The following is a 117,131-nucleotide window of genomic DNA, read 5'->3' as shown; positions in this document are numbered from 1 at the left end:
AATATGAATCTGGTGTGTTGGAAGAGGCAAACATCCAAAACATGCTGGAGAGGTGCCCTTGAGGACTGGAGTTGGTGACCCCTGCAGTAGATCAAAAATGTGGAGCACCTTCTGTAAAATCCATGCATCCATTTTTTATACTGCTTATCCTAATTGGCGTCGTGGATGTGCTGGAACATATCCCAGATGATTCATTTAGTCAACACTGTAAAAACAGTTGGGTCAAAAGTAACCCAATTATGGATCAAAAATGGACCGATCCACTCTATGGGTCAATTTGACCCAACGTTGAGTCAAGAAATTGCTCTTTCAGTTTAAAACAACTCGTAAAAATTGGTCAGGGCCTTTAATTGGGTCAAAAAAATGGGTCATTTTGTACAAAACAACCCAGAAAGTTGGGTCAAAATGACCCAAGTAGAGGATCAGTCCATTATTAACCCATAGTTGGTTTATTTTTTACCCAACTGTTTGCAGTGTAAAGAACAATTCACAGGTGTGTAAAGTATAAGGAAGTAGCTCATTTATTTTACAAAATTTTTTGGTAGCATCAAATCCCACATCTTTATGACACCAGCCGTAATATTGTGTATTTACAGGCTGGATCAGGTCGGACAGGTACGCTTGGTCGAGACAACGAGGCGTTTGATCAAATGCATGTGATAATATCACAAATTAAAATCTCATGATGTTGCTGAGTGAAAAACAGTTTAGCTTTGGCCAGTTGAAACCACTGAGCTAATCTGGATAACAAATTTCAACTCATTATCTAATTTCACACCCTGATTTGACACTGTAAGTGTTAAAACATTGCCCTAAAAGGAAGAATAGCCCAGGTTCCGCTGAAATGTGAGAACTTCATTTGGGCCAAACAACGGTGTCTCTAACTCTCTATCCTTAAACTGATGGAAGTTTAGTGACATGATCCATGCTGTGATTCCTTCAATGCACCTCAAGTGGAGGAAGATTGACAAAGAAGAGAAGAGGAACCTCCCTCTGCTTCATAATTCCATCTTTCCTGTAGTCTTTCCTCTGGTCTCTCGATGTCTCCCTCTCTTGGAATTCAGATGTTTCTGGTGTTGGTGAAAGATTCTGGAGTTGTAACTCTGTGGGTGGAGGGTGGTGTCTGGTTGGTGTTGACTTCACTTACTTCATCTTTTTTTTTCCCCCTTTGATCCTTCCTCTGGTCTGATTCTAAAGTATCCGGTTAAGGCACTTGAAGTGTCTTGGATTTTTAACAGGTTTCAGGTGAATGAAAGAGCACAAACTCGCAAGCACGCACAGAGAGAGAGAGAGGCCCAAGAATGTAGCCTTGGGGCACTCCACATGTAAGCAGGTAAGACCTAAACGGGAGAATAATACTATATTAAATTAATAGAGGATTTTGACAATACAATAGGATATAAAATAAAATATTATTCTACTCTACTTTGCACTGAGTGAGTGAAGGATGGATTTTGGTTGCTTTTCTATTATTTTTCTGAACCCCACTTGTAAAGCTTTCCGTCCATCTCCTCACAAACTTTTTTCCTCCCTTCTCCTTGTTGCATACAGAATGTACTTTCTCTTTGATTAAACTCCATCATAATGCCGCTTTGCAAGTAACAGAAAGTAATTATGGCCGTGTAGTTGCACCACCACAACCAGTCTATTTGAGGTGCTTTTCTTTTTTCTTCTCAAAAGGTGACATGATGAAATAAGGCACAGCAGAGGCAACTATTTGAGAAAATCTGTTGTTACAAATTACAAATATGTTAATCATGTAGCCTGGTTGTAGTGTTCAACTGTGTTTAGTGCACTATATCATACTATACTATATTTTTTGCTATTATCGGATGTAATGTTGGGGACATTGACAGCCTGAGGTCAAGCCACTGCAAACCATCTGAACACGGTGGGAGGCCAGCTAGGAAAGAGCTTGCTAAAGAGCTTTTAATGACACACAGTAAGTCATGTCTCTGAGACATCTGCTTTGTTTGTTGCTTTTAAAACAATGCTTGTTTTCTTGTTTTTTCGTTTCAATGGTGTGTGTATTTTCTTCATTAGCAGTATTGTCTTCAACTATTTTCACATACTATAGATGCAAAGGTTTGACTGAAAACTTAAAGCAACATTTTTTTCATGTCATGTGTACCTGCCAGAAAAATACACTGGAGATTGTGCACAAATGAAATACAATTGGGGAGAGCAGACAATTAGAGCAGTGAGAAATGCATAATGGCAGGAAGTGCAACTTAGCTACCCTTCAGAGCACACATCACCCGTTTTGAAGAACACCATCATGACAAGATCCATTACTTTGTTTTTATTAGACTAAGTGCTGACAACCTTGGATAATGAACAGAATGTTTTGGCCAGATGAGTGACACTAATAAAAATACATTTCATTGGAACCAAGTCCGACTAATGTGTGCAGGCCATTCAACTATGAATTATGCTGATTTCAATGTTGAATATTAATGCAAAGCATTTTGAGCTACTTATCATGTTAGTCAGATTAAATGGAGAACTGTATGCTTCATTAGCGTTTATAATTATAGTTCTGGTTGAAGAAGAGTAGCTCCCAAACTATATCATACTTCACTGTGCTTCACTGTTGAGCACACCAACTGAAGGTCGCTAACTCTGAGCTAACTTCATAAGGGGACAGTTTCAAATTCTATATGGGGAAAGGAAGGGACTGGTTGCTATGGGGTTTTTGGATCTGTGGCTTTTGGTGTGCTGGAGTAATTCTCAACATCCTTTGTGTTTTTCTTGCCCAAAAATTACAATGAGATGTCAATCACATACAATTGGGTCAAAAATGGACCGACCCAACCCATTTTGAGTTATTAAATTGGTAACCTGCAAAGCCACCCCAATATATGATTAATTTTGTGATTTATTCATTTGAGCCAACTTTTTTGGATTAATTGAATAACCCGGTTAAATTGGGTCAAAAATCAACCGACCCAACTTTATGAGTTATTTAATCCCAAACATTTGGGTCCAATTAAATTATTAACCCACTGTACCCACAAAGTAACCCATTTTTGGGGGATGTTTGGTGAGTTATTCATGAATTCATTTATTTATTTATTTTTATTTTTTCTTCTGGAGAGCTCAGTATTGTTCATTCGATTTGACATGTCATCGTTGCTTTCCTTTTTTTTAAAATTATTATTATTATTATTTATTTATATATATGTATATATATATACATATATTTTTGTATGTGGGTGAGTATGTGTATGTGCGTGTGTGTATTCATTAGTTCACCTAAAACCTATTTAAAAAAATCCCATACTAATAATATAATATAATAATAAATTGCCAAATGCAGAAACATCAATGTAAGTTATCACGATGTAGTGGCTCTCGCTAACAGACAGAATAAAGTAACCAGAATTAGGTTAAAAAATTCTATATACGTAGACCATGTTTCTATAAATTTTGATATTTGGTTTTTATTTGAGGCAGATATTTTTTCCATTAAAATGTGATTTATGAGGAGGTTAGACCATTGGTCGATATTCAGTTTGTTTATTTTTCTAGTTAACAAGAATTGTTTTTTTTGCGATAGTAAGGGCTACAAGTGTAGATTGAAATTGTTTATGTGGTAAGTCAGTTGTTGTTAGGTCACCTAGCAAACACAAGTTTGGAGATAAAGGTATCCTACAGTCCAAAACAGCGGAAAGTTTTTCTAAGACATTAGTCCAGAAATACATAACCGGAGTACATAACCATAAAGCATGAACATAAGTGTCTGTAGTGTTTTGTAAACATTGGAGACAAATGTCGGAGTCTGAGAGTCCCATTTTCTTCATCATATATTGAGTAATGTATGTTCTGTGAATAATTTTATATTGGATAAGTTGTAAATTTGTGTGTTTTGTCATTTTAAATGCGTTTTCACAAACTTGAATCCAAAAGTCAGATTCCGGTGCTATAGACAAGTCTGTCTCCCATTTCGAGATGGGTAAAGACATTTTATCAGTATATGAAAGTAACTTATATATTTTTGAAAGTTTTTTTGTTGTTGTCGGAGAAAGCTTGTTAATATCTTTAGCTAAAACAGGCGGTTGGAGCGTACCCCGAAGTGTTGGAATTTTTTTCTTTATCATATTTTTAACTTGTAGATAATGATAATAATCATGAATTCATTTTCAACCAATTGAATTTGGACAAAAAGGAATCAGCCCAACTTTGTTATTTAACACAAAATGTTTAGTTCTTTAAAAGTTGGGTCACATGAATAACCCACAAAGTAACCCATTTTTTGGGGTTATTCATTTGACCCAACTTTTTGGCTAAACTGAATAACCAAAAAAAAAACTGTTTTAGAGTACATTATTATTATTATTATTATTATTATTATTATTATTATTATTATTATTATTATTATTATTATTAAACTCCTTGTAAAGTGAAAATGTAACACACCACAGAAAAGTTTGTTGTTGACAACCCTGCCCCAAAAAAAAAAAAAAAAGTTTAGAAAATGAGGTTTCGCAATTGTGAAAAATCAACCCGTTCTCTGATCTCAAACACTGTGGGCATGTCTACTGAAACCACAACCTGGTCAATTGTCAACCGTCAATCAAGTAACACTTCTACGACTTGGGAAAATGGATGCTACTCCGTCCACCATTGTGTTTAAATTGTGAAAATGTATCCGCATGCTGGTTATGAAATCAAGCTTAAGGAACCCCCCACCCTGACTATTTTGCACTCACACACGAACGACAATGAGGCGTTGTTAAGTTTGTTTGTAATTTTTATTGTTGGCCCCTGTCAGTTGTGCAGTCTGGCCACCACCCAAAAAAAAGTGTGGCCGATACAGTCTATATGCTTTGTATTATCATGACCGTCACCCTGATCATTTTTCATAAAAAACTTTTCTGAACAGTTCAGGTACCTGGTTCAAAGATATAACACAACCCAATTGGGTAAGTCAAATAAATAAGATGTTAACGCAAAAATAAATGTTTGATGATTAAAATATAAATAAAAAGAACAACAACAACTTTGGGGTTTATTCAGGTGATGCATGTTAAAAATAGCATGAGCTAATGCTAAATATATGCAACAACATCCCTGCGGTGTGAAAATAACCTTATCTGCGTAAAGGTGCCACTGGAAGGGTCACATGTGTATGCTGGTCTTTCCAGTGCACGAGGGAAAGCATGATGTAAGGGCATGAAGCATGGGATCAGTCCATGACAAGAATAGATAAGAGGGCTGATGAATGCCGTGGAATTTATTTAGGATGGCTTACTGCCTCTCAGTCGAGGCTGTAAAACTCCAGGCAATTTCACATTTTACACTCACTTCAATACATAAACAAGACATTTAGAGCTAAATTCTTTAAAGTGGAAATTAAATGATACAAGAGCTAAAATTATCCTAATTACTCCATCATTAAACGCATTATACGTACTTTAAAATGATACAGACAAGCAATTGTTCTGACATGTTCACAAATTCATACATACCTCAGAAATAACACCGTCTACAGTATTTCACTCTCTGCTGTTTATTGTAAATTGATGTAAATGCAAAATGGCTGCCACATCCTGGTACTTCACATCACCGATCCCACGGATGTATTGCAACAACATAATGAGGCTTTCTCCAGTGTCATTAACAGTAAAGATAGCTTGAGTGACCAGCGACCAGTCCAGGGGCGTGCCCTACCTTCGAGCCAATGTTTGTTGGGATAGGGAAGGGGTCTGCAACCTGAGGTTTTGGAGCCACATGTGTCTCTTTAGTCCCCCTCCTGTGGCTTCCTGTGGATCTCTAAAAAAATAAAATAAAATGAAATTAATATATATGTTTTACCTATTTATCTTAATTTTTGGGGGATAAAATATTCTGTAAATTAATTAACGGTTAAATAAAAAATAAATAAATAATTAGATATCAAAACAAATGTCAGAGTCCACATTTTTAAGTTGTCAGAATTAGAGAGATAAAAGGTAAATGAAAAGTTTTAAAGTAGAAAATGTACATATAATGTCCATGAAATTGCAAAAAAAATGTCAGAGAATTGAGTTAAAACAAAAAGAAGACATCCCGAAAATTACCACAAAATGTCCACAAAGTTGCCAAAAATGTCAGAAATTTAATAGAAAGGTAGAAGAGTCTAAAAATGTATGAAAAATGAAGTATGATTTTTTTCAAATAAATAAATACATGAAATAAAACAACCCAAAAACAAAAGATGAAAGCCGGTAAAAGAAAAAGAATCTCCAAATATTGGATGCTGCATATTTTTCTGGTCTGGTGCAGTTCTAATTAGCTCTTGGGCCCTCAGTACATTAGACCAACACTAATACACTGTTGAGTTCATCACAATGCTCAAATGTTTTGTGGCTCTAGACAGATTTTTGTTTTTTGTCAAATGGCTCTTTTGACAGTAAAGTATCACTAAGGAACTTTTCAACCTTAATAAAATATTTTCATAACTCTTCTGATGAAACATTGACTTAAAACTAGTTGAATGGTACCTTTGCAGTGGCCTGAGGGGATCTGTTTCATTCTTACTGTCACTTAACAACTTTGAGGAGGATGGTAGGAACACTGTCACGTAAAAAACTACAAATGTGCTGAGCGCTTAATGGAATACGTCACTTCCGCCTTTACCCATTCATTACAAAGACGGAAGTCAATTTGAATGTCGTGAGCTCAAAAATGAGGCAACACGCTTGTCCTCATGAGAAACGTGGTCTTCCTTCAGGCATAATGTTACCGACTTCTATCTACGCGCATGCCTGAGCGCACGAGAGTAAGCGTGTCCCTGTATGGTGTCTGTTGTCACATTATTGCCATGCGCACCAAGAGCCATCAGTTTCACACTTCTGAACTGCCCACAATGATCTCAATTACAGCAACTCTTGAGTCTTTACCAACAAGTCTGACTCAGTGTTTGTAACACAATTGCTGGCTGATATTTCCAGTGATTACCAGCAAGTGGAAATGACACCTCTCGTGGTGTCCAACTTGAACAAAGTGAGCCTCATCTTTTGTCGCCAGTCGTAGTTGAGGTTGTTTGCAGAGGTCATCTAGATTCTAATGATTTATAATTCCATGGTTTGTTTATCCATATTAAGTATTCACACAGTTTACCTGTATTGCTACAGGTATGTGTCCAAATGTTCTCAGTGGCTGCTTGAGCTTTTCAAGGAAGATACCGTAAATGTCCCTGTAAGAGTCGCTACGGGCTCTTTGCGCAAAGCCGTTACTTTCTGAACTCAATACCGCTCCTTGATTTCTTTCTTCTTTCTTTCACGATCAGACAAACTGATTAATCCAGGTGTGTCTGGCCATTGTCGCCGTGGTTACTGAGGTCAGGCACACCTGGATTAATCAGTTTGTCCAATCGCGAAAGACAGGAAATTAAGGAGTGGTACTGAATTTAGGAAGTAGTGGATTTGTGCAGAGTCTATTTTTGAGGGTGTTTTTTTTGTATTAATGCCTCAAAAAAGTTAATAAAGTTTATTATATATATATATATATATATATATATATATATATATATATATATATATATATAATTTTTTATTTATTAATTTATTATTAATTTTTTTTTATTTATTTTTTTTCTGGAGAGCTCAGTATTGTTCATTGGGTAATTTTACCGATTTGACATGTCATCGTCGCTCTCTCTTTTTTCTTTTTTTTATACAGATTTTTTAAATTAATTTTTATTTTATATGTGGGTGTGTATGTGTATGTGCATGTGCGTGTGTGCGTGCGTGTGAGTTTATTTATATTTTTATAGAAACTATTTTTGTTGTAGTCTTAATTTACATAAAATACGCATCGCCCTCCCTACTCACGCAATGGACTATTCCATTTTCTTACTGCGCATAAGCAGACTCGATTTAAGAAAAGGATAACAGAAAGAAAGTCTCAAACGTGTTGGAGCATTGTGAGAAAAATCTATGCAATTAGAATGAGAAAGAATTTTTGTCATTTAGCCATTCCACCCTGCATTGTGCGACGACAGCAAGCGTAACAGAGTGCAGATTAGCGGACAGCTTCTGCTTCTTCCAGCAGAGTATTTGTGGGTGCGCTGCATCAGTGATGACAGCCGATGAGCTTCCGCTACTCTCTTTGTCATCATTTGTCATGTGTGACATTCTCCACATGAACCGGCCAGCACTAACACGCTAGCAAATTAGGGTCAGCAAATGTGACCTTGCCATCAATGGTGAATGGTGATGCGGCGCCAACATTCACGGTTTGACCAACGGAGGTTACCATATACTGTATTATATCATGATGGTTGGTCTGGTGGCTTCACTCCCCTCCTCCTAAAAGTTCAAAGTATCTCCAAATACAGTGGACAGAACCCCTGTCATCAACTACAGTGCTCCATTTATAGAAAAGTAAGTAGCAATTCACTGGAGAAGTAGCCCTGACATGATTGTCACATGTCTCTATTGTGTCCCACCTCCTTTCAGTCTTCCCTATTGCAGTTCAGCAAGCTGTTGTTTAAATGATGGGGAGTGCAAAGCTCTAATTAAAGTCTTTAATGGAGGGGAACCAATGTGAGAGACTACTTCACCTGAGTGACAATTAACAAGTTTAAATGTCAGTCAGTCTGGCGACATTGAATGGGTCAAACAAAATTGGTCTTGTCTACACAGAACAGAAACCAACAAATGTAACATTTTGAGGCCATTTTTTTTATGGTCAGAAATTACACTTTGCCTCTCAAGTATGATATACAGGGTGTCCATAAAGTCTCTTTACCATTTAAAAAATGTATTAAAAATGCAATTGATTAGATATTTTATTCAGATTTGTTCTATTGTATTCAGTGTTTATTAAAGTTTTTTATCACACTGCATCTGTGTGTTTCAGGGATCCTGTTTGTCAAAGAGGTGATGTTAAATGAACCCCTATAAAATGGCTACCCCTCAAGAGAAGGCGCAATGTGTCTCATGGTTTATTGAAACAAAATCGGATAGGCAGACTCAGCGAAACTACAGAATCTAGTATGGAAGAAATCCACCATCACGTCCGTCAATTCGTGCATGGCACAAGAAATTTATGGAGACAGGGACAGTGTTAGATAAAGGAAGGAGTGGGCGACCTTTGACCTTTGACAAACAGGATCCCTGAAACACACAAATGCAGTGTGTTAAAAAACTTTAATAAACGCTGAATACAATAGAACAAATCTAAATAAAATATCTAATCAATTGCATTTTTAATACATTTTTTAAATGGTAAAGAGACTTTATGGACACCCTGTATGTATTAGCATTTAGCATGTTATTTATATATTTACAGCATATCATGTTTGAATGCCCTGTTATTGGCTTGATGTACTTCGCCTCTCGCACCAAAGTCAGCTGCAATAAATAATGGAATAAAGCTAAGAAAATAAATGAAGTGAAAATAAGTAAGTATAAATGCTATTTAAAAACTAAATTTAAAAAGTGGCTTTTTAGCTTGCTTGAACATTTCTTGCAGCCCCGATGGACTCCGGCAGATTGTTCCACAGATGGGGGCCGTAAAACTGAAGCGATGCCTCATTGTGAGTGCGTGTCCTGATTTTCAGGAATGATTCAAACGTATATGGAGGAGCCAATAAATTGATTTAAAAATTGGTACAATATGCTCCTGTAATTCTTATTATTTAAGTAGCTTAGAGTCCACCTTAATAACAGTATTTCATTAATGTCTATGGTAGGGTTTGCTCCATTGTTGGATATGAATGTGACATGACTATAAATCTGATTCTTTTCATAAAAAGAACGGCGAAACCTTTAGCCGCTGCCCTGAGGCCTGAGTCAATTTGGAATAATAGCCCTCCAGTGGAGAGGCTGGCGAAATGTCAATTAGCAGTCATACACCTTCACAAGCGAGCTCAGCTTCACGGCGTCCGAGGCTAATCGCTCGTCATTTAGCTGGAGCCGACACAAACACTCCACAAAAGCGCAAAGAGGCACACGCTGTTTATTCTAATTAACCTCTGAGGCCCACATGTGGATGTGTTACCCTATTGAGGATGTTTTTTTCCGTATTTGTAGAACACTTGTACAACAGTATGAGCTGTTTTCTATTTTAGTTAAAACTAGAAGAATGAATAACAACTTGCAAGGTGTTAGTTATATAAATGATGTTGCTCATTGGTCGTGATCGTCTCAGCTACATATGTCATAAAATAGCATTGGCCTTCTTCTCAAATAGATACTTTTAGGGTTGTGAATTGCCTGATACCTGGCGATTCGATTCGTATCACGATTCATAGGTCACGATTCGATTCAATACCGATTAATCCCGATGCAAATCTATAAATTGATTATTGTGATTTTTTTTGACTCAAATTTAAAAAATACAAATCAGTAAACTTGTACATGTACACTGTAAGATTTGTATGAAAATGTATTTATTTATCTGAAAATTCAGGCTTATAACTGAGCCACTGCATTTAGCAAACAGGTTGCAGTCGGTTACATGTTTGAACGGCACTGAAATAAAATATTAAGGCTTAATGTTCCATTTATATAACATTCTTCCATGCTTAATGTGTGAATTCTAACCCTAAGTAAGACGTTTTGTTGAAAATTCCCATAAAAAATTGATGTATAAAAATCGATTTCGGCCGCATATGGAATCGATTTGAGAATTGAGCGCTGTAATATCGCGATATATTGCCAAAACGATTTTTTCTAACACCCCTAGATACTTTTTTGTGTAGTTTCACTACTTTCATGTGTAAGACTATAAAGTAAATGTAAATATCAGGCAAAGATAGCCCATGCAAACATAAAATGCAGTTTGTAACTGGTGATTTTATTTATAAATAAAATAAAATAAAACCTAACAATGTAAAGCTAGCCTAGCTGGCTTTTTCAAATTGTGAAAAAGCAAATAAGCTAATAACTGGTTAGGCCTCCCTCAGCAGCAACAAGTGAAATCAAGCATTTTTTGCAACAGGCAACGAGTCTTTCACCCTTTTCACTGGTCCAGCGCAAGACCGGTGGGTGAGTGGCGTAAGTCTGCGCACTGGCAAGTTCGACCGGCTGCTAATTGTGCAGACAAACTGGTGTGTTTAAAAAAAAGAAAAGAATAGACAGCCGGCGCCATTCAAAACGTCTTTTCCCTTTAAATATGCTGCAGATGCTGTCACCAAGTTAAAATACTCAATAAATGAGCAAAGCGAGGACAATAAACTGTTTAGCTCGAAAAATGACTGTATTTTATTTTTGTAGACGGAAATGCTAGCTTATCCTGATTTCCATCCTTTTCCACATCGAGAGGTCACCATGTTTTTTTGTGAGTGCACGTCTTGTCCGCTGCCTCATGATTTAATGATGCTTCATTTTTCAACTTATTTGGGAGCGAGTTTACACAGCATGCATCTATTTGATTGTGATTTTCTTTGTGTGTTTGGGTTGCGGTAACTTAATAGCATCATACGCGGTATTTCCTGCTGAATTGTTTCCTGCTGTATGGCATCATGACTGTCTCCTGATGAATGGGCGGATGCATGGCTGTGTTCCAAATAATGAAACATCATTCAAATGATCTGATTGTCAATGACTTGTGCCTGCATGTCAGTGAATTAGCCCACCCTTTTCAAACTGATCCTTGCCTGTACTCCCACTCTTTAGAACATTAGTCACACCTCGTTAATTTTCCGGGCCTGGTGACGTAGTCAGGTCGGCTATAAAAGCTTCACCTGGCCATGCTGAGAACCACAACGACGCCAAGACCAGGACAGCCCGAGTTGCGCTGCAGCACAAAGAAAAAAAACAACATGAACCTCATTGTGTCACTTTGCTGCTTTCATCTCCTTTTAGTGCTTGATTATGTCCGAGGCAAGCCCATGTCTGATATACAGGTACGTTCTCTTTGTCTTCAATAGATAGCGAGAAGTTGGTTTCATTTCATTTCTTTCACCATCAGAGTTTGAAGCAGATTTTAGACGAGATCAACGACTTGCCTCGTCCCTCGTCAGAGGAGATGCAAGAGAGAGGCGGCAATGAAGAGAAGTCAAAGCACGGAGCTCCACAGGGGCGCCCGTGGGAATCCCCCGACACCAACGACTCGGCACTGGAGGCTAAAGCAGACGTCCTTGCGCTTCTCTTCAAAGATCTGTTCCGGACCTCCAAGCGTAACTGGGCCCGGTACAGAAAAGGCGGGCTGAGGAGCTGCTTCGGCGTTCGCCTGGATCGGATCGGGTCTTTCAGCGGATTGGGATGTTGAGGGTAAGAATATCCATCTATCTATCTATCTATCTATCTATCTATCTATCTATCTATCTATCTATCTATCTATCTATCTATCTATCTATCTATCTATCTATCTATCTTTCTATCTATCTATCTATCTTTCTATTTATCTATCTATCTATTTATCTATCTATCTTTCTATTTATCTATCTTTCTATCTATCTATCTATCTTTCTATTTATCTATCCATCTATCTATCTTTCTATCTATCTTTCTATCTATCTATCTATCTATCTATCTATCTATCTATCTATCTATCTATCTATCTATCTATCTATCTATCTATCTATCTATCTATCTATCTTTCTATTTATCTATCTTTCTATCTATCTATCTATCTTTCTATTTATCTATCTATCTATTTATCTATCTATCTTTCTATTTATCTATCTTTCTATCTATCTATCTATCTTTCTATTTATCTATCCATCTATCTATCTTTCTATCTATCTTTCTATCTATCTATCTATCTATCTATCTATCTATCTATCTATCTATCTATCTATCTATCTATCTATCTATCTATCTATCTATCTATCTATCTATCTTTCTATTTATCTATCTTTCTATCTATCTATCTATCTTTCTATTTATCTATCTATCTATCTATCTTTCTATCTATCTATCTATCTATCTATCTTTCTATTTATCTATCTATCTATCTATCTATCTATCTATCTATCTATCTATCTATCTATCTATCTATCTTTCTATTTATCTATCTTTCTATCTATCTATCTATCTTTCTATTTATCTATCTATCTATCTTTCTATCTATCTATCTATCTTTCTATTTATCTATCTATCTATCTATCTATCTTTCTATCTATCTATCTATCTATCTATCTATCTTTCTATCTATCTATCTATCTATCTATCTAATCTACTTTAAATGACAGCAGAAGTGTAAGAAAACATTTTTTCAGTGTACTTTGAATTATAATTCATTATAATTCATTATTTGTAGCATTAGTGCTCTACTTGTAGCTGCTATTCCTATTTTTCTATAATATTTCTGCAGCAATTAATGTATGTATCTTCCCTATCCTCCTGACACAAGCCACTACTGGTTGGCTCATTTAACATCTAATGAGACTTTAAGAGATCGTGGAGGTGCTGGAGGGGAAGAGGGTTCTGATATTAAATGAACCCATTTTTCCAATATTCTTTTCTTCTGTCAACAGGGGTCTGTGATGAGGATCCATCATAAAAGTATTCAACCATGACTGACACGCCAATTAAGACACCGCTGTACATATTTTCATAAAGTTGTTGTGGGAACAGGCTGTTCATTATTTATTATTTTGGATTGTAAAGGAACTTCAATTATATTGTAATGCAGTAAAAAACAAAATTTTGCATACAAGTGATCTTGTCTGCTTTTCTGTCAGTCTTTCTATGCGCTGTCTGACTTTCTGTCTGTCAAGTATGATATATTTTACAGTGTTTCACTTTTTTTTTTTAAATACATTTTGCCAGACATGCACACACTGACTCAATTATTGTTACCATTCAGTCAAAGAAAATCTCATAATAGTCAGTGAATTAACAAAAGTAATAATACACATTTAAAAACTACTGACAATTAATTAACAATAAACAGGAATTGCTTTTGAATCCAACAGAAGTATTTTCAATAACAACAACAACAAAACTAATTCGACTACCCTGGAGAAAAAAAAAATAATACTAATCAACATTATTTTCAAATGTATTCAACCATAATAGGATTTTGATCAGTTGTATTTAAATTATAAACATTACAAAACAAGTTTAAATTCTGACTCATATTTTGCAAAGGAAAAAGAAAGGTCTTATATTGTATACTCTTCTTTTGTGTTGCCTCACGATGTATATAAAACAAATATAGACCCAAATATTAAATTACGGTAAAAAAAAGCTGTTAGAAGAATTAATCAGGTTGACTACACAGAATCAACTAATCAATTATTGATAGGATCTGGCATTTTAAAATTTATGAAAATGCTTTATTGCGTAGTGAACAATAGACTACCTGTTTGTATTCAGAATTTTTTTTAAATAAAGAGAAGAAAACGTTCATGTAAGGGGTTTGAAACACGTAAAGTGATCAAATATAAATGTGTTTCAGTTTTGGGTGTAAAAATGTCAAATGGACTTGATGTACTTTTCTCTTGGGGAGAAAATAAATATTTATTAAGAAATATTTAGAATTTAAAATAATTCATGCTTCTAGTGCCATCGATGAAATGTAGGTGATTTAGGAATTATAATGTGAGTGTTGTATTTATTTATTTTGCTCTGTTGTCATTCTGGGTGCTTCATGGGATTGGAAAGCTTCAGCCGATCCCTTTTTGGTTCCTTGATTTGTTGAAAAGGATGTTCGTGAGTGTTTTTGTGTGTGTCATGTATGGAACTGAAATAAACCATTCATCCATTAATTCATTCATTTAAAGACATTTGTCAGGTGTTCTAAAAAGGCCGGATTGACAGTTTGTCCTTGTTAAGGCAACCATCAACAGTCGCTTACAGTACACACTCCTTAAATTAGTAACATTCTCTCTCTCTCTCTCTCGCTCTCTCTCTCTCTCATTCTCACACAACTACACGCACAGTGTTGTCATTTACTACTTCCCGTAGCTCAATGACAACAACGTCCCGTGTTAGGGCTTGTTGGGAGGTGGTTGGTCTGTTTCTGGTAGTGTATGGATGCCACTATGTCATATGAATGTCTGAATGCCCCACTTCGGAGAGACAACCCTTTAAAGGGAGCCGTTTCCGACAGCTTGTGTTATCAGGAGCAGGTGTCAGGAATGCAAGTCCAATTCCTGGCATACCCTCATGGATTGAGCTACTGTATAAAAGAGCCGATGTTGGTCCTGTGGGCTCCAGCATCCACAAGCTATTCAGCAAAGAATCTCAAAAAGGTTCCACCAATCCTCCAGAAATTAAAAAAAGAAAGATGGCCTTTTCTTCCTTTGTTGCCTGCGGCCTTCTCCTCCTCCTCTTGAAAGTTCAGCTATTCAGTGCATATCCTGTTAGCACCAGCTTGACCTCCAGTGACATGGACATCTTAAGTGTACGTTAAACTTATGTCATTCTGATCTTTCTTGTCATTACTGAATGTTAACATCACCTCTCGGTATGTTGTAGGGCTTCCTTCACAGATTAGAGGAGTGGCTTCCAGAGATGGATCAGAGGCTCCCTGCAGGGAAGGACAACACTTTTGATGAGCTGAACATGGAAGCTGATGCACAGCAGCCACGGGACGCTTTGGACGAAGCTTCAATCAGGGAGTTTCTCTCTGCCAAAAACCTGAAGAGCGTCCGCAGTGACTCCAGCAGGAAATCTTCTGGTTGCTTTGGTCGCCGTATGGACCGGATAGGTTCCAGGAGCTCCCTAGGATGCAACAATGTTGGCTGATACAGTAAGTTGACAATAAATATCATATAATACAAAATACAATCGGTAAAGATGAGTTCAATGTGTTCTCTTGCAGATCCCAAATGATGATGACGTCTTACCATCGACAACCTTGGGGAACTGCAATGTTGCTGACAAAAGTTATTTAGTACTCAATTGATATTTATTAGAGCTCACATTTATTTTATGTTGTTTGTGCTTTACATGTTAATTTATTTAAACGTATGGAAAAAAAAGTTCATGCCATGAATGTTTCAATAAATGTTTACAACTGCAGATGACTTGAGTATGACCTCTCATTATTGACTGCAAGTACATATTGCTGCTAAACAATGTACATTTCTCAACCAACCTCCTCAATGACAAAAAAAACAACCAAAAAACATCAAAATAAGAAATATACAATGGCTGTATCAGAGATGATGAAAATATAGATAACATCGTAATATTATACATATATATTATTTTTTTAAATTATTATTGTTATTTTAAATTGGTACTTTACTACTTGTATTATTATTCTGTTCTTAAACATTTTAATCATTTTACTGTGTATTGTATGTGTTTTTTTTTTTTATGGACCATGAGTCTGCTAAATAAAGTACATTATACATTACTTCCTCATGTGCTAATTACAGTTTTTACACACTTGGCCAATAAATCAGATTCTAATTCTGAACCTTAGGCCCCCTGTCATTTGTATTAGCCATAATAATTCATATTATTTCATTAATTATACACAAATTGCATACATATCTACCATAATATGACTTAAGATGCACACAAGCCCGGCCCATTTTAGGTAATTCATGTGAATGTAGCTTCTTTAATTAAAGCATAAAGAATAAATTTTCAGCACCATGGAAAGCACACACAGCACACTTGATTCGAGAATACTGTATAAGAGAAGAAAATTGAGAATTAAGGTGATTCTTTTGTTTCTATTCATGGAAAATACTGTAATTGCTATATTTCTCACTGGTTGTTTTGTGGTGGAATTGAGAGAATTAAAAGACTACTGTCAGCCAATATCACTCTTGTTGTCCAAATGCTGCATTGCGTTGGCAAACGTATGGTGGTCGATGTGTAATGGGAAACTCTTGTGGAGTCATGCCAGCTTTTACTATTGAAAGAGTGGTCATGGATTTAAGAAAAGAAAAGTGAAATCAGATTTCCCAGTTTCTTCTCAACCAAAATTCTGGAAACAAAAATAATTCTGAAAGGTCATGCAGAAAGGCTCTTTTTTTCAATAATGACGTCAACAAACCTTAAAAACGATTTGAGTCAAGCTAATCTCGCTACATATTTTTTAAGTTAATCATTAGAGTTTTCGGAATTGTAAAGGTTGGCATTCAGTTTTATTCAATATAATGTGTCCCCTTACAATTTTAGAGTTTATATGGTGACCACTAAAATTAGATGGAGAAAGTATAATTTATTAGTAACAGAATATATATTAATGTCTTATTATGTTGCTTACTGAATATCCAATTTATAATGCTGCTTACAGAACTTTTAAGAAAAATTTGATTTTATTTCGGTCTGCTATAAGAAACACGTTTATCATGAACAGTTACAGAAAGTGTATGTGTGACTGTACAAAACCCAAAAAGTTTGTATTCAGAATTGACCGTAATTGCTCCCAATCAAGTCCAATCAAAGCCCAGCAGTGCAGGGTCACAGTTTTAACCTACTATGGCATTTGTCTGCATGCAGAGGGCATTCCTGTGACCAAACACCACGTCTGAGCTCACAGCTCGGAGATGGCTCCTGAGGTCACGCCACAGTTGGCTGGGAAGGGTGATGATCGCACACAGACATGTATATTGTAGACTCACGCACACACATCGGTCACTTCCGAGCACCACTTAAAAGTACATCTGACTTATCGTGCTGAAGTGTTAGAATGCACTTGAGGTGATATGCAAGAGGAGGAGCCATTGACGCCGTCAACTAATTGTGTAAGCGTGTGTGGGTATATAAGCCGTTTCTGGCGCTGGATGCGATGCGACTTGCATTTGAAGGATAACATGAGGGCTTTGGTCCTGTGGGGCCTGCTGCCCCTGCTGTGTCAATACACACTGGTGAGCAGCCACGTTTTGGGAAGGACATCTTCTCCTGATGATTTGGCCCAGCTCAAGGTAAGAGACGAACACCTTTTTAAGTTGATTCATGACATGTGTAATACACTTCCATCCTTCCCTCTGCACAACAGTCTTTGCTTGAGCGCTTTGAGGAGACTCTGGCCCAAGCAGCTCAGGAGGACACCTCCGAAATGGACTATGCAACGATGAACCAAGAAACGGAACGCAGCCAGACCAACCGAGGATGGAACAGGGAGCAGGACAGGGAGCAAGAACCTGCGCCAGTGGAACGATCCCAAGCAGCGGCTGAAGACCAAAGGAGTCAAAGGAACCGCCTACTGGACCTGCTGGTGACAGCCAGAAAGCGGGCATCGGGCTGCTTTGTTGCCAGGATGGATCGGATAGGGAACACAAGTGGTCTGGGGTGCAACAATTCAAGAGGTAAGTGCACAAGAACAATTCCGTTCAACCTTTATTCATATTTTGATCTTGAATTAAATTAAAGAATAGCATATAATTCTTTCAATATTCGATAAATCTAAAAATGAAAAAAGGATTTTAGCAGGAAATGTATTACAAATGCAAATGGGGGGGGGGGGCATAAAAATGGCATAGATAACTAAGTTCAACTCCACATTCCATATCAGCTTAGTTTCAGGAAAAAAAGGAGTAACAAAAGGTTCAGTGTGCAAGTTAAGCTATTGTTGTAACAACTAAGACTAGATGCATGCAAAATGTAAGCCACGTCTATATGATTACAATATTATTGGTTATCTGTAATAGTAAATCGGTGAAAGGAGTAACTATGTTGTTTATGAGTCAGTGTTGCTTTATTGCTAATCAACCATTTCTGTTCTTGTCTTTGTTTTTGTTTTCCAGGATAGGCTGACTCTTCTGTGGGATACATGTTTGATCCTTTTATCGCGTTTAACTGAGGTTTAGTCAATTTCATATATAATATTACAATGAAAACCTGTTTGTGTGTGTGCATCCATCCATGTCTTGTTTTCTGTGTATGTGTCAACAAAACAATGTATTATGTGAAGAGGTACACACCATAACTGCACGTGAGTTGCTCTCAATTAAAAACTACGAATAAAAACCTCTTTTACAATTTCCATAGTTTCAGAAAATACTTAGGGATGCGTACCGAAGACGGTACTTTTTGTGATATGGACCGATTTGGGTCGGTACTTCCGAGCACCGATTCACGTAAAATCAAATGGTGCCATGTTTCAGTTCTGAAGCACGTCTTTCAAAGTTGTGACTGTGTGGGAGTTTAAGATTTGAATATTTTCCATGGCGCACTTGAACGCAACACATTATACGTGCGTACTGAAGTCACCCACTCACGCTGGACTTCACCTGCTAAAATACATTTCCGGGTTTTGGAAACGCGTGATATTTTTAAATAAATACAGTTTCTGAAGTATGACAGTGCATTGAGTATCAGGCATTTAGTATGGGGGAGGGCTTTATTTTTAAGTAATTTTATTTACCACAATCTAAGCTAAATATGATCTTCAACGATGTGAAAGTGAAGCACACAAAGAATAGACAACGCTTCCAATGTGTTAACTGAAATAAGATTTTTTTTTTTTTTTTTTAAAGATGATTCATAGATGGAATGTGGCTGTGATTCATAATTTTGGGTGAATGTAGATGACAACCAGCACAAAGGAAGTGTAATTGTGGGTTACATCACAGAGCCGGTCACACTGCTTCCACTCAAATTGGATTACGTAGGCCTACATCATGTCAACCACTGACACCAAAGTTAGGCACTAATGATGTATGGAACAGCTCACAAACGCCCAACAGAGACCGCATTCCATCAACACCATGTGGAAAATAAGAGTAGAAGAATGTTTTGTGCAACAAATAAGAGTCAGAATGTTGGCAAAGGGGTTGCATTTTTTTTGTAAATCATTGTGGTAGATTACACAATACACACTCATTGAATTTCCCTACTGATTTGGATTCTCCCACTAATTAAATGCCCCACCACCCCCATCAGCACCCCTTATGGACATGCCACTACTTTTGGAATTTTTTGGCAAAGGGTTAATAATCTTTTTTTATGGCACTGCTAACAATTACTGCAGTGTAAAGGGGCAATCCATTCCAATCATTGGTGACAAAACGAAACAATGCATCATCCAGTTTCTGCCATTTAAATGGGCAGACATTTGATGTTTAATCATGTATCGGTAGGCCTACAACTGAAAATTGTAATGGTGAATAGGTGACTAAAAATGTAAGTGCTCTAAACAAAAACAAAATTAAAAAATAAAATTGAAAAATAAACAGCATTCCACAATGTATACACTCTAATCCAGAAGTACTGGAACATGAGGCTAATTTCTTTATTTTTGCACAAGAGATGAAAATGCCAGTCTTTGTTTCTATGTACAGTATTTACATCTGGATCACATCGATTAAAGATAAAACCTTTTGATGAAACCTACGGTAAATATTTTCAGTCTAGAGCAAAAATAAAATAAATGGTCTCATGGTCCAATACCTTTGAAGGGACATGTACCACCACCAAGGTATTTGTGAAGACACAACATGTCAGAACTCATTTGGTAATTGGCGGGTGTAGTAGAAATAAATCAGTTACAACAGAAACAAATTGAGATTCAAGAACGTGTTAATTGCTGACGCTAGACAAAATATCACATGAGATCATTTAAAGTATGAGTATCTTATAATGGTTGAGGACAACAGCAATATTCTTTTTAGGTTGAAAAGGTTAACGTTGTGCATAGCTGTGCATCAAGATTGCACTGCTATGATGAAAATGAAGGAGAAATCAATGGCGTTGATCCAAACCTATAATGGGACACAATAAATTGGTAGTGGCTGAGTAACTGTTTCAAGAGCTCTTGGGGTCCCTCTGGTGGGCATAGGGAAAAAAACAAGTGAGCATTATTAAAAGAATAACAGTCGAAGGTTAAATAAAAGGCAAAAGATCAAAAATGATATATATATATATATATATATATATATATATATATATACACAGACACACACATAAAGAGATGGCTCTTTATGAATCCCTGATTCTGTTATATAAGTTCCAGTAATGACTGAGGTTGCTGTTGTTGTTGTTGTTTGTGGAACCAGGCAGAACATCACATTTGTCTTCATTGCTGCCTCCGCACTGACTGGGCAGGGAGGACTCGTCCCCACCCTGCAGTCCCCCAATCATGGAGTCAAGGGCAGCATCACCGCTGCCTGAAGGCGCCACCTGTGCCGCCACACTCGGGCCCGCCTTTTCGGGTGGAGGCTGCAGTGTGGTGTGACTGGACACTGGGGTGGTGGCATTATCACTGACGCTCTGCACTGTCACTGATGACTGGCAGACAAACACACACAGAAAACCAAAAGGGACGTTGAATTACATGTAGGAACTGTCATTTAATGCACTGGATTATAATATACTGTGTCATCATTGGAACTGTTTTGAAAGAGCAAAAGTAATGTATCAAAATATGATTGGATAGAAAGGCCTTATTGTTGAGTGACCAATATTTCAAAATGAAAACAACACTCACATTTCCCACAGAGACATCACTGCTTCCTATAGTCTTCTTTTTTCTCGCCATGTTGGGATTCCAGTGGCACACCAGGCTGTCATTCTGGACACTGTAGTTCTTATGACCAATCAACCAGTACGTGTTCATTTTGCCTTTACCCTGGCAGGCAAGAGATCAAACGCAATGATCATGTGGATTATATTGAAGTTATGGTAAACTTCACCATAGGGAAATTGACTTGGATGGCTTGTATATCAAATCTGTGCGTTTTTATTAATCAAAGTGATGAAAGTAAAGAAGTAGCACTGGCCACCCTTGCACTCACCTTGACTTCAATCTCTCCTCGTAGCTGCAGCTCATAGGAATAATCTTTGATGAGGGCCAAGTAGGTAGCAGAACTCGTATGGATTTTTTGAGCTGTCACAATACATAATATGATATATTGTTGAAAACACACACACCAACTTGGAACAGCAATACTAAAAATACTACTCAATATTTAATTGCTGTTATTTCTGCTTGTGTGAATGGGAATATATCAGTCGGTCTACAACTGAAAACTGTAATGGTGATTCCCCAAAAATAATGCAGGGTGAAAAAAAGCTAATCAATTACATTACACCTGCATTCGATAGGTGTAATGACAATTCCGAAATGACGTCACAAGTCAAGATGGCCGTCAATTTGGTGAACGAAATCTACTCATTGAAAAGCGTTGGACTTTGGATTGTTGTAATTAGATTTTCCAGTCAAATTTTGTTTTTTTTTTGGACCTTGTTAGAGATCTGTACTCCATTTGCTGAGTGCATTCATCCATCACTTGGACTGATACTTTACATTAGAGGTGTCCAAACTAGGGCCTGGGGGCCAATTGTGGTCTGCCATTCATTTGTCAGCAGCCTGTGGTATATACTAATGACATAGCTTGCAAGGCTTGTTATTTACATAAAAATAAAAATAATAAAAAATGAAAACGGGTGGGCAGAGTGAGAAGCAAGGGTGTACTAACAAATCGGTTGATATATTGTACAGCATTTCTAGCTCTGTAAAAATACAAATAAACTGTTTATTTAACAAAAATAATAACAGACTAATTTTTTTTCAAAACACTCTAGTGAGTACAGCGAAGCCAATTTTAGAAGCGAGCATTGTTTATTCCACTTTCTGCTCTGTGTAATGATCCTCAAACAACTGTTTTAAAAATGGTCAGCTTAGTACAGTTTCCTCTTGTTTTGGTTGTGAAAGTGAAGATGAGATTTGTTTGTTGTTCATTGCAGGGGTGGTTCTAGTCTAGTGGGATACAGAGCTGAGGCCACCCCAAAATCTTGAAAATCCTAAACTATTTGCCTTGTAGCAGTTTCTCAAAAATAACTAGAAAATATAAACAATGTATATTTGTGTGCTTGATTTATTTCATTGTGTTTTATTAATTTAAGACAAAGTGGCCCTCAAATGAAAAAAAAAAGTACACCCCTGGTACAGTAGATGGTATGTAGGCTACTGTATTTACAACAGTGGCATCAACATTTACATTTGACAACATTGACTACATGCTAATTGGTCAACATACGCAGACTGGTGGACTCCATTCTGGATGCTGTATTCACCGTATCGCCAAACAGACAATATCTAGGCATCTTGTAGCCGACTATTCCGGCCACACATGGACCTGATAAGGACACAAAATGATACCAATAAGGCATTGATGGGAAACAACGACAACAAAATGACACCATGCCAACAAAATGTCTGGACCTGTGTGAATTCCAGCTCGGAGCTGCAGCCTTTGGTTAGGCATGTGAGGGATGAACACCTGTCGGACGGCCGCAACCAGATCCAGAGCCATCTTGGCGACCTCATCAGCATGTCTGTCGCCGTTTCTCTCGGGGAGTCCACTCACCACCATGTATGCATCCCCAATTGTCTCAACCTAGGTGGAAAGACGCGCAACACAATACTGGAAGTCCCGGACTTGACGAGATTAACCTCATAATGATGTAGGAAGCATCATGACGTTTACATTCACAAGTTAGTGAGTGGGAATTGAACCCACATGGCCCGCACAAAGTCAAGTGAGTCAACTGTTACAACAACAATATTGAAACACATTTGGTCAAAGTTACAATCAAAGATCATTATGATCAAATACAAGAGAAGCCGGTTATTTCCTTGCATTTAGCATCTGAAGTTTGTGTGTTTTGTCATCCTTATTACCTTGTATACATCATAGGAGTCGATTCGTGTGTCAAAGCAAACGTAGAGGCTGTTGAGCATCTCCACCACTTGTAAAGGAGTACAGGAGGCTGAGATGGAGGTGAAACCAACAATGTCCGAGAAAAAAATGGTCACCTAGAATAGAATAAATGAATAGTCCCTTTCAATTTTTATTTTTGAGGTTTTATATATTTATTTTATTTATTTTTTATTTTTTAACATTACAGTAGGTTGGAGTCGATGTTGGTTTAGAATATAATGTACTTCACACAATGAAGTTTTTTTTTTCAAAAGTTTTCTTTTTTTTTTTAATCCCACACACACTAACTATTTATGTAAATACAAAATACAATTACTTTTCAACTACACTTTTCGAGAGAGAGTTCAATTTCATTTTTTAAATTGAGCTTTAAGTATATTTCACACCATTGAAAGCCCCCCCACCCCCCATTCTCACCCCCACACTCCCCTGCGCAAAGTGTTTTCAGTATACAGCTGTTGAAACCTCTTCAATAAGCCAAACACAATTTCCACCTATCAAACTTGTTTTATCTTCTGATGAATATGGAACAGAGCAATTATAGGTAATTATGTCAACAATAGCTACAAAGGGAGCAAAGACACATTCATTCAGCATGTCTGCAGATGATGCCGTGGTAGCCTCCTTACAACAGCCTCAATTTTATAAACTCACAAAGTGGTTTCAAGGAATCAGAGAATCTATGGAGTGCAACAAAAAGCATGTCTTACTGTCTTCCTTTTTCTGACTGATATGTAAGATTCTAAATCAAAACTCTGTTTGAAGTAACTTGACTCTAAATGACTCGCCTCTAAAGACTTGGGGAATCTAAAATCAAGCTTTCAAAACCTGCGAAGGGTTAAAAAAAAAAACTTGCATGAGAAAATCAGCAATTGCGGCTATGATCTAGTAGCTTTCTTTTTGGTTTGTGGCTCATGTTTTTAATTGAGTTTGTGTCTACAATGAGGCCCTCAATATCCGAGAATTAAATCAGATTAGAATTAGTTTTCACTTCCCTTTGTCTGTCCCCTCGACTGTGACCCAATCAAGTTCTTAGCCACCTTTGCATTCAGCCCAGCTGCGTCTTTCACATTTGTGATCATTATGTATATATTTTTTTGTTTTCTTGCCATTTCTATTTCCTCTTTTGCTTCAAGAGATTTAGCAAACAATTTTCAGCACAAAAGTCATCTTCTTATTGCCTTTAAGGCAGTGGTGTCCAAAATAGGGCCCGGGGGCCATTTGTGGCCCACTGTCCATTTTTCAACGGCCCACAAGTTGTACAGTTGATGGAAATAACTACAAATGAATTAATTTCATATTCTGTGGCGTTTTTCTAGATATGAAAAGATACAGTTGAACTATATGTAAAATGATAACTTTACACTGTGGTGAATTCAGTTTTAGAAACAAAAATGATTTCTTGTGCCTCTGCTCTGTGTCAATGGCCAAGTTGTGACCCTATCACAATTAATTAAGGTCAAGTCATCTTTATTCATACAGCGCTTTCAAAACAGGTCAGATTACTACATATTGCTCTCGTTTGGATTCGGAATGTAAAGAGGGGATTCGGCTGCTGATTAAAACCCCTTCGGACCCATAGATGATTGCAGTGGACATGACATATTTGCGTGTCTAAACCAATAAAAACACATAATTTGGATGATGTCAACACTTCTGGTTCATGATTGGATCCTAGCTGACCAATTACAATCGCAAGTTGATTTGCATGACATTCATGTTAAAAATGTTACATATAAGCTTGGTAAGTTTACAACACTTTACAGCCAGACTATCCTGGCGTCCACTATAACAAATAAAAACACCATGATAACACCCCAAAAATTGTTTTCCCATTTTGTTCTTATAAAAGAGTCAAAATCTGTCAAATAAATAAATAAGGGTCAGAAGGGGTTAATGCAGGGGCAGCTCTATTCTAATGGGATAAAGGGTGGGGCCACGCCAAAACGTTGAAAAAAAAAATCTTAAACTATTTGCTTCATGACATTTTAGAATACATTATTTCAAAGTAACAGTAATATATATAAACTAGGGGTGTCAGGTGTTTAACATTTTTTTAAACATAATTAATACTATGACTTCAATGGTTAACTCACTAACAGAAATATGGCTGCATTGATACAATAATTTAATAATAATTCATAAAACTGAGTTAAAATTAAAAAAAATGTCATGTACTGTACTGTAAAAAAAAAAAAAGTATGATATTGATTTGAATTTGAATTTTTCTGCCACTAGATGGCATAATTGCATTTGTAAGATATTGGTGACAGCTCAGCGCATTTTTTATTTCATATTAAGAGCTATCTCATCTTTAACATGAAGTAACTTGTAAAATTCTGCAATTGTAAAATCTACAACTTGCCCCTAGTCTCCACAAATATATGCATTATTATTACATTTATGACTGATGAATGATGTTGTGGGCGTGTCCCCCAGTACTACAGGCTTTCCAAGTACGGGGCAGTCATTAAAAAAAATTGTGGCGTTAAAGGGACTTTAAATGTACTCAAAATGAACGCACTCATTTTGACACCCCTAATATAAACAATATACAGTTGATTGATTGACTGATTTTAGCGCGTTTAATAAAGTTGACATATTTTTAAGTGATCCTCCAATTAATCTGTATATGGCCCTCAAAGGAAAAAAAGTTTGGACATCCCTACTTTAAGGCTATTAAAAGAAAAGCACAACCATGACACCAACCTTCTCATAGCTCTCCGCCTCGACGTGTTTATGCCGGCGGAGTTGCTTGGCGACAGATTTTGGCAGCATTTGATGCAGCAGATCTTCAGCCAGCTTCCTTTGACGTCTCAGGTCCTCCGTCTTCTCGGTTAAACTGCGTGCATAGTTTTGAATCCACTCCGTCATTTGCTTAAAGGAGAACATGACCACCGGGTAGATGAGGCAGGCGATCGCCAGGAGGCTGATCTTCATACTGAGGCCCGACGACACTGCGCGAGATGCCATTCGGAGTGCTGGCACCGCACGGCCAAACAAGCACTGCTGAGTGTCATTCAGCGCTCCAAGTCCAGCCTGGGAGCCGGACAGCTTGCTGCCTGAATCCTTGATCTCCCAAAAAGTTGCGTTGAAGGTATTTTTGAAGTACTGGCTTGAGTTGAACTTCCCATCTATGTTCTCTAACCAGCAGTCATGCAGTTGGTCTGTCATGAGTGCAGCCAAGCTCAGGTGCTTTACCGCAAAAGTCCACTTGTCCTGGAAGGTAGGTAAAGCTGCCATATGGGGGAAGTCCAGCAACTGGTGGTTGAGTTCTATGAACGTAAGTAGAAGTCTTGCAGATAGAACATCTCTCCAGTTGAAGTCATGTCTGGCTTTCCTTAGAGTGTCGTCTTCTGTGACCCACATATCGAGAAGTCCTCCGATGAACGCATTTAGTGCAGACGTGTCGTTTTCATTTGTTCTATTTGTAAACAACGAAGCGTTCACTAATCCACGAGCACCGCTTTCAATCTCCCGGCGAAATGCGGCCACCTCGACGTGGCAATGGAAGCCACGGCCTATGTCACCATCCAGATCCAACGCGGGCAACGCAACCGCGGAAACACTGCCATTGAACGTCTCATTTCCCGTGTCTTTGCTTAACAGATGGCGCATGGACTGGAGCTTGCTCACCAGGTGCAAGATGGCCGCCGTCCGGCATGAAGCCAGCGCTTGGTAAGCAGCTTCCGTAGAGTGCAGCAACTCAAAATTGGAGCTGAGGTCAATGGATACAGAACCAAGCAGGGCCAGGAAAGAGAGCAGGCAAGCTGTCAGAATCCGTCGAACAGTGCGGCCGCTGCCGGAGTTGGAAAATAGGAAACACCTGCAATGAACGACAACAAATCACAAAATGACATACTGTCAATTACGTACAATATTCTTGTTACTATAGAGCACATATAAAGCTGACTTTGGAATGTTTGCGTACCAATATTTGGGTCATTGGAGTGACTGCCCACCTCATAGTGTGAAAAAACACAAGTGAGTAAATCTTTAGTTATCTGCCAATTTCTGTTAGGGAACAGTGTGGCTAATTTACATAACACCATGTCGTTACAACCAGGCTGAGCAATGATGAAGAGCCTCTTTCAAGCGACGGGTCACCATCTGAAGCTTCATCATGCACTATCAAGCAGAAGCATACACATTACCCACAGCCTGGTGTCATGCCATCATGTTGAAGCCAAAAGGTAAGCAGAGCTGCATTGAGTTTTGTTGAATACACAGAAGAGCATTAGCTAACAGCTCATTCAGTGGAAGAAAAGTCTACACAACCTTGAAAATTCACACACAATAGACAAAATGAAAGCTTTTCGAGAGGCAAAGTAAAACAAAACCAGTGAGATAATGTGGTTGCACAAGTGTGCACGCTGTTAAATGGGAATGTGGTTATGTTCAAAATTAACCCATCCCAAACTCATGTTTAAAAGGAATCAGCACACAACTTCAGCATTTAGTGTAAGTGATTCTGATCAAACACAAATAGCGTTCAGATGTGCTACTAGGCTTCTTTTTTTTTTTTTTTGCTTTCTAGCAGAAGCTTGAAGATTTTGTGCTAACTAACTGCTAGTTGTAACTGTTTACAATTCCCTGACCTTTTCTAAGGTGCTAGTTACAGAAGAAGAAAAGCAGCCCCAACCGAAAGAAAGAGCTACACCATGTTTCACTGTCAAGGTGTTCTTTTGGTGATGCGCTAAACATCCCCTTTGGAATTATAGCCAAAAAGTTCAATTTTGGATTCATCGGACCATAAGATATTTTCCAACTAAATACGATTTAATTTGATAACAAAAAAAATAAATAAAAAATGGTTTCATTTGGTTCATCTGATATAAATGTGAACAATTTCCCCACGTTTCCTTAAAGTGAGCTGTGCAGATAAATTTTCCCGCATTTAATTCAGGGGAGGGGGGAAGAAGCTAGAAAGAAAGAAAGAAAGAAACGCGCTCACCTGCACAGATGACAGTCTGCGTTCACATCTTTGGGGTTGGCCCTTGGAGCGACTCTTCCCCTTTTGATAAATCGCCTTTTTAGAGAAGCAGAGGACAGTGTCCCAGAAGCAAAACACTCCTTTTTCATCAATTCCAGCGTTGACATGAGACTTGTGCTGCGAAGTTTACACTCTTGCACGATTGCTCACAGGACCGTCATGTCAAACGGTAAAGTGATGTACTTGAGCACTAAGGCAGAAAAAGGCCATTACTAACTTCCGTTTTGTGCTCCAAAATAAAAGCTATTACCTTATTATTGTTTCATGTCTAATCTTCTCCATACATACATACATACATACATTATACCACTTCTACTCATTTGTTGAACTATAAATTGTAAAAATGCGCATTTGAGATAAAAAAGTTTGATATTTTGGGGACTAAAGTTATCTATACGTTCAGGATAAAAAAAAGGTGAATATTTTTTTAGATTAAGATCATCTATTTTCAAGATAATTGCTCTGCAGTGTCTGTAATGATGCCAAATGTTTTTTTTATCTTATTTTGTTTTACTTTATTTTATTTTATGGTCTACAACAAGGTTTTTGATAAAGCGAATGAGTTTGATCAAGTACTGTATTCTCTATTTTCATAATCAGACTGAATATTTCTTATGAGTGCCTGAAATTGCTACCTAACCTGTTATTATGGAAGACACCCTTAAGAAACCCTCTGATGTTTTCATTGGCTTGGTATTATGAACAGAATTTTCTTTTTCTTCATTGGAAGATGAAATAGTAGTCGCAGAATTGGTATTTTCACTTATGTTTCAGAATTTTAATCATTTGTTTGTAGGTGGGTGTTGTCAAGCTTTGCATGTCCATAATGAAATTTCATTTAATTGAATTAAAAACCTTTCATAAATATATTTGCTTAACAGTAGACATTCAGCTTGTTAATAAAATCCTGTTCCTAAAGGAATCACTATGTACTTAAGCTGGCAGAAATGTCAACTTGACCAATATGCATTACTAAAAGCATAACATCTAAAGATAAAGATTTTCCCCAGAGGGCTGTTGTGAATATGAGAATAATATACTGTACATATGCAACCAGCCATCATGCAATAAGAACACCATTTTATTGTTGTTACAGTACATACATTTTTTAAACAACAATTTGAAATCAGAAATCATGGAAGCGTGACAACCAAATTTTGAAGTATACTAACTAAACTATTGTTACATTTTCTGAAAACTAATACTTAGCAAGAAGCATGAAGCTTTTTTTGCTTATTGGACAACAAACAAATATGTGATGAATTTGGCAAGTCAGATCTGGCCCCTGGGCCTTGAGTTTGAATAACCGACTATTGATGGACTTTTGTCCCTAATATTACTGTATACGTTGTGTATTTACTTATTAATGTCATTACTTGTGCGTTTCAGCCATTTCAAATGATGCTGACGGTTCAAGTTCGTCTGGCTTTTTATTTTGGAGGCTGAAACCGGAAGTGATGCTTGGCGGTCTGTTGTTGTTCAGAATGAGGCACGCGCGTGTATAAACCAATGCAAGTGTTGTTGTGCGACAGCGGCTCGTGTCCCGTTGAAGAGTTGTGTTGCACTTTTTTTTCTAAGTTGAAGCCATGTACGTTAAGAAATGATGAACTAGTTAGGGCCGCAGTTCTCTCGGCTGGGTTCGGAGGAGTGTTGGCTGAGGAGGAACGGGTGAGTGAATGAAACGTCGCCCGCAGAACAAAGGGGTCCTCTTCCCTAGAACTCCCCATTGTTTAACCCGGAGGGCGCCTCTTTCCCCAAGTGGTCCAAAGGTGGGTTCGGACAGAAATAGTTCATTCAACTCCTTAGTTCTTGCGTTCTATCGGGGGGCACGGCCGTGGAAATGTAGCCTTTAATGTTGTGGAGCTCGCACGTGCAACTAGAAAAACCTCGTCAACACATAATTATGCTTGCTTATCTTGTCTATTCATGCGATCATTGTATTCACAAGATTCGAGGTCTATGGTGCTTTAATGATGGCAGAACTCACGGCAAGTTGCACTCAGAATAAACGACTGAAACAAATGAGGGCTCCTCAGTTTAAGACGGAGTTCCATTTCCATATACGGCCAACTTAATCCCGACGTGTACGCAAATCGGAACGAATTGTAGTCTAGTCAATAACTTTAGCTAACAACACGTAGTAGTAAAGTAATGAAAAATGCATGAAAATAGTTAAATATGAATATATAAAACATAAATATTTTAAAAATGAACAACAAAAAAACAGTAACTACGGCGGTAACAGCGTTCTTCAGTTCTGTGTCACCTGACGACGTAATGTCCAGCATTAACCTACGCTAATGGCCATAATTATGTATTTGTATGTTAAAAATAAATAAATAAATTAAAAAAAAAATATATATATATATATATATATATATATATATATATATATATATATATATATATATATATAAAACATCAATCTATCCATTTTATGAAATAGAATTATAGTCAATCTACAGATGAAAAACTTTTAGGCCATGAACAAAAAACAATGAAATAAATAAAACACACACACACTAGGAGCGGGGGGAGAGGGGGGGATTCCTTATTAAAAACTTTTTTTTTTTTTTTTAAGTTTGACTAACAGTGCATGTGATGCTGTTTATGTTGTCAGGTGACGGGCATCCTGCGCTCCAGTCATGACCGCAGGGAATGGCAATACAAACAGTAGTCGACACAGAGGAGAAGGCAAGCCAGCCCAGGCTGTAGTTCAATCCCACATCCTGACCCATTTAATAGAGGGCTTTGTTATCCAGGAGGGTGCTGAGCCTTTTCCTGTGAGTGCTCAGATCGAGCCACACTCGCACACACAAAAAGAATGTATGATTTATTAATGCTGCAACAGAAAGGGTAAGACTGGAGGGCTCGGAGTGACAATATTAAATAAATATTTAGATCATTGTGTCATTGTTTATTGAATTTCAATATTTATGAAATTATTTCAGTCTTTGCTCTTTTTTTTCTCTATTACAAACATCGGAGCATCATACACGCATTATGTGTGTACAGTCAGTCCTATTGTGTGTTAGTATGACTAATTATCAAGACAAATGCCAATTTTTGTGTCTGTAGGTGGAACGTCCTTCCTTTTCAGTTGATTGCCTCAGGAGACACACGCCAGACTCAAGAATGAACGGGCTTCCGCCAAAGGGTAACATTGAGTTTCCCAACCAAATGGCTCAATGGTTTCATTGTTTCTGCTCGTCTTGGAACGCTATTTCCCCTAGATTAGTTCATAACTTTTTTCTTCTTCTTTTTTTTGACAAATACAGGCAAGTAAAAAAAAAATGAGACGAGAGAATACTTTAAAATCCAGTTGAAAAAAAAAAGGGTTTCAGGGGGTCATTAAAAAAACATCAAAAGTCATTAAATGGATTTTGCTCAAATTGAAACATTATAAAGCATTAACTGCGATGTCCTGAGGCGTTAAAAATATAATTAATTGGTGTAAAAAGCATTGTTGTTTATGGTTTATTTAACATACAAAGGAGTCATACAGGTGTAATGCAATTTAGCAATAATACATGTGATTTTGTTGTTGTTGTTGTTTTTTTAAACTACATTTGTGGGACTGCTGACTCATTGTAATGTTCCAAATACCCATTGCCCTGAATTAAAAAACAAACAAAAAACATCCTGTTTCTGTCAACAACGTACAACATGGAACACTAATTCCACCTAGTGACAGAAAATGACCTCAACACAAATATATGACTCAATGATTTGCACTGCTTTAAACTGTTTAATATATCTTTTTAGCTTCAAATAACTATGAATTACTTACTATAAATTACTGTATGAATGGCTGAAAAAAGAGATAAGCACATTTGTGTTTGGTGACCATATTTGTCCACTTTTATGTTAATTAACACAGTACGGCGTGGGGGTAAAATTTGTTTAAAATTGCATTAAAAATAGCATAAAAAGCATTATTTTATACTTGCTGATAACCTGCAGAAACCCTGACATTTTTTTAGAGTCTCTGCATCGTAGCTTTTCATCGAATGCTTTTTTTTGTTATTCTATTATAAATACTTTAGGTGACGGTCGAGGAGCGTATCATACCGTAGATGTCTGACTTGTCATCTCTCCCTGTTCCATCAGATTTGAAGGCTCGACAAGAGCCCATGCTTACCTGCGAGCTTTGTGGCAAGGTGGACTTTGCGTACCTCTTCAGAAGGTCCAAGAGGTTCTGTTCGACACTATGTGCTAAAAGGTAAGTAGTAGTAAGTGGTCTGACAAAGGATCGACCCACTTAGTCTGCCTTCTTACTCCAACGAAAGTTTTGAGCAGATTTTTCGGCCGTTGACTCCACCAAATAAATCTTTATCGGTGCATGCCTCGAGCGACGAATGATAAATATGAACTCATTCCCTGCCATAAATTCATTTAAAAAAGATAAAAAATTAGGGGCAGCAGGCGATTACATTTTTTAATTGTAATTAATCGCATGACTCCCACTAGTTAATGCAGGATTAATCCAAAAAAATTATACCTGGTCTAAATGTACAATAAAAAAATTGTAGGTTTTCATACCCGTGTTAACAAAAGTGGAAAAAAATGTTAAACTAATAGAAATAGTTTAAATTAATTTTTGATGTTTATAGCCGTCAATGACAGGACAGGGAATGAATAAAAAAAAGAAAACATTCTCAAAAAAATTTGGGGCGTCAGGCGATTCCAATTTTTAAACGTAATTAATCGCATGACTTTACTAGTTAACTCACTATTAATCACAAATTTTATATCTTCCAAATGTACAATATATTTTTTTAGGTTTTCATACTCTTGTTAACAAAAGAAAGAAAAAATGTTAGACTAATAGAAATAGTTCAAATGAATTTTTGACGTCTATAGCCGTCATTGGCAGTGAATGAGTTAATAGTAATGGGATAAGGAAATAAATGTAAATAAGGAAATGTGGGCAAACCACTGACAATAATTGTTTTAGTGCAAGCAGACATTATTGCATTAACAATAAAACAGAGCAATCATGATTGATTTAGTGGTCAAAACTTCACCCGAGTGTTTTTTTATCCCTAGATACAATGTAGGATGCATAAAAAGAGTCGGTCTCTTCCCACACCGCAAATCCACCCCAGAGGACATGAAGAAACAAAGAGCACTCAATGAAAAACGCAAAAACTCCAGTTTGGAGTTTAAAGACAAGGTGAGTCAGATTCGGTTATTAACTCATTCACTGCCATTGACGGCTATAGACGTCAAAAATTCATTTGAACTATTTCTTAGTTTAAATTTTTTTCCACTTTTGTGAACAAGGGTACGAAAACCTATATATTTTTTTTAGAAATACAGATATAAAATGTGTGATTAATCGTGAGTTAACTATTGAACTTATGCAATTAAATACAATTAAAAAAATTAATCGCCTGACGTGACTTAAAGATTATTTAAAATAATCGTAATTAATCGCATGACTTCAATAGTTAACTCCCAATTAATCACACATTTTTTATCTGTTCTAAATGTACAATAATTAAAAAAAAAGGGGTTCATACTCTTAACAAAAGTAGAAAAAATGTTAAACTAATAGAAATAGTTCAAATGAATTTTTGCCGTCTATAGCCGTCAATGGCAGTGAACGAGTTAATGTTCAATGTCTTCGTATGTCAGTTTTTACCTGATGGAGATGAACAGAGGTTTTTTGAAAGCAGCTTTTCTGCTTTCAGACATCGTCCTGCGTGCGCAAATCCGCTGGTCCCGTGACTCACCCGGCACAGGGCGAATCCAGCCAATGCTCAGACTTGTCCAGCTACAAACAAGACCAATGGGGGCCCGGGGCACAAGGCACCGACGTCCCGAGGGACCCCGGCCAGTGGAACGTGGACGACGTTTATGTTTTCATCTGCTCTCTGCCAGGTGGGGCCCGCCGTCACTTTTTGCATCCAATTGTTTTTGCTTCCTTCACATTTGTGGGCTTTTTGTCAATCAGGTGTGTAAAAATATTGTTGGTAAGTGCACACCAGAAATGACTTTTTTAAAATGTGATTTCTTCAACTATACAAAAATGTATTGAAGTGTGTGTGTGTGTGTGTGTCAGAGCCGTGCTTGTATCCTCACAGGCGAGCGTTTGCGTCTGCAGGTTGTCTGGAGATCGCGGAGGGCTTTCGTTCGCACGAGATCGACGGCCAGGCTCTCCTCCTCCTTAAGGAGGACCATCTTATGGGGGCCATGAACATCAAACTTGGACCTGCACTCAAGATCGCTGCCCAAATTGGCATGCTCAAAGACTTGTAGCTCATCTCTCATGCACACATTTGAAGTTGCGCAAGCAATCCTATGCTGAAATGTTACATCAAGTGTGTGGTTACTTTCAAAAGTTCCACTGTATCACAGTTCAAAGGTTAGTCAGGCCTCTTTTTTTTGTTTAGACATTTTTGCTCTAAAACCAGTGATTTTATGCACCGGAGTTTTTGAGCCATTCAACAAACTGCAGAATAGCTGAGATGTGTGTTTGTTAGAGAACAGCTGGTGTTGAGCAGTTTGAGAGCTTTTGGTGTGGTTTGTAGACGGACACTTTTACACTACGCAGGCAAGAATCATGGAATCACCCGTCTCAGAGGATGTTCATTCAGTTAATTTTGTGAAAACGGGTAGATCACAGACATGACACAAAACTTAAGTCATTTCAAAGAAATTAAAAAACGTGGTAGTCAGTAAGTTACTTGTTTAGACGGAAAAATTATTGAATCACTCAATGGGCTCTTTGCACAAATCCCCTCCTTCATTTCCTTTCTTTCATGATTGGATAAAATGATAAATCCAGGTGTGTCTGGCCATTGTCATTGTGGTTACTGAGGTCAGGCGCACCTGGATTAATCTGTTCAATCATGAAATGCAGGAAATGAAGGAGTGGTGCTGAGTTCAGGAAGTAGTGGATTTGTGCAAAGCGCCCACTCTGATGACTAAATTATAAAATCCTGAAAAACAATAAAAGGCCTCCAAGACTGGTGATTCCATCATTTTTGCCACAGGTTGTACGAATGTGATGACATTCTTGTTTTTTTCCCTTTTGTACACTTTTAGAAATATCTCTAAGATTTGAAAGTTAATGTTTGTTAGGACTTGTGGCTTGAGTTTGTCAAGAGACTGTCACTATCCATACAGCAATCTGTTGGGATTTAAAACATTCACTTGATCACATTTTATTAAAAAAAAAAATGTTTTTTTCATTTAGGCTGCAGATTTCTGTTTGATGTTGTAATGCACATTTTCCTATAGTGAAATTTTCTGATTCAATGGACAATCCCCTACAGTTGCTAACAATCATGTCAGTTTAAAAGAAAACAGTATATCAACAGCAGATTGCCACTAAGCATTCCATATACAAGAAAAACATTCAATGAACATTAACTAAATAATGTACCCAGTAGCCCCCCAAGAAAATAAAGCCGATAAAGTGACGCATTACATTTTTAACCTTCACCTTTGTCTTTCCTTTTGTAGTAGAACACGCTTTACGCGAAACAAAAAAGGCTTCTCATGCTCACATGATTTTTACCACCAGCCTGAATTCAAACGGAATATTCTCACTTGTGCTACAGAAATCCACGTGACACTTGTTCAGCTGCAACACCAGATTAGGTGAAAGAGAATTTAGTCAAATACTAGACAGTAAATACTTGTGTAGAAAACAAAATGTTTGACTACATGTGCACATAATATATGAAAAGATGAAAATCAAATTGTTCCCGTGTGTGGCTTGATGGACCAAATGAGAGAAGCAAAGCAAAGTCATTTCTTGTTAATTTAATTGAATGATTCCTTATAAAACATCAACACACAGCAAAGAAATCCCAAAACGTGGCAAAGTTGTCAGCAGGTGAGAGGATGAGTTCACATGGAACATTTGACAACGACAAACATTAACATGTCGTACATGTATGACATCGCTTGCACTGCGCAGTCGCAATAAAATCGACGCTCCCAGGTGGCTTTTATTTCCGTCGTCGTGGAACGCGCTTCATTTGAACATCAGATAATATCAGAATAATTTATTTGGTTGTTGATATCATTGTTTTTGGGAATGAAGGTTTGATGAGTCATCAAATGACTTGAAAATCTGCAACTCAGGAACCTCTGCAACTTGCCAACAAGAAAATCTGGCTTTGGCTTTGACTTAAGCAGACAAACATTAAGTCTGCTTCATCAAGTCAAGCGTATTTTTATTTAATTTTTTTCAAAGCGGCATTAACCACCATGTTTGTCTTGACAATTGATTTCCAGCTCGTTTGGGCTCACTGCTCTGCTAATCTCGAATGTCATGGGGCACCTGTGTTCATTTACAATTTGCATGCTTAATGATTTTCAGGACACCTTACACACAAAAGCGGAAAACATCGATTTGCCTTTTGAGAACACGCAAGTGAATGATCCAACCAAACGCTCTTTATTAAAAAAATCTATCTTTTTGGCTGTCAAACGAAATGCAAACAAACCAGAATGCTTTTCAATTGTGGTGTGGCACTATGAACTTCCTGTCACCCATTTTACATTCCTTAATTCCCACAAAGTGCATTTAAACTGTTGCCGTGAAAAGGTTAAGGGGCAGACGAAACATTTGTCATATTGGTGATGAAAGTGAGCCACGTGAGAACTCAACACCTGGAAATCTGTGCCAACACACACACACACACACACACACACACATAAAAAAAACAAAGATCAGTTTGCAATCATTGATTTGTTGTCAGTCCTGTGCTATTATACCTTGCTCCTGAAGAGAGGCTTGGCCCCGGGGCCACAGTACTCATTGTAGATGAGCTTGAAGAGGAAAAGGTGGAAGAGCGTGATGAGCGAGGCCACGCTGAACCAGAAGAGGAAGGGCAGGCCCGGGTACCGGTTGGCCATGTGCTCCTCGTGGTCCAGGATGGCCTTGAGGTGCAGCGTGTGGCGCAGGTCCTGCAGGTGGCGCAGGTCGGTGGAGATGTAAAGCAGCGGGGTGATGGGCTGGGTGACCATGACGGGGAAGGTGTGACCTTTGACCTCCGAGGTCAGCTCCACCGGCTCGTTGAGGCAGCCGGCCTCGCACGCGTACAGCTTGACGGGCTTCTCCTGCGGCTTGACCGACACCTGGAGGAAAGGCTTGCCCTCGCCGTCCAGCAGCACCGCCAGGTTGATCAGGTCCTGGTTGTAGTGGACCCCCCGCAGGGCGTAGCTGTTGTGCAGCACGTCCGGGTCGGCCTGGAACTGCAGGTGGTTCTCGGTGAACTGGAGGCCGCCGAAGCTGAGCGCCATGCCCTGCATGGCTCCGTGGGCGCCGGCCGCCACCAGCGCCTTGCAGCCCCTCTTCTGGAGGGTCAGGGTCCAAAGCGTGACCAGCTGCAGGATCTGAGCCGTGCTGCTCACCCTCTCGGGCCACAGGTTCTCGGCGTGCATGGTGGCGTGGCCGCTGAAGCAGTGGTCGGCGTAGTTGAGGCTGGATTCCAGGCGGCCGCGCTCCTCGCCGCTCAGCCGGCGCTCCAACAAGGGAGCCGTGGAGGACGACAGGACGTAGTAGAGGGTGGCGTTCACCGTGCGGCTCGACGGCGTGTGCGAGTCTGTGATCTTTCTCATCTCCACGCCTACGCAAAACAAAACAAGCACAATGGGGAGTTTCCTTGATGCAGCCTTTGTATGGTGCAAATTCCGAACGCTGGAACATTATTTTGTCACGTGACACAAACAATGCTTACGGTGATTACTGCCATACTTATTGTTACTGCAGAGGCAATTGAAAAGTTCACAAAAGTCATTAAATTTGAAGTTATGATTGAAAATTCAAACTGCAATGTCAAACATCATGTGCTCAAGTGCCCCGTATAAACTGGCAAGAGCTGTCAGCTTACTTTTCAAAGGCAGTTTTAATTGTATGTTAATGTAAATGACTCACGTTAATGCTGACCGTTCCCACGGAAAATTCGCTACTGTGGTTCTCATGTCTTTTTGTGTCATAGACCAAATCTATGGGAGAGATTTGTCTAGAATCTTATTCTTTATAGGGAGGAAAATAGTAAGGCTGGGTATCAATTCTAATTTCCTCAATGGATTCGATTTCGATTCACAAGAGTTCGGTTCGATTAGATTTTTCCAATTCAATTTGATGCACTTAAGTTCAATCTGATGTTGATTAATTACACTTCTTAAGTATTAAGGACAAGATAAAAACTCAACAAACATTGAATTCCAAATCAAATTTTGTGGCGGCAGTAACTGGTTATATGATTTAGTTTGACTCATAAATATGTTTTAAATTTTAACATTTTAAATGTTTTAAGTATCCCAAATACATATACGTTTTTTTAAATGCTAGAGCATACAGAAGTCTTTGATGCAGCCTCTCAATTGCAGAGAACGGTTGAAGAAATGGTAGTTATTACAAAAACGGACGGCAGGTAGCAGCAGAGCAAAAGAGATCAACCGGGGCCATGTTGAAAAAAGATAATTATAATATTAATTGTAAATATAAATTAAAGATTCTGAATTGTCCTAAAGTGCAATACGTCAGGTCTTTTTTGTGTGTATTTTTTTTTATTTTATTTTTTTCTTCATCTGTGTGATGCTCTTCCTGTCTGTGCCTATTTGCGCTTATTGCTGCTGGAAATGTAAATTTCCCTGAGGGAGTCATCCCAAAGGGATGAATAAAGTTAAGCCTAAGTCTTTCATAAATGTAAGAAAATACTTTTACATTTATGTTAACAGTACATTTTAAGAAAACTGTACTGTAAGATACAAAAACTTGCCTTTAAAATTCTATTTTCTTAGGAATTTATGGGAAAAAGAGATATTAAAATAATCGATTTATTCGATTCATTGTTATATGAAACGATATCAGGCTCCAAAATTAAAGTCGATTCAATATTGATTATTCTTTTTTAAAATCCCAGCCCTAGAGAATAGTGTGCTTCTAGCAGTTTAAATTGAAGGGAAAAAAAGGTGATTATCTAAAAAGTTGGTCATTCATTATGAAGTGTAATTTTTTATTTTTTTTGTGTCTTCTGTATTTAGAATTGTTCTTTAACAAAGCGAAAATATATATATTTTGATTTGTATCCGAATATCTAATTATGCAATAGAATTTTCAGTCAGATATACCAATATTCGATATCTGCTCTAATCTACTAAAGGTCGTGTTTACATAAATGTATTGATTAAGGGACATTTTACCAAGAGGAAGTATTGTCTTAGTCACATGTGTCAAGATCCGGTCCTCGAGGGCCTGAGTCCAGCATGTTTTCGAGGTTTCTCTACTCCAACACACCTGGTTCAATGATCAGGATCATTATCAGGCTCCTGCATGACTACATGCACGACTCAGGCCCTCGAGGACCGGACTCTGACACCACTGGTCTTAGTCATCTATTAAAAAAAATTCCCCCCATTATTATTTCTGCCAAAGTTGATGCTCGGAAAAGTTGCTGGAAATGCTTTTTTAAAGCTTGTTTTGCATCTGGAGAAATAAATAAAAGCTTGTTTTGAATAGTGTAATTGTTTTGTTTTTTTTACTTTTTCTATCAACAGTAGCCTAAAACAGGAATCTTCAAGATTTTATTTGAAGACCGTAATAAGGGCCCTACTTTGTCTTGATGTGCCTTGCAAATGATCGGTGAGGTGGCCATCAGTGTACTCTACTTTGATTGGCTAAAATACAGAGAAACCAATTTCCTGATTGGCAAATGTAGCGAGTGCTTGAAAAAGTCTACCTGAAATGAAGAGATCCATCCAGGCCTGCTGGTGATCTCTGACCAGATCGTCCTCAGAAGACCTCAGCAGCTCTCCCATCTCTTTTTTGGCATCATCCCGGAGGCTGGTGAAAGTCTCCTCCAGCTTGGAAGGCTCGATAGGCGCTGAAGTCCTCACGACCGACAGGATCATTTCAGTGTACTCAGATTTCTGAAAAACCTGGATCCTGCTGCTGAGCTTTTTGGTGACAACCATCACAAGCATCATTCGGTTCTTTTCTAGAAGGACTCTGCCTGACGAGAGCACGATCTCTTTGTCCTCCACTTTGTCCACACTAGTGGAGAACTTGCCGCCAGATTTGACGGTGTTGTAGGAGATCTCGAAGGTGGCCGACTTGTCGGAAGGGTTGTTGATGTGGATTCTCTGAAGGTAGACGTTATGTCGACTCCTGTGGGCAAGAAACTCTTCTCTGATGGTGACACAGTCCCGTGATGGCTGCACGGCCGCAAATGAGGCGCATCGAACTGACAGCACAGATCCTTTCCGGAACCACATCATGGCTGCCCGGGCTTCGGTCTGCTTCCCCTCCAGATGAACGCCCACAATGGGAGAATATTCGGTCTGATGGACCGGAGCCGAACCGGGCTGTGAAGACGACGCCACCCAGAGTTTGTTAGAGTCAGTGTCAATGAGGATATGGCCGTTACCTGATACAAAGGGCGTGTCTAGTTGTTCCTGAGATGTGCTGTATAGACCCTCCCCACGGTCCACAAGAGACTTCCATCTGTGGATTTCCGCCTGAAGACACTGCCCAGCCACCCCGCCCGGCATATCTGAGCCACTAAAGAGCCTCCACTTGCGCTCTGCTCCAAGATACCAGTAGAAAATGAGGAAGATGAGCAATCCGATGAGAAGTCTTCTCGCCCAGCTGCTTGATAGCAAGCTGGGTAGCCCCTTGAGTCGTTGCTGGAGCCACATTGTTTACTTTAAATGTGCAAAGAGTCCGAATCCTTAAGCGTGACAAGTTTATCCAGTTAAAAAGTCACTGGCCAATAGCATGTTTCCAAGTGGCTTCGCTAGTTACAGGCTACATTAGCCCGGCTACGTACCTAGGAGTTTGAAACAAAGCTGTGAAGAATGCTTCGCTGTGCTTGCTTTCATATTAGTCACAAAAGATCTGGTCCGACACTCACCAGTGTGCCAATTATGAGCTCACGTGGCTTTACGTTTGATTTGACGTGTCAAATATGTAATTGTTGAGAAACTGCTGCCAGCAGATCCGACACTTCCGGTTTTTACAACTGTCGCAAAACCTCAAGTCGTAAAGGGGAAAGCAAAATCGTAATTAAAGTCGTTGAACATCGCCATCTAGCGTGTGAAGGGCTGACTCGCAGAATGACGTTTTATGTCAAATCTAAACTACGGGAATATAGTTTGGTGAAGAATACATCTGCAATAAAACATTCATATAAGTTTCAATTATATTTATATTAATAATTATATTTAATTAATGTTCCAACAAAGTAATGTTTGTTGATACACGTCTCTAGCTTGTTTAAAAAGGACATTGGCCTACAATCTAGGGTCTCAAATTTTAGGGGTACTTGAGCAGCCCCCAAACCTCCCAAAAAATTAGAGGTTACACTTATTATATTTTCAATTAGAGGTGGTTTAGTTTTATCTATTAATAGACCAATCAATTCTGGTTAAATTTTGTCAAACAGTCTTCTTCGTGTTCACATTTTGACATCATGAGACCAAGACGACTCAACAACGGATCAATAGTGCGTTGCTTTGCAAGGTTTCAAAAGAATGCTTCTGGGGGAGTGGACAGTGAGCTGAGTGTCCCAGTGTCATGGGCGACTTCAACGGAGAAACAGACTGGACGAGTCACAAAAAGGCATTGAAGTGAACGCCCTTTTAAATTTTCATGGATCAAAACACCTGTTGTGAATTTTGGCTTTCACCTCTTTGTTAGAGAAGGCAAATACTGAGACATTGAGCACTTGGACCTGTGCAATTTCAAAGGTTCATAGAAAGGCAATTTAAGAGATATTATCATGCATATTAAAATTTCCCCCAAAAGACCAATATTCTTATATGATTTGCGAAAAGTGAACACTATAATTCTATTACATCAGTGGAAGGTGATGCTGAGAAGAAGAAAAAAAAACGTTTCAAAGCCCGTTTGGCATCAGAAGAGATCAGGCAATTAGAAAAGCCTGTTTATGTCATTGTCATTTCAAAATCGGAAAACACATTTTGAGGGGAACATTCTGACATTTTATTTCACTTGAGCAATACAACACTATTTCTTCCGGGTTGGTGGAACACATGGAAGGGATCCAGGCCCGCTGTAACGGTCCAGACAGACACTCTGCCCCTGCATGCGTGCAGGAACTCACGTTCACGGAACAGCTGAGAGAGAGAGAGAGAGAGAGAGAGAGACAGAGAGAGAGAGAGAGAGAGAGAGAGAGAGAGAGAGAGAGAGACAGAGAGAGAGAGACAGAGAGAGAGAGACAGAGAAAGAGAGACAGAGAGAGAGAGACAGAGAGAGAGAGAGACAGAGAGAGAGAGAGACAGAGAGAGGGAGACAGAGAGAGAGAGACAGAGAGAGAGAGAGAGAGAGAGAGAGAGAGAGAGACAGAGAGAGAGAGAGAGAGAGAGAGAGAGAGAGAGAGAGAGAGAGAGAGAGAGACAGAGAGACAGGGTGGGGGGCGGGGGATTTGGGGGACTCTCTTTTTACATAGCCGGGTCAGCGGGGAAAGTGATTCCTTCCACACTCCATCCGTCTAACCAACCGTCTTATTTCACCATGAAACTTTGGCCGGTGTTGTTCCCCGTCCTTCTTTTCTGCACACTCCTTCCTCTGCGCGACTGTGACGAGCAACAACTCCGCGAAGGTAAGACAGACGCAGCTGGCCTGCCCGTGTTAGTTACACTCTTATAAGTGGTAAATGGCAATGGCGTAACACATGAAGCCGCACGTCGGATTCAACAGGCGATATACTCGCACGTGTTATCTTGCTGCTCGCGTTAATTTGGCTTCAGTGCGAAGAAAGCTGACTTTTTTTTTGTTTTGTTTTGATTGTTTGTAGTCGTGGTGAACAAGCGTTGACAGGAAATGAGGGCATTCTGTATGTTTGTGGGGACCCCCGCCAACCCCCACCAAGAAAAGGTCTTTGCGGGTTCCGAACGTGCCGCTGACGTGGACAGGGCTGTTCCTGTTTGTTTCCGCCTTACTTTCCCGTGGGATGGAAGTTCATGGAACGTAGCGTTGGAGCAGAACAACTAGTGGAAGCTAAAGAGTAAATTCAACGAAAACGAGCACGCCACACGGTGCCCGTAATAGTGACGAGTCCGACGTTGCTTCCAGTGAGGCTGCAGAATGTTCTAGAGATGTTACCAAAAAAAAAAAAAAAAAAGGAAGAAAGAAAGGAAAAAAGGCGAGAAACAATTACATCTTGCATTAAGTTTGAAGCCATGGCAAGGTGCAGTTGCAATGACAACTTCGTATTCAATACCCACTGTCGATCACATTTATATGCAAAAATGTATACATTTGGGATGCTCTAAAACACAACATAAGTGTTTCTTTTTAAGTGTCGCTTAATATCAGAAAACTGCAGTCAGTCATCACCTAAATTTATGGGGACACCTCCTTCAACCTCTGAAAATATAGGAACAATTGCCCCAATATTTTGGATTTTATGGACGTTCCTCCTCACCTTTCCTTTTCATTGAAGTTCACTATTGTGCAGGGGTCACCAACATGGTGCCCATGGGCAAAGGTAGCCACCATAGGACCACTTGACCATTTGAAAATGTAAACGATTGCATAAACGATACAAATGGACTGTTAGTGTTGTTTGAACATTGTTGTGCCCATTGTTCATGCTAGATGAATGGAAATATTAAGCATAAATAATGGCAAATTAAGCAAATTTGTATTTCAACTTTGTATTTCAGTTTAACAAGGTTTGGTTCTATTTAAGTTCCCTCCTTTTCTGCAGTCTTTGTTGGATCATTCATTTGTGTGTGCCCTGAGTCTCGATCAGTTGTCCTGTCTTTCGCCCTAGTTAGCCGAATGTGGTTTTTTTCCTGTTTAGTATTTCCAATTCCGAGTTCCTTTTTTGCCTCTTGTATTTTTGCTTTGGAAATAAAATCCCTTTTTGTTCCGAACTCCTAAAAGTCTGTCTCGCCTCCCCGCCTCCTGCATTGGGTCCTCAACAGCCCCAGACCTGACAGTGTGCCTATAGAAAGGAAGACTTAACATCCATAAAGTGTCAAATATTGTGGTGATTGTTTTTAATATTTTCAGAGGTAAAAGTGAACATGAGTAGAGATGTACACGTGAATTTTGGTCACGATTGAACACTGTTTTCAGACATTAAACGACATTAAGCTAATTCAGCATTTAAAACTGTACGTTTGCAGTGAATCAACAAAACAAGGGCAATTTCCTTACGCAATTTTGCTTTCTTTGACTAGTACAGCTCAAAATGATACAAACCCTTCATGGCAAGAGCCTTTAGTACTAGAACGCCATGTTGTGCTCTGGTGCAAGTGTGATGCATATCCAGACAGCTGCTTCTGGCAAAAAAAAATCATGATTTTTATTATGTTGACCGTGGGCAGTTGGGAGAACTAACAAAGTAGCCTACAGTGCAAATTATTTGTTACTGTACTCAAGTAGATTTTTTTTAGGTAAATGTACTTGAGTAGTTTACTCTGTTAACCTGCCTTGGAAAACATTATGTCTGTACTTTCTACTTATTACTTTCTTAAATATGCTCGTTACTTTTTTCAAGTTACGCAGATGACGACACCATGTAAAAAAGACAGAAATAGAGAAGTAAAGTCAATTTCAGGTGAGAGATTTCTTTATTTTTGGGCTTATAAAGCAGAACAACTGAGACAGCAGCACCGTGGAGGAACATGAAGAATAGATTATTAACAGTGATGACACAGAAGACTTTACATTTACTTTAGTAAAGGTTTTGAATCAGTGCCTCTACTTGAATTTTTTTTTTTTAAGTATCTGTACTTCTACTTCAGTACGGAGTGTGAGTACTTTCGACTCTTCTTTCTCAAGTACACTAATACTGTATGTCTTTTTAATTTAAATTTTTTAGATTTTTATTTTTTAAATTTTTATTTTAAATTTTCCATCCATCCATCCATTTTCTTGGCCGCTTTTCCTCACTAGGGTCGCGGGGGTGCTGGAGCCTATCCCAGCTGGCTTCGGGCAGTAGGCGGGGTACACCCTGAACTGGTTGCCAGCCAATTGCAGGGCACACAGAGACGAACAACCACACTCACATTCACACCTAGGGACAATTTGGAGTTTTCAATTAACCTGCCATGCATGTTTTTTGGAATGTGGGAGGAAACCGGAGTACCCGGTGAAAACCCACGCAAGCACGGGGAGAACATGCAAACTCCACCCAGGAAGGCCGAAGCCCGGACTCGATCTCACGTCCTCTGCACTGGGAGGCGGACGTGCTAACCAGTCAGCCACCTTTTATTTTTTTTCTGGAGAGCTCAGTATTGTTCATTCGGTAATTTTACCGATTTGACATGTCATCATCATTGCTCTCTTTTTTTTTGTATGTGGGTGAGTATGTGTATGCGTGTGTGTGTGTATGTGTGTGCGAGTGTGTGTGTATTCATTAGTTCACCTAAAACCTATAAAAAAAATCCCATACCGTTTACCTGTATATCTTTTTCAAATCACACTAGATATTTTGTATATTAATAATTCTGCCACTCAATTTTGAGACTTGGCGGCAGCAGGCGGTGAAGTCCCCCCCCCCAAATAAATAAATAAATAAATAGAGACAATGAAGTAATGGAACTTACACTGTATAATGTATTAAGGTCATGTCTGGAAGAGGAATTCATCCATCCATTTTCCAAACCGCACACTCCTCACAGTTGACCTGAAACATCACCTCCTGCTAGCAGTAAAAAATGGCAATGACTCAGTAATGCTCCACATGACTGTCATGGAGAGAATGTGACAGATTGACCGTGATTGAGATGAGTTTGCCAGGTGATGTCTTGCGCTTCACGAATCAGACATCAGCAGTATGGAGGTAAATATGGTGCAAAACTAACTTGTAAAAAAAGTCTAAATTTGTATCTGTAAAAGTCGTGATTTGTACCTGTAAAAAAAATGTGTACCTGTAAAAAAAAAAATGTGTATGTGTAAAAAAAATTGTATCTGTAGTAAAAATTTGTACCTGTAAAAAAAAAATGTGTATGTGCAAAAAAAAATTTGTATCTGTAAAAACAAATTTGTACCTGTAAAAGTCATGATTTGTTCCTGTATATACCGTAGCGGTAAATATACCGCTACGGTATATTTGGTGCAAAACTCACGTCACTGGACAGCAGCAGAAAAAAACACTTGTGACTCCTAGTGGCGACTTCTTTGACTACAAGTTGTCATTTCTACAAGTACAAATCACAACTTTTACAGATACAAATTTACACTTTCAGTACAGGTACAATTTTTTTTTGGTAAAGGTACAAATCATGACTTTTACAGGTACAAATTTGTTTTTACGGATACAATTTGTTTTTACGGATACAATTTTTTTTTACAGGTACAAATTTTTACTACAGATACAATTTTTTTTTTACAGGTACAAATCACGACTTTTACAGATACAAATTTAGACTTTTTTTACAAGTTAGTTTTGCACCATATTTACCTCCATACAGCAGCCTTTTCATTACATTTCTAATCCTGTTGGCACGAAAAAGCCACATGGAATGAATGTGAGCGCCATCTTCAGATGCCGCCATGGCTGAATTCTAGTTGGATTCTGTCTTCCAGATCAAATTGTAGTCGTGACGGTGGCAACGAAGGAGACCGATGGCTTCAACCGTTTCTTGAGATCTGCAAAGCATTTTAATTACACCGTCAAGGTAGGACAAGCCAAATTGGACGTTGTTGTGGATTGTCTGCATGAAGCTGTCCTGATGTAATATATAACATCCATTGTTGTTGTTTGCGTGTTCGCAGGTTCTCGGTCGGGGTGAAAGATGGAAAGGAGGTGACTATTTGACCCCTGGGGGAGGTCAGAAAGTGCGACTTCTTAAAGCAGCCCTTGAGAGAATGAAGGATGAGGATAAAATTGTTGTTTTTATTGACAGGTAATGTATCTTGATCTTAACAATAAATATGTCATGTGAAACTTTGGTATTGATCCAATTACCAGCTGGTGCGCCGGCGTGTCCTTCTTTGGGTCGTGAATGGACATTTTGGTTGAATTCCAAACTGTAAGATATTTGAGTAACGCTTCCGCTGTATTGCGCACTCTGCTTGTGTTCCGCAGCTATGATGTGATTTTCGCATCAAGTCCTAAAGAGCTGCTAAAGAAATTTGTGCAGGCCAAACACAAGGTGGTGTTCTCCTCCGAGACCTTGATCTGGCCTGACAGACATTTGGAGGACAAACATCCACATGTCCGCGAGGGCAACCGGTTCCTTGGCTCAGGCGGTATGCTGCTAATTTTTCCACATTACGCAATTGGTTGTGTGTATACTTTGAACACAGAATGCTATTCAATCGTTTAGGATTTCAGTCTGAGCTAAGATGACTGTTTTAGCAGAAGCTTACAACACATAGATGTCATGTGGTGTATTCACAGCTGGAGAGAAGGTTCTTCTTTGTAGACCAAAAAAAAACGCTTCATAAGCACACCAAAATTGGCACCCCTGGCAGTGTTGTTAATGAGCCCCAGCAGCTTCAAAGCTGTTTGTATGTGGCACACAGCAAGTCCGGGCGCCTCTTTACACCGGTTTCCTGCTTTTCCCGCAGGCTTTATTGGCTACCTGCCCAACGTCAAGGAAATGCTTGCTGAGTGGGCGGGAGAAGACGGTGACAGTGACCAGCTGTTTTTCACCAAGATTTATATCAATCCGGAGAAAAGAGTAAGAAATGCTCTGCAACTCTTTTCCCCCTCTTTTTTCCCCTCATTTGTTGTTTTATACGATCACATAAAATGTATTTATCAATGAATAAAGCATCTACGGGTGTGTTTCAGAAATCCATAAATATCACACTGGACAGCAAATGCAGATTGTTTCAGAACCTTCACGGGGCTCTTGGTGAGTGAAATGACTTTTATTGTCCAACTGTGGTTAAACCTATTTTCACCAAGTTGAAGTGAATGTGTGCTGCCTTGGACGCGCGACACACTGTGCTGTTTACTGAATACAGCTGCTGTGTTAAAAATGTTAAGTACACCTTTCCAATAACACCTTTTTCTTTTTACTGCCTTTCTCAGTTGTGCCCTCCAGAATGTGAAACAAACAACCTATACATAACTTTTTCTGACTGTGCTCTATTTACACATACAGATCATATTAGATATTATTTCATGTGGCGCAATGTGTTCAAAGATGCAAACTTAAAGGGATGACCCAGAAGTATTTGAAGGATAGGTTGTTTGAATTCTCAAAGTATTTCAAAAAGGTGCCCCAATGCAACCTTTAAGCCACCTTTAGCAAATTGTTGCTCCTCCTGTCCAACCTTTACAAAAGGAAAGGAAACGTATGGAGGTAAATATGGTGCAAAACTAACTTGTAAAAAAAAAGTCTAAATTTGCATCTGTAAAAGTCGTGATTTGTACCTGTAAAAAAAATGTGTACCTGTAAAAAAAAAATGTGTATGTGTAAAAAAAAAATTGTATCTGTAGTAAAAAATTGTACCTGTAAAAAAAAAAAAATTGTATCTGTAATAAAAATTTGTACCTGCAAAAAAAAATGTGTATGTGTAAAAAAAAAAATTGTATCTGTAAAAAAAAAATTGTACCTGTAAAAGTCATGATTTGTACCTGTATATTTGGTGCAAAACTCGCGTCACTGGACAGCAGCAGAAAAAAACACTTGTGACTCCTAGTGGCGACTTCTTTGACTACAAGTTGACATTTCTACAAGTACAAATCACAACTTTTACAGATACAAATTTACACTTTCAGTACAGGTACAATTTTTTTTTTGTAAAGGTACAAATCATGACTTTTACAGGTACAAATTTGTTTTTACGGATACAATTTTTTTTTACACATACACATTTTTTTACAGATACAATTTTTTTTTACACGTACACTTTTTTTTTTTTACAGGTACACATTTTTTTTTTACAGGTACAAATCACGACTTTTACAGATACAAATTTTGACTTTTTTTTACAAGTTAGTTTTGTACCATATTTACCTCCATAACACGTCTTAACCACAATCATCATTTAAAAGCATTAAAGTTACAGACCATGCAAAGAAACTCAACAGTTTCACGCTAGAGACTTTAAAAATATAATCCCAAAAATATTTTCATGGAAAATCAAGAATACGTAGTCTTACCGAACAGTAGCAATGCGAAGATAAACATACAAATACATTTGAAGGGTTATCAGTCAGAGACTGCATGTTTAAACATGAGCTGTGCTCCACAGTTTCTGCCACATTTTTTTCTCTCCAAGTAAGGAATTTGTTAGTGCTACGTGAGGCGGGGATGAGAACGCTCCCATTTGCAACATCCGCTGAATCCAACTGTATTTGTCTGCCACATGGAAACAGGGGTTTCAACTCGCCAAAAAATAAAAGAAAAGCAGTAGGGGTGTGAATTGCCAAGTACCTGGCGATTCGATTCGATGCCGATTAATCCCGATGATAAATTGATTATTGCGATTTTTTTTTTTTTACTCAAATTTAGAAAATACAAATCAGTAAACTTGTACATGTACACTGTAAGATTTGTATGAAAATGTATTTATTTCTCTTAAAATTCTGGCTTATAACTGAGCCACTGCATTTAACAAACAGGTTGCATGCAGTCTGTTTCATGTTTGAACAGCACTGAAATAAAACATTAAAGCATAATGTTCCATTAATATAACATTCTTCCATGCTTAATGTGTGAATCCTAACCCTAAGTAAGACGTTTTGTTGAATATTCCCATTAAAAAAAATCGATGTTTAAAAATCGATTCGGCCGCATATCGAATCGATTCGAGAATTGCACGCTATAATATCGCGATATATTGCCAAATCGATTTTTTCTAACACCCCTACAAAGCAGTATGAATAACATTCACTCGTAAATGTATACTCGTATGTGTGCATCGCGTTTCTAGATGAAGTGGTGCTAAAGTTTGAGGATCGACACGTACGAGCCCGAAATTTGCTGTATGATACGCTGCCTGTCATCATCCACGGGAATGGACCGACCAAGGTACCGACTACAAGTCGTCATATCATTCAAAAACAAAAGTGTTGCGTTTATATATTTTTTTATTACATACGTGTAGATGAGATAACCTAAAACGAGACTTTACTTTCCAGCTTCAGCTCAACTATCTTGGTAACTACATACCAAACGCGTGGACATTTGAGACGGGCTGCACATTGTGTCATGACGATCTACGCCCACTCGGGAACCTTAAGGTTGGTCACAAGTTTTTAGCCGTCATATCAATTGAAAGGCAACATTTTCTTAACAACTAAATCTAGATTATTATCATTTTCAAGTACCGTAATTGTGTGTGTACAGTAGACAAATGCTTTTGCCCGACACTCAATATTGTCCCCCCCCCCCCCCATCAGGAAAATGAATATCCTTTAGTGGTGATTGGTGTCTTCATCCAGCAGCCCACCCCGTTTGTTACCGTGTTTTTTGAACGCCTGCTGAAGCTTCAATATCCCAAGAATAGACTCAAGCTCTTCATTTTCAACAAGGTAACGGAACACAAATTAATTCACTGATGTTTTATCAACCAGTCACTTTCCTACCGAGGAATTTTAGTAACAGTTGTGTTGATTGATGGCCTCACGAATCATTGAAAACTCCTGGAAATCTTCCATGAGAATAAAGCTCTGGTTGTTTATCAATCCAAACTCCTATAATGACGTTTCAAGATATTAAAATGTATTTTTATATCTTGGTCTGAGAATATATTACACACCTCTAACCACATCATAGGTAAGATCTGATGATCTTTTAATTAACATCATGCCATTTAAAAAAACAAAAATATTTACGGAAACATGTTCCTAAATATGAGTCAGAACCTTGTTGAACAGTTTATAGTAATGAGTGTGCTAGCTCATGTTTCAAAGTAAACATTTTGAAAACATATCTAAATAAATAATAACATACATAATAATAATAAACCTATAAAAATAAGATAATACATAAATAATAATAATAAGAAGAAGAATTTAAAAATAAGTAAGAATGAATAAAATAAATAAATACATTTACAAAATCTCTTTTTAAATAATAAATCAATAAAACCAACTTTCTATTCATTTGACAATTTCTAAAGCAACCAAATTTCTAAAGTCGTATTTGACAAAAAGCAATCAATTTTGATTTAGTTTGCTACACTGCACACTGCTTTGGACTACTATCACATGTTCAAAAGAAAAACTTCCCCCCCTCCCCCACCCATTAAATCCATTCCAAATTATAATGTACAAAATTCTGCCTCCCGTCAACTTTGGCATTTCCTTTTTCTGCTCAAGGAAGCTCATCACGAGCGTGAGGTCAGCTCTTTCCTGCGGGACCACGGAAAACTTTATCTGGATGTCAAATTGGTTGGACCAGAAGAGGAGATGGATGGCACAGCTGCACGCAACGTGGCCTTGTGCGTCACCGCGTCCCAATAATCATTGCTGGCGTATGCAAAGTAACCCCCCCCCCCCTTTTGTATTTCAGTGATATGTGCAGGAAGCAGAAGGACTGTGACTATTTTTTCAACTTGGACATTGAAGTTGCTTTGACGAATGAGAACACACTCAAAATTCTCATGGAACAAAACCTGCAAGTATATTTATCAAATGTAAAAAAAAATGATCACCTCGGTATGTATGCAATGTTTTGTTTTTTTAAGATTGTTTGTTTCATTTAGTTAAGAGTTTGGGTCCGAAGACTAGATGATTCTTTTTTTTTTTTTTCTGGAGAGCTCAGTATTGTTCATTCGATTTGACATGTCATCATTGCTCTCCTTTATTTTTTTTATTTATATATATATACTGTATGTATATATATATATATATATATATATATTTTTTTATTTATTTATTTATTTTTTGTATGTGGGTGAGTCTGTATGTGCATGTGTGCGTGCGTGCGTGCGTGCGTGCGTGCGAGTGTGTGTGTGTATTCATTAGTTCACCTAAAGCCTATTAAAAAAAATCTCATACTAATAATATAATATAATAATAAATTGCCAAATGCAGAAACATCAATGTAAGTTATCACGATGTGGTGGCTCTCGCTAACAGGCAGAATTAAGTAACCAGAATTAGGTTAAAAAATTCTATATACGTAGACCATGTTTCTATCAATTTTGATATTTGGTTTTTATTTGAGGCAGATATTTTTTCCATTAAAATGTGGTTTATGAGGAGGTTAGACCATTGGTCGATATTCAAGACTAGATGATTCTAATAACACTGCCTCAAATGCTCTTTAGGCCGATGGTGGCACCATTGTTGACGCGGACCGGCCGACTTTGGAGTAACTTCTGGGGAGCCCTGAGCGCAGATGGCTACTATGCCAGGTCCGAGGACTACGTTGACCTTGTCCAAGGACGCAGGGTGTAAGATGCTTACATGTTGATGAAGTTCATCCATGTTGGTATGTGCTATGGTCTAATTGTCTCCTATATCCAGAGGAATATGGAACGTTCCGTATGTAACCAGCGTGTACTTGATGAAGGCCGGCCTCCTTCGCTCGGAGCTCTCAGACAACGATCTATTTCGTTCAAATTCCGTGGACGCTGACATGGCCTTTTGCCAACATGTTCGAAGCAAGGTACAGTAAACACAAGAGCAGTATTTCATATATGTTTGTTTTCGTCTGTCATGTTATTAATGTGAAGAAATCAATTAAAATTGTCAAATATTCGGAACATAAATGTCCTTGCCTTTCTTCTCAGGGAGTCTTCATGTATGTAACCAACTCAGACACTTTTGGACGCATCCTATCAACAGAAAACTGTCAGACCAGCCATCTGCATAATGATCTGTGGCAGATCTTTGAAAATCCAGAGGTGAGAAATGTCATCAATCAGCAGGTCCTGATAGGAGTATGCTGTACAGTTTGATTACATCTGGAAGTTTGGATGTTTTGGGCTGTTTGTTTGTTTGTATGTTGGCAGGGGGGAACTCCATAATAGATATCTATAAATCTTTGTGTTGGTATATACTATGAAACATGCCGAATTACAAGTTCCACATATTTGAGCCACACCATACTAGTCGGCTCCAAGAAAAATGAACAAAGATGAAAATATAGCAGTACTTGTGGTAATTGTAATATTAATATAATAAAAACAGACGCAGTTGTACGATACTTCTTTGCAGTTAAACAATTGTGCGAAAATGTTGCTTTATTTTTATTTCAGGACTGGCGGGAGCGCTACATTCATGAGAACTACACACACATCATGAAGGATAAACTTATTGAAATGGTGAGTTGTTAACTTACAATAGTCTTCTCAGTTCTTTTTTTTTTTTTTTGAATTTATTTTTAACCCTGGAGAACCCACGGGGTCAAATTTGGCCTCTATAAATTCTGCTACTCAAATAACAAAGACCTTTTTTTTTTTTTTTTTACAAACTTAACTTCAAAAATCCAGAGTGCCACTTCTGACCCCTGCATGGGGCCATCTAGTGGATGAATAGTGCACTTACATGAGCCAGAGTGGTGGTGACAAGATGGCTGGCAACATGCTGTTTTGTTGAGCTGGAAATCAATCCAAACAAAACCAACTTCTCAGCAAACCATCAGATGGTAAAATTGTGTTTTTTTTTTGTTAATTTATTTCATATCATGTTGCAGAATGCCTAGGAGTATTTTTTTTATATATATTTTGATAAATTAGCAACTCTGAGCTAGTTCAAAAAACAAGGGTTAAAATTGAAAAAACATATATTTTGGTGTTCAGTGAACTTATAGCAGTCATTTAATGTATAATTCATAATTTTCCAAAGAAGAAAATAGTTCTTGGGTTCTCCAGGGTTAATAATGTTTTCATGTTTTGTTAATACTAGGATTATTACATGACTGATGTGTGGTTGTCACAGTTCACTATAGAGCATTCATTTTTAATTAAGGTATTGCTTTCAATAGTCATGGTCTAAAATTGTTACACAGCACACTGTACAGTATGATTGTTATTTTATTTTTTTGTGTATTGCGTCTCTTGCAACCCTTTGCTTTGTCTTTCTGATCCCCAGCCTTGCCCAGATGTGTACTGGTTTCCAATTTTCAGCGATATTGCTTGTGACCACCTGGTTGAAGAAATGGAACACTTTGGGAAGTGGTCAGGAGGCGGCAATGTGGTAATGTCGCCATCCTTTATCTGCTATGTCCAATAATTGAATCTCTAACCTTAGTTGTCATCAAGGGTGGTAATAGAATGAATGTGATTATTTTGGGGCTGCCAGGACAGTCGAATCCAGGGTGGCTATGAGAATGTCCCCACCGTTGACATCCACATGAATCAAGTCAACTATGATAAGGAATGGCAGCAGTTCTTACTGGAGTACATTGCGCCGATCACCGAGAAAATGTATCCAGGTTACTACACCAAGGTAAGACCTCAGACATTTATGTGAGATTAAAAGAAGTGTTCAGTACTTCGTGTGAGTTACAGCAAGAGCCGTGGGACCCCAAACCAGCCGGAAATAGGATTTTGGATCCCACAGCATTACATCCCAACTGCAGGGAATCTTAAGACCGGTTTTAGGATATGAACGGCAAGCTGTGCTGAAGCTCCTCCAGAGTCCCTATCCAGTCTGTTTTCCCATGTTTCCCTCCACCAACACACCTGAATCAAATGATAAGCTCATCAGCAAGCTTTGCATAAGCTTGGTAATGATCCTGATGATTTGATTCAGGTGTGCTGGAGGAGGGAGAAATCGAAACCAGGCGGGGTAGGGGCTCTCGAGGACCGGAATTGGACACATTACATTACAAACCATCCTCGCAATATGTGCAATCTGCAATATAGTAATATTCCAATTCAGCATGTTTTTATAGCATTTATGGCGCATTTTTCTTTAAACATACTTTTAAAATCATGCAAACACATTTAAACACATATACAGTAATATGTTGAGAGAGAAAAAGAGCAATGAAAACACAAACACATTGTACAAACAGTCAGTTAATCTATTAGTGTATTTGCAGTAAACAATTTTTTTTTTTTTCACACTAATGCTGCATTCAAGGAAGATCGGAATTTTCTGACTTCATACCAGGAAGTGTGCACGGCAATGCCCTTTGAACTCAGAGATGCGAGTTGCAAAGTCTGTAACAAAAAAGGACCCCGACCTCACCAATCGGCTTCAATCTGATGTCACTCGACAATGGGGACCTCCATAAATACAAAGATCGGGAATAGCAAAACATCATTTACACAATTATAAACATGTTTATTACTATAATATTACTTTAGTCATACAAAATCAGTAATTTCCCTTCAACCCAATGTGATTTGCAATAACTGTGTTAACCGGAACACCAAATAATTAATATATAAATAATATCAGAATCAGTCATCTTTGTTGTTTACATTCACCTCCAAGTGGGACATATCCGACTTTTTAGCTTCCTCGAATGCAGCATAAATACTCATGGGTCACAATGACTTGTGTATGTCCCTCAACATCAGATAAAGGATAGATAAGATTGTCAGGAATAGTCAAAGCAAAAAAAAATACAAATAAAAAAAGACAAATCTTGTCAATTAAATAGAGGAGTTCAAAAAACGGCAGAGCTATTCCAATTTTGGCTGGCAACACAAAGCATCAGTCAATGTAATTGCATGAACTTTAGTCAGAATTTAAAAAATAAAAATAATAATTTTCTCCAAGATCATTAGTAACTAAGAAGCAAGCAACCTTAAATTTTGGAACATTTCCTGATTTATTTCCATTAATTCCGTGGAAGGTTTCCAACTCTAAAAAAAATTCCCGGAATTTCGCAAGCCTCATTCATGACTGTTGTGCTGACAAATGTCTTCTTCCAGTGCACTACTCCCTTGAACTTCGTGGTGAGGTACAAACCCGACGAGCAGCCCCTGCTCGAGCCTCACCATGACGCCTCCACATTCACTATAAACATTGCTCTCAACAGCAAAGATTTTGACTACCAGGTAAATGGGGGAGGAGCTAGCAGCCATACAAGCTTCAGGAAGTGAGGATGCGGGTGACATTGCACCACTCTCTGCTTCTTCTCCTCCATCTGCCGGCCTGAATGTTGGATGCGGACGCAGGCTTGACGCTTGTCTTGAACCGAGCAAGAGTTGCACCTGCAGCGTCCATGGCGCCCGCACACTCTCCTGGTGTGGCCACCTGAGCAGTTTCTATGCGAATGCTTGCATGACTTTCCTCCTTTCTTATGTGTGTTTGCAGGCAAATTTTGACTTGGCCTTTGTAGTTAGATATAAGCCCGATGAGCAGCCCTTTTTGAGGCCACATCATGACGCCTCCACATTCACTATAAACATAGCACTCAATCAGGGAGGTGCTGATTACCAGGTGAGTGGCATCGAAAGGTTGGTACAAATCGGACATTTTCATCAATTAGGGTTCGAATGTAGCACACCTATGAGATGGTAGGAAAAAAACTGATTTAAATAACAGAACATGCATACATGTAATTATTAGCCTACAGCAGACTGTCATCTTGCACATCATAATCGTATCCAATGTCAAGTTAGCCAAGACGGATTTCATTAAAAGAGGATGACCATTTGACCTTTGGCTGGCATGTCAATCTACATTCCTGGTGTTCCATACTTTCTCATCCCATTTGTGCGTTCATAAATTTGTCCTCTTTTGCATGAAGTATGGTTTTGTCATTGCATCCATCTCATTTCCCTGCATCTTCAATATAACTGGTCTCATTATCAGAATTGTTTTCTTATAATGAATACTGTAAATGCAATACTGTTCATTCATGTATATAGTATATTTCTAGTTACATTGTTGGGGGCCACTGCCCAACATGCCCAAGTGTGCCAATGCCATAGGAACTACTGTATGCTGAAGGGAAAAAAAAAAAAAAAAGGAACTACTGTATGCTGAAGAGAAGTCAAACAGTGTAGCATGCGTGTCTTATGCGTAACTGTGACCTCAGGGTGGCGGCTGCCGGTTCCTCCGTTATGACTGCTCCGTGGATGCTCCGCGTAAAGGCTGGACCCTCTTGCACCCCGGCCGCCTCACCCACTACCACGAAGGCTTGCCCACCACAGCCGGCGTCCGCTACATCGCAGTGTCCTTTGTGGATCCCTGAACGCCAGCACATCATCGGCACCGACGCTCACACGCAGCAGATGCATTTGATTAAGCATCACAGAAAGCGGTGACGGCTTCGTAGTTTATTCACAATATATACTATTGTGCCCGTCTCCAAGTTGTAGAGTATTTGTGTACACGATTTCAATTCATCCTGAATTCATTCAGAAATATTTGGTACTTGGGCCAGCGAATTTTAGATTGTACATATGTGTCTGTGACCCACAGCTGTACTGTCAAACCGGTTACATATTTATTTTATACATAGCCAGTGTGAATGTTACCACAGTGAACAGTGCCTGACGTTTTGCCAAAAATGCTTCAATGCTGATTGTTACTCAACAGCCACAAAGTTCAAGTGTCTTACTTTTTTTTTTTGTTGCCTTAACTGTAAAAGATGAGAACAATAAAACATCTACTGTTAATTCGAGTGCCCTGGCATCCACTGCAAAAACAGGAAACGAAGCCTTTGGGCGTTATGTGTGGATTTTTATGTCTTTGATGTGTTACATCAAAGAGAAAGGATTTAATAATAATTTAAAAAACACTAGGATGCTAAAATTACACCAGGATTGTTAAAACACGTAGAAGTTCAAATGGATGTGTCGAGTGTTAACACCCAAAAACCATCAGATGGCTCTGCAGGCTAATGATTTTGCTTGCAAAGCAATCTCTGCAGATGTCGGAAACTCGTAATGAATGCAATAAAAACTGTTGGCATTAGTGGTGTCTGTGTGTGAGCTCACTTTCAGTCTCTTTTGCATGCATCTGCGCACAACAGAACCAAGATACTGCCCTTCTTCTTTTCCCTTCAGGGTTCGCCACAGTGAATCAGTTGCCTCCATCTAACCCTGTCCTCTGCTCTCACACCAACTACCTTCGTGTCCTCTTTAACTACATCCATAAACCTGTCTGGCATTTGAAAACTCAGCATCCTTCTACCAATATACTCACTCTCTCTCCTCTGGACATGTCATCTCAGTCTGGCCTCTCTGACTTGATCTCCAAAGCCTCTAACATGTGCTGTCTCTGATATACTCATTCCTGATTCTATCCATCCTGGTCACTCCCAAAGAGAACCTCAGCATCTTCATCTCGGCCACCTCCAGCTCTGCCTCCTGTCTTTTCCAGACCAAACAACATTGCTTTCCATCTTCCCATTGTACTACTGGCATGTCAACACACTTCCATCCCTATCATTTCTTACCCTAACCTATTGCACGTCCTTCCCATCTCTGTCTCTTTGCCTCGTACTCCTGTCTCCTTCCTTCAGTCCTGTCAGTGTCCCACTTCTTCTTCGCTAACCTCTTTCTCTGGATCCACGTCTGCACCTCCTCATTCCATCACCAAGTCTCCTTCATCCCCTTTCTTTCCAGATGACACACCAAGGACTGTCCTACCTGTCTCCCTGATCACATTTGCTGTAGTTTTCCAGTCATCTGGAAGCAACTTCTGACCATCCAGAGCCTGTCTCAACTCCTTCCTGTATGTCATGCAGCACTCTTCCTTTTTCAGCTTCCACCATTTCATCCTCTGCTCTTCCTTTGCCATCTTTGTCTTCCTGACCACCAGAGTCATCCTACACACTACCATCTAATGCTGTCTGGCTACACTCTCACCTACCGCTACTTTGCAGTCGCTGATCTCCTCCAGATTACACCGTCTACACAAGATGTAGTCTACCCGTGTACTCCTAATTCCACTCTTGGAGGTCACCCTATGTTCCTGCCTCTTCTGGAAGAAAGTACTCACGACAGCAATTTTCATTATTTTTCCAAAGTCAACCACCATCTGTCCTTCTGTGTTCCTCTCCTGGATACCAAACTTGCCCATCACCTCCTCATCACCTGTTTTCTGCACCAACATGTCCATTGAAGTCTGCATCAATGACAACTCTCTAACTTTTAGGGATGCTCTCCATCATTTCATCAAGGTCCAACCAAAAGTTCTCCTTCTCCTCCAGCTCACATCCTACCTGTGGCGCATACCCACTAACAACATTGATCGTCACACCTTCGATTCCTAGCTTCAGGCTCATCACTCTGACACTCTTTTTACCTCCAGGACGTTCCTAACAAACTCCTCCTTCACGATAACTCCTACTTCATTTCTCTTCCTATCTACACCATGATAGAACAACTTGAACCCTGCTCCTAACCCTTTCCATCTGGTCTCCTGAACACACAGTATGTCCACCTTCCTCCTCTGCATCATGTCAACCAGCTCGCTACCTTTTCCTGTCATAGTTCCAACATTCAAAGTTCCTATTTTCAGTCCAAAACTCTTGGTGTTCCTCTTCTCTTCCTTCCTACGAACACACCTTCCTCTTCTCCATCTTCGACCAACAGTAGTCCAGTTTCCACCAGCATCATGTAGGTCAACAGTACAGATGGCGGTCGTTGTTAACCCGGGACTAGACCGATCCAGTATGGAAGTCATATTTTTGATTTGGCCTAAGTTTTGCGTCGGATGCCCTTCCTGACACAACCCTCTATTTATCCGGGCTTGAGACCGGCGCAAGAAGACACTGGGCTTGTGCCCCCTTGCGGCCACATTCAAAAGGTACTGCCCACAAATAAAAATAAAAAATGCTACTGTTTGAATCTCAATTCTTATTGTTTAAAACTTCAAATGGTTAAAAGTCAAACGGGCTTCTGCCGCTGCCGAAGGTTTGGTGAAACAGGCAGAGCAGCAAACTGGACCCTCATTGCGGCCTTTGCACACAAAGCCACTTCGGGCTTCAAACGCTTGTGCAAAATGTGGAATTTACAAAAAGCATAGATAAAGCCGTAGTTTCTGAATTTTTAAATAAAAAAAATTCAAAGTATTTCTGATGTTTTGTTAGTAGTACTGCAGTAGTTAAGTTTCAGTAATTGTTTAATGTTATTACATTAAAGGCCCATGCCACAGTTTTTATTATTATTATTAATCTGATGTCCTTTTAATAGGTTTGCCCATTTCAAGACAATGTATTGTTTTATATCAAAATTGCATTTCTTGACAGTCAGTCTTATTTGCTGAATATTAGATATGTAAATAAGGATTTCTCTGACTGCTTGGTTCCTAAATGTGTTATCTTGTAGCCATGGTCTTAAAACCTGGAAATGTTATTTTTAAACATGCAAACTTTATTGCAAGAACAGCAAATACCAACAGAACACGATAATAAAAACAAAAAAAAAGATTGATTACAAGCGGAAGCGGTCAGAAAGGTTTGGAGATTGAGGGATTGTGAGTGGAACATCACTCTTCTTCACTTCCACAGTCTTGTAGTGGCGAATGGGTTGTGCCTTGTGGACCTGCCGGGACAAAGAGGCAGGACATCTGATTTAAAGTAATCCCCTCAAAATGGACACATTTTCAGAAGAACACAGCAGGGAGGTTTTACATTTCATTAGACTTGATACATCTAAAAATAAATAGGCTTTGTTACATCAATACTTTTCTAATATATATATATTTTCTTTCAATTCAAACCATTTCCATCAAAGACGTGGTAATTAGATTTGTTAACTCACGCAACTATGAAAAACAAAACAAAAAAACGTTACTTGCACATCAGGCTACAACTCAATACTACCCAATTAATTAAACATTTTGAACTGACCATATTCATAAGGTCCCAACTCTTCAATTCTAGCATTTAAAAAAGGGCTTTTTAGTCAACTTCAGCACTCCAGTAACATTCCAAGTTATTTTATGTTTATATCTTTTTTTTTTTTATTTCGCAATAATATTCTTCCAATTCACATTGAAAAACGTTTATCGTGTTCCGCATGTGCGCTAAAGTGTGCTTGGAGTTTTGGCTGCTGAGCTAATAGCCATTCTTCTGAGGCAGTGGGATAGACTCAAGCTTTCTGTTGACCCCGTGAAAAAGGCGATAAAGCAAAAGTGAAAGTAAATTTTGGACGCACTTGTTGCTGTCGAAGTTCAGCGATAGCCAGTTTCTGCTTTCCCTTCTCCGCCCGCTGCAGCTGCTCGGCTTGAAACGCTATGGCAGCCTCCTTATCACAAAGACGCTGCTGGAACTCGTCACGGCCTCGGGCACGTCTCTCTGTTGCCAGCTCAAAGGACTCCACAACTGTGGAAGAATAAAGTCATCAAGACGGTCCGCAGGTAAAGTTTTGCTTAATCTTCAGCCTTCTCATTTACTCTCTTGAACCTTACGTAAATAAGAACTCACAAATGCCAGACTAACATATCATCTTACCCACTGGAGGGCGATCTTCCTTTTTTGGCTGGAAAGGTTCTTTATGGATGACTTTGTTCGGCCTGGCTTTAAATTCTGCGGCCTCCTTTATTTTTTTCTCCTCCCCTTTCATCTACCCCAAAAGGAAAAAAAAAAGAAGAAGCATTTTCAGTACAATAATTGGTGTTGGTAGGAATAAACATGGGCCAAGAACCCTGTTTTAATCACATATTGAAGCAATAGAGGCAAAATGGAGGACAAGGCATTGTTGACTCCCTCGCAGTTGGCCAAGCAGGATTTCAGAAAACAAAAAAAATCTCCCACCTCAACAAAAAGCACCCAATGATAGACTAAGGAAATTCAGAAAAATGCCCAGTGCAAATATAAATATTTACACATTGCAAAAAAAGCAAGCTCATTTGCATATCAACGAGTGGGTGGGTGGTCACAAAACAACCATGTGTGGTTTGTTTCAAATCCTCACGTACTATTTGCTCCAAGCGGTCACTCTTGACTGTGCCGCGTTCGTCGACCAGAAGCTTGAAGGGCTCAGGCTTTGTGGCCTCCAGCTTCTTCTTTTCAGGGAGACACACCCTGTCAAAGTGTGGCAGCGGCTGAGCCTTGAACACTGGAACCTTGGCAGGGTGAGAATGGTAACATGATTATTATTATTTATTTTTTTTTTTAGTTATGCATAGGACCAAATGTGTGAGTGAATGGCCAAAAGGCCAACCCATCTCACCTCGTCCCCCTTTTGCTCCCTGATGTCCTTAAGTTTCTTTCTCTCTTGCTCCCTCTGCTCAAAGGAGAAAGGACACACCTCTGTGTGTCGCTTGTCCTGCAGCGTGGGCTGGAATGGTATGCCAAATTGAGGCACTGGGACATGCTTGATTGAAGGGAGAGGCTTCACCTGAGAAGAGGGTTCAGCATTATTCCATGCAGGACAGTGAAAGAATTGCACTCACTTCTTCTGCTGTGACATCAATGCGTGCTTTCTTTGGGAGGATGAAGGCTGGCGAATGTGCCACAGTCGGGTGCCTCACTTTCCTCTCTGGCACTCCCTGTTGACAACAGGTCAAGTTCATCACAAAAGTGTCACAAGCCCAAAACGGACAAATATGAAAAACATCCCCTGATCGAAACCCCACAACAACAAAATTCAGTAGATTCCACCTGAAAGAGTGACTACTCACCACGACTCCTTCCAGGATCTTCTTGGGCAGTTCTTGTGCTTTGAAAGTGGCCTGCGGCTCCTCTTGTGGTTTGGTTGCCTGCCTCTCCTGGAGCCTCTTTTCAATGTGCATGCTGAAGGCCTCGTGGGCAGTGGGCTGCTTCACCACCGGCTTCTTCAGACTTTCTTTACTCTCAAGAATTTTTTTGTTCAGCTCTTGGGCCTTGAAAGTTGACCTGTTTTAATTCAGCACCAGCCATTTAAATACATTGACTCTGCATTCAATACATGGGTTGGAAAGTAGTGTTGACCTTACTTGTGAAGTTCCTCCTCCTTTTCACCATCCTGTTGAGCACTGCTCTTACCCATGGTGGGCCGTCTCCTCAGCCTTGTTGAAAATTTTGGGGACTGAGGCCGAGTGAGCCGCAATCGCTGGGCCTTTCCTTTAGGTGGCCCTGTTAAAAGCATTTAAAAACACCTGTGAGAGTTCCTTGCGTTTCACACCGCCATTTTGAGAAACAGAAAAAAGCACCACACCTTTGGCCCTTTCCTGGCGACTCAGTTGACGGAAGCGTTGAGGGGTTCGCTTCTGTAGCTGCATTATATGCTCAGCCACTGGGACATATGGGTTTTTGGTCACCTTCTTCTTGCTGCTCATTGGATGATTCCCAGGTCTGGCAACACTGCAACCACTCAGTACATCTGTCTAACAAAATAGAGTCCAATTTATGAGATGCGGGCTTTAAGACTATGATCAAATTGGTCATATAGTGTATGAGACCTGTTGTTCAGCATGCAGGAAAGAATTTGATCTGGTCGCTTAATGCTCTCATCAACAGTCACTGTTTTAGACATTATGGTAAAAAAAAAAAGTTACCATCTTATTTAGTCTTCCAAGTTCTATGGTTTCTGCATTGCTTATTTGTCAGCTGCTGTGAACTTGCACGCGGACCACAGACGCACACGGTCCAATCATGAAAGTTTGCTGGACGTCTATGTGTTCCATGTATGCTTGTTGCTCTATGCATCACCGCCGAACATGTTGCATGAATGTGCTTGTAAACCAAATGTTGGCCCCGCGAAAGCAAGGTCACCAAGCACAAAAACACAAAGCAAAACCCCCTCCTCCTAGAGGGACACACCAACAACTATATACACATAATGGTGGGATATATTTGTGACGAGCAGGAGTTTACGCCCACACAAATCTGAATGACATGTCAGATATTCCTTGATTGGCCATAGCGAGATTAAATACTCCCGTGATGAAAGGTAGGGCGTTTCCAAACAATGAAAAAATTAGGGTTGCACCGAAATGAAATTTTGGGCTAAAAAACGAGAAATGCTTGGCCGAAAACCGAAACGCTGGGGGGGGGGGGGGGGGGGGGGGGAATATGCCCTTTTTATTTTTTTAAATCATCGTTGCATTTATCATAATTAATTAAAATTCAAATATTTTTATAAAATATTTAGGCCTATTTAGCACGGGCATTTTAACGAAGCACAATAAAAATGGAAATGCGTCTACACCACAGACATCAGTGACATGTTGACAAATGGTACATTAAACACCAAACGCGGGGTGAGCAACTGAGCATTTTTTTTGGCGGTGCAGTTGCACTTTATAGTCAATGTACAGTAGTTCACAACGGCGGGCACGGATGCGTGCGGTACGGATGACGCATTTGTAGGCTATTCGGAGCGGGACACGGTGCAGCGCACTTAAAATCGGCACATTCACCAACGTTTAGAAATAAATAAATTTCTTCGCACCAGCCAATCGGCTTTGAGAACGGACTGCAAAGTCACACACGACGTCACGTACAGCTCTGTAGTCACCCAGAGATAGTGGTAAGTGTTTACTTGTTTAAAATTCTTAATAGCATTAGTGCTAACATTAGCTAAAGTATTTAGCACGGCCACCGGAATGCAAGTCAAAAAGTGGAAGCGCTCGAGGGGCTCTCAAAGAAAAAAAGGAAGGCGCTGCAGGAGAAAGAGTGTCTCACCTGTAGTGCAGTACGGCAGCAATCTCTTTTTTGACATATTTACCAAGCGACCCTCTCCTTCTCCGGTGTGCACAATAAAGCTGCCGGTACTCACAAACGCCACGGCGGACACTCACTCCCGTGTTTGGTGTTTAATTCAAACAGACACTTGCAGCATTTTTATTTTTATTTTTTGCTTGCGTCACCACAACATCCTCTTCGGGCCATATTCTTTCGACTTTAATTTTATTTTGGCTGAATGCCGAAAATGCACATTTTTGCCATTTTCGGTCAAAAATTTGGTGCATCACTAGGAAAAAAAATGCTCTAGAAAACAATAATAGTAGTCTTATATTATTTAGTTTTTTTCTAACTAAATAAATCAAGCAATATTAATTTCATAATACAGACATGTTTTATTTAAGGCTGCAACCAACTCATCGTTTTACTGGATTTTGACTGATCTTGCAAGGCCTACAGAATATTGTGTTCTATTGCTATATAAACATGGAACATACCAAAAGCAAGATTAGACTCTTTCATCAGAAAAAAAGTATATTTCTATTCTTTAGTTTTTAGCGTTAGAATATACAGGGATGTGATTTGACCAAAGTGAAATTATCTGAAAATTTAGCCGGGGGTCTGGGGGCCGCTGGCACCCAGCTAGGTCCAGGACAGCTCATGGGTTTTCCGTGTTTTTAAGTACTTTCAATGCACTCACATGACAAAGAAATAAACAAAACAACAGCATAAATTTTCAATGTATATTGAACTATCCCATATAAAATGGCAGTTTTAGTCAACTCAAAATCAGTCACATTCAAAACCATTCGACTGCCTTTGCTTTTAAAAACTATCACTGAGAATATCATCATATCTAACTAATGTGATTACTAAGTTAACACATAAATAACGTTCAAATTTCATGAACAAATAATTGTATCATGACCAAATGAAAAGTAACTCATATTAGAGCATACCACAAATGTCTTTGTTATAGCAGAAGATGTTATCTGTCGGAGTCATGCGCATACACAATGAACTACTACTACTTTAAGATAAAAAAAGCGGAATTCCGCGAATTAGCGGAAAAATCACATCCCTGAATATAGTCAATTTTTGTCAAATTTCCAATTGCCCTGCTACTTGCGTCTCCTCTAACCTCATGATCCACAAGTGAGTGATGGCGAACTAACTAATGTTATATGCGGTATATCTGCTTGCAACGATATTTTTATTACATTTTGTTGAAATCTACTTGGGTGTCCCGCCCAAGTATTAACATGGTGTGGGAATCCCCTAGTACGTGCCGAGATAGATCTTTATCATAAAATGCTGTACAATTTCCATGACAGCATTTACAAAAGGCATGTGAGAGATGTTACTTACTGATGTGGATGGTTCTTCATGAGGGAGACTCTCAGATGAAGTCAAATTAGGTTCTCCATCGCAATACTGTTCCGCTTCATTCCCGCTGGTTTTCGCTACGTCCTCAGCACTATTAGAGTTTCTGTAAATATCATAGTAACCAAATCATGACTGATACAATCTCAATGCCTTCTGTGGGGCAATTATGTGAAGAAAATAAAAATAAAAAAATCAACTAATTATTATAAATGTGTAACATTAGCTATCATGTTGGAATGAAAGTACACATTTTACAACGGTAGACGGAACAAAACTTTTATCCAATGTGACCCCCCCTCCTTTTTTTTTTTAAATGAAAAAGCCCCCCCCCCCCCCCCCTCATTATAGATTCCTTTTTAAAACATTTTAACTGTATGTCAATTCTGAGACATTAGATATATTGTATTATATAGACCTGTTAGTTGACACCCCTTTCACGATTCTTCAAAAATATATTACATACAGTATATGTCTTCTGATTAGCTAATGCTACTCTTTATACTTATGTTGGATAAAAGCTTGATTCGCTTTGTGTGGAAGCATTTCAGCAAGACGCACATACAGACACATTCCAAGAAATTAGAATATCTTGGAAAAGTTTATTTCCATAATTACATTCAAAGTGTTAATTATATAGACTCATGGGCCACAATTGAAACAATTTAAAGTATTAATTAGATTTTTTTTTAATTATTATAAAAAAAATTTTTTAACATAATTTGGGTTTCCAGCTTGTAAAAAGAAGGGAAAAGGGTTTAAAAAAAAAACTAGAATACTGTGAAGAAATCACCATGCATACTTGTCAGTGGTTTGCATGGAAACAAAAAATGAATTTAGGATCACATCAAATGAATGAAAATATGGTCTTTTCAAAACAATGTCAATCTTAAGTACTTTCGATTCATTTGCTTGATCCTGCAAGCACATTTCATCTTCCTTTTCCCTGCCCATACCGCCTGGAGCACCAAAACCTGGTTTAATGCCGATGCCTTCACTGTGCCTGAATGACCAGCCAACCGACCTAGACCCCACTGAGTATCTATGGTGGATTATCAAAAGGAAATGATGGCCACCAGACCCGAAAACAAAGAGCTGACAGCAAGCAACAAGGAAACCTGGGCCTTCGGGACCACCAGGCAATGTCAAGGCGCATCGAGCCAGTGATTAGGGAAAAGGAATTCCCAACCAACTACTGATGATTGACATATCGTTTTGAAAATAACATCCATCCATCCAACTTGTAATTCTAAAAACCTGCAAGTAAAGGAACTCCTTTAGAAGTCAAGATACCACTGTAGTTTTTTAATTAAATTTTTACCCCTGATGAAACAATACTTACATTTGCGAATTTTTGGAATCATTAGAAGGCAAACCATCTTTCCTCTTACGCTTTGAAACTCTAAAGAACAAATGTGAGTCAGTTGTAACAGTAACAAGCACATATTTCAGCTACAAGAACTCAACACAAGCCTGTAGTCTTGGACATCCATATTCACGAACGTATTAAACAAGTACCTGCGTGGTTCATCGTCGGTCTTTATCTTTGCTACTGCACTGCCGTCATGCGCTTTGGAGACGGCAGCTCTAGAAACTGAAAACACATAACGTTCATGTTTACAGAAAGAATTGCATCAAATATCAGAGATGCACCAGATTCAAGTGCGTCACTGCGAATTGTATTTTCAACTTAATTGGTGTCTCCTACAGGCGGAAACTATGAAGGCAGCCCACATTTATGAATATTAACACCAAATCAATACTAAAGTGTTGTCAACCAATTTAATTAGTAATACTTTGCATTGGTTGATTATTACGTCACTCACCTGGTGCGTCGCACTTTTATTAGGTCATTTGTGCACCATAGAGCGAGCGCACACACACGTACAGTACATCACAGAATCTTTTTTTATACTGTTTTGAAGTGATGCAACATAATGATAGTCTATTGGTTGCTGTTCATTCTTCAGTTTGACAAGCATGGAAAGCTAAATAAGCATGCCAGCTGATAAATAATATAAGAGAGCAGTAGTAGTGTAATTCATCTGGCTAGACAAAACACTTTTCATTCACTTGACTTGTTTGCGGGTTAACTCTTCAACATGGGGCCATTTTGTGCTTTGTTCCATACACAAGTCAATGTTACAGTGCTTCTGCGATGTATGAGGTAGGGTTGTTCCGATACCATTTTTTGCACCCCCCAATAAAAGTTAATCTTCTCAATGAATGAATTCCAGTTGAATGTGGAACTTAATTTTGCGTTTTTCCTGCTGGGGTAAAAAAACATAAAAAAAATAAATAAAAAATCCCGGAAAATAGATAGCAAATGGAGAAGTTTCAAATGGCTTACACCTCAAGTAGAATCTCTCACTGCATTTTGGCCGACGGATGAATTTGGTCCGGTTATTGTTGCACATTCTGGTGTAGGATAGTGGAATAGTCTTCACAGCAAATGTATTCCCGGGAGCCTCAACAAGGGCAGTGGCATGTGTAAAAGTAGGCCAGGAAAAAAGGCCACCTCTTGGGCGCACCTTTGTCTATTTGGAGGTCCAGATTTAGCAGGTAAGTGTGAGTAAAAGGCAGACTCCTGAATGTTGGCATGCTACACTAGCTAGCTGCGGAGAGCATAGCTACAGTATATAATCGATACCGTAACAGAGCCAGCTGTGTGTTTGGCTGTGAAAGTTCATATTTAGCGATTTTGACGCCGATTGGTTTGTTACAAACATCAGATATGAAACTCTGCTACAAACAGAGTGTCATTTTATAAATCGGGGGTCGTGGGACTTGTTTAGTATGACAGCTATCCATGTATCGATATCTATGCCGAGGGCAGTCTGCATATGGAACGCGTGTGTTTTGCTTGCATTATTATTTTTTTTAACCAATTGTGTAACATTTCAAAATACGCAGCTTGGCAACTTGTTCCGCTGTTGGCGTTTGAACCAACAACCAGGAAGGAAAAGGAGGCCCACAGATCAATTATGAGCAGCGATCGCTTGGCTTGGCATGTGGTGATCAGGCAACGAGTGTCGTGTGAGAGCAAGACAAGGCACTGCGATCAAAGTTCTATACTAGTATCAGTAAATAGCATCTGCCAGTTATTTGTTAGTACTCGCCCATACCAATACTAGTGTTTTAATGCCGTATCGGGGCCCCCTCCAAAGACTGGTATCGGAACAACCCCAACTCAGCATACAACAACATCAATGTAAAACTAACCAGCATTTGTTACTGCAATTCTCATCGGGCCCACCATGGCTGGGTGTTCGGGGGTTGCCTGGCAAACAGCTCGCTGATCTGCAAAAAAACAACAAAATCAATATTAACCAATTTTAGATTACGAACAAGCAAACAAAGAAAATCTTAATACTTATTGTAGAAGGCCCAGGCACGAAAAAGTGAAGTATACAACTCCTCTTATTTCGGTGGCTATTTTTCACCCCCTCCCATGATGACGTCCGAGCCGCCTGCTTCGCGCAACGCCCACGAAAAGTACAGATTAGTGTTGTCACGATACCAAAATTTTGACTTTGATACTATACCTGCATTAAATACCTCGATAAAACATAAGCAAAATTAAAACTGACAAATTATATTTTATGAATTCAAAATATTGGGATCTATACATGTCAATTTATGTACATATATATTGATGTTTATACTGTAAGTGCTTTTACATTGCATGCCATATTTTTTTAAGTACTGCATTTGATGTCATCCATTTGAAATATTGGCAATACAGTGGCACTCCGATGACCCAATGTAATGTCGCTTGAGTGTGCGTGCATGTCTCTGCTCTTCTCCATTTCGTTCCCAATTAGTCAAATGCAGCATTAAATACTACAAACGGGGAACAAAAGAATTCACACTTTATTTTTAAGAGAAGTGTCAAAAATGCATCACAACCCGTGTCTGTTGCTCTGTCAGTCGTCTGAGCTATTTCTATGCATGACTGATTTCCTACTGTGTGCCTGTTCATTGAACGCACCTTGAGTCCACTGCAGGAATGATTGCTTTTTCTTCTGCTTCTCCACGCAAAACATTTGCTCGTTATAAAACGTTTCTAAAACTAAAAAACCCACGTGTTCTTCATGCGTAGGCAATGCCGATGCTGTCGCGTGGCTTCCATTCTGCTTGCGCGCTCCCGTGAAGCCTTAATTAGCGCATCATACTTTTCAACTAGGAGTGGACGTCCAGCGAGCGCTACACTTGATAAGCTTAATTAGCGCTTCATGCTTCTCGGCGAGGAGTGCACGTCCAGCGAGCGCTTTAGTGCATGAAGCCATCTTCCTGCGCCCTCTCTGAAAGAGGCGTGGCGCTTAAGGTGTTTTCCCCCACATAGCGGTAGACAGGCGGCCATTCATGTATGCGTACTTGCCTTTAAAACAGAGTTGACGGGCTGTCTCATATTTATTATCTATGTAAATGATACAGTCATTTTTGACGCCAAATACATCAAGGTATGGTACCCCGTGCAACACTAATACATAAAATGGACTCGAAATTCCACGGGCTGCTAGATCTCTGCGTTTGGTCACAATTCTTGAATAAACATTTGAAACAAAACGGGTCCTTGCCGCAAGAGGAGGTGAGCAGAGAGGTTAGAGGAAAGAAGGAGGGAAAAAAAGAACCACAGCGGGTCACGAACCCGCGCCCTGTTGCTTATGGGGCGAGCGCACTATCCACTACGCCATCCATTCATTTAAACTGATCAGTGCAAATGTTTTACTTTTAGTTGACACCAGTGTAAGCCAATGGATTTCAAGACAGCCAATTGTCATTTCATTGAACTTTGGCATTGCAAATGTGAAGAATAATTGATTGATTTGAATTCATTTGGACAGAATGTTTATTGATAAAGGCTACTTTTATCATTATCCCATGGGGGGGGGGGGGGGAGGTGTCAGAGAAAGTGGGCGTGCGCTCAGTCCGCAGAGGCGGTGCGGGGGTGGGGCCGCACACAATGACATCAAACAGCTCGTTTTCTCAGGTTGGGAGGGGCTGGTGCTTGGAGAGCAGAATAACCTAGAATTTCTCATACAGGGGCGAATGGAGGAAAACACAACTTTGGTCATGTTTTTGGTGAGGAATTTGCATTTTAAAAGCAACAATCTGATAAGTAAAAATGTATAATAAAGCATTTATACTTGGCCAAATTATGCTATATAAGAAATGAGACTGATACCTTAAGAAACACGCAACAGTATAACATATATAGAGTTAATAAATGGTAGCGTAAATCAACAGTACTCAATAGTAATCAAAGTAGTTCAGATAAGATAGTACTGTATACATCCCAAAGAAAGAAAAATGGGTGCTCAAAGCTCCCATCAGTCACCAACATGCACATTTTTGCAGTTCACTGATATGGAATGCTTCCATGTCCCGTCTATACCACCCTAGGGTTTTTTTTTTTTTATGTTTTGTTTTTAACGATTCCAGGTCCAATTCCAAACGACTCATTCTTTTTACTTTGTCAAAACAATGGCCATAAATTTTTTAGCAGTAGTGACTAAAATAAAACCCATATAAAATCGCTGAGTGGCTTACAAGGGTGTGCGCACGTAGAGTAAGTAAGGTAATCAAAAGTATCGCTACTTTTCTACAAGCAGTGCAGCCCACTTGGCAGCCAGGAGAACCCACACTACAATCTTGCTTGCTCAGTTACGTTTTACAGCTGCCAAGTATGGCCAGTGCGGAGGCAGGAGGGCCAAACCAGCCAGTGGGTGGCCAATAAAATTAGCAAGATTACTTATTGTTTTGTTATTAGCCATTTTCCGGGTACCGCGGTTATGCTTAGTAAATGTTGTTTAAGTTGTTATTAGCCATAAACCGCAGGCTCACGGTTAGCTTTATGTCCAGTAAATGTGTACATGTGCATTGCTGCTTCAAAGCGTGTATTTAGTGCACCAGGGCTCATTTGCAACCCAAGAAGGGCAAGACTTCAAATAGGAGCACATTAAAAGGTGGGGTTTGTACAGTATACACATTAGGGGTGTTAGAAAATAATCGATCCGGCAATATATTGCGATATTACAGCGCGCAATTCTCGAATCGATTCGATATGCTGCCAAATCGATTTTCAAACAATTTTTTATGGGAATATTCAACAAAATGTCTTGCTTAGGGTTAGGATTCACACATTAAGCATGGAAGAATGTTATATTAATGGAACATTAAGCCTTAATATTTTATTTCAGTGCTGTTTGTTAAATACAGTGGCTCAGTTATAAGCCTGAATTTTCCGATAAATAAATACATTTTCATCCAAATCTTACAGTGTGCATGTACAAGTTTACTGATTAGCATTTACTAAAATTGAGTTAAAAAAATAAAATAAAACGCAATAATCAATTTATAGATTTGTATCGGGATTAATCGGTATCGAATCGAATCCTGATACGAATTGAATCGCCAGGTACTAGGCAATTCACACCCCTAATACACATGAAATCTTCTCAATCAACACCTCTGGGCTTCTGTTAATGTGTGGTGGTGATTTTGTCATCAACCACCACCGACCCAGCCTGTATTTTGCCATTTTGTTGTGTTTTGCCATAAGAGGGACGTTTCTGGGCGGAAAGTCAATGTTTACCCCTCCAGCCAATCACAGAGCAGGGGGCATGTCGCTGAGGGCAGGCGCCAATGTTGACGAGAAGAGTGGGGGGAAGGAGTCAGTTTTGAATTGTTTGTTTACAAACACAAATGTTAAAACTTAAGACCCTACCTTTAACATGTTTGTCTTTATTGCAAAAAAATAGTAATCTTCCAACAGCATGAAATACAATCCCCGAGGTCCCAGGTAAGCCCAGTAAATCCCAAGACTTGTGAAAATAACACAAGATAAAATAAATAATAAATACTTGTGAAAATAACACAAGATAAAATAAATATGATTAAAAGATTAGGTTAAATTCTTAGAATAAAAACTAGTCCTGGATAACAAAAGTGCAAGAGGCTTGAATTTTACATGATATCTACAAGGTAATTTGTACTACAATCATGTTCAACTGTTCAAAGTGCAGGGATGAAGGGGCATGACACTGACACTTTTGAGTAGTTGAGCTTTAGAACAATCACAAATTGCTTTAATCCGAATTTCATTCTCAATCAAATAACCGTGATTGCTATTTTTCCAACCAAATTGTGTACTCTAACCATATACAGTACAGCAGCTGTACACAAAAAAGAAACGGTTGTATTATTGACACAAATCTACACAATACTCTCATATAGACTTGTCATTCAAAGCAGATTAAATCTTAATAGTGAAAGTGATACCCATTGAAAAGCAAGAGGGTGGGGGGTAATTATTTTATGCATACATATACACACACATATATATATATTAGGGGTGTTAAAAAAATAGATTTGGCAATATATCGCGATATTACAACGCACAATTCTCACATTGATTCAATAAGCAGCCGAATCAATTATTAAAGATCATTTTTTAATGGAAATATTCAACAAAATGTCTTAATTAGAGTTAGGGTTCACACCTTAAGCATGGAAGAAGTTTATATTAATGGCACATGAAGCCTTAAAATTTGATTTGTTTGTTTGTTAAATACGGTGAGCCACAGTTTATAAGCCTAAAGTAAATTTTCATACAAATCTTGCAGTGTAAATGTACAAGTTTATTGATTAGTATTTTCTAAATTTGAGTAAAAAAATAAAAATCACTATAATTGACTTATAGAGTCGTATCGGGATTAGTCTGTATGAAATCGTGACCTATGAATCATGATACAGATGGAATCACAAGCTACTAGGCAATTCACACCCCTAATATATAAACACACACACACACACTGTATATTTATTTTTCTTTAAATAAAATCGGCGGATTAATCGGTAATCAGTATTTTTTTTTTATATATTTCTGCCAAAAATCAGCATCAGCCTAAAAAAAACAATGCCTATCTGTCGGCGACTCAGGCCCCACTCACACTCAGATCTATGCACAATTTAGGGGTAAATAAACATACTATGCACAGTTTAGGGATGTGGGAGGAAACTATTAACCGGAGGAAACCCCCGAGCAACGGGGAGAACATATAAACATCACACAGAAAAGTTAGAGCCCGATTTGAACCCATAACCTCTTCACTGTGAGGCTGATGTGACAAATATCAAACTTATAAACTTGAAATGAAACATTAGCTTTTCACTTTCACTAGAGCTTTATTTTTGTAAACTTTATAAAAACGTTGCAGCTGAGGGGCAAAAAACACAAATTCCAAAAGATAACCAAGGGCGGAACCCATTTTCACTCACAATTTGCTGTCGTACAACAGTTGACGTCAACCGACAAACAGCGGCTCGTACTTTGTAAAAAAATGTTAACAAGTAAGACGGAATACTTACCGAACCATGCATCGTCGCAAGGTTCGTTGGTCAACTGCTTGAAATCGACGACGTGGGAAGGCGCGTCGAACTCATATTTGCCCGCTGGATCACGGATGCAGTCATCGGCCATTTTCACAAAAGTGCCGATATGCTCACTGAACAAACGACCTAAAAGTAAAGAAAATATCAGTTTAATCCCGACCTAAGCAAACGTTTAAGCTTGGTTGACGAAAACATGCAGGCGACCATGTTGAGTGATACTAACGCGTTGGCAAAGAAGACATTTCTTAAAGTTGAACCACGTCGTTCCGCTACTTACAAATTATGAGTGTCTTTTTTTGCCACCGCAGAGCTAAAAGTCACAGAAGTATACCAAAGTAAACCTACCGTGTGTGAGAGAGAGACGAGACCGATTGAGACCGAATTTGCTGTGTGTCTGTCTGTCTGTAACGTAAACTGCGAAATGTAATGGCGGTGCTTTTTAAACTGTCCAATCACTGACTTCGTGCTCGTCACCTCGAGGCTTATTGGTTGACACCAAGTCAACTCAACAGCGCCCCCTGATACACATTTGAGGAATTTTCACCTAAAAGTTGTTTGACAATCTCAGAAACAAAAACAAAACATCAAACCAAACAACAACGAACAGCAAAAGGTAAAACCATTATATATTTTTATGTGTCTATCTTAACGAAGGCACACTTTTTTATGACATGTTTTATATCATATTTTATATAATATCTTGCTGTGCTAGGTTCAACCCTAAAGATACTCAGACAGTAAAAACATTGTTTTAAATGTTGCTGAATACCTCATCAATCACTTGCAAGGCATGCGTGTGTATACAACATAAAACAGTGGAGGGTGCTGCAAACTACTTTTTTTGGGGGGGGGGGGGGGGTAAACCTGATTGAACACTAGGGGTATCTCATCCCTTCTTTAACCACTTAAAAAGTATTCTTTACTATTATTTACCTTTTCAGGTCTGATGGAAGTTGCTAAGATGGAAACGATGCTGTTGGGAAGAAGAGCATCTTGTTACACACTCAAAGTGAGGACGGCAAAGGAGGGCAACAACAAGACGAAACTGTCCCATTTGAAAGCCTACGTATTGAAGGCGGGGCCGGACACATGACAACGCTGTTGCTCATTGGCTGAAAGTATGCATGGTGATGACGCAATCTTCTAACGCTTGAGGAACTGATAAACCTCGACAGGAAACCAAAGAAAGGCGAGTATTTCGAGGGTAACGATAATGGTATTTTACGATCCGTTAGGCTATCTTTTTTAATTATTATGTTTTCCTTTGTTGTTGTGGATGTTTCAGAGGCGCCGCTAAAAAGTACAGAACATAAACTGTTGCTTGACAAGGGACCTCCTGTCAAAATAAGCTAGCCGTTAGCACTGCAGTAAGCTAGCAACTGAGCTACATTCTTGATGACGAACACTCAACTCTCACAATATATTGAAAAACAGTACTCAAATTACACGTTTCGTTGTGTGGAATACTGTGACGCTGACTTGTAACAAATGAGATGAACACCATTCCCCTCATGTTTAATTTAATCAATTTAAAATTCCACAAAGGTGGCGGCCAGTTGTGATAGAGAGACCTGGTTTTGATTGCCTTCAGAAAATGCTTGCTGCTCCATGTAGTAATGAGTATTTGCACAGTTTGCACACACTGAATTATTCGTAATTCTTATTTGTTTCCTTCAGATGGCTGCAATCCGAAAGAAACTAGTAATAGTTGGAGATGGAGCTTGTGGCAAGACTTGTCTCCTCATCGTGTTCAGCAAGGATCAGTTCCCTGAGGTTTATGTACCAACAGTATTTGAAAACTATGTGGCAGATATTGAAGTGGACAGTAGACAGGTAATTTGTGCTGATTTTCCTTGAAGAAATCCTTGATTGAAGAAAAGAGCTTGTCACTTGTTCTCACTTTTATGGTAAAAAGGTTGATTGAAGCTGCTACATTGAAAATTGTATTGTTAAGGAAATAATAAAGCATTGGTCCTGTATTATGAACAACATTTACTTGCAATAGCTAGCTTTTGGTCATTACCATGTTTACAAAAGAAACAATTCAATTAACACATGTCAAAAATTAGTTGTCTTGATCATTTCACTTGAATTTGTGTGGTTACTAGGGATGAGCGAGTATCAATACCAAATATCATGCCGATACGGCCTTAGTTTTAGGTATCAGAGACTTATGGCTGCGGATACCAGCCCTCGATACTTAGGGCAAAGAAAATATGACATTGAGTAAGTCCTACTTGGCAGTAATTGGCACTATACTGCAGCAGTTTGACACATCAGTAAATAATCTGCGCTAGAAAGAATGGTTTTATTCACAAAGGATGGATTGATGAAATTTTATATATCAAATATAGTAGCAATATCGGTACTCTGTATAGGTGAGTACACAAAGAGTGAATACTCGTACTGATATCGGCCTAAAAAAAATATAAAAAATCTTTAGTGTTTACAAGGTATCTGAAATCATAGCCTAGTGACCAGCTTTTAAAATAGGCTGCTAAATAAATAGCGAACTGAATTACCTTACCATAAATGATTACGCTATTTTTTATTTTATTTTTTATATTTGCAGGTGGAGTTGGCTCTTTGGGACACAGCAGGTCAGGAGGACTATGATCGCCTGCGACCTCTTTCTTATCCAGACACAGACGTCATCCTCATGTGCTTCTCCGTGGATAGTCCTGATAGTTTAGGTGCAATTTTCTCCTTCGATATTGATGCATGTTGCTTTACTATAGATTTAATACAAACATTTTATTTGTTACAATGTAGAAAACATTCCTGAGAAGTGGACACCTGAGGTGAAGCACTTTTGCCCCAATGTGCCTATTATTCTGGTGGGGAACAAAAAAGACCTCCGCAATGATGAGCTCACACGTCGAGAGTTGGCAAAGATGAAACAGGTGACTGAGAAGGATAGAGGTGCTGTGTGATATAATGTTGTGCTGCAATTAAACTAGGGCTGGGCGATATCAACAGTATATTCAATATAAGGTATACATTTTTGAATAGAGATTTTGACTCTACCGTCTTACCGCAGTAGACGGTAGCGCATGTTGATGATGTCATCGTATCTGCGTCCCGGCAAGGTGCAAAACTTGACTCGTCCTCACGTGACTGTCTTTCAACATCAACACTACGTCACTTCGAAATTATATTTATTTGCCAATTAAGGACGCTAAGAAAGTTAATTAGTCTGTCAGTGTATGATACGAGTTGACTCAAGTCTGCAGCGTTAACAACCAGAGCCGTATAGAGTTTTTTTTTTTTTTTTTTACTTAATTACAATCAATGGTCCAACTAGTCACTTCTGTTTACATTACCAAATCATCTACTATTCTACTAGGCTTCCATCTTCCATTCTAGTTGTTAGTATGTCAATGAATCAAAACAAAAGAATAAACCTGATGTTTTATATAATTGGTATAACATTTACCATAAAAAAATAGCACCTTTACTATAGTCCCTTTTAAACAGGCATTAAACAAAACATTTAACAGGAAATACACAGTCTGAGTCATAGTATAGCAGTTTTATTTTATGTGCATCAGTTGCCTGAGTTTACATATTGTGCAATGTGCTCACATACTCCTGGTTGGGGAACACTGCATCGAACGACTTGATCCAAAGTAATGTTGAAGGGCCAGATTTGACTGATGCTAGACATGCTCAGAGCTGCTCCCTCTGCGTTGAACAAACTAATGTTTACAAAAGCAAAGCCTTTTTCCCCAATTTCTTTTAGAATGACCAACTGAAAAAGTTGGTAGTACCAGTGCATAAGTTAGTGTAGATCCCTGAATATTTTTTGTTTTCACTATTTTGCACAAGAGAGTGCTGACTTAATTTTGATTTGAGATTTGCACAATAAATGTTATCTAAAGTAAATGTATTCTTTCATTGTTTTTTTTAAATCCATATAGCTTCTATAAAGGACTATGTAAACCAGTAAGCAAATTTATTTATTAAAAAAAAAAACTATACCGTGATAGGAATTTTGGCCATATCGCCCAGCCCTAAATTAAACATTTCACTTTTCTGTCCATTAAACCAAATTTACGGTTACTCATTTGCTCCCAAAAATGCATAATTACATTATATTTTAAATGATTTAAGTGTCCCAAAGACGTATTTATACTAGAGCATAGAGAAGGCTCTGATGCAGCCTCTCAACTGCAAAGTAGTTATTACACAAATGACCAGCAGGTGGCAGCAGAGCAAAAGAGCTCAACTAGGGCCATGTTGGAAAAAGCTCATTTACTCACAGTTCTGAATAGATTTGTGAATAATGATGAAACGTAACTATATTCTAATGCTAACTGCTGCAAAACGGAAACAAATAGAAATATACTTTTTAATCCTGATGAAAGAAGATACTCTAATAGCAATAGAACACAATATTCTGTGGGCCTTGCAAAATCAGTCAAAATCCAGTAAAACAGCTGGGAGTGAAGGGGATTGCTTCAGTTAAAATGGCTGGGAGTGAATGAGTTCATGAGCCCAAGTGGTAAAGCAATACTACTGAAAAAGCAGTGGCACATCAAAGGTTGACCAAAATCTTATGTTATGACACTGGTTAACTTTCAAAACTAAACTTCCCATTGAGATGAAATATATTTGGAATTAATTGCCCCAACGTCCAAAGAGCCGCCACCATTTAAGCCTTTTATCAATTGTACAGGCAGTGTTTTAAGTAGACACTAAATGGTATTAAAAACAAAAAGGTCATGACCAAAATTATAAGGGTTATATTTAAACACATAATTACAAAAATGAGCCTAAACCTAAGAAAAATCAAACCATATGCAAATTTTATAATTTCATTTTTTGGAATATAGAAAATTGTAAAATCAGCTACATGTTTAAAATTTCTTATGTCAAAGGCCAGTAATTTTCATACATGCAAGACCCCGTAACATTAACCTATGTAATAGTGGTGGAGCTTTAATGAAACAATTAAGAGAGAGGATTGGTAATTAATCAAAAAATAATAATTTTACACAATAATTAATGTTTTGTTTTATTCAAATAGATGTTGGTCAACAAATAGATATAACATGACCATAAACAACAGAATTGATGAGTGCTGGTTTTATCAAAGTGCAACGATAGAAATCTGGTTTAAAGCTGACGTTGGAGTGGATGATATTTACAAGGCTCTATCTCATAAGTTGAAATTTACTGTAACAAGCATTCATCGGACATTTTGTTAACTGCAGCACTTTATCCAGGTGTTAGCCCTACCTGCTTGAAGATCCATACCGCAAAGGATCTTTGCTACTCAGACATAATTCCCCATGTTTTACCAATTGCATGAATGAGTGTACAAAGAGTGGTTGTGATTTTATTTTTATTTTTTGTGGATCTACCGTTATGATTTCCAAACAACAAACATGCACATAGCTAGATTTCACCCCTAAATGGAGCCGTGCACAGAGCAGCGGAACACATTAGGCTAAATATGGCAGTGATAATTATAATTTTAAATTATAATACTAATCCTTTGAATTTTTGCCACAATATATTACAGCGTTTACATTCGATTCATTACGCTCCTAAATCTGAGCCGCCGGCTCCTTCGAGCCAGCAAAAAAACAAAAACAAAAAAACACCACCTTTGCGCTGAACCAAAAAACATTTCAGGGCTCCGCAAAACAATTACATCTGTAACGTTCGCATTCGGAGCTTTTTCATATCACCGACAGCATCCCCTGAACTAGCGTCTCGTACAAGAGGACGACAAGCAGCACAAATGTGCCACAGCAGTAAAAGAAGACCCAAATCAAAGGCATTTAAAAAGCTCAAGATCAATACTATCACAGCACTGAAACCTATGTCACTGACAAATAAGAACCCAAAGCTACGTGTTTTTCTGGTCTTAATAATCTACTTTGCCATCTGGTTAACAGGAACCTGTGAAGTCTGAGGATGGGAGGGAAATGGCAAACCGAATCTGTGCCTTTGGCTACCTGGAGTGCTCAGCGAAGACCAAGGACGGTGTGAGGGAGGTGTTTGAAATGGCCACCAGGGCAGCACTGCAGGCCAAGAGACGAGGCAAAAAGAGCATATGTCTTCTGCTATAAAGTACCAGATTACACAGAAAGGAAAGTATAAGAGGAACCAAACTAGGCTGAGCAAACCCATTGTTCTGTTAGGACTGTTTTGTTACCAAAAGGGGCTGATTTAGTTGAGTCAAAAATATCAAATGGGCCAAAGGGGTGACGTGACGCTCAATCGTTGTCAAATAGGGACTATATACATTCAAATTCAACGTTATAGCTAGTATATTTGTTTTACCAGAATGTATTGTTTTGCATTCCTTCCCAGAGATACTGATCAACGTTAATTCATGCAGACTAGCGGTTTTCTTAAGCAACGTTTTGCATTCAATTCAATTTAACATCTGTGGTGGTAGTGCTATTGCTAGCGATGAAAAAATCAGTTAAAGCATATCATTTAAGAAGTTGGCATACTTTTTTTTTTGCCTGGCTTCTTTAGCTTGTGGACAAAAATGGCTAACAAATGCATGTTTTGCTGCTGTCGTCATTCATCACATGTACTATTAAATAGCTAACTTGGGCGCAAAAAGAATTCTAGCCAGGTGCTTGAAAGTACTGTACAAAGCAGAATGACTGGTCTAAAAATGTGTGATATGATACAATGAGGACCACCATCCCGCACAGTACTTTTTGGAAAAATAACTGAAGTCGCCCGTTGATCAAAAGTATTTACAAAGCAGAAACACAACCGCAAATTGGCACCAATTTAATCCTAACCACCAGCTATATGTTAAGTAGCTCTGATGTCAGACAACATAGTCCATGTAATTGCTATCCTTGCTTTATTTGAAATCACCTGCAGCATCCCCGTTGTGTTTTTTAAGTGCCTTGAGAGGTTTGGGTCATCTTTTGTCATCAGTTGGCTTTTTCTTTTTTATCCTGGCATTTTAAAACAGGGATGTGTAGACTTGTTTTTCTCCACTGTGGTGGTTAAATATTTAAACGCTTAAATGAAAAATAATTGTTTATTGGAACTGTATGTTTTATCCAAAACAAGTGTGTACACCCTTTTCTTCAAGTGCTTCAATAGTTATAAACAAATAACATTCCCTCCTGTGCTTTTTTATTTATTTATAATGCGTTATGTTTATCTCTGCCCTAAATGTAAACACAAATGTCACATTTGTGTGGAATTAAGTTACATACACGCACACGTTTCACTTTTTGATTGCCATATGGTTTTCTCGCTCAATGCCTGACTAATTTTCAAGACATTCACCTCTGTGATGAAAACAGGTATTTTGTGGGGGGGGATAAGAACTTAAACGTAAGACATTGTGGAAGCACAGTATGTAAAGGATATGTTTTTTTTCTTGGAGAGAAAATCATAGCAGCATTAACTTCATTAAGATCTGCTTATCTTGTTTGAAGCCCCTTCCTGCTTTCTGATGTAACTATTGTGGTCATCCATAAACACAGCAACATAACATATAGGCGGATATTAGAAGACCACACAGCCCTGCTCGAATGTGATTTTGGAGGAATGTCCAGTTTTTGGTAATGTGCCCTATTTTCACCACTTCATGATGACTGTCTTCACTGTGTTTTAAGGCCTTGGAAATTCTTCTGACTGATGCCTATGAACAGTGGCATCACTGATGTGTGGAAAAGTTAATTTGGGATTAATGAGGCACTTAAAAGTGTGGCAAGCATGCTCTGACCCACATCTAACAAATTTGAATATCAGTGGTTGGTTAATTCCCAACACCACTTATGGGGAGAATCCACATGCTCTTAGTTCTTCTCTAAAAGATTTTGTTTGTTGTGCAGGTTAGAGGTCAGCATGATGGAAGAAGTTTTTAAATGATTTATTTTACTCTCGTTTTTTTAATAGCACAAATTCCTGGCATTTGAACAGGGGTGTGTAGACTTTATATCCACTGTATTTGTCACACAACTGTATTGAGAAGCTCGAAGTACAAGACTGGGTTGTGTATTTTACCTTGAAATGTAACAAATGATTATCTGTTATTTGATTTGTAATAGAATGCAAACATTTTAAGGGCCAATGATGTGGAGTAACAAATTAGTATGTAGTACAATTTTCAATGTAAATTTCTGAAAATGTGCTTGACTATACATATACTGTACCGTGTTTACTTGTGGTTTAACTTTAGGTTGGTTGAAGCTGGGTGTGACGTTTATCGAAATGGGCCAAGGGAACGGCAACTAAAAACATCAGTCATTTTTACTTTTGGATGATGGAGATAATTCTGCTTTATTTCCCCTATTAGAGACCTCAACCAACTTTTACATTCGAAAATGCACAAAGTCAGCTCAACTGTTTTATTCCCATAGTCTATGTTAATCAGTTGTTTTCCATGTGGTATATTAATTTATATTAATCTTTATGAGATATTCTACTTGCTTACAATGTATTCAGTAGGTAGGTCAGTATGATAAAAGTATTAAAATGTTTTGAATTTTAATGGATTGGGATATTTGCTTGAGGGATGTGCTATTCATACCCATATTCATAATTTATTTTTTTTTAAATCAGACGTGAACTAGGTCATGCTCCGTTTAACAAATGTTATTGATGTGCTAAAATGGTTTACAGTACATCCGATAGTGTCTTATGTCGGTTATGTGTGGCAGCAGGTCTTTCGTGATTCAACAAATGCACGTCCACTTGCCCAACTTCCTTGTGTTCATACGTGTTTGATGATTGTATTTTTTTTATTATACAACATTAAAACAATACTTTTTTGAAAACCATTTGTAAAACGAAGAGGAAACTACTGTCAAGTCCATTCTTTTCACCTCAATGTTTTCAGTAATCTTTTAATGACAAACTATAGGATATACATCTTTTTTGTAACATTTTTTTTCCTTTAGGACACATTACAACTGTTTTCAATCGCATCATTTGCAACATTAACATCCAAAAGACGGGTTGTAGCCATGGCTTATTAATACCCCGTTCCTAATCAATTCTTACTAAACGGATCAATTATGAAACATAGCTAATACATTAATTTTGAGAGTCATTGATTCATATCATTATCAATCAATCAATCCCAGAGTTTCATGTCTGCACACTCCTCGAGCAGTTCATCTTGAGCGAATGTCGCGTCTCGCATTTTACCAATATGATACAACTAAATTCACATAATTTTCGGGAAAAAAAGAGACGTTGCACTAGGTAACTTAATGGAACATGAGGTCAAATCCAAGATGGCAACCATGTTGTCCCAGAACACCGAGCCTACTGTAAGTAATGACAAGAAATGCAGTCTTGAATGCAAGAAACTTGGTCAAAACAATAATAAAAAATTTAAAAAGATGAACTTGGTTGAATGACTCAACTTAGCCTTTAAAAGTACTGTACTTTAAAAACAACCATGAATGAAAGTGATGTACACACACGCAAAAGTTAAGACACTAAAACCCGGACAACTAATAATTGAGTCTTGGGACTTTTCAGTGATATGGTAAACATGTTGCACATTGATTTAAAAGCTATAAAACCTATCTGGGCCGCAGTTATAACTAACTTGCTGATTGCAAATGTCTTCTATAATGCTTGATGGAGCCCGGACACAAACTCCTGGTAAAAGGGTTCTGAGAAGACAAGAATCACATGGAGACAAGTTGAACAGGTCAACAGATTGGATCTGTACATAAAACATTCTAGAATGTGACCAACCTCTGTCAGGCTCAAGAAAAGAATGTCTAATGAGAAAGTCCAAGACCACCAAAGCACAGTTCGGTTTGAAATCTTCAGTGGCCAGTAGTTCTTTCACCTGAAGAAGAAGATGCATTTCATAAGATATCATCCTTTAGAACTTGAAATGAGTTACTAGTGATGCCCTTACCTTCTCTATAGGCAGGAGATAGAATTCCTGGACTTCTCCATCCCCTACTCTGGGCTTGAAGGCAGGAGGAAGTTCCAAATCAAAGACAAACTGGCTTTCGGAAAACACCCCCTCTCCATCTTCGTAGGTGTAGCTAGTGAACAATTTATCAAGCAATCAGTTGTAGTCACTTGTTTTCAATGTCAAGTACAGGATGTAGTTTTTGTTCATTTTCCTAAATCGTTAATGCAATTTCCAGGGATTTTTTTTTTTTAACCCTAATTATTACCTTCTACAATGAGACGGATTCTTAAGCCACACTATGATGATGATGATGATGTTTTGGTTTTGCAAAATTACTCAAAAGACTGTTCCAAATTATTATGCACAACTGTTGCAAAAACAAGTCATCACGTTCTCGTAGGATTGGTTACATGTGGCCAAAATTCAGCTTTATGCATGACTGCAAGCCCTTGGGAGGGCCATTCTGGAACATTACACAGAGTTAAAAACAAAACAAAAAAACATTACTCACAATTCTTAGACGGACAGTGACAGTACTAATTCATCTATAATCAACAGAAATTTTGATCTATGAAACCTGCCAAAAAAGGGTCTACACGTACCTTACTGTGGATACAGGGCGGGCCATTTCTGCAAGCGCTTCTGGGATACATGCCTCTTCCTGACATTCTTTCACTAGGGTGCGCTTGATGCTCACGCCAGCAGCCAGACCACCTGCAGCCTTCAAAGACACAAGGCCCATCTACTGAATCCCTCACCCGTCTTTATACCATTGAACGTACTGTTTACAACAGTACCTTTTTCCACAGCAGTCATTTTGGCATAGTAAAAAGAGAATAGGCATTTTAAAGAGGCCTACAACTATCTTGTGCATTTTGTTCAAACTACATTTAGTTTTTGCGTTATTTGTATTTTTAACTCATTCACTGCCATTGACGGCTATAAACATAAAAAAATCCTTTGAACTATTTCTATTAGTTTAACATTTTTTCCACTTTTGTTAACAAGAGTATGAAAACCTAGGAAAAAAAATGTTTATTGTACATTTAGAAAATATTTAAAATTTGTGATTAATTGTGAGTTAACTATTGAAGTCATGCAATTAATTACAATTTAAAAAATTAATCGCCTCATGCGATTAGAAAAAAAAAAGAAAAAAATTAGGGGCGTCGGGCGATTAATTTTTTTAATTTTAATTTAGCGCATGACTTCACTAGTTAACTCAAGATTAATCACAAATTTTATATCTGTTCTGAATAAATCTCCCCCCCAAAAAAGATAAAACTAATAGAAATAGTTCAAATGAATTTTTGATGTCTATAGCCGTCAATGGCAGCGGATGAGTTAAGCAAATTGCATTGTCATGCAAAGTGTTATGAATGATTGTGAAGTATGTTTCGCTTATATGAAATGACGTTGGTAAGGGTAGCTTCTTGCCCGCTGTATGAACAGTCAGTTTTGTGGGTGAAAAGTAAAGAGATATGAGCATCTTCGTCCCATTCGTCTCATTTACCGCATTTCCACAGCATAAGACTTTGAAGCACACTGAAGTTATGTGAAGCATATTAAAGTTATGTATACCATAACTTGGACGTTCATGTAGTCATAGCAATGCCACTCAAAGCTACAGGTATGTGTTGACATAACAACCGGACATGTATGTGACCGTGTGGGTCTCGGGACAGTTACTTGTCTATGTTGATCTTGTGAATCTCGAGGAACTACTAATACGAAAACATCATCAAATTAATGATATTGTAAATAGCCCAAATTTGAAATTTATCAGACCCTCCAGGGTGGAATTCCATTTTGGGGTGTTCTCTCTGTGCTCTAAATTGCTCATAGGTGTCAATTTGAGGATGAATCTTGCTGTCTACCACCTGCGATTGGCTGGTGACGAGTCCAAGATGGTCTCACGCCCAAAATGAGCTGAGATGAGCTCTAGCTCATCCTTAGCTAGTGAGTAAGTGCACTCAAAGAAAATGGCTTAATTTTTGAACGCACAAAACTGCAACCGTGTTCATTTGGGCTACTTGTTGTGATCCATTTGTACTCACCAGGTTGTCAAGTAGTCCAGGATAGGTCTGCTTGGTGGGAGAGCGTCGCGCCAGCCACATACAGACGTCCCCACTTTCACTAACTGTGTAACCATTGATATGGACTCCATAGCGCTTCACCCCAAAAAGGCCTGTTGGACAGCAGAAGGAATATCAGAGAGGACACATGCAACAATGTGACGGAGTGACTTACTGGTGGCTGCTCTTTCCATCCACATAACTGGAGGGTCTGAGAATTTGTCCATTACATTGTACCTCTGAGAGAAGAGAGAAAGCCATTCAATGTACCATAATTGAAAATCTTCAAACAACTGCTACTTTATTAAACACATAGCAACACATTAAAAAAACATTTGCTGCTCTGTGGGAGCAATTAAATATTCAAAAGGCACAATATGGTACAGTTCTCTAATTTACACCGAAGGGGTGTCTTCACCAGCACTACTGATTCTGAAGGCCCTGGGCTAACTGGACTGACATGGCAGAGCACAAAGGCTGAAATCTGATTGGACAAACAAACAAATTCAACATACAAGTACAGTTGTATCTTGACGTTAGAGTTTAATTGTTCCATGACCAAGCTTCTAAATCAATTTACATGTATACGCACCAATTTTCCGCATTGAAATTATTAGAATTTTGAAAAGCTATTAAATCATTCCACCCTCAAAAAAAATAATACAAGTGAAAATCACACCTTATGATTCATGGTTTTAAGGTAAATCAAAGTACCACTGTGTTGTAAAATATATAAACCCATAATATAACACAATAAAGGACATTTTAAATCAAGACCCTCACTCTATAAAGCCAAAAATGTTGTGTGCCATTAAAAGCCTGTCCCAGCCCTTTAGTATGGCATTATTAGTGTGGTGCTTGTGTTTTCATTTTGTATTAGTTTGTTTGACTGTTTGTCAAAAACAGGCAGCTATGCTACGAAAGAAAGAGAATGAACTTTTGGGAGTAAATTAATACTATTTCATCTAACGAAAATTAGAATTCAGGTTGTAATTTTAGGACAGCGTTTATGATAGCAATGATGCCCAACCAATGCCGGATCGTGTCTCACCTCATCTCTCCAACCTTTGAGGCAGCGCAGTGAAGGATCATGTCTAAGTTTTGACAGAACAACGTCCACTGCCTCGGACCGTTTGTCATAAGAGTCCAGGTTATCGCAAAGTGACAGTGCGCCCCCAAGTGACGGTTGGAACACATCTCCGTAGCGCGTCAACAGCGAGGCAACGTGCGGCACAATCCAACCAACTTTGATTCCATCAACCTCAAAACGAAGACAATTTGCACGACAAGAGCCTGCCAACGACATTTTTAGTGAGTGAATAGCGTTCCGGCCGAGTGAACGCAACATGACATCAAGCATTTACCTGGCAAATAAAAGTTATTCAATCGGTGGAGGAGCTGGAGTACTTTCTCTGACCAGACAGAATTAGCCATGGTAAGCTGCAAAGTATGTTCGGACGGATCCGTTTCATGTGCTTCACTTTACTCAAGCTCCTCGGGCTACAAATGATAACTTGAAGCAAGTCCAGATATTTGTTGACATTCAATGGGTCAGGGTTCCTTATTGTCTTCTTTCGTCGTATAATGGCGTTTACAAACGGCATTAGTACATTTTCGCCATCTATGGGTTTGGAATGCAATAGTAAATAAGTTAAATGCAATAACTCGACAGTAGGTGGCGACAGTCACCTATAACGATAGGTTTTGAATCGCCATTAATATCGAGAAGAAGGAACGTCAGCTGCGCACTGGAAATGTACATCAGGGAGTTGCAGGAAGATGGAAATTTGTATTTCAAGTACACTCAAAATATTTCGTGACTTATTCACATTGGATGAAAACCAGCTCTCTGTGCTTACGTGTTGTTTTTCCGCCATAACTAAATAAACTGTAAAGTTTGCAGCGAGCGGGAGTTACCCTTGTGCTATCGTTAGCTCTGCTAGGTATCTGCTAACTGGCTGTGTAACATCAGTGCTACACAAGGTAAGATTTCGTAAAATAACACTAGTCATAAAGGAAGTAATTTTAGTTGCTTTTTTTGACATTGTGTTAATTCGTTGACGAAACACCACATAAACTCAAGATCATTACTGTATAAGTTACCTGTACTTTTTTTTCACATTAAAAATAAGTATTTTAACTATCTATCTATGTATCTCGTTATTCAGTTTGCAGCATGGCCTCAGCTGAGGTACAAACGCAAGAAATGAGTGAGGTGGTGATTTTGGCAGTGTCCGAGGAAGAGGTTGGGGGCCTCTCTGTGGCAGAGGAGGATAAAGCAGTGCTGGTGGCCACACAGCTTAGCAATCAGCCAGGGTTTGTACTAACACAATCAAAGGCGATCACCAGCAATTCTGGATCCTGTTACACCTTTTGTGTTTTATTCTGTATGTCTTTTCCAGAGAGGAGGTCCTCACTGTCACTCAAGTGGAAACCGATGGTACGAGTAAAACAGATTCTCTAGCCAATGAAGAAGCAGTCATCGGTAAAGTGATTTGCATTCTCTGTTTAGTGTCATGTACATTTAACCATCTAGACCAGCTCAACCATTTCATATTTAATATAGTATTTTCTTACATAGCCATAATGAACTTCAACCCCCAAATGTATTGGGAAAACCCGCCGCAAAAGCATCACTCAAATCTTGTGAATTGTCAACTCATTGAGCATCAGAGTTAGATTTTCTTGGATTTACTTTTTTCCCTGCTGATGGCACCTTAGAAGGCTTCCAGTAACCAAAAAGGAAAAGTGTGATTACTACTGATAGAATTTAGACTGGAACTTGATCCTACACAGGAAAGGCCCTGACCTCAAATTACAGTATGAGCTATACATCTACCATCAGGGTAGCACAGTTGGGGTTTGAATCTCAACTTTAGCATCCCTGTGTGGAGTATTGTATGTTCTCCCTCAGCTTGCGTGTTTTTCTCCCCCTGCGGGTGATATGTTAATTGAAGACTCTAAATGTTGTTTGCCTACATGTGGCCTGGGGTTGGCTGGCCCAAGGTCAGCAGGGTTAGGCTCTAGCGTACCTCAGGACGCTCAAAAGGATAAATAATATATATAAAAAAGGATGTATCTACAATTAATTTTGATGCATACACTAACTATTTTAGCCATGATAGATGCTCAGGGAATAATGTCTTATACACTACACAATGAATTCCAGCAAAAGGTATGAACTCCACTAGGTGACAGTATTACCCTGCAAACACCTTCATGTCGGCTTGCTGTTATGTCTGTCAGGCATCTACAAAATGGGACTGGTTATACTTGGTTCTAATTTTAATTAATCAGTCTGTCTAGTCTTGCAGCACATTAAGGGATGGTAAAATATTTTTCAGTAGTAGCAATTTAAGCCTTAGTTAAAAAAAAATATATGGAAAAATTTGTTTTGAAATTAGAAGTTAGTCAGTGTCTTGTCAACAACTTTTGGAGTGTCTACTGGGCACATACAGTACAAGTTGGGAAGTTGTTTCTAGGGATCAGCGAGTACCAATACCAGGTATCTGATTCGGGCCGATGCTAGTCCGTATTTCAAGGTGTCGTATTCACGGAGTCGGCCAATACCAGTATCAGCCAATCTCTTGTGGCCATTTAATGATCAGGAACTAGAAATGAGAAGAATGGGAAATTGCCATCACTTTCATGTAATTTTATATATATATATATTTTTTTTTTATATAAATATATATATATATATATATATAAATATATATATTTTTATAAATAAATATATATATATATATATTTTTTATAAATAAATAAATAAATATATATATATATATATATATATATATATATATATATATATTTTATAAATAAATATATATATATATGAGTTGTTTTTTTCAATGTCATTAAATTTGAGAAATTTCAGTTCTGTATTGGTTCTCAGATAGACCTTGTCTGTGTTTACAGTGAAGCTAACAGAAGAGGTGGACGTGGAGGCCGATGTGTTCTACCCAATCACGTGTGGGGATGCCACGGCCACACTTGTGTGGAAGAAGTTTGTTTGCCCTGGGATTAATGTGAAATGTGTCCAGGTACATGTTAGCCAAATGCTAATGAGTCTTAAATGCATTCTTCCATTTACAGGAGTCATGGACCAACGTTGTTGCAATACTGAAAGAGGAAATAACGTTGTAAAGACATTAAAACATGAATGATAACAAAGTGCCAGCAACCAAGTGCAGTACAAACATATACATTTTTAATAGTAACCGTTTTTTGTGTGTTATTTTTTAATGTTAGCAACTCCACAAATGACAGTGGCAAATCTGCCTCCTTAAACCTGATGTTTGCTTTAACGACATTACTAACCTGTAAGAGGCAGTATGCTGCCACCGGGTATCCAGACTTCTGAAAGGAAAAGCTAGTGTTAATAACTTTCACGTTTGCTTTACGTGGCTTGTGATGGCAAACGTCTTGTCAATGTAAGTGGAGTGAATGAATTGCGCGACATGTCACACAAACGCCGTCAACCCAACTAGTTGTGTGTCTGGCAGCAGCATGAATTTAAGGTCGCTTCTTTGTTGGTTGTCGTCTTGTTTTACATTACAATAACAGAGCCTGTGACTCAGCTGACATTTTGTTGACAACACATAAAGACTAGTGATCCTAAATATTGATTAGGTTTAACATTTATGGTTGTTGGTCACGACTGTTGTCCAAGCAGATCAATCAGGATAATCCGGCCAGATTGTTGGAATGAGTGTACTGTGTAACTCACTAAAATGGTCCGTTATGATGGCCGAGCGCTTCCTGCACTCACAGTTAGGAGTTGAGGACACGTACGTTCCACTTTTAGACCCCAATTCCTAATACCAAGTTCTTATAGAGAGTTAATAATTTTTTGGGTACGTTTGATGTGAATCTAAAAAATGATGAGTGCACCTCATGTTTGTGTGTTGTTTTCTCCAGTGTAATGATCAGCTCATCAGCCCGAAGGAGTTTGTCTGCCTCGCAGGCAAGTCCACGCTGAAGGACTGGAAAAGAGCCATCAGACTCAATGGCACCATGCTCAGGTCTCGTTAATTACATTTTGTAAATATAAAAAGGGAAAGGAGAGAGAGTGAGAGAAAGCTACACATTTATCCCGCTAGGGAAGTGAAGTTGTCAATCACTTGGAGCAAAATTGTGCACCAAATAACAACTTCTGGTGTAGCCAAAATTATGTGCAACCCTGAGTGTCCACAATTATTCAAATGCATGGTCATACAATCAAGGTACAATGTTGTTAGTAGCACCAAGTCAAAGAACAACAGCAGATGTCATAGCAATTTATATTTACAAAATTTAAGAAGAGCAACAGGGACAATGATCACTTCTACAGTGAGATCTCAATGATGCGGTTTTTTGGTCGTGTCCTGAACTCCAAAGACAAACGTGTAGGTGTGTGAATTGTCTAGTACCTGGCGATTCGATTCGGATCACGATTCATAGGTCACAATTCGATTCAATACCGATTAATCCCGATATGAATCTATAATTTGATTATTGCGAATTTTTAATCTGTGAACTTGTACGTGTACACTGTAAGATTTGTATGAAAATGTATTTATTCAAATTATTCACAATTCAAGCTTATAACTGAGCCACTGCATTTAACAAACAGGTTGCAGTCTGTTTCATGTTTGAACAGCACTGAAACAATATATTAGGCTTAGTGTTTATTTAATATAGCATTCTTTCATGCTTAATGTGTGAATCCTAACCCTAAGCAAAACGTTTTGTTGAATATTCCCATAAAAAATTGATGTTTAAAAATCGATTTGAGAATTGCGCGCTGTAATATCGCGATATATTGATTGATTTGCGATATACAAACGTGTAACCAAAAGTTTGGATTGCTCAGGAAGATTATGGACTCGGGCGAGTTGGAGTTCTACCACCACGCAAAAGTCTGCTCCAACACCTGCCGCAGCACCAAGATCGACCTGTTGGGAACCAAATTGGCCGCCAGCTCGGACCAGTCCGCCGACCTGGCTGCTGCCACCTCATCCACTGCTCACTGTAAGTAGATGAGCCTCCGTCTCGTGGGTGTGTGGTGAGATGCATTATGGTCTCTCCTACAGTACGTAGAAAAACAAACATCTTCATTACTGCATTTATTGTACTGGATACTATATGCCCTCAAAACTTTTTTTTTTCTATATCTATTCTCTCATTTTAGAAAAGTGGTTTTGTTCCTGTGTGTTTGTTTGGCCTTGCTGCAGGTCTGAATCATCCCCTACCCATCCACAAAACTTCATGTAAAGGAGTTTAGTCACGACACTGCTAACGCGCGTGCACACACACCAACTGCATTTTTCGGTGTTCACAGTTTGGCCGTGGTGGAGGTCTATGCATCATGCTCCTCCATAAAGTTTTATGAAAACGGTTTAAGTGCTATTCCCATGACCCTGCAAATGCACACCAAGCAATTTTGTCCTTGGCTGAGTTATGCACACTCTTGAGTGATCTTGTTTTTTTTTGATTGTTGTGTGCCCCACAACGAGAAGCGTCCTTGAGAGGAAGCAAAATACATGAATTATTGTTGTAAAAGCTGGATTTTTATTTAACTCTGATTTTAACTATAATTTGGAGTGGCGTAGAGCTGAAGTGAATCATACTCACTGCGAGTCATTTCCAATATTTTGTCCCTCTCGTATCAGGCTACAAAATGATAGTCAAACCCACACTTTGTTCATATAAAGAAAAAATGACATTTTATATATCCCTTATAAGGTCATATAGTAAACCCTTTTTAAATTATATTGTATTGAAGTGGTTTATGGAGCAGTGTGAGGCTCACACCACAGACGGATCCACTTGCTCAGTTACCACCATACTTAACTGCTTTCATTTAATTGTTTTAGTTTTATGGTCGAGACATGTTTTTCATACAAGTATTTGCTGTAATTATGACTTTAATACTGCATTGTCTTAGGCTTATGATCCGGCTTACAGATAAATTCAGGCTACTTGTCTAATTGTCCGGTAATGTGTGCATGTGTGTTTAATCTGAATTAAAAATAAAAATAAAAAAATAAACAGGTTTGTTGAAACACTGTGTTGTGTTTCCATTACAGTGAATGGAGACTCCCGCCCAGAGGGGTCAGAAGGCCTTTCGGAGGGGGCCACAACCGTTGGAGGTGATTCAGAATCTTCACACCAATTAACTTGAAAGCGAAATTGCAGTTTTGAGTGACAGCTTGCCGGTAGGCTGCGTTCACGGATATGTGTGTGTGTGTGTTTGTACACAGAGGGTGCCGTGTCGTTCTGGCGTGCGCTGAAGGACGCAGGGCTGCTGGAGGAGGTGATTGAGGACTTCCAGAAGGAGCTCCAAGAGGTGCTGAAGGGGCTGCACGAAAGAGTGTGTGAGCCATCGCTGCTGGTCAAAGGTTAGTCCCGTTAAGTGAAATGGTCGTTTTCGGATGTGCTATCGTCTATCGCCACATTGAACACAGAGTGTTGTTTGTTTGTTTGTTTTTGTCAGATGCCGCTTTACTCGATAGCATCGTGCACAACTTTGGGATGCTGGATCTGGTGAAGAAGGTTCTGAGCAGCCATAAGAGCCAGATGGACCAGTACAGAGAGCAGTACACCAGCAGCCTCGCTGGTCAGTCTATGTTGGAACAACTTGTGTAAATAAGGGCTCAGCAAACGTTTGTGCTCAGAGGTCACATTTAACTCATTCAAACCCAAAAAAAACAGTTTTTAATAATTTGTCCTTCACTCTCAAAAAACCTTATTTATATGTTTTTCATTTAAAAAAAATTATGCTAGAGCATACAGAAGGCTTTGATGCAGCTTCTGACCTGAAAAGGTAGCTTATACCAATAGTAGTTATTGCAAAAGACGTCCAGCAGGTGACAGCAGAGTATAAGATATCAGCCAAGGCCTTGTTGCAACAAACCTTTTTTTCCCAGGGTTTTGAACAGGTTTGTGAATGATGATGAAACTTAGGTATATTCTAATGCTAATTGCCGCAAAACAGAAACGGATACAAATATGTTTGTTTCCTGATGAAAGAAGAGACTAATCTTTCTTGTGGTAGGTTCCATGTTTTGTTTTGTTTTTTACAGGGATGTGATTTTTCCGCTAATTCGCGGAATTCCGCTTTTTTTATCACCCCCCCCAAAAAAAAAAATTCGATTATTTATTTTTATTTATTTTTTTTTTTTTTAGTAGTTCATTGTGTATGCGCATGACTCCGACAGATAACATATTCTGCTATAACAAAGACATTTGTGGTATGCTCTAATATGAGTTACTTTTCATTTGGTCATGATACAATTATTTGTTCATGAAATTTGAACTCTTCAACATTATTTATGTGTTAACTTAGTAATCACATTAGTTAGATATGATGATATTCTCAGTGATAGTTTTTAAAAGCAAAGGCAGTCCAATGTTTTTGAATGTGACTGATTTTGAGTTGACTAAAACTGCCATTTTATATGGGATAGTTCAATATACATTGAAAATTTATGCTGTTGTTTTGTCTATTTCTTTGTCACGTGAGTGCATTGAAAGTACTTAAAAACACGGAAAACCCATGAGCTCCCGTGTCCCCCCACCAGGGCACTGCCCTGGACCTAGCTGGGTGCCAGCGGCCCCCAGACCCCCGGTTAAATTTTCAGATAATTTCACTTTGGTCAAATCACATCCCTGTTTTTAGCAATAAAACACGATATTATGTGGGACTTGCAAAATCAGTCAAAATCCAGTAAAACCGCCGAGAGCGAAACGGGTTGCTTCAGTGAAAATGGCTGGGGATGAATGAGTTCATTTTTAAAAGAGACAGATAGGCCAAGTTTGGCATAGATTATTTATTGGGTAATAGTTTATTACCGGTATTTACAATATATCAGCCAACCCTACTAGTTTAAATATGATAATCTGGTTGGTTAATACCAAATTATCATATTTAAACTTTTAATATTGTGTTAGTGGAATAAGAGATAAGCAGCAAAAGCCAGCATTTAAAATTTTTTTTTTTTTTATCAATACCAGAAGGTGGCCACTTTGCCACTTGCTGTCGAGTGAAAACGACATCACATTTGCTCAAGGTCTCAGGTAACAACCAATCACAGCTCACTTTCAAAAAACAGGTGAGCTGTGATTGGTCGTTGCCTGAGCCCTGAGCAACTGATGTCATCTTCAGTTAAAAGCAAGTGGCAAAATGGCCGCCCCCTGAGATGAATAAAATATATTTTAATTTTTTTATTTTTTTTTATTATTTTATATTTTAAAAAGTCTGGATTTTGCTGCATAACTCATATTCCACAAATGTAATATCAATCCAAATGCCATGTTTAGACTAGTGAGGTCACATGTATTATTGTCAAGAAATGTTTAAGGTCGACCTCCCCTTTAACTGATCTTGGACATACACCCTGATGTACAGTACATGAAGGCTGGTTCTTGTGAAAAGCGGCATTTGCTTCTCTATCATGTGCGTCTACAGCTCTGGAGCAGCAATGTGACGAGCACAGGAAGCGAGCCAAGGAACTGAAGAGCAAATCTCAACACCTCAACAATGTCCTGATGAACCTCGCGCCCGCGCCCGCACCGCCTGCCCCGAAACGCTCCCGGATGAGCCGCGCCGTCTCCAGCCCGAGGCCCATCAGCCCGGCGCCCGCGCAGGTCACGCTGCCCCTCAGCCAGCTGAGCGCCGTGCCGCTCGGCAAGCTACTGACCGTGGCGGGAGCTCCGGTGGCGTCCAACCTGGGCGGCTACACTCTGCTGACCTCGCCGCTCAACGGCTCGGAGCTGGCGGCCGACGCTTCCAACCTGACGGTGCTGTCAGCCGTGGCGGGTCAAGAGGGGACGTCTTTCGAGAGCGGCGCCGTCGTCTCGCCGACCTTTGTCAAAATGCTCGGTCCTCAGTTCCAGTTGGTGACGCTGCAGGGCCTGGCCGCCGCGCCAAACGCGAGCATGGCGCAGTCGCTCGGCACCATCGCTGTGGTGGATGCCACGGCAACGACGGCAGACATTTTCCTACAGGGAGTCCAAGCTGCTGAGAATGAAGAAGGTCAGCGCACCGAGGTGAGAGGGGATGACATGCAGCAGCTGGTGGAGCAGCAATGATAGCAAATTAGCGTTTTGTTTCTTCAGGGACTCGTTGCTTATTTCTTTTGTTTGAAATGAGAACTTTTTTGTGGAAGTTATTGAAGACCATAGCAGTATTGAATATTTTCTCATCCATTTAGACAGCAATTTGTGATAGCCGTGAAAAGTTATTCAGTGAACCCCAGCATCATTGAGACTCAGCATTTGCAAATTTGCATATTTGCAGATTTTTTTAACGAGGCCCATCCTCTTATCTGCTGAAAAACTCACGTTCTCACTTAGATCAAAGCAGTAAAAGTTTTTGATTTACTGCCATCTTGTGGCGTCTTGGTGCCAAGAACCTCTATTGAAGTGAGTTGATTTGCTTCATTTGTACGAAAGTAGTGCTTTGACACCATTTGTGACAGGGTTCACTGTACACAATATTAGGGTTCCTTGAAAAGGCAGTTGCTTAATTTTTGTCACCATTCGCCAGGTAAGCGCAATGTGGTGAAGGATTGTGCTTTTTGGTAATAAGTGGGAGCCGCCTCCGTTAGTCACCATCATCTTTCGGTGACAAGAATGGGAATTCAAAAGTGCCTCAACCAAAGATGTATTCTCCTTGTAGTAAACCGTCACATGCAAAGGGGAAATGACATGAACACACTGCAGATGTCGTATCCATGTTTCCTGTGTTGTGTTCCTCTTGGTTGATTTCCTTGTCTGACGATATGCTACTTACAGACGACAAACAAAATGTTTCCAATACTTCACTTTTTATTTGATTGCCTAAACTGCTCAAGAATATGTTGTAAATATACCTTTGTGTTCAACGTGAAACATTTGATTTGGACTTTGTAATTTATGGAATAAATGCTTTAGTGTGTGTTGCATATAAAAATCTGTCACTTTCAAATAACAGTATGGCTTTGCGTTGAGTACTTTTTTTTTTTTTAAACAAAGTAGCAAATATTTTCATCGGTTAAGAAGCACTCTAGTAAGAGCTTCACAAGTAGTTCGTACAATCAAGTTTCAATGAATTCTTTGTGGTAATGGCTACGACCTTGCATTACAAATTTTGTCTGAATTTGATGACATCAAAATGTTTGTATTTTTTGTCCACCTAAGTATAAACTTCTATTGATTGATTGATTACACACACACACACACACACACACACACAAACTAACTCGTAAATAAATTCAGGGTGCTTATTTAAGACATGTACACGTACAAACAAATCGACTTATGAAAACTACAATTACAGTCTTCACGTAAGGACGCTTGGAAAAAATACATTATTTGGCCACGAGATGGCATTACAGAGACGCTAACGAGCTATTGGAACGGTGTGGAGGTGACTCCAGTAAAAAAATGTGTATGTAACTGCATTTTATGACATTATCCCAAGTTTTATGTTCTAGGTTGAGTACTATTCTGTTCCAGTTTTGTTCCTCTTTAGGACTCGAGACGAATCAGATAAAATTAAAATCACTGATCACTTGCGACTAAATGGGAAATATTTGCATTTGTCTAAAATTGTTGGTGGAGAATACATTTTTATTTTATTTACCTTTATGAACAAAAGTTGCAGTCTTAGTTTTACTCATGGTTTTATTAAACAATCAACAACTTGGAATTCACTGACGAACGACACAAACAAGAAGGCAACGAGTACAGCAGGCATGAGTTGGGGTTAAATAGAAGTTGAAGTAAAGCTGCAGTGAGTGTTCATTGTGCTGTACGCAGTTCATCTCGTTTCTCGACTGACGTCGTCGTCGTAGGATGAGAAAGGTTCCTCAGCGGAGCGCACCGAGATCTTGAAGTGACGACGCAGGAAACCCCCGTAGCGCTTGTCCCACTTGATGTTATTCAGTCTGGGTCTGATCCGCCTCATGAAGCCCCCGTAGCGCTTCTGAAGCTCCTCGGGCTCCTCCAACTCACTTCTTTTGGACTTGGGGCCGAACTTGCGTAAAAAGCCGCCGTAACGTTTAACGTGATCGTAGCCACGGAGCGTGTTTTCCTCGCGGCTGTCCTCCTCTTTCTCCGAGACATGCTTGTCCCACCAAGGGGAGGACAGCAGCTCCTCGGTGCTGTGGTCGTCCAGCCTCTTCGTGAACTGCGCGTCGGCTTGTTTGCTGCCCCCGTCCTCCTCTTCATCCGCTTGCGCCTTCTCACCTTCGCGCTTCACGTCCTCCAGCCCCGGAGCGTGCTCGCACAGAGCCAGTTCATCCCGACACAACACCCCGCACCACTGCAACACACCCACGGACAAGCGTCACATTCCGATAAGAGGATATCAAATACAATAAAAATAGCGCTGAAAATATCAGACCAAAACAAATAACAGAAACGCTAACTTTTTTTCATTTCTATTTTTTAAATATATATTTTTTATTATATTAATTATTTTTATTTTATTTATATAATAAGATGCGCTCGAAGTAATAAATATGGATGTTTTGGATGTTGTCCATCCATCCATCCATTTTCTTGACCGCTTTTCCTCACTAGGGTCGCGGGGGTGCTGGAGCCTATCCCAGCTGGCTTCGGGCAGTAGGCGGGGTACACCCTGAACTGGATGTTGTCCGTGTTTTAAAAAATAAAATAAAATAAGTGCTCACTTTACTCAAACATATATGCATATAACTGGAAACATCTGAGAAGCTGATCATTTTGCAGTGTTTTTCAACCCAGAACTGTGTATAATGAAAATGTACATAAAAGCAAATTTATACATAATTTTTTTTAAATGCACAAGTCACAGAACATAATTTCTATAAGAGTGCCTTAAATAAAATTGCAATATTTTATATGGTATAAGGTCAGATATTTTTTATATTATTATACATCCATTGTTTTTTATTTTGTTCAATATTTGGAAAAAGTGCATCTTACGGCACAAAAAGAGCAGGAGAGCAATGCAATATTCTGTAAGAAAAAAAAACAATGCAAAATGACTCATTTTAATAAATGAAAATAGAGTGCACACTATGGACTCCCGCTTGCCAAATGACACAATTGCACATTTGTTACATTTGAAAGACTCTTCATCCCATGAGTGCACACGTGTAAAACAAGCTATATAACACAAAAGCACACCACAAAAGGTGAAGACAACCTTTAAAAAAAAAAAAGGTAATTTCATGAGAACTTGCAGTTTAGTCGCCCATTTTCTTACCAAGCTACTGTAGGCGCTGTTGGGCTTGAGGATGTGCTGCAAGCATTTGTGACACTGTGAAGAACAATGTGCGTGCATGGAGTGGGGCAAGCTCAGCATCAGCACCAGGACATACCACTCCATCCTTCAGCAGATTCCTGACAACATACATATGGACCAAAAGTGTCTGAATGATATGGTAATGTTGTGATGATGGAAAAAGTATGTAAGAGCAGGATACAAATGCAGAACTATAGATGATGTTGTCAAAATACAATAAACACAGTCATAAAAGTTTGTGATGACTTGTACCTCAGGAGTTGATCAAATGTGCAGAGTTGCATCCACTATCAAATGTCTGCTTGCTTTCCTCCCTCTGACTCTGCTGCTTGTTTTCTCCTGGTTGCCTCTCTTTTTATTACAGCGATCACGACGGTGTCACTGCATGCGCATCAACGCAGTTCCCCAGTGCACCAATGAGAGAGAACCGTAGTGCGTAAATATGCTTGGGGAGTTTCTGACTACACCCCACGCACACAAAAAAAAAAGGGCATAGGGGATTAGGGTAAGGTTATCGTAGCTTACATCTCAAGATATGAAGGCAGAACAAAGCTTTACTTTTGACTATAATGTGCAAAAATACATAAATGTGCCTCGGGTACATCAACAAAACGTCTGAACAGTTATTTGCTGTGGTGTAAGGGTATTTTTAAGTCTCTTAGCTACAAACCCAATTCCAATGATATCGGGACGTTGTGTTGAACCTAAATAAAAACAGCATATAATGATTTGCAAATCATGTTGAACCTATATTTAATTGGATACACTACAAAGACAAGACAAAAACTGATTCACTTTATTGCTTTTAGCCATAAAAAAAAAAGAAGCCAATTATCAACAACTTCTTTTTCAGCTTCTCTGGGCCCGAGCTCATCTAAAATGGACTGTTGCAAAATAGTAAAATGTTCTGTGGTCTGACGAGTCCACATTTCAAATTGTTTTAGAAAACTGGATGTCGTAAGCGGAAAAGAACATTCCAGGCTTATATGGACGTAAAGTTCAAAAACCAGTATGGGCTGTGTAACCTACACATCTGTGAAAGCGCCATTAATCCCGGAAGGCACCACAGGTTTGGGAGAAACAAATGCTGCCACCCAAGCAATGTCTTTTTCATTAGCGCCCCTGCTTTTTTTCATAAAAAAAAAAAAAAAAGCCAAACCACATTCTGCACGTTACAACAGTGAATAGTGCAAGCACTAAACTGGCCTGCCTGCAGTCCAGACCTGTCTCCCATTGAAAAAATGTAGTACACTATGAAGCGTAAAACACGGCAATGGGGACCTGCTAAAAAGCTGAAGCTGTACATCAACCAGGAAGGGGAAAGAATTCCACTTACAAAGCTTCAACGATTATCGTCGTTCGAAGGTTTATTGAAAAGTTGTTAAAAGAAAAGGTGATGTAGTAAACATGACCCTGTCCCAGCTTTTTTTGGAACATTGTGCAGTTAATGATTATTTGCTAAAAACAATAATGTTATCTTGTATTTGTAGTGTATTCAATTAAATATAGGTGGAGCCTGATTTTTATTTATGTTTAGCATGTCCTAACATCATTGGAAATTGGTTTGTACTTTTTATGGTAGCGGTTAGTAAGTTTTGTACAAATTTGGGTTCTATCCCTCTTGTATGGATGAAAATCCATTGTGAACCGAGGACACCCTGTAACGATGTATGTTTCGGAGGCCGTTATCTAAAACTGTCATTTTATTTCTCTTGTGAAGTTTTTGAAGGAATCACAAAGCTGACAGATGAAAAAGGCCGTTTCTCTGATGCGTATAGTGTTGTTTTTCTCTTCTAAAAATGCCACTTCTTGTTCGTAACCAGGCCAAGGCTGCGAATTCACCTCATTTCCTGTATAATGCAGCACAATCTAACCTGTGATTGCGAGAAAGACATCCCTGAATGTTCAGCAGCTTGTAAGGACTTGTAAATAAACAAGCTTACTACTGAATTGGTGGAATTGTACACCAGGCTGGAACCGTAACACTTCAGCACACACAAAAATACAACAAGCAACGTGGAAATAGTGCATCACAAGTTTGTCCATCATTTCCACAAGACTCTCGGTATTATTCTCCCGAGATTAGAATTTAAAACAGACTTTATCCGCTGCAGTGCTGATATCTCGGAAGCAGCTTCTCACTGAGCAGCGATGGTCAGACTGAATAAAAGGTACATGTGATGTCGCGCTGTGTACAATAGATGTAAGCAGCAGCCGTTATCAAGTGTGAACAGTTACCATATGTGACATGAGGACAACTGCTCTGTTGACAGTGAAGGCAGATGGGATGAAAACATGCAAAATAAAGCAACAAGATGCTTTCAGTAACGTAAAATCCCTCCCCAGCCTATTTGCTTGTGGGGGAAATAATGAAGGAATCAATACATTGTGTCCATGAAAGGAGGTGAGCTGAGGATGCATCCTGTGGTCTTAATATAATGAATCATACAAAGGCAGACACCCGTGCATTCTTTCTCTCCATTCAGTCATTCATGTGAAGATCAAGGTGCTGTAAACGCACACGCACTATAATGGACCAACTCGAAATCCAAACATGGTGTATTTGGGGGCAACCGTCAGCGGTCTGTTCAAATGGAGGAATCAGCAAGATGCAACTTTTTCATTTCCAAACAACACATTTTGCCGGCTCAGATCTGCTTGAAGTTCGCAGAAGAGACGCCTTCACGCTCGTGATTGAGGTGGAGGAGGAGCTAAATCTGTCAACCCTATAGAACATAATAGAAAGAGAAAAATGGTGCCATCATCAGATTTATTGGCCAAGTATGAAAAAACACATAAGGAATTTGTCATAACTTGTCCAAAAAACACGCACACACAAAAAATGGAAGCCTGATGATTTGCTAGTTAGGGCCCCGAGTTTCTTAAATAGAAAAAAAAAAAGGAAAAAGAAAGGATGGAGCGGAAAGAACAAGGCTTAATCTGTGCTAAATAGCGTACTTGTGCCGTCATAAAGTAAACATTTTTTGTCACATTTGTTAACAGTTATTATGATTTCACCTCTGGCCCCATCTTGTGCCTCTAATCGCTATACAAGTAACCCCGGTACCCAAAGAAAAACAACCAATCAACAGGTTGTTAACTCATTCACTGCCATTAATGGCTAGAGGCGTCCAAAATTAATTTGAACTATTTCTATTAGTTTAACATTTTTCCCACTTTTGTTAACAAAAGTATGAAAACCTAGGAAAAAAAATATTGTACATTTAGAACAGATATCAAATTTGTGATCAATCGTTAGTTAACTAGTGAAGACATGCAATTAATTATGATTACAAAATTTAATCGTCTGATGCCCCTAATTTTTATTTAAATGTTCTTCTTCTTTAAAAAAAAAAGATTATTAAAATTTGTTTTTAATAATTAAAATTTCTTTAAAAGAAGAAGAAGAAGAAGAAAAGATTATTAAAAATTAGGGGCGTCAGGCGATTATTTTCCCCCCATAATTAATCGCATGACTTCACTAGTTAACTCACGATTAATCACAAATTTTACATCTGTTCTAAATGTACAATCATTTTTTTCCTAGGCTTTCATACTTTTGTTAACAAAAGTGGAAAAAAATGTTAAACTACTAGAAATAGTTCAAATGAATTTTTGACGTCTATAGCCGTCAATGGCATTGAGTTTTTTTTTTTTTTTTTTTTACAATTATATGTTCTATGCAGCCCCACTAGTTTAAATTCCGGTTAATATTGTGTTAGTGGAATATGTGTTAAGCAGCAAAATCCAGCCGTTTTTATCCATCTCAGGGGGCGGCCATTTTGCCACCGTGCTGTTCAGTGAAAATGACATCACAGTTGCTCGGGTTTCAGGTAACGCCCAATCACAGCTCAGCTTCAGAAAACAGGTGAGCTGTGATTGGTCGTTGCCTTAGCCCTGAGCAACTGTGATGTCATCTTCAGTCGACAGCAAGTGGCAAAATGGCCGCCCCCTGAGATGGATAAAAATGGCTGGATTTTGTTTCATAACTCATATTCCACAAATGTAATAATCAGAATACCATAATTAGACTAGTGAGGTCACATATAACATATTATTGTCCAGAAATATTTAAGGTTGACCCCTTTATTCATTTTTTGCAGACCCACTCATCATGGACACGGCCCCGTGTCCTCACCTACACACGCACACAGAAAAAGCCTATAAGATTCAATACGATTTTTGAACGAGTGACAGCACTGCTATATGCTAATCGTGTTTTGTTGTTGATACTGGAGTCAAATAACTACAGCGTTACCGTTCAATGATAACAGAGCCTCAAATATGACTTACTGTACTTTGTGTGTGTCCCTGAGATTTGTTCTGATTTCGAGCACTTTTTAGTCGCGACAAGTTTCCTTGGCAACATTAGCACATTGGGACTTCTCTCTGTTGTGGATTTTCATTTGTGCGTCAGTCTTAATCTGGACCTTTGACTGCGTGTGTGTGCTTGGAGGTGGGCTAGTGACGGGAGTCTGTGGGGTGAAGAGATACAGAAAGCTTCTTCTTTCCCATATGGCATATATGACTCCTGCTTATCATCCATTGATGCACTTCCATACATTCACCTGTACAGGGATGAATAAGATATACTTTGTGAAAATTGGCTGTGAGAATGTCTCTCCATTTTTTAGGCCACTCCCATTCTATTTTGTTAAAAAAAACAAAAAACATTTTGCGATTTTTTTCTAATATGATCATCAGGAATTTCATTAGATAATTCAAAAAGGACCAATTACAGTATTACCAAACCCAAATGGAGGCTTCAGCAAACATTCCATGCTCAAGATGTCACATTTTATATAAGCGCAGCTAAAAATTCAGCAAATGGCTGGTTCATATAGCGAATCAACATCCGCCTTCTAACCTGTCTTCCTTTCCATAACATAACAAGCAATGTTATCAAAAAACCCGTTAAAGAAGCATAAGTGGCAGTGTTGCAAGTGAAGAACATATTAAGTTTGATTTGTAAATAAATTGGCCATGACACTGCCGTTTTTCTGCCAATAACTATCAGTAAGATTAAAAACATAACAAACCATGAACATTTTTATGTCTCATGAGTGCTACTTTGTAATGAGGTAAGTAATGTGTTTTGCAGTCCTGATATCATTTGCTGTCTGTGCTAATAAGTCAATTTCCCAATTATCCTTAAGCCACAGAAATAATCATCATGGACCTTTATCGGGTCACAGTGATGTTAAGTTAATAGGTTAATATGTCTCAAGTCATTGCCATGGCAATTGGCAAGCTGGTATAAATCGATCATTAAATAACCTCATTAGAATAATTACACTACACAATAATGTATGCAAGTGTAAAATGATCAGCGTAAAAACATTTCCTCCAGCACGTAGTTTGCACTCACAGTCTCATTCAATATGGAGTCATTCATTGACGAAAGCTTTTGTCTTTGAACTCATTTATTTTTCCATTAATAAAGCCTTTGATGATGTAATTAACTTGTAAATATAGCAACTATCATAATGAATTCACCATTCAAACCACGTCCACATCTACAAATAATGTCTTCCGAATAATTTATACTTCACACTTGTAGACCCTGGGAGGAAAAACGTACACCTTACTGCTGTTTTAAAGTAACCACATTGCATTATTACCTCAGAATGCAACAAATCGTGAAATCATGTTGTTGGTTCTGAAAATGTTTTTCCGTCATTCACATTTAAATTTTGGTTAATCCATAGCCTAATTTAGATTTGAAGGCACATTTTAAAACATCCATGCAAGCATTTTGCAAAGAACTTCATGTGATTTCAACTTGTGTGAACTGGATCTGAACTCTTTTACTGCCAAACGTTATCCAAAAAACAATCCCTACTGCACCAGCCGATTTTGAGCATTTTCACTCATCTTTCAAGGCAAACAGAATATTGTGTGCTATGACCATTCCATTCTTTCATTAGAAAAAAAGTTTCTACCTGATTCTATTATTTAGTGATTACCATTTGAAAATACATCATATGAGGTGGCACGGTGGATGACTGGTTAGCACATCTGCCTCCCAGTGCAGAGGACGTGAGATCGAGTCCGGCTTTGGCCTTCCTGGTTCGAGTTTGCATGTTCTCCCTGTGCTTGTGTGGGTTTTCTCCGGTTTCCTCCCGCATTCCAAAGACATGCATGGCAGGTTGATTGGACACTCCATGTTTTCCATTGGTGTGATTGTAAGTATGGTTTTCCTCTCTGTGTGCCCTGCAATTGGCTAGCAACCAGTACAGGGTGTACCCTGCCTACTGCCCGAAGCCAGCTGGGATAGGCTCCAGCAACCACCATGACCCTTGTGAGGACAGGCGGTAAAGAAAATGGATGGATGGAAATTGATAATTTGAGTGAAATGAAGCAAAAAAGGAGAGAACAAGCTATTTGTGAAAAGATAGCTTTTCTACAAATTGTCAAACAGTGACTTAAGTTTAGTGACGCTCTGTGAATTCGATTTAATGTGACAAACACTTTAATCATTTACGTCATCCTTGAAAACGTTCTGTTTCCTAAGATCCGCCATGTTTTCATGTAATTTGACACCCCGGAGCCCATTGAAAAGAGATGCAATGCTGCCATCTGCTGGCCATAGTTAGTGGGTGTTTTTTGATTTTCACAACCCCATTCACAAAGCAGCGCCACAGAAGACGTTGCACTGCCCATTGAGAAAAAAAAGACAAAAAAGGTACTTGACGTTTTTTGGCGGTAAAAAAGATACGCTAGTCTTATCTTATTTTAGGCCAGAGATGAGGTTGATCTTGGACTGGCTAGCCATCAATTGTGCCATTTTCACTTGAATTCACATTTATTTACAATTTAAGAGTAAAACGAACCAACTTGCATGTTTTTGGAATGCTTGAATACCTATTTTAATAATAATAATAATAATAATAATAATAATAAAAATATTTTTATAATTCAGCAGAAAGGTTTATGTTCAGCCCAGAATGTGTCCGAGCATCTAAAAAGAGATCTTTTATCATAATAGGAGTTAGCTTTGTTGCATTTGTCTAACCACTGTTTCCGCCAACTGCTTCAACTTCTGGCAAGCGTGAACTGCTATTGAACTGCAATGCAGCCAAATATTCTTTCTGTAAAGTAACAGCCAACTAATAACACCTCTGCAATTCCAAAGGCAACTGTACATGTCCACATGCTACGGTATCTGGCTCAGCTTCACAAATTAATGCGTAATTGGCGTACTACGGTACCACATCTTTTCAGCACTCAGCCTTGGCAGGCGTGTTTGCATTTACATTCCCCAGTAACTTGGAGACATCTGCATTTCACATCCAACATTAGCCCACTGCTCCCACATACTGTAATAAAAATGCACACGCACACATCTCTAAGCCTTGTCTTATTCATCATGGTCATCGGTCTCAATTAAAAAAAAAAAAAAGAGACACCTCACAAATGTATCAGTAAGGTCTGTTATGAGACAAAAGTAAGGGGGGGCACGCAAGCAACCTCAGCACTGAATCTGGTGTTTATGTAACCATAGCAGCAGAACAAAAAAAGCTTCCATCAGCCCCATAAATAAGCCTTTCTGATGGGCAAAGTGAATCATAAACTAAGGGAACTTCAAAATGTTTTATAACAGATCGTGCAAGTTTGTCATTGACGTCATTCACATCACACTGTGACACACAGCTAATTGCAAAGTTGAGGGCTTGCATGTGCACGAAACTTGTTTACTAAAATCGTGCGGTGCCAAAGCCAGAGTCCCCTTCATAGTTGTTCAGTGGCAACCTGTAAAGTTGTTTGAGTGACTGTTTGTCGCTGAAGCCATTTAAATTGGATCTTTTAGTAGGGGGCCGACTGAAAACAACTTAAAACAGGAAATAAATGAGATTAAATGTTACGCCGTGTCTGCTGAATGTGTCACACTAATTGTGGGAATGAAGCATTCTTATTCTCCGCACGTTTTTTGCCTTGTAACAACTCCCACATAATACTTCCGATTTAAACTGTTCAAATGTCAACTTACTTCAAAAATTCACGCCTCTCGAGGTAAATATCAATTTTACGTTAAATATCAACTTTTCCCCATTCATTTTCAATGGAACAGACATTGAACTTTTTCTAAGTATCACTTTCCACGCCCACTTCCGAACATATTGTCACGTTTCGGTTTTGTATGGGTGAGGGTTTTGTTTATTTTGGTGTGTTTGTTGTGTCTTTCTGTGATTGGTGTTTGGAGTGTTTCCCTTGTCTCGTTATGTCTGATTATGTCCACCTGTGTGCCTGTTCCCTTCCCATTGTGTTTGACCAATCGGCGCCCTCTTCCTATTGTGTTCCCCAGGTGTGTCTCGTTAGTGTTGGTGTATTTAGTCTGTTGTGTTTGTCCAGTCGGTTTGGGATCATTGTCTACATCAGGTGGCGGTGTTCTGTGGCGGTGTTGCTAAGTTCTCCAAGTCAAGCCAGTCAAGCCAGTCCCGTCCTCTCACCCGTCCCCACTTGTTGCAATAAAGTTTCTCCTTTTGTTCACAATTTCTGTCTCCCTGATGTGTCTCCTCGCCTTTAGATCCACCCTGTCCTACGCGCACCACCTCATGGCTCATAACTTATCATCCTTACCAGATGCTTGATACTGCTCGGTGGCACAGTTTGTCAAAGTGCATTGTCTAGTAACCAGAAGGTCATCATTTTAGAATTTATCTCTCGATTTATTATTAATTTTCATTTGACATGCATTGAAATCTTAGCATTCAGCTTTCAGTCTACTTGACTAGTGTAATTCGGCTGTTTGATAATGAAGTGCTGACTTCACGAGTGAAAATCATTGCTGTCATATGCAGATGCTACTGTACACCTTACGATACACACTTGATTATTTTTTTTTTGAACACTGGCGTATCCATTCCTTACCTTTGCTGTCATGATAATGAAAGCTGTACATACAGTGGGTCATTTGCATAAGATGGGACCGCCCCCTCAAAATTGGCTAAATTTAGGATGTAAAGTGTTCTGTATTGAATGTTCAGACTTCAGAATGATAAACTTGGTTGCATACAAAGCGTCGTCGTGGAGTAAAAATCAGTCATGCAAGAAAGTAAAACTAAATAATACAAAATAAATAAATTAATAAATATAAGTAGGTAAGTAAATACAATTAATAGTAGGTGAAAAAGTAAATAAGTTAAATAAAATAAATATCACTGAATTAATAACACAAAATTCAGCAGGCACATTACACTGATAACACTCTGGATGGTCCTTTTCCTTTTTGGCACAATGTCCATGTTTCCAATAACGATTTCAAATGTGGACTCATCAGACGTTTCTGGATCTTGTTAATATGGATTTAACTGAGCTGTTCTTAACAAAAGCAATGGACTGGATAAAAAAAACAACATGTCTAAGTCACTGTGATTATTCAAAGTGTTTTTTTTTTCCAGTGATTCCTTCGTATACCACTAGAGGAAAATGATTATTTATTTATTTACAATAGAGTCAATTTTAAAAATACAGTTGGCCCCCTACAAATTGAGGAATTCTCTCTTGAAGCTGCTCTAATTAACAATTTGCCCCAAAATATCTTTGCATTAGCCTTTTTGTTTGACCATTAATGACTGAAACATCTTCTAATTAGTAGATTAACACTTTAGCTGTTCACAATGGGTACTCCTGCAAGCCTCTGGCCAATAGTTTTCAGACTGAAGTCGGGTTCGAATTTCCCGCCTTCTGACTGCGGATGTGTGCATTGTGTACGTGAAGAAGGGAAAATGCAGTTTCATTTTTCAGCCACAGGTGGCAGTAGTCATTTTAAATTCAATTTTCTTGACTTTTTGTAATTTCAGATTTTTTTAACCACTTTTTTTTTCTTGCTAAAGGATGTTGGTTCACAGTCAACAGTCTTTGCTTGACACAGGCTTGCAGTTTAATTAGCAGCCATTGACCAGATTGTTGTGAGTCAATCATGATGAACACAGCTTCCAAGGTGAAAGCAGATTTGCTTTTTGAATGGCATGCTTTGACTTGAAAATGACAACTATATGCCAGGCAGAAACTAAATAAGGCACTTGTGCAGAAACAAAACTACTGAATTAAAAACGAACCCTTGGAAGCTGTAAAAGCAATCAAGCCAAGAAGTCATTATGTTTGGCTAAAATAATGTATTTTCTTTAGTTTTGACAAAAATGAATGATATGCGTTTGTCAGTCACTACTGCTTTCAGTGGTGGCTATTTCAGTGTCTTGACCCCACCTGACACTCACTAACTTCCGTATCCAACAGTGACTCTGTGACTTCACTTGTCTACCATTCGGCCCTACTTCAAGCAGCACGACAGACAGCTTTCGGGATTAACTTGTTGTGTTTCCAATTGAGCTCAACAGGATATGTCTGGATTTCTGGGGAAGCTGCCGTCTTTATTTGCACTTTCCTACCAACTCAACCGGATTTGGATGGGGCTCTACTCTTCACAGCCACCCTTTAGAACCCTTGTAAGTTTCCACACCAAGAGTGCTCGTCCTGATCTGCTTAACTCATTCACTGCCATTGACGGCTATAGACGTCAAAAATTAATTTGAACTATTTTTATTAGTTAAACTTTTTTTTTTACTTTTGTTAACAAAATGTGTGATTAATCGTGAGTTAACTATTAAAGTCATGCAATTAATTACAATTAAAAATTTTAATCGCCTAATGCGAATTAAAGATGATCAAAAATTCGGGGCATCAGGCAATACAATTTTTTTTAGCGTAATTAATCGCATTACTTCACTAGTTAACTCACAATTAATCACAAATGTTGTATCTGTTCTAAATGTACAATAAAAAATATAGTTCTTCATACTCTTGTTAACAAAAGTAGAAAAAATGTTAAACTAATAGAAATAGTTCAAATGAATTTTTGACGTCTATAGCCGTCAATGGCAGTGAATGAGTTAAGGTAACCAACAGAAAAGAGATTGCGGCAAATACAGCAAGACGATTTTATAATGTGGTGCTCTAGTGTTATCTTTGGATGTACAGTTGAAAAAAATGATTAGATGCCCTTTTTTTCTGATGATACATTTGGAGCGCTTTTGCGAAAAAGGGGCATATACTCCCAAGTCAATGTATTATGCTGAGAGACTCTCACCTAAATGGCTTCTATTATATTTTTGTTATATTCCTAATTTTTCAAACAAAAATGTGCAATTTCAACACAATCTGTATGTTGAGCTAAAGAACACCTATGTACTAAATACTGAAATAAACTAGCCTAAATGGTGTATAAATAAATAAAATAACCATGATATTTTTTTTATTGCTGAATGAGCATAAAGATATTCTTAAGGATTAGTGTTTAAAAATGTATATTAGGATTTCGATCAGTAGTGCGGTTTACTGCCCACTGTATGCGCATCTTTCTATCCTATGAGGAAGAAAAAAAACAATTGCTTGGCTGCATCTGCTGACTTGCAGGTCTGTATGAATTACACTTTAAGTCTTCTGGTAAACTGTTATTGATTTTCTCAACTGATGGAAAATGGTGAACAAGGTGAAATATCACTGTATTTGATTCCCTTTTTCCGTGAGGACTGTATTGTCAATTTATTTTCATTAACTCTGACATTTTTAGGGATGGTGGAAAATGTACGTTTTGTGTGTTTTGCAAGTTGTTTTTTTTTTTGCTTGAAAATCAAAAGTAGTTCTATTGTCACTCCTCTTTGATCTTGTCATCTCATTTGCGCTGGCTCATTGAGCTGCTGTCACATTAATTCAAAACGGATGAGTATGGAACACCATACATTTTTCTGTACAAGTATGCATTATAACTGATGAAATTGAAAAGGTTTCCATGGGTCAGGAAATCATGCGGTGCAAAAAGAAAATGTATTATTTACAGTATTTCTTACGGCACTACAGGTAGATGAGAATATAGTTAATGCCCAACAAAGAGTACATTATTTTCTCATATGATAAATATGATGCTTGTGTGTATTGTAAGACAATTTCTTAACATCATCGGCCATGTCATACACTTTCCAATTATAATCCTTTTGGAAGATGATTGCCAGAAAATGTTTTTAAAAAAAATACAAACTGTATTTTGTACGTTTCAATTTTCTTTCAGCTTGTCCCAGTAACATTGTTGATTGTGAAGTTATGTTGGACATAACTTCTACTGTTGTGTATAAATCCCACATACAGCAGAATATGAATTGTGAAAAAGAACTACACAGAAGAATAGATATTGTAGATCTGAAAGGAAGATTTTGACGACTCAAAGAGGTTTTCTCATGTCCTGATTTCAGATCTGTATGATCTACAAAAGAGCGGGCGCTGACAATAATATCTCCCTCTATTCACCATCAACAGTATTGGCCTTCAGGTTGCCGCGGTAACGCTAGACGTGGAGCTGTGGTTGAGTCAGAAACTGAAGTGAGTGTCCCTGAAACTTGTGAAAGATATTTATCCCCAAGCAAAATAATGGAAGAGACGAGCTACGGCGCAGAACCTCTGTAGGCAGACACACAGAAAGCATTGCGCAAGGTCACAGCCACGTACACGCGCACACACGCACACACAAGTACGCTGATCGTGAGCGTCAACACCGCATGAACATCCTCCGAATGATCGTGATGTCTCACACCCCCACATCCCCATACAAACACTTCCTGTGCATCTCACAATGTAATAAAGCTAGACGTGCATACACGTGGACCTTCATTAAACTGTTTCATTTACTTTACTTCAGTGAAAAAAAATCTTGACTTGAAAAGTTGATACCCCATTTTTGGGGGGAAATTAATGTTTTTTTTTTTTTTTTTTTAAAGACCACCTAAATTATGCCTAAAAATAAGAAAATAAAACTTTCATATATATTTAACTTATTAACAAAAGAGGAGAAGGAAAGCTACACTGTAAAAAGTTTACACACCCTTCTTTATATGACTTGTGAAATACAAGTCCAACAATGAGACTAATAAATAATTTAACCCCCCCCCCCCCCCCCACTAGAAGTGAACTTTTAACCTGTACAACTCAATTGGGAAAAAAACAATGAGCGAGGAAGTCAGATAAACGGACATAAACCAGGTGCACACGCCTCTTATAAATGGGGATGTTGCCGTGTTCAGAACGAAGCAATCACATTCAAATGGTGAATGGTGGCATGAGGATGTGCTGACTCCCATTTAACATGAGTTGGAATGTGACTGCTTAGTTCTGAATGCAGCCACACATACTCTTTAAAATATTACCTTATTTTAGGTTACAGGTCACAATAATGGTGGGAAAAAACATATTTATAATTTCTTGTATTTTTATTTCATAAAAACCTGGACCACGCGCTTTTGTTGTCCAGGGCAAAAGGGGCAGGTGTATGGGCATCACTTGGGGTCTATGTGTGCATGTTCCTGGCTGTTGGCCTTTTTATAAAATCAGCGGTGCATTATATGAAAGGGATGAAACGCACATCAAATACAAAACATGCTTTAACAGTTGAACTATCTGCTCGACAAATAAGAACAGCACGTTAAAAATGCAAACGCTGTAATCAGTTTGAAAGGACCATATAGCCACTTCATCTGTTTGGCAGACCATGATTTTTAAAGGACTGCACCCTACACAGTTGATGATGGTAGTAATGGTTGCTATGGTAATATGTAATATTTTCTGCAGTATTTCCCCGCGTTGAAAAAAAAATCAGCTATGAAAGTGTATTTCTTGCTTTTATTTATTTATTTTTTATGTATTTTTTTCTTTCTTTAAAAAAACAACAACCAAGCAAACAAACATAAACATTTTAAGTACTTGGTAGATGGTAATATTAAAAAAAAAAGTGATTAATTTATACTGTATGAAATGCAGTCATTTTGTTTGGTTGTGAAAGGGTTAAAAATGCAAATGATCTCATGCTAATAATGCGTCAATTGTGATGTACCATGTGCCACCAATTTATAAATCAAACGCCATCAGTGCAATCCATCAAATTAGGCAGAGTACATTAGGCATCGTCACAAAATTAATTTAATCGGAAAGAAAGACATGAAAAACATAGCCCATATTGGCATGATAATGTAATAAAATCAAATGCTAAGAGAATGTGTAATTACCCTCACGTAGTAATGTCATAATCACAGTAAATAATTGTATTTAAAAAAAAAAACACTTCTAGCTTCTAACTTGCTTCATCAAGTAATCAAAACAGAAAATACGTAAATAAGTGAGCGTTTTTTTCCCCAGTTAGCTGTTATTCAAGTTTGAACCACAAGAGGTCAGAAGTGTACCACTTTCAAAAGACTAGCAGAGCTCTTGCCACTGCTGTGGTAGCTGCCAATGAAATATAGCTGCGAAATTAATGTCGTTTAGCAATTAATTTGAATAATTTAGGAAATAAGACATAGTACTTCAGTATGGTAAACACATTAATTCATTGTTGAATTATGAAATGGTCCGTATAGCTCCCATTTGGCGATGGAGCAGCAATTTAACTAATATAGATTATTTATATAAGTTTATGAAAACATTAAAGACTGTAATGTTAAAAAAAAAAAAGTTAACTAATCAGTTATACTTTGTGTCAGTGTAATTAAGAACATTAAACACAAAATGAGATGCTCAACAGTCAATCTTAATATTTGTGCAGTAACACATAACATAACATAGATCTGACAAATAATCTAGTCATAGTCATGTTGCCCACGTTAGGTCTGTAGTAGCAATAAAAAAGAAAGAAAAAGAAACATCCTCTGGGATTTTGGAGCTTTGTAGTGTGTGTGTGTGTGTGTGTGTGTGCGTGTGTGTGTGCGTGCGTGTGTGCGTGTGTAATTAGGCAGTCCGTATCATCCATCACCAATATTAATGAATTATCGTTCCTTTTATTGTTTTAAAAATCTTGAAATAAAACCATTTTTGTTCATCCTAAATTATGGTGCTTAAATTAAAGTAAATTATGCTTGATTTTAAAAAATATTAATAAAGTCATTTTTTTTTGTTACTTCAAACCATAGATAGATAGATAGATAGATAGATAGATAGATAGATAGATAGTTAGATAGTTAGATGGATAGATAGATGGATGGATGGATAAATGGATAGATAGATAACAATAGTTGTATTTTTTGTCTGACTGTTCTCCGGTCAGATCTCCTTGTTTTTTCCCTGCTGTGAGGTGTAATGGCGCCCTCTACCCTGAATTACCAAAGATGCAGCAGACTCAATTCTCATTGTGCTTTCAATTTGTTGCACAGTAACAGATTGGCAAACTTGTTACATAGTCCGTATTTAGTGTATTGTGAGGTTTAGTACATTGCATTTGGAAGACAAATTGGAAGTAAATTCAGAGTGTTTGCAAGCAGGTATTTGGTATGTTGTCAACTTAATTGGTGGGAGTCAACATTCACATTTGTTTTAAATGCTTCTGAGACAGCAACATTGACTACAGAAAGAAGTCAGTGGTGCTTTTGACATTCGGGTTCCTGCTGATTGCAGTGCGGTAGCTTGGACTAATAAACACATCATTCCTGCACGGCCACTGAGCAATGACAATAGAAAGTCTGCTCTTGTAGATCCAGTCGGCCTGGTATGCAGGACAATGAATGATGCTCAGTGTAGTGTTGGAATAACCCCCTGCTGGTAAAAACAAAACAGAGCAAGGGCGAAAGATACACACCGTCGGTGACAATCATTTCAACATCAATTCAGAAAACCGACTTCAGCACTGTGTTGATTTTATTATTTATTTCTGTAAATAATTCGGTTCATACTTCATGTGCCCTGGCTTGGACATGTACACACTTTTAAATCAGGGGTCGTTTTGTTGTCTCCTTTCAAAACTTGGGTGGTGATATTAATTTTTTGAGCTTCCTAAAAGCAACTATAAATATGATGGCTTGAACGTTGTCTAAATATCTTGTTGGAAATACTCCAACCTTGTATCGTATATTTACATAATCCCGTGTACGTGAACATCTCAGTAGCTCCACCTGGTTCCTTCCTCGATAGTAGAAAGAACAAACACACAGATAAGTTTTATTTTATGTGCCATGGACTTATGTTGCCAAAGGAAACACACTCCCAAGAAAGCCTGCCATTTTTTGCTCAGGAACTCATGTTTTAAAACAATGACGGCATTGCCATTACATATCCAGTCAGGTACGTTTTGTTGATTCAGCATACCCTGTGTTGTGGTCCTCAGTCATCGTGTACACTAGTTTTATACTAGCACTTACCCATTGAAATGCTCTGTGCTAATATGGAGTCCGTGCAAATGTTTATCAGCCATCGCTGAGTTCTGTACTCACCAGAGCCTGGTGTGCTTTGAATTTGAACATTGCAATACACAACGATTAAATGCAGGATCTGCATTTGGTTCAGTTGAATATGCTAATATGTGAACACTATTTACAGGCAGTACCACTTTACAACGGCGTAGTACTGTATTTATTGTACAGTACTTCGTTACCCTACAACACTGGGACGTTTTGTTCCAAAGGATGCAATGTTGTGAAGGGGCGGGGTCCTCATGCCTCTGCGCACGTGCGGCTCAACTCTCGTGTTTTCCCACGCGGCCGCGAAGCAGCATGGGCGAAAAGGAAGACGGGAACTGCGGTGGTCAATGGCATAATTAAGTTATATTTCAGCAAACCTGATAACATTTTGACAATGTAAAATCGTCGAATATGCTGTAGTTGGGCTCTATTTGTAAAACAAAACACTTGTCTGTGCTCAATGTACAGGCGGAATCACTGAGAGAGTGTGGACTGTCAACCAATCAGAGTCGGCCTTTAGTGCTACGTCCCTATTAAACCACGCCCCTTCTTCTATGCTGGCTGGAACATTTTGTTTTTTGAAGCCAAATTACTTACCACACTTGGTCCACTAAAGGCACTAAGCTGACTTTGCAACGTCCGCTATACCGTAGAAACCGAACTCTTACTGGAACGTTACTAGACGAGCGTCAAGGCGTCAAATTCGATGAGTTTCGAGTTAAAGTAATGAAATGTAAACACGCCCACCATCCATGCTCATTTTCTACAAAAAATAAATCATGGATGTTTGCGACGGGAAAAAGAAGAGAAAGGTAAGCGGCGGGGTGGTTGGCAGGCGGAATGTGGCCGGGAAGCCGAAGCGAGAGGCGGCTAAAGTCCTCCGCTCCCTCACCGTGGAGGACAATAACAACTACCCGGAGCCCATGGAGGAAGAGGACGACGGCGACTGCTTCTCCATTAGCTTCCTCCGGACAGGTAGGGCAGAGTCTGCCGTACCGGTGCCGCCCCGATACACGTTGATCCGGGAGGTGGGCCGGGGGAGCTACG

At 38.7% G+C, this 117,131-nt stretch overlaps 13 protein-coding genes and 1 long non-coding RNA gene across 18 annotated transcripts in view; 8 read left to right on the top strand and 6 right to left on the bottom strand.

Moving 5' to 3' along the window:
• Positions 1–4,732: 4,732 nt before the first annotated feature.
• Positions 4,733–7,294, bottom strand: LOC144034220 (uncharacterized). Its single transcript, XR_013288180.1, has 2 exons — positions 7,105–7,294; positions 4,733–5,775 (listed from the first exon to the last, which is right to left on the bottom strand). It is a non-coding gene; the product is annotated as an uncharacterized LOC144034220 (long non-coding RNA).
• A 4,421-nt stretch (positions 7,295–11,715) lies between these two features.
• nppal (natriuretic peptide A-like) lies at positions 11,716–13,798 on the top strand. Its single transcript, XM_077542370.1, has 3 exons — positions 11,716–11,839; positions 11,905–12,206; positions 13,415–13,798. Exons 1-2 carry the CDS (start codon positions 11,756–11,758, stop codon positions 12,202–12,204), a joined length of 384 nt encoding a protein of 127 aa, XP_077398496.1. The 5' UTR covers positions 11,716–11,755; the 3' UTR covers positions 12,205–12,206; positions 13,415–13,798.
• A 1,373-nt stretch (positions 13,799–15,171) lies between these two features.
• On the top strand, positions 15,172–15,632 carry nppb (natriuretic peptide B). Its single transcript, XM_077580899.1, has 2 exons — positions 15,172–15,288; positions 15,363–15,632. Exons 1-2 carry the CDS (start codon positions 15,172–15,174, stop codon positions 15,630–15,632), a joined length of 387 nt encoding a protein of 128 aa, XP_077437025.1.
• A 2,030-nt stretch (positions 15,633–17,662) lies between these two features.
• Positions 17,663–18,600, top strand: nppa (natriuretic peptide A). Its single transcript, XM_077583825.1, has 3 exons — positions 17,663–17,773; positions 17,848–18,157; positions 18,596–18,600. Exons 1-3 carry the CDS (start codon positions 17,663–17,665, stop codon positions 18,598–18,600), a joined length of 426 nt encoding a protein of 141 aa, XP_077439951.1.
• A 2,128-nt stretch (positions 18,601–20,728) lies between these two features.
• LOC144062372 (uncharacterized) lies at positions 20,729–27,479 on the bottom strand. Its single transcript, XM_077583701.1, has 8 exons — positions 27,475–27,479; positions 26,222–27,338; positions 23,473–23,607; positions 23,014–23,188; positions 22,829–22,927; positions 21,584–21,675; positions 21,277–21,417; positions 20,729–21,077 (listed from the first exon to the last, which is right to left on the bottom strand). The coding sequence occupies exons 1-8, from the start codon at positions 27,477–27,479 to the stop codon at positions 20,769–20,771; spliced, it is 2,073 nt and encodes a 690-aa protein (XP_077439827.1). The 3' UTR covers positions 20,729–20,768.
• Positions 27,480–29,955: 2,476 nt separating this feature from the next.
• Positions 29,956–35,944, top strand: LOC144060920 (polyhomeotic-like protein 2). 2 transcript variants are annotated; one of them, XM_077580867.1, is made up of 7 exons: positions 29,956–30,274; positions 31,126–31,288; positions 31,584–31,662; positions 32,616–32,727; positions 33,555–33,681; positions 34,202–34,391; positions 34,615–35,944. In XM_077580867.1, exons 2-7 carry the CDS (start codon positions 31,151–31,153, stop codon positions 34,767–34,769), a joined length of 801 nt encoding a protein of 266 aa, XP_077436993.1. In that variant the 5' UTR covers positions 29,956–30,274; positions 31,126–31,150; the 3' UTR covers positions 34,770–35,944. The 2 variants fall into 2 exon arrangements, with proteins under 2 accessions (XP_077436993.1, XP_077437001.1); XM_077580875.1 differs by having other exon boundaries at positions 29,957–30,173.
• Positions 35,945–36,266: 322 nt separating this feature from the next.
• kiaa2013 (KIAA2013 ortholog) lies at positions 36,267–41,500 on the bottom strand. The gene is made up of 4 exons (XM_077580853.1): positions 41,387–41,500; positions 40,214–41,302; positions 37,242–38,095; positions 36,267–37,144 (listed from the first exon to the last, which is right to left on the bottom strand). The coding sequence occupies exons 2-4, from the start codon at positions 41,169–41,171 to the stop codon at positions 37,130–37,132; spliced, it is 1,827 nt and encodes a 608-aa protein (XP_077436979.1). The 5' UTR covers positions 41,172–41,302; positions 41,387–41,500; the 3' UTR covers positions 36,267–37,129.
• Positions 41,501–42,933: 1,433 nt separating this feature from the next.
• On the top strand, positions 42,934–58,243 carry plod1a (procollagen-lysine, 2-oxoglutarate 5-dioxygenase 1a). The gene is made up of 19 exons (XM_077581243.1): positions 42,934–43,096; positions 47,038–47,129; positions 47,227–47,357; positions 47,540–47,703; positions 48,025–48,137; positions 48,251–48,314; positions 50,344–50,441; positions 50,552–50,653; positions 50,813–50,944; positions 51,734–51,855; positions 51,927–52,031; positions 52,687–52,812; positions 52,886–53,027; positions 53,152–53,265; positions 53,620–53,685; positions 54,455–54,559; positions 54,665–54,811; positions 56,636–56,761; positions 57,363–58,243. Exons 1-19 carry the CDS (start codon positions 43,009–43,011, stop codon positions 57,516–57,518), a joined length of 2,193 nt encoding a protein of 730 aa, XP_077437369.1. The 5' UTR covers positions 42,934–43,008; the 3' UTR covers positions 57,519–58,243.
• A 2,382-nt stretch (positions 58,244–60,625) lies between these two features.
• On the bottom strand, positions 60,626–75,712 carry tpx2 (TPX2 microtubule nucleation factor). Of its 2 annotated transcripts, none has more exons than XM_077580231.1 (15): positions 75,600–75,712; positions 74,643–74,792; positions 69,492–69,569; positions 67,788–67,863; positions 67,612–67,671; positions 66,255–66,375; positions 63,418–63,586; positions 63,197–63,335; positions 62,903–63,116; positions 62,675–62,770; positions 62,452–62,619; positions 62,198–62,344; positions 61,731–61,842; positions 61,435–61,601; positions 60,626–60,819 (listed from the first exon to the last, which is right to left on the bottom strand). In XM_077580231.1, the coding sequence occupies exons 2-15, from the start codon at positions 74,752–74,754 to the stop codon at positions 60,709–60,711; spliced, it is 1,770 nt and encodes a 589-aa protein (XP_077436357.1). In that variant the 5' UTR covers positions 74,755–74,792; positions 75,600–75,712; the 3' UTR covers positions 60,626–60,708. The 2 variants fall into 2 exon arrangements, with proteins under 2 accessions (XP_077436357.1, XP_077436349.1); XM_077580223.1 differs by lacking the exon at positions 75,600–75,712 and adding an exon at positions 75,012–75,105.
• Positions 75,713–75,724: 12 nt separating this feature from the next.
• LOC144060589 (rho-related GTP-binding protein RhoA-C-like) lies at positions 75,725–83,460 on the top strand. Its single transcript, XM_077580273.1, has 5 exons — positions 75,725–75,855; positions 76,344–76,499; positions 77,239–77,359; positions 77,439–77,569; positions 80,573–83,460. Exons 2-5 carry the CDS (start codon positions 76,344–76,346, stop codon positions 80,744–80,746), a joined length of 582 nt encoding a protein of 193 aa, XP_077436399.1. The 5' UTR covers positions 75,725–75,855; the 3' UTR covers positions 80,747–83,460.
• A 3-nt stretch (positions 83,461–83,463) lies between these two features.
• On the bottom strand, positions 83,464–88,174 carry tpk2 (thiamin pyrophosphokinase 2). The gene is made up of 8 exons (XM_077580259.1): positions 87,983–88,174; positions 87,670–87,911; positions 86,794–86,857; positions 86,601–86,731; positions 85,146–85,264; positions 84,541–84,673; positions 84,372–84,468; positions 83,464–84,286 (listed from the first exon to the last, which is right to left on the bottom strand). Exons 1-8 carry the CDS (start codon positions 88,050–88,052, stop codon positions 84,240–84,242), a joined length of 903 nt encoding a protein of 300 aa, XP_077436385.1. The 5' UTR covers positions 88,053–88,174; the 3' UTR covers positions 83,464–84,239.
• Positions 87,791–97,577, top strand: gmeb2 (glucocorticoid modulatory element binding protein 2). 2 transcript variants are annotated; one of them, XM_077580251.1, is made up of 10 exons: positions 87,791–88,053; positions 88,787–88,934; positions 89,021–89,103; positions 90,540–90,664; positions 91,542–91,645; positions 92,476–92,633; positions 93,692–93,754; positions 93,866–94,003; positions 94,099–94,221; positions 96,073–97,577. In XM_077580251.1, the coding sequence occupies exons 2-10, from the start codon at positions 88,795–88,797 to the stop codon at positions 96,693–96,695; spliced, it is 1,557 nt and encodes a 518-aa protein (XP_077436377.1). In that variant the 5' UTR covers positions 87,791–88,053; positions 88,787–88,794; the 3' UTR covers positions 96,696–97,577. The 2 variants fall into 2 exon arrangements, with proteins under 2 accessions (XP_077436377.1, XP_077436370.1); XM_077580244.1 differs by lacking the exon at positions 87,791–88,053 and adding an exon at positions 88,327–88,601.
• A 675-nt stretch (positions 97,578–98,252) lies between these two features.
• pdyn (prodynorphin) lies at positions 98,253–100,197 on the bottom strand. 2 transcript variants are annotated; one of them, XM_077580800.1, is made up of 3 exons: positions 100,129–100,197; positions 99,838–99,974; positions 98,253–98,910 (listed from the first exon to the last, which is right to left on the bottom strand). In XM_077580800.1, the coding sequence occupies exons 2-3, from the start codon at positions 99,958–99,960 to the stop codon at positions 98,407–98,409; spliced, it is 627 nt and encodes a 208-aa protein (XP_077436926.1). In that variant the 5' UTR covers positions 99,961–99,974; positions 100,129–100,197; the 3' UTR covers positions 98,253–98,406. The 2 variants fall into 2 exon arrangements, with proteins under 2 accessions (XP_077436926.1, XP_077436934.1); XM_077580808.1 differs by having other exon boundaries at positions 99,838–100,003; positions 100,129–100,191.
• A 16,439-nt stretch (positions 100,198–116,636) lies between these two features.
• stk35 (serine/threonine kinase 35) overlaps positions 116,637–117,131 on the top strand; it is a 13,187-nt gene continuing 12,692 nt past the window's right edge. The window contains exon 1 of the mRNA XM_077580212.1: positions 116,637–117,131. This exon is cut by the window's right edge and continues 252 nt beyond it. Within this exon, the coding sequence (XP_077436338.1) occupies positions 116,864–117,131 (268 nt within the window). The 5' untranslated portion in view covers positions 116,637–116,863.

Source organism: Vanacampus margaritifer, chromosome 1, assembly GCF_051991255.1.
Source record: "Vanacampus margaritifer isolate UIUO_Vmar chromosome 1, RoL_Vmar_1.0, whole genome shotgun sequence".
Lineage (NCBI taxonomy): Eukaryota > Metazoa > Chordata > Actinopteri > Syngnathiformes > Syngnathidae > Vanacampus > Vanacampus margaritifer.
Note: the sequence above shows the minus strand (reverse complement) of the source record. Positions and strands in the feature narration are given on the sequence as shown.

What these genes read in the sequence shown, in the direction of transcription:
- pdyn (XM_077580800.1), bottom strand. Translation starts at nt 99,960, where the DNA reads ATGGAGTGGTATGTCCTGGTGCTGATGCTGAGCTTGCCCCACTCCATG. An exon ending in ACAGCGCCTACAGTAGCTTG is followed by an intron (nt 98,911 to 99,837) that starts GTAAGAAAATGG and finishes GGTGTGTTGCAG; the next exon opens with TGGTGCGGGGTGTTGTGTCG.
- nppa (XM_077583825.1), top strand. Translation starts at nt 17,663, where the DNA reads ATGAGGGCTTTGGTCCTGTGGGGCCTGCTGCCCCTGCTGTGTCAATAC. An exon ending in ATGATTTGGCCCAGCTCAAG is followed by an intron (nt 17,774 to 17,847) that starts GTAAGAGACGAA and finishes TCTGCACAACAG; the next exon opens with TCTTTGCTTGAGCGCTTTGA.
- LOC144062372 (XM_077583701.1), bottom strand. An exon ending in GAGGAGAGATTGAAGTCAAG is followed by an intron (nt 21,418 to 21,583) that starts GTGAGTGCAAGG and finishes CTTGCCTGCCAG; the next exon opens with GGTAAAGGCAAAATGAACAC. An exon ending in GTGATGTCTCTGTGGGAAAT is followed by an intron (nt 21,078 to 21,276) that starts GTGAGTGTTGTT and finishes TTTGTCTGCCAG; the next exon opens with TCATCAGTGACAGTGCAGAG.
- plod1a (XM_077581243.1), top strand. Translation starts at nt 43,009, where the DNA reads ATGAAACTTTGGCCGGTGTTGTTCCCCGTCCTTCTTTTCTGCACACTC. An exon ending in ATTCTCATGGAACAAAACCT is followed by an intron (nt 52,032 to 52,686) that starts GCAAGTATATTT and finishes AATGCTCTTTAG; the next exon opens with GCCGATGGTGGCACCATTGT. An exon ending in AGGGAGGTGCTGATTACCAG is followed by an intron (nt 56,762 to 57,362) that starts GTGAGTGGCATC and finishes CTGTGACCTCAG; the next exon opens with GGTGGCGGCTGCCGGTTCCT.
- LOC144060920 (XM_077580867.1), top strand. Translation starts at nt 31,151, where the DNA reads ATGACCGCAGGGAATGGCAATACAAACAGTAGTCGACACAGAGGAGAA. An exon ending in TCGACACTATGTGCTAAAAG is followed by an intron (nt 32,728 to 33,554) that starts GTAAGTAGTAGT and finishes TTTTATCCCTAG; the next exon opens with ATACAATGTAGGATGCATAA. An exon ending in TTTCATCTGCTCTCTGCCAG is followed by an intron (nt 34,392 to 34,614) that starts GTGGGGCCCGCC and finishes TTGCGTCTGCAG; the next exon opens with GTTGTCTGGAGATCGCGGAG.
- tpk2 (XM_077580259.1), bottom strand. Translation starts at nt 88,052, where the DNA reads ATGGCTAATTCTGTCTGGTCAGAGAAAGTACTCCAGCTCCTCCACCGA. An exon ending in CTGGACTACTTGACAACCTG is followed by an intron (nt 85,265 to 86,600) that starts GTGAGTACAAAT and finishes GTGTCTTTGAAG; the next exon opens with GCTGCAGGTGGTCTGGCTGC. An exon ending in TTTTCTTGAGCCTGACAGAG is followed by an intron (nt 84,287 to 84,371) that starts GTTGGTCACATT and finishes TTGTCTTCTCAG; the next exon opens with AACCCTTTTACCAGGAGTTT.
- kiaa2013 (XM_077580853.1), bottom strand. Translation starts at nt 41,171, where the DNA reads ATGTGGCTCCAGCAACGACTCAAGGGGCTACCCAGCTTGCTATCAAGC. An exon ending in GATGGATCTCTTCATTTCAG is followed by an intron (nt 38,096 to 40,213) that starts GTAGACTTTTTC and finishes TGTTTTGCGTAG; the next exon opens with GCGTGGAGATGAGAAAGATC.
- nppb (XM_077580899.1), top strand. Translation starts at nt 15,172, where the DNA reads ATGGCCTTTTCTTCCTTTGTTGCCTGCGGCCTTCTCCTCCTCCTCTTG. An exon ending in GTGACATGGACATCTTAAGT is followed by an intron (nt 15,289 to 15,362) that starts GTACGTTAAACT and finishes GGTATGTTGTAG; the next exon opens with GGCTTCCTTCACAGATTAGA.
- gmeb2 (XM_077580251.1), top strand. Translation starts at nt 88,795, where the DNA reads ATGGCCTCAGCTGAGGTACAAACGCAAGAAATGAGTGAGGTGGTGATT. An exon ending in CTCAATGGCACCATGCTCAG is followed by an intron (nt 91,646 to 92,475) that starts GTCTCGTTAATT and finishes TGGATTGCTCAG; the next exon opens with GAAGATTATGGACTCGGGCG. An exon ending in GTACACCAGCAGCCTCGCTG is followed by an intron (nt 94,222 to 96,072) that starts GTCAGTCTATGT and finishes GTGCGTCTACAG; the next exon opens with CTCTGGAGCAGCAATGTGAC.
- tpx2 (XM_077580231.1), bottom strand. Translation starts at nt 74,754, where the DNA reads ATGGCCGATGACTGCATCCGTGATCCAGCGGGCAAATATGAGTTCGAC. An exon ending in ATGAAGAACCATCCACATCA is followed by an intron (nt 63,587 to 66,254) that starts GTAAGTAACATC and finishes CTATTTTGTTAG; the next exon opens with ACAGATGTACTGAGTGGTTG. An exon ending in GGGAGCAAAAGGGGGACGAG is followed by an intron (nt 62,345 to 62,451) that starts GTGAGATGGGTT and finishes CACCCTGCCAAG; the next exon opens with GTTCCAGTGTTCAAGGCTCA.
- LOC144060589 (XM_077580273.1), top strand. Translation starts at nt 76,344, where the DNA reads ATGGCTGCAATCCGAAAGAAACTAGTAATAGTTGGAGATGGAGCTTGT. An exon ending in TTGAAGTGGACAGTAGACAG is followed by an intron (nt 76,500 to 77,238) that starts GTAATTTGTGCT and finishes TTATATTTGCAG; the next exon opens with GTGGAGTTGGCTCTTTGGGA. An exon ending in AGTTGGCAAAGATGAAACAG is followed by an intron (nt 77,570 to 80,572) that starts GTGACTGAGAAG and finishes TCTGGTTAACAG; the next exon opens with GAACCTGTGAAGTCTGAGGA.
- nppal (XM_077542370.1), top strand. Translation starts at nt 11,756, where the DNA reads ATGAACCTCATTGTGTCACTTTGCTGCTTTCATCTCCTTTTAGTGCTT. An exon ending in AGCCCATGTCTGATATACAG is followed by an intron (nt 11,840 to 11,904) that starts GTACGTTCTCTT and finishes TTTCACCATCAG; the next exon opens with AGTTTGAAGCAGATTTTAGA.